At 39.7% G+C, this 144,179-nt stretch overlaps 2 protein-coding genes across 2 annotated transcripts in view; both read left to right on the plus strand.

The window, feature by feature from the left end:
* Positions 1-20,496: 20,496 nt before the first annotated feature.
* GABRA5 (gamma-aminobutyric acid type A receptor subunit alpha5) lies at positions 20,497-103,805 on the plus strand. The gene is made up of 9 exons (XM_080808836.1): positions 20,497-20,649; positions 34,231-34,352; positions 36,212-36,279; positions 36,390-36,610; positions 67,730-67,812; positions 90,912-91,055; positions 94,108-94,260; positions 97,085-97,296; positions 102,549-103,805. The coding sequence occupies exons 1-9, from the start codon at positions 20,564-20,566 to the stop codon at positions 102,849-102,851; spliced, it is 1,392 nt and encodes a 463-aa protein (XP_080664962.1). The 5' UTR covers positions 20,497-20,563; the 3' UTR covers positions 102,852-103,805.
* Positions 103,806-131,194: 27,389 nt separating this feature from the next.
* Positions 131,195-144,179, plus strand: part of GABRG3 (gamma-aminobutyric acid type A receptor subunit gamma3) — a gene marked incomplete at both ends in the record, with an annotated part of 605,484 nt that continues 592,499 nt past the window's right edge. Inside the window, 2 exons of the mRNA XM_080808621.1 lie at positions 131,195-131,247; positions 136,564-136,712. Coding sequence (XP_080664747.1) covers positions 131,195-131,247; positions 136,564-136,712 — 202 coding nt within the window. The remainder of the gene's footprint in view (positions 131,248-136,563; positions 136,713-144,179) is intronic.

A 144,179-nucleotide genomic window follows, 5' to 3' on the forward strand; every position in this document is an offset into this window, starting at 1 on the left:
ATGGTATGAAACCAGGAACCAATTACAAAAAGGAAATTGAAAAATTCATACACATGAGGAGAGTAAACAATATGCTGCTGAACAACTAATGGGTCAAAGAAATAAAATATTACCTCAAGATAAATGAAAATGGAAATACTGGATATCAAAATTAATGGGATACAGCAAAAGCAATTTTAAGAGGGAAGTTCAGAACATAAAAATAAAATCTTAAAAAATAAATAAATAAAAAGAGGGAAGTTCAGAGCCATAGATAACTATATTAAGAAACAAGAAAAACTCAAATAAACAATCCAATTATACCTAAAGGAAAAACAACAACTACTACTACAAAAAAATGCATTCCAAAGTTAGTAGAAGAAAGGAAATAGCAAAGATCAAAGCAGAAATTAAAGAAACAGAGACTAAAAAGACAATAGAAAAGATCAATAAAACCAGGCTTGGCTCTTTAAGAGACAAACCAAATGACAAAACTTTAGCTACAGTCACCAAGAAAAAAAGAAATGACTCAAATAAATGAAACCAGAAATGAAAGCAGAAACTTTACAACTCATATCACAAAAACGCAAAGGACCATAAGAGACTACTATGAACAATTATACATCAAACTGGGAAACTAGAAGAAATTGATAAATGTAAAAAAAAAAAAAAATACAACCTTCCAAGACTGAATCATGAAACTCAAAAAAACCCCCATTACTAGTAAGGATATTGGATCTTAATAATAATAGTCCAAGACCAAGCAGCTTCACTTGATTTCTACCAAAAATTCAAAGAGTTAATACCAATCTTTCTTAAACCATTTCAAAAAAATAGAAGGGCAACAAACACACCCAAACTTATTTTTGAGGCCAGCATTACCCTGATACCAAAACAATAAAGACCACAAAAAAGGGTCAATATCCCTGATGAATATAGGTGAAAAAAATCATCAAAAAATACTAGCAAATCAAATTTAACAATACATTATAAAGATCATACACCATGATCAAATGAGATTTATTCCAGATTTGTAAGGATAGATCAAAATCTGCAAATCAATCAATCAATCAATGTAATGTACCACATTAAGAAAATGAGGAATAAAAACTTATAGTATCCAAAGATGCAGAAATAGCATTTGACAAAATTCAACATTCATTTATGATAAAAACTCTCACCAGAGTGAATATAAAGAGGATATTCCTCAACATAATAAAGGTCATATATATCAAGTCCAGTACTAACATAATACTCAACAATAAAATGCTGAAACCTTTTCCTCCATGATCAGGAAAAAGACAAGTATACCTAGTCTCACCAATTTTATTCAACATAGTATTGGAAGTCCTAGCCACAGCAAATAGTACATCCATCAAACAAACAAACAAACAAAAAACAAAAAATGAAATCTTGCCATTTGCAATGACATGGAGGGAAATAGAGGGTATTATGCTAAGCGAAATAAGTCAATCAGAGAAAGACAAGTATCATACGATCTCACTGATATGGAGAATTTGAGAAACAAGACAGGATCAAAGGGAAAGGGAGGGAAAAATGAAACAAGATGAAACCAGAGAGGGAGACAAAGCATAAGAGACTCTTAATCTCAGGAGACAAATTGAGGGTTTCTGGAGGGGATGGGGATGGGAGGGATAGGGTGGCTGGATGATGGACACTGAGGAGGGCATGTGCTATGGTGAGTGCCGTGAATTGTGTAAGACTGATGAATCACAGACCTGTACCCCTGAAACAAATAATACATTATATGTTAATTAAAAAGGCATCCAAATTAGAAAAGAAGAAGTAAAATTCACTATTCGCAGACAACATAATACTATATATAGAAAACCTTAAAAACTTTACCAAAAAAACACAACAACCCAGAATTAATGAATAAATTCAGCAAAGTTACAGAACAAAAATTAACATACAGAAATCAGTTACATTTCTATACACTTATAATGAGTTATCAGAGAGAGAAGTTTGTTTTTTACATCCCATCTACAATCACATCAAAAAGAATAAAATATCCAGGAATAAATTTAAACAAGGAGATTAAAAAACCTGTACACTGAAAACTATGACACTCATGAAAGTAATTGAAAACACAAATAAATGGAAAGATGTTCTATGCTTATGGATTGGAAGAATTAATATTGTTAAAATTTCCATACTATCCAAAGTAATCTTGAGGATAAATTCAATGCAATCCCTATCAAAAGTCCAATGGAGGGGTGCCTGGGTGGCTCAGTGGGTTAAGCCTCTGCCTTCAGCTCAGGTCATGATCCCAGAGACCTGGGATTGAGCCCCACATCGGGAATCTCTGCTCAGCAGGGAGCCTGCTTCCCCCTTGCTCACTCTCTGTGTGCTGCACTGCCTACTTGTGATCCCTCTCTCTGTGTCAAAAAAAAAAAAAAAAAGTCCAATGGAAATTTTTCACAGAACTGAAGGAAATAATACTAATATTTGTATGGAACCACAAAGAGTTTAAGTACCTTAAACAATCTTGAAAAAGAAGAACAAAGGTGGAGATATCACACACCCTGATTTCAAATTATATTATAGAGTTATATATTCAAAACCGACATTGGCATAAAAACAGACACATAGATTGGTGGAACAGACGAGACAACCCACAAATAAACCCATGCATTTGTGGTCAACTAATTAATGGCAAAGTATCCAAGAATAAACAATGGAGAAAGGAGAGTTTCTTCAACAAATGGTCTTGGGGAAACTGGACAGCAATATCCAGAAGAATGAAATTGAAAAACTGTATTCATACACAAAAATTAACTCAAAATGGATTAAACAATTAAATGTAAGACTTGAAACCATAAAATTTCTAAAAGAAACACAGGTAGTAAATTCGTTGACATTAGTCTTCATTATGAGTTTTGGGATTTGCACAAAAACAAAACCAATAAACATGAAAATAAACAAGTGGATCCATATCAAACTAAAATTCTTCTTCAGAGCAGAGAAAACCATCAACAAAATGAAAAGATGACCTCCCAGATGGGAGAAGATATTTGAAATCATATATCCAATAAGTTAATAACATCCAAAAGATATAAAGAACTCATGCTAATCTATAGCAAAACATCTAATTTAAAAGTAGGCAGATGATCTAATTTGAAACAGATTTTTTTTTCCCAAAGAAGACATACAAAAGGCCCACAGGTACATGGAAAGATGCTCAACATCACTAATCATCAGAAAAATGCAAATCAAAACCACAATAAGATAGAACCTCACACTTATTAGAATGGCTATTATCAAAAAGGCAAAAAGGCAGGATAACAAGTTTTTTTGAGGATATAGAGAAAAAGGAACCCTGTGCACTGCTGGTAAGAATATAAATTGGTGGAGCCACTGTGGAAAGCAGTATGGAGTTCCTCAAGAAATTAAAAATAGAACTACCATACCCAGCAATTCCACTTCTGAGTATTTATCTAAGAAAACAACAAGACTAACCCCAAAAGAGAACTGCACCCCTATGTTCATTCCAGCATTATTTACAATAGCTAAGATATGGAAATAAACAAAGTGTCCATCAACAATTGAATGGATAAAGAATATATATATATAATAAAGAAAAAATATATATGATATCTTAATGATATGATATAATAATATCCATATATATGGATAAGGAAAAAATATATATCACATATATGTATAAATATAAAAAATTATACATATAATAGATATATATAATTTAATGTATAATGTATAAATATATATAAATGTAGGAGGAGTCATCAAGATGGCAGAGAAGTAGCAGGCTGAGACGACATTGGGTAGCAGGAGATCAGCTAGATAGCTTATCTAACCACTGTGAACACCTACAAATCCAATGGGAAATCGAAGAGAAGAGCAACAATCCCAGAAACAGAAAATCGATCACTTTCTGAAAGGTAGGACCTGCGGAGAAGTGAATCCAAAGCGACGGGAAGACGACCGCGGGGGGAGGGGCCGGCTCCCGACAAGCAGGAGAGCAACGGAGCACATCAGGACTTTTAAAAGTCTGCTCCATGGAGGGACATCGCTCCAGAGGCTAAACCAGGGGGAAGCCCAGGTGGGGTAGTGTAGCCCCAGGTCCCGCGGGGTCACAGAAGGACCGGGGGTGTCTGAGTGCCCCACAGCCCACAGGTATTAGAGCAGGGAAGCCAGCTACAGCGACAAAGCCTAGGAGTGAGCTCTCAGCCTGGGGTTACCTTGTGCCGGTCGCAGGCTGGGTGGGCTTGGAGCGCGGCCGGAGGCCAGAGAGACGGAAGCGACCGGGCGCTTTTCTCCAAGTGCCAGCAATTGACTGCTTTCCTCAAGGCGCGACCGCAGGCCAGGAAGGCGGGGCGGTTGGGCGCTTTTCTCTGAGGGTGCACTGAAGAGCGGGACCCCAAGATCTCGGCTCCTCCAGGCCGGAGATTGGGACGCCGCCATCTTCATTCCCATCCTCCGGAACTCTACGGAAAGTGCTCAGGGAACAAAAGCTCCCAAAAGCGAACCCGAGAGGATTACTTAGCCCGGCCCCTGGCAAGGGCGGTGCAATTCTGCCTGCGGCAAAGACACTTGAGAATCACTACAACAGGCCCCTGCCCCAGAAGATCAACAAGAAACCCAGCCAAGACCAACTTCACAAAAGCAAATCTTATCTGGACAAAATGACAAGGCGGAAAAACTAACCACAGGAAAAAGAACAAGAGACAGTAGTGTAGGCTGGGTACCTAATCACTACGGACATTGGTAATATGACAGATCTAGAGTTCAGAATGACGATTCTCAAGGTTCTAGCCCGGCTCGAAAAAGGCATAGAAGATATTAGAGAAACGCTCTCCGGAGAGATAAAAGCCCTTTCTGGAGAAATAAAAGAACTAAAATCTAACCAAGTTGAAATCAAAAAAGCTATTAATGAGGTACAATCAAAAATGGAAGCTCTCACTGCCAGGATAAATGAGGCAGAAGAAAGAATTAGTGACATAGAAGACCCAATGACAGAGAATAAAGAAGCTGAGCAAAAGAGAGACAAACAAATACTGGACCACGAGGAGAGAATTCAAGAGATAAGCGACACCATAAGATGACACAACATTAGAATAATTGGGATTCCAGAAGAAGAAGAAAGAGAGAGGGGAGCAGAAGGTATATTGGAGACAATTATTGGAGAGAATTTCCCTAATATGGCAAAGAGAACAAACATCAAAATCTAGGAGATGCTAAGAACGCCCCTCAAAATCAATAAAAATAGGTCCACACCTTGTCACCTGATTGTAAAATTTACAAGTCTTAGTGACAAAGAGAAAATCCCAAAAGCAGCCCGGGAAAAGAAGTCTGTAACATACAATGATAAAAACATTAGATTGGCAGTGGGCCTATCCACAGAGACCTGGCAGGCCAGAAAGAACTGGCATGATATATTCAGAACACTAAATGGGAAAAATATGCAGCCAAGAATACTATATCCAGCTAGGCTATCACTGAAAATAGAAGGAGAGATAAAAAGCTTCCAGGACAAACAAAAGCTGAAAGAATTTGCAAACACCAAACCAGCTCTACAGGAAATATTGAAAGGGGTCCTCTAAGCAAAGAGAGACCCTAAAAGTAGTAGATCAGAAAGAAACAGAGACAATATACTGTAACAGTCACCTTACAGGCAATACAATGGCACTAAATTCATATCTCTCAATAGTAACCCTGAATGTTAATGGGCTAAATGCCCCAATCAAAAGACACAGGGTATCAGAATGGATAAAAACACAAAACCCATCAATATGCTGCCTACAAGAAACTCATTTTAGACCTGAAGACACCTCCAGATTTAAAGTGAGGGGGTGGAAAACAATGTACCATGCTAATGGACACCAGAAGAAAGCTGGGGTGGCAATCCTTATATCAGATCAATTAGATTTTAAGACAAAGATTATAATAAGAGATGAGGAAGGACACTATATCATACTCAAAGTGTCTATCCAACAAGAAGTCCCAACAATTTTAAATATCTATGCCCCTAACATGGGAGCAGACAACTACATAAACCAATTAATAACAAAATCAAAGAAATACATCAACAGCAATACAATAATAGTAGGGGACTTTAATACTCCCCCTCACTGAAATGGACAGATCATCTAAGCAAAAGATCAACAAGGAAATAAAGGCCTTAAATGACACACTGGACCAGATGGACATCACAGATATATTCAGAACATTCCATCCCAAAGCAGCAGAATATACTTTCTTCTCTAGTGCGCATGGAACATTCTCCAGAATAGACCACATCTTGGGTCATAAATCAGGTCTCAACCGGTATCAAAAGATTGGGATCATTCTCTGCATATTTTCAGACCACAATGCTCTGAAGCTAGAACTGAATCACAAGAGGAAATTTGGAAAGACTGCAAATACATGGAGACTAAACAGCATCCTTCTAAAAAATGAATGGGTAACCAGGAAATTAAAGAGGAATTTAAAAAGTTCATGGAAACAAATGATAATGAAAACACAATGGTTCAAAATCTGTGGGACACAACAAAGGCAGTCCGGAGAGGAAAATATATAGTGGTACAAACCTTTCTCAAGAAAAAAGAAAGGTCTCAAATACACAACCTAACCCTACACCTAAAAGAGCTGGAGAAAGAACAACAAAGAAAGCCTAAACCCAGCAGGAGAAGAGAAATCATAAAGATCAGAGCAGAAATCAATGAAATAGAAACTAAAAAAACAATAGAACAAATCAACAAAACTAGGAGCTGGTTCTTTGACAGAATTAATAAGATTGATAAGCCCCTGGCCAGACTTATCAAAAAGAAAAGAGAAAGGACCTAAATAAGTAAAATCATGAATGAAAGAGGAGAGATCACAACCAACACCAAAGAAATACAAAAAATTATAAGAACATACTATGAGCAACTCTATGCCAACAAATTTGACAATCTGGAAGAAATTGATACATTTCTAGAGATATATAAACTACCACAACTGAACCAGGAAGAAATAGAAAACCTGAACAGACCCATAACCAGTAAGGAGATTGAAACAGTCATCAAAAATCTCTAAACAAACAAAACTCCAGGGCCAGATGGCTTCCCAGGGGAATTCTACCAAACATTTAAAGAAGAATTAATTCCTATTCCTGAAACTGTTCCAAAAAATAGAAATGGAAGGAAAACTTCCAAACTCATGTTATGAGGCCAGCATCACCTTGATCCCAAAACCAGACAAGGATTCCATCAAAAAAGAGAATTACAGACCGATATCCTTGATGAACACAGATGCGGAAATTCTCACTAAAATACTGGCCAATAGGATCCAACAGTACATTAAAAGGATTATTCACCACGACCAAGTGGGATTTATTCCAGAACTGCAAGGTTGGGTCAACATCCACAAATCCATCAATGTGATACAATACACTAATAAAAGAAAGAATAAGAACCATATGATACTCTCAATAGATGCTGAAAAAGCATTTGACAAAGTGCAGCATCCCTTCCCGATTAAAACTCTTCAAAGTGTAGGGATAGAGGGCACATACCTCAATATTATCAAAGCCATCTATGAAAAACCCACTGCAAATATCATTCTCAATGGAGAAAAACTGAAAGCTTTTCCGCTAAGGTCAGGAACACGGCAAGGATGTCCGTTATCACCACTGCTGTTCGACATAGTACTAGAAGTCCTAGCCACAGTAATCAGACAACAAAAAGAAATTAAAGGCATCCAAATTGGCAAAGAAGGAGTCAAACTATCACTCTTTGCAGATGTTATGATACTATACGTGGAAAACCCAAAAGGCTCCACTCCAAAACTGATAGAACTTGTACAGGAATTCAGTAAAGTGTCAGGATATAAAGTCAATGCACAGAAATCAGTTGCATTTCTTTACACTAACAACAAGACAGAAGAAAGAGAAATTGAGGAGTCAGTCCCATTTACAATTGCACCCCAAACCATAAGATACCTAAGAATAAACCTAACCAAAGAGGCAAAGAATCTATACTCAGAAAACTATAAAGTACTCATGAAAGAAATTGAGGAAGACACAAAGAAATGGAAAAATGTTCCATGCTCATGGATCGGAAGAACAAATATTGTGAAAATGTCTATGCTACCTAAAGCAGTCTACACATTTAATGCAATCCTTATCAAAATCCCATCCATTTTTTTCAAAGAAATAGAACAAATAATCCTAAAATTTATATGGAACCAGAAAAGACCTTGAATAGCCAAAGGAATATTGAAAAAGAATGCCAAAGTTGGTGGCATCACAATTCCAGACTTCAAGCTCTATTACAAAGCTGTCATCATCAAGACAGTATGGTACTGGCATAGATCAATGGAACAGAATAGAGAGCCCAGAAATAGACCCTCAACTCTATGGTCAACTAATCTTCGACAAAGCAGGAAAGACTGTCCAATGGAAAAAAGATAGCCTCTTCAACAAATGGTGCTGGGAAAATTGGACAGCCACATGCAGAAAAATGAAACTGGACTATCTCCTTACACCACACACGAACATAGACTCAAAATGGATGAAGGACCTCAATGTGAGAAAGGAATCCATCAAAATCCTTGAGGAGAATGCAGGCAGCAACCTCTTTGACCTTAACAGCAGCAACTTCTTCCTAGGAACATCGCCAAAGGCAACAGAAGGGCAAAAATGAACTATTGGGATTTCATCAAGATCAAAAGCTTTTGCACAGCAAAGGAAACAGTTAACAAAACCAAAAGACAACTGACAGAATGGGAGAAGATATTTGCAAACGACATATCAGATAAAGGGCTAGTATCCAAAATCTATAAAGAGCTTATATATATCCTAAAGAACACCCAAAAAAACAAATAATACAATCAAGAAACGGGCAGAGGACATGAACAGACATTTCTGCAAAGAAGACATCCAGATGGCCAACAGACACATGAAATCCACATCACTTGGCATCAGGGAAATACAAATCAAAACCACAATGAGATACCACCTCACACCAGTCAGAATGGCTAAAATTAACAAGTCAAGAAATGACAGATGCTGGCAAGGATGCAGAGAGAGGGGAACCCTCCTACACTGCTGGTGGGAATGCAAGCTGGTGCAACCACTCTGGAAAACAGTATGGAGGTTCCTCAAAAACCTGAGCCAGCAATTACACTACTGGGTATATATCCTAAAGATACAAACGTGGTGCTCCGAAGGGGCACGTGCACCTGAATGTTTATAGCAGCAATATCCACAATAGCCAAACTGTGGAAAGAACCTAGATGTCCATCAACAGATGAATGGATAATGAAAATGTGGTTTATATACACAATGGAATACTATGCAGCCATCAAAAGAAATGAAATCTTGCCATTTGCGACGACATGGATGGAACTAGAGGGTATTATGCTTAGCGAAATAAGTCAATCGGAGAAAGACAACTATCACATGATCTCTTTGATATGAGGAAGTGGAGATGCAATGTGGGGGGTTTGGGGTGACGTAGGAAAAGAAAAAATGAAAAGATGGGATTGGGAGGGAGACAAACCATAAAAGACTCAATCTCAAAAAACAGACTGAGGGTTGCTGGGGGGAGGGGGGACGGGAGAGGGTAGTGGGGATATGGACATTGGGGAGGGTATGTGCTATGATGAGTGCTTTGAAATGTGTAAACCTGGCGATTCACAGACCTGTACCCCTGGGGATAAAAATATATTATATGTTTATTAAAATAAATAAATATATATAAAAGCATACATATATATATAATATGAAAATAAAAATATAAATATAAAAATTATATATATATATAATTTTTAAGGGCAAATAATATATATACAAGGGACTCATTTTAGATTCAAAGACACAAATAGGTTGAAAATGAAAGGATGGAAAAAGACATTCTATGCAAATAGTAACCAAAAGAGAGCTGAGGTGGCTATAGTAAGTTTAGAAAAAAATATACTCTATATTTAAGAAAAAAAAAAGTTAAAAGAGACAAACAAGGTCACTATATATTAATACAAAGTTAAATAAAACAAGAAGATAAAATAAATTCAAACATTTATGAACCTAATAACAGATCCTCAAAGTATAAAAAGAAAAATTGAAAAGGCACCTGGGTGGTTCAGTCAGTTAAGCAGCTGCCTTCGGCTCAGGTCGTGATCTCATAGTCCTGGGATCGAGTGCTGCATCAGGCTCCCTGCTCAGTAGAGAATCTGCTTCTCCCTCTCACTCTGCCTGCTTCTCTGCCTACTTGTGCTCTCTATCTCTCTATCGAATAAATAAATAATATCTTAAAAAAAAGAAAAAAAGAAAAAAATTGGTAGTATTGTAAAAGAAAAAAAACACAGTTCTTCAATAAGAATTGGAGATTTCAATACCCGCTTTCAATAATAGATGAAAGAACTAGATGTTGGAAAGAAAAAATTTTTCCCAAACCTTTAAGATTCCTCTAGTTAGTCTAATAATTAAATTGACTAAATTAAATCGATTAAATTAAATTAAATGGGACAGATTAACAGGAGGAGAAAACAAAGTTTAATTACATACACACAGGGGACTAACAGTGAAATTGAGACCCAAAGAAATAACCAAGGCCAGTAGTTTTTATCCTTTCTAGACAGAGATAATAAACTTGTGAGAAGTTGACAGGAAAAAAATAAGCATATGTCCAGGAGCTTCAGTTAGTAAGGAATTCTAAATAGAATTTGGGTTGGGGTAGTAAATTATTAGAAAAGTAACTAGGGTTGTTTATACAGCCTTCTTAGCTCTAATTTCCTATCTATGGTGATAGGAATGTCCCTTTACCTCGTGGCACATGGAGGGTATCTTTCACATGGGAGATTTGTTTCCTGCTATCTGGAGACAGAGGCAGGAGAGTGAGAGTATTCTTCTTGTACTGGCTTTTTCTTATGTAACTTTTAATTCAAAATAATCAATTTGCCAAAGTGGGACATTTCGGGCAGCTTGCCCTTGGCCTCTACATAGACAGCAGATAAGTAAAAAATAGAGGACTTAACATCATAAATCAACTAGATTAAAGAGCAATATACAGAACACTCTACCCAACAACAGATTGTCTCCTGTATATGGGGCATTTTCCAGAATAGACCACGAATCAAGGTAGGCCATAAATCCAGTCTCAGTAGATTTTTTAAAAGATAGATATCATAAAAAGTATCTTATCTGACCCCAACTGGATGAAATTAGAAATCAATAATAGAAGGAAAAATTAGAAGAGTAAGATATGTGTGGAAATTAAACAACACAGCTTAAAACAACCAATGGTTAAAAAATAAATCACAATGAAATTGAAAAAAATTGAAGAAAAAATAAAATAGAAACACAATATCTCTAAAAGTTATGGGATGTAATGAAAATAATACTAACATGAAAACTGAAAGTTCTAAACACTTATTTTAAAGGACAAGAAAGATCTCAAATCAATATGTTAGTTTCACAGCTTGAGAAACTTGAACAAACTACATACAAAGCTAGCAGAAGAAAAGAAATGAAGATTAGAGCAGAGATAAGTGAAATAGAAAACAGAAAAACAGAATAAAATCAACGCCACCAAAAGGTGACTCTTTGAAAAGATTAACAAATTTGATGAACTTTTAGTTACACAGATTGTTAAAAAGTAGAAAGAGGGAGAACTTAAATTAGTAAAATCAGAAATGAAATGGAGACATTACTACCAATTTAAAGAAATAAAAATGATTATAAGAGGACACTACGAACTATTATATATCAACAAGTGGATAACTAAATGAAATTATCAAATGCCTAGAAACACAAAATATACTGAGACTGAATCACAAGAAATAGAAAATCTGAATAGATCTATAACTAGTATGGAGATCAAATCAGAAATCAAAAACTTCTTTAAAAAAAAAACCAACCTCAGGATCTGATAGTTACTCTGGTAAATTTTAACAACACTTAAAGAATTAACAATCCTTTCCAAAATGTTCCAGAAAGCTGAAGAGGAAGGAACACTTTCTAACTCATTCTGTGAAGCAAGCTTTACCTTAATACCAAAACCAGATAAAATACCTAAAAGAAAATAAACCATAGTGCAGTATCTCTTATGAATATTCATGCAAAAAATCTGAACAATATACTAACAAGCTAAATTCAGGTGCATATTAAAAAGGATTATATACAATGACCAAGTGGGATTTATTCCTGGAATGCAAAAATGATTGACATCAATCAATGCAGTACACCAAATTACCAGAATGCATAAAACAACAACAACAACAAAAAACCTTATTGGTCATCTCAATTGATGTAGAAAAAGCATTTGACAAAATTCAACAACTTTTCATGATAAAAATACTCAACAAATTAGGAATAGACAGAAACTACCGCAACAAATAATGGCCATATATGAAAAACCCAGTTAACATCTAGATACTAAAACTCTTTCTCTAAGATTAGAAGCAAAACGATATTCACTTTTGCTCCTTCTTTTCAATATAGTATTGAAAATTACAGCCAGAGAAATTAGGAAAGAAAAGTAAACAAAAGGCATCTAATTGGAAAGGAAGAAGTAAAATTATCTCTGTTCACAGATGATATCATCTTATATTAGAAACACTAAAGGTCGCACGCGCACACACACACACACACACACACACACACATAAATTGACAATAAAATTCAGCAGAGTTGCAGGACATAAAAATTAACACTCCAAAATCAGTTACATTTCTATACACTAACAATGAAAAATCTGAAAAGGAAATTTTAAAAATCCCACTTACAATTATAGTAAAAATAATAAAATACTTAGGAATTAACCTAACCAAGGATATGAAAGACTACAATGAACACTACAAAATGGAGCTGAAAGAAATTACAGAAGACTTATATCAATGGAGAAACATTTCCTAGTCAGTGATTGGAAGACTTAATATTGTTATGATGTCAATTCTACTCAAAGGGCTATGCAGATTTTTTAAAGATCTTATTTATCTATTATTTGAGAGAGAGAGAATAGGAGAGATCAGCAGGAGACACAGACTCCCGGTCAAGCAGGGAGCCCGATGTGGGACTCGATCCCAGGACTCCAGGAGCATGACCTGAGCAAAAGGCAGTCGCTTCACCAACTGAGCCACCCAGGCGCCCAAGGGATATGCAGATTTAACGTAAACCTTATCAAAATCCCAATGACATTATTTTATAGAAACTAAAAAAAAACATTTTCTCAAATACACATGAATCTCAAAGAACACTGAATAGCTGAAACGATCTTGAGAAAGAGGAATGAAGCTGGAGGACTTACACTGATTTGTGAACTTACAACAGAGCCACAATAAACAAAAGAGTGTGGCATAGGCATTAAAAAAAAAATAAGCCCAGAAATAAATTCCTGCATATATGGTCAAGTGACTTACCAAAGTGTGCCAAGACCATTCAGTGACAGACAAAAGTAGCCCTTTCCACAAATGGTGCTTGGAAAACTGGACATTCACATGCAAAGGAATGACTTTGAACCTTCACCTAACTATATGCAAATACGAACTCAGCATAGGTCAAAGATGTAAATATAAGAGCTAAAACTATCAGACTTGAAGAAAACAACATAGAAGAAAGTTTCATGAGCTTGAATTTGACATTGATTACTTGGATATGATACCAAAAACACCAGCAACAGCAAAAATAAAAAATAGACAAATTGAACTTCATCAAAATTTAAAATTTTGTGCATCAAAGGGCACTATCAACACAGTAGAGAAGCAACATAAATAATAGGAGAAAGTATTTTCGAATCATATATCTGGTAAGGTATTAATATCCAGAATATATATTTAAAAAACCCTATCATTTTTTCCAAAAATGGAAAAAAAGAAACAACCCATTTTAAAACTGGTCAAATCTGTATAGACATTTCTTTAAGAAAGTGTACAAATGGCCAGTAAGCACATGATGTGATGCTCAACGTTACGAATCATTAGAGAAATGCAAATCAAAACAATAGTGGCTATTATAAAAACAAAACAATTGTAGTTGGGTATTATAAAAACAACAAAAATAGAAAATAGGTATTGTTGAGGAAGTGGAGAAATTGGAACTCTTGCTCTTAGGAACGCAGAATGCTGAAGACACTGTGGAAAGCAGTAGGCCGGTTCCTCAGAAAATTAAACATATAAAAAATTTAAACATATAATTACCCTATGATCCAAAAATTCTACTTCTGAGTATACACAGAAAAGAACTGGAAGCAGGGGCTTGAACAGGTATTTGTATACCAATGCTCACAGAAACATTATTCACAGTAGTTAAAAGGTAGAAACAACCCAAATGTCCACGGATACCTGAATGCATAAACAAATTTTGGCATATACATAAAATGGAATGTTATTCTGCCTTAAAAAGGAATAAAATACTAATCACATGCTATAACATGTTTGAACCTTGGAAATATTATGATAAGTAAAACAAGACAGACACAAAGGGAGAATTATTATATGATTCTACTGTTATGAGATACCTAGAACAGTCAAATCCTTTAGTGTCAGAATTATACGCTTAAACAAGGTTAAGTACAATTTTATATTAGGCATACCTTACCAAAACTAAAAAAGATAATTCATTGTTAATGTAAAAGACAATTGAGTGACAACCTATGTAGAAGTAACGTGCGACAACAGTAAAAAACAACAGAAAAAAAATAGAAGCATATTATAAGATTCATATACCATACAAGAAATAGCATAATGTTAACTAAAGGTAGACTATATAATACTTTAAAGGTATCTATTTTAAACTCTAGAACAACTAGTAAAAACAAAATAAAATAGATATAACAAGAAATACAGAGAAAAATGGAATCAGAATAGAAAATTGTAAGTCTTTTTAAAAACCTCAATTGCTTCAATTGCCAAGTAATGTAAGTGAAGGAGTTAGGCTAAGTGTAAAAATAAATAGACTACATTGTTCTAAGAAGCCCATTCCCAATATAAGTGGAGTGGGGTAGGGTGAAAGGACGGAAATGTATGTCTATTAATTTTTAAATCTGCTTCCAATTTTTTTCTCTTTTAAGAAGAGTCAGAGATCTCGAGTATTTTCTCACTCATTTCTTTGCTTACTTATTTATTTATGTGAAACCTGGTTTTCAATTGTTTTCTCTAATTTATTTTAAAACAGTACTGGCTAATTAAAACATGGTCGTAGTTTATATGCAGCCTTCAGATGACTACTATGGGACTTCTAATTTAAATAAGGTAAGTGCTCTATTTGGCAGCACACATTCTAAAATTGGAATGATACGATGAAGATTAGCATTGCCCCTACACAACAATGACACACAAATTCATGAAGTGTTCCATATTTAAGAATGAATGAATGAACGAACGAACGAATGAATGAATGAATGAATGAAATGAAAATAAAAGAAATAAATGATGAATTAAAAATATGAAGTATGCTTTCTGTGGATAGAGCATTTATTACACAGCACACCCCGTACCTTCTACCCTTGTTCCTTTGTTCTGTCTACCCTGGTTCTTTTGCTTTTTCTGATATTTTCTGTCCAAATACTCTTTCAGAGTCCAAATCAAGTGCCATCTTTCCCTGGAATTTTCCTTCTCCTTCTAGTCAAACTTGAGCTTTCGGTTTTCTTAACAATCAAGACTGCCTTGTCTCTGTTTGGGCAAAGCACTTAAAAATCTGCTTTGAATACCCAAGAATCAGCTTCTTGTTCCATTAATGAAATAACTCAAATGTCTATTAAAGTCCCAGCATGGGCTGGCACTATGATGTTCTTACCTGCTTTTAGCCTGGATTTTCCTCCTCCCAACACTTTTTCTCTATACAGTTTGCCAAGGTGAATCTCTTCTAGAATTATGTCCTTCCCCGTCCAACAAAACTATTCAGTAGCTCCTTCTTATTTGCAGGAGGAAGTTACCTCCTCCCCATTTCCTGTCTTCTTGTACCTGGCCCCAGTACATCTGCCTCTTCTTACCTCTTGCTTCTTTACCCTGATTCTTCATAAATACAAAATTACCTACAGTCCCACAAAATTGCCTTATTCTGTACAAGTTCGCTCTTAGCTTAGGACATCCTCCACTCAACTTGTCAAGCTCTGCTTCCTCATGGTGATATTGGTTCTCCATTTCAGCCATCTCTACTACACCTACCCACATGACCAGAGCCTCCCTCCTCGGTCTCTGCCTTGGATGGCACAGAGTGGGTGTTATTGGGGCAAGTGCTCCACCCATTGCCCAGTTTCCCCATGTTCAGCTATTTTAGGCTCTCACAATGGAAACTAAATTCTTAATGAGACTGGTTAACCCCGAGGTTATGTGGAACTGGGGTGCCCTCTACTGCTTTCCAGAACTGTAACTATTTTGCTTTATGTCTTTCAATAAAAGGGAAAAGGCTAATGGAACAAATGGGAATTCAGCTGATAGACTGTTATTTCTCAGGGCAAGCACTGAATTCTGTATCAAAACAAATAAGCACTATTAAAATGGTAATAAGTATCCCTCTAAATATGAGTTTCTATATAATTTTGATATGTCATTATTTCACTATCCCCTTAGGTCCATCTAACCTAAGGCTTGGTTATATGTTCATAAAAATTAAGAAAAGAGACTGGGTTATCATGTCATCACACGGAAGAGGTAAGTATCTAGGCCACATGCTTAAATAAATTTAAAAGATTAGATTTTTTAAGATAATTTCCATTATGTTCAATATGCACTGAAATTAAACTAATAAAAAACTTACCCAAAACATAGATATTTTAAAATTGACTCATTAAAAGAACATAAATTCACTTATAGTGGATATTTCATTACTTATCAATGATATCTTGATAAGGTGTTATTGTGAATATTTAATGTCCACAACTCTCACTAATCCCAAAGTAATCTCTGAGTTCTCCACATTTTCTTTTCTTGCAAAAATTTCTGACTGACTTTGTTTCATAATCTGGAAAGCTTTAAATTCACTAGTTATTTGAACTCTTTCATTTGTCTTATGCTGTTTAATCCTGAGAGAAAATTAGCTGTCACCGGTATACTTAAATCTAGAATTCTAACACCTAAAAGGTGAAAATTATATTAAGTTGATTCTGATTGTTTTTAATTTAATGATTTTGGCTTTCAACAAGACTATCTCAGTGATAGGCCTTTTGAAAAATTAGAAAATGAAGAAATGTGTGTGTTCAAGTTAACCAGTTTAGAATCAGAAAAGCCTTTCAAATGAACATTTCATCTAATTTATATCTCATGCAGAACCACTAAAATCAGAATGATTTAATATTGTGGTAAATATATATCCAGAGCAACACCTCCTGCATATTTGCAACATTTCATACATTTTTTTAAGTCTTGTTCAGAAATATATTTAAAATTACTCATTTTTGGAGAAACTCAGAATTTTTGAAATGTGCGAAAGTACCAGCAGGTAACTTAGATTTGGAACACCTGGTAATAGGCACAATTGAAGAATAAAGTAACTTCACACACTGAAAGATTAAAGATCCTTTCTGGAGCAGAGTTAGAGACTTGTCTTTTCTCACAATTATTCTGTGAAAAGTGACTATTAACAATGCAGTGTTACAAAAGCTGTGGAACAATAGTATAAAGCTCATCATTTTCTTGGTGGTTTAACTTTAAATCTTGATCATTTTCTCCCAGATGTTTTTATAGTCAAGAGGCATCTACCTCCTGAGGTACTGTGCTTGCTTTTTGCATCCATCTTGTTTGTGCTGCTTGAAGGGACCCTATTTCCTTCCAGTTGTCTTTAGTGCCACCTCGCAGGCTCTGCGCCCCTGAGACAGAGACAGACATAACCCCACAACCCCAGTACTGAAACCCAGGTATGCGTGGGTGCCAGCGGCAGTGCAGTGCACCAGCGTCCCGGCCCCAGGAGCTCTCCTTGGGGGACGTCCCGTAGCTTAGCCCCAGAGCTGCTCTCAGGTCTTCAGACCCACAACCCTTGCTACAGACACAGGGTTTTTGGTCAAAAAATAACACTTCACGGGATAAAAATGTATATTGCGATTAGGTAAGTGTTTAATTCTAATCTAATCCAGTTTTGCTCTTTCCTTCCCGTAGCAATGAATTACAGGTCAACAAGGAGCCTCGCTAAGGAGTTTCTTGCTTAAGAGAGGAGGGGATCAGGGCATGGAGGCCCGCGTTGAGGACCGAAGAGGAACACCAGGTTCGGGAGGTACTGAGGCTTGGACCGAAAAAGGAAAACTTGGCCCAAGGGCCTCTGGCTACCGCTTTGCTGACGGTCCCGCTCCACCTTTGCTGTAAAAAAGGGAAGCCAGTGGTTACTACGGGAGGCACCGAGTACGTTCCCGAAGGCCATCCAGAAACTTCAGATACGGGGCCTGTTCCGAACCAGGCCAAGCCGCGGGCCTCGCCCCCCCCCCCGCCCCCCCGCGCTGAGCCGGCCCGAGGGCGCGTTTGGTGAGCGTCTGGCGGCCTCTACCGGAGCGCCTCTGCAGAGGGACGTTCGTCAAAGCCAGAGACGACATGTGGCGCTCCGGAGAGGTGAGAGCGAGCGCGCGAGTGCGCCGGGGCGCGGGGGGATCTGCGGCGGGGCAGCGCGCGGCCTCGGGCGCGGCGCGGAGCGGAGCCGCAGGGCGGCGGCGGGAGCGCGGGGCGGCGGATCCGCTCGGCCGGGGAGAGCGGGGCAAGTTCGCGCTGGCGGCATGGGGCGGTGACGCCGCACCGGCCTTCCGCGCCTGCCAGCCGGGCGCGAGCGGGCGGCGGCGGAGGAGGACGATGCACCCTCGCCGACGGCTCGCCTTCCCGGCAGCGGGGTAAGACGACGCGGGCGAGGGCGAGAGAGGGGGCGGCCCCGGCCGGGCGCGCACCCCTCCCCTCGGCGCTCTGGAGCCGCGAACTGCACGGCCCGGGAGGGGAGGTGGCGAGCAGGCGCGGCGCCGCAGGCGGCCGGGAGCGCAAACTTTCCCTCGGCGACCGCGGGGGCAAAGCCAGCGCGGGAGGGCAGGGGCGGCCTGAGCGGTACAGCCTGGCCGGACGGGGCCCCGGCGCTCACCGCGGGCCCGCTGGTAGGACTCGGGGTGTGGGGACACACGCCGCCGCCGTCCCTGGAGCCGGAGGGGCGAAATCGCCCACCTGGAGGACCCCGTCGGCCCCGCGGCTCTGAGGCGCGGGGTGTCCCGGCGCTGCTTGCGGGGTGGGCGCGGACTCCGCGGGGGGGTCGCGGGGGGTCGGGCGGGCTGCGGGAGGCCGGGGGTCTCGGAGCCGCCGCGGCGCGCGCGCTCCCCGCCGCGGCGGCTCCGACCCGAGGCTAGAGCACTGGAGGTGTGTGGGGGCCAAAACGGGCGAGGAAGGGTCGGGAAGCGGGAGGCGCCGGGCGCGCTGCTGCGGACAGGGCGGGAGGCCGACGCTGCCCGGCCGCCGGCGCCAGGTTGGCTGGGCTGCGGCTCCGCAATGCCGCCCCCGCGCCCACCTGCGCCCGCAAGCCCCCGCGGTGGTCTGGGGGCCGTGGGAGCGGAGCCTCTCTTTGGGGGTCCCGGCTCAGGGCTGAGGGCGGCGGGAGGCGCCGCCCCGGCTTCCCGCATGCAGCGCCGAGTGCTCGCCGCCCGGAGTACGGCCCGGGTCAGGCGACAAGCCCCAGGACGCGCCCAGGCGACCACCGCATGGCACCCTGCCCTTCTTGACAGGAGGGCTTCAGCTTCTGAGGTGGAAGTACCTGTTGTATGTTTCCCAATTCCGGAGCTCGCCAGGGGTCTCCTTGGGAAAATGTTCCTTCTGAACACGCGGTGTTCCTCTTTAGTGTGCACCTATTTGCGTTATGCGCATATCGAGAAATATGTGCCTTCGCTAAGGTTAGTTGCAGAGCCCAGGGACTGTGCCTGCCTGGACTTCAAATGCATTAATTAGGGCCCAGCCCAGAGATGAGAGACTTCCCCAAATGCCGTGATGAAGTTATTTAGTTATGGGGACAGAATGCTGAGAAAGTGGCAACCTTCTTTTATAAGCAGATCTTATATTATCGTGATCCTGTAGATTTGTGTCTTAAATGTGCCTTTTTTCCCCTCTTTCCACATACTTTCTCTCAGCACCTTGCAGAACAAGGAGTAGCTTGCTGGCTTTGAACGCGTGGCAAATATTTCAGAAAGGTAAAATGATTCCACTTGTGGATTTGACAGATGCAAAAAAAAAAAAAAAACCCCACAATCAGATAACTTCAAACATGTATTCTAATAATAGGACTAATGGGTCATTTGATAATATGTTGAAAAATAAAACAAAGTATTTGAAATGTGTAAGAAATAAATTAGAATGAGTCTGCACTCTGACTAAAAGCGGAAATTAAGCCCTATTGTAACTCCTTTTCATGCCCCAACTTACTGCCTAGTAGACACAGATAACACAGTGGAGCTGTGTTGGTGAAGGACGGCCAGGTTCCTTTCTCTTTGTAAATTGTGCTGCTGGCAGTATGATTTGATTTCAGGAACTGTGACACACAGACACACACACACACACACACAAACATTCATGTTATATGCTTTCTCCCTTTGTGTACCTTTCAGCTTCAAGATCAAGTTGGAGAAAGGAACAGTTATTCTTCAAAATTCATCTGCTTCAACTATTATTCTTATTGGGAATGGACAATGGAATGTTTTCTAGCTTTATCATGATAAAAAACCTCCTTCTCTTTTGTATTTCCATGAACTTAGCCAGTCACTTTGGGTGAGTTACCGTCTATGCTTTTCTTTTATGGGTTTGGTGCACAAGTGCCGTTAAGAAACTTTGGTGACTAGTACATCAGCAAACCCTCACTTCCGTCTTTGCAGTCCCGTGCCCTTCCGTTTGTGGTAAATAGAGTCCTCACCCTACCCCACACTCTTGTTTTGAGCAGGGCTGTGCCACAGATTATGTTTTCAGAAATGGAAGCAGAGGTGGTTTCAGAGGAGTCAGCTGTGTTTTCTCCTACTCAGGTTAAAACAAGATTTCTAAGTTCTCGTGCATGAAGGACACTTACTGACTGTCAGTGTTTTGGTTGCCTTCCTTGGTTCCATTATGCAAAGCAATTGCCTCGACAGCCAAATCCACACTGTGTGGCATTGACAAGGACTTAACAGTGGTCCTGGCCTGAGGCAAAGGCCTTGAACAGTGGCCACCTGAATGTGGGTGCAGATACTAGAAACTACACGTGTCCGAAGATCTGCAAGACACACCTGGCCGTCAGTCATTATTGATTCCTCGAAGCTCTTTCACATTGACCTTTAGTATTAGCGTACTGATTATAATCTTTTTGTTTTGTTTTGTTTTGTTTCCATCAAACTAGGCATAACCAACATTCCAGGCAAGTGTTCTTAGAGGTGCTGATCTTCCTCCTCTCCTCCGACCTCCCCAAAATTGTTCTGGCTAATCAAAAGGAGTATAACTTGAAATTGATGGAGTATAATTAAGAAATTAAATTTCATGACAAAAGTTGTCAAGCACTTGTTCCGTAAAAATTAGTTCCAAAAGTTCCACAGTGTAGTCCGCACTCACGTAAATCATGGAGGGATCTTGAGCACACAGCAGCTCTCTTACCACCCAGAGACACCTTCTCTCTGGCCAGTAGGGAGGACCCTCCCAGGTACATAACATTCTCTGTCCTGTGGTTGTTTTCTGCTCTTCTGACCTTTCCAGGTCTCTATAGAGGAGAGAAACTATGACCATTCCCAGTTGCCATGGCTGGTAAATGCCCACACTGGGACTGTAATCCAGGTCAGCCAGGGGCATGCCCATCCCTCAGCACTGTCAGGGTGGCAGCCTGAGCATGCTGACATGCGCAGCCGGAGTATTCCCTTGGGACAGAGTATTCGTTGTTATTCTTGCCTTGCTGATCGTGTTGACTTGACACCTCCCCAATCCTGTCTTCAGTTTCCTTATCTGTTCAATGAAACTTTTCCTTTCCAAAGTCTCTCCCAGCTGTCAAATCCTATAAACTATGGTATTCCGGGTGTTCTCCTGATGAAAACCTTGTAAGTGAACTCATACATAGTATTCACATTTCCAAGTTAATACATGAGGTAGGTAGTGTGTTTACTGACATACCGCACGTATTTAGCAATATTTCAGAGGTGAGGAGTATGCTAGGATTGGAAACATTTTCTTTTTAAGATTTTGGTCCAATCTATTATCGTGAATTTGCATTCTGTAGGCATGAAGTTTCTACACTCCCTGGTGGCTGTTAGTCTGAAGTATGAAGTAATGTGCATATATGGAGGCTAGCCATTAGACGCAGCTACGCTTTCTTATTTAATCTGGTGGCTTTCGGAGGTCAACTTCAAAATAGAGAGATAATTGCTAGTTTCCAGAAGCTAATACTGTACAAGTGGTATAGGATACTTCAACCTCCCTATAGAATTAGCCATGAGAGAAGTTTTAAATTTTAGTTATATGCTCAGCAGTCCATCCTAAAACAATGCCTACTAACTGCAGAAAATCTGTGAGACACAGAATATCACATAAAAAAAGAAAATGTCCTTAACTCCACCATACAGAAACAATCATCTTTTATATTTTGGTGTCTTCTTTCATTTGCCTCTATGCGTATTTTTATACAGTTGGGATGATATTGCACCTTCAGTTTTGTACTGTGCTTTTTTCATGCTTTTTTTGTTATTACAGTTTCTTTAAAATATATGATTTAAAAATGGATGAATATTATTACACTGCATGAATGCTTCATCATCTGCTACTTCTCTAATTTGGGGTGTTTACATTCTTTCTGATTATGCTGTATAAATTTTCCTATAGTGAACACATTTGGCTTTGACTGTTTTAAATATTTGAGACCATTTCTATTAGAAGATATTTCTATAAGTTGATTTTTATATCAGGCTCCCTCCGTGCTTTTAACTTGTGACCCTGTGTGTCCAGTTGCATTCAGTGAAGTAGGGTCTCCAGTAAAGTGAAAAGGTGGGTTTCAAAAACCCTGGCCAACCACAAAAGCCATTTTAACATCTGGGAGCATAAGTTTCTATTGATTTTCCTTCTTATACAGGAGCCTTCTTATACAAGGCTCCTCTCACTTGCTTATACTTTAAATGTACTTAGGAATTAACTTTGTTAAATTGCAAAGAAAGTTTCATAGCACTCATTTGACTTAAAATCTTGACAAAATAATAGCTATGCAATATGGAACACCTATTGTTATGTTATCTGCCTTAGGTAAATCCTAGGAGGAACCTTATGAGCTAAACACTATTAGGCTAGTCTTACAGTCTGGGAAGGTGAGAGGGAGGGAGAGCTAATCCAGCCAGGAAGCCAAGATTTCTTACTTAGCACTCCTCCGTGATTCAGCCCTGGTGGTCCCTGGCTACACGGAGCTTGCTGGGCTGGTCTGAGTCAGACCAATCTATAGAGGAGGGGAATGTAATTCTGGAAGGCATTCTCTGCATTGGGGTAGAGAGAGTTTTCTGTTCTGAGATTAGGGGGAGAAAAAGAGTGATGGTAGGCTCTGTCTTTTCCCCCTAAAGAACGAATTTGTTTGATTAGGTTTCAGAGAAAGATGAAAGGGGCAGCATGTAAGGCCCTAAATTTGAACATTTCGGGACAAGAGAAATACTGACTTCTGCAAATGTATAAAAGAAACCAGACAACTGGTGGAGAGCAAAGAGGGTTACAGAAGACCAGTCAGGGAACAAAAGGAAAAAAGGCAAATGTGAGCTTTTGTGCATATACTTAGTGTTTGTGACAAGTATGTGGATTTGGCAATCAGAAAATTTATAAATGCGATAACTAAAACATATTTGGTGATTATGTAAGGTAATTAATGTGAAACTGCTTTGAAAATATACGAGTATTCTTTCTTTTGCTTCTCCTGATTTGATCAGAGTCACCAGCAGCTCATTTTCAATAGCCTTTATAATTCTTTTATTAGTTTTAAGTTATATAACAGAGAATGAGTCAAACATATAATGGGACAGAGGCCTTATTTGACTGTCAGCCTTATGCTATGTCACGTTCAGAGACATGGTATTATTTGAAGCATTGTAATTATTTTAACAAGACCAGTAATCAGAAGAACATAGTATCAAAAAACTAGCACAGAAACGATATTTGACTCAATGTAATGTCCAAATACATAATATTAAATTTAAACTGGAATTAATTTATTATCATTTGAAAAATCAGTTTATCGGACTTGACAGACCAGCAATAATTATAAGATAAATTTGAGGATTATCAACTTAATAATAAGGTAAAATTTATTTTCATTCATTTATTTGTATTAAATATATTTTAGGGGTTTATCTATTGGAAAACAAAAATTGCATTAGCATTTTATTACATGGGAACGACAATTTAAATATACTTTAGAAGCCATGTTTTATCATTTGCAATTAAAAGGAGATTCTTGTAGAAGTAACTTATGAACATGAACAAAGTTATTCTTTATCTGTCTACCTAAGTATGCTAACCTGGACCTTTGATTTCATGAAGAGAGCTTTCTCATACACATTCTCAAGGACAGTTCTTTTCTTTTAACTGGAGCAGAAAGTACATTCTCTCTGAATCATTCAAGTACTCACAATGTCTTTTTAAATGGCATGTTTTCTCTTATGAATCCCCAGATGGCAAGTTCTTTCTGCACTGTAGCTGCAGGTTCATGAGGCACAGGACAAACAGTCATTGTAACAATTATAAAAACACATGGAAGCATCACCTAAGCAGTTAGGACACTTGCAGGTGGTGGGATATCCAAGTGGAGGCCCCAGGGATAGCCAGAGATCAGAAGGGTAGTTCTTGTGCCTAGCAAAAATTTTAGGTGACTAGGACTTTGCTACAGAGTAATACCCAACATTTTTTTTTTAAGGTACCAGAAGAAAATACTTTCCAATCATGTGTTTCAGAGAGCAAACTTTTAGCATGTTCGTCATGCCAACAGGCAGTGAGCTAAGTAAAGCTTAGAAGGACAGTCGGCCAGCACCGACCCAGCCGACCCGGTCTGGCGATCAGCTCCAAGATGAGTCACTGGCTGGGTTCAAGGGGAGAAGGAGATTGTGGGCTTTTGGATTTTTACAAAGGTGCAATTGCATAACATGCATATTTTAACTGGTGTGAAATTTCAGAGGAAAATATTAGAACCAAAAGTAAAAAGAAATCTTATAACTCTGTTGTTAGCAACAGTAATTAACAGTGTTTATATGGATATATCTCCTTCATTTCTAGAAGGCCATTTCAAAAAATGTGCTATTTAGTTTTCTACTACAAAAAAAAAAAAAAAACACTTCTTTTGTAGATGAAAAGAGTTCAGGCTGACAAGCACAGGGAACTGTGTCTAAATTTCATGGGAAAGTGGCAGAATCAGGATCCATATCAGGGATCAGGACCTTGGCCAGTCCTCTCCATTGTGGGACTTTCTCCAAAATGTCCTGATATGTTGATTGCAGTCTAAAGGGAAAGAACAGGGGTGGAAATCTATACATTGGAAACTAAAGAATATCCTAATCTAGAACTCAAATAACACTGTTCTAAAGATAGTGTGTCTACCACTGCTCATGTAAAATCAAACACAAAATATCTCCTATGAAATAAAATATTATAGAGAAGTGATCATGTGAGGAAAAGAAAGATATGCCAGGAAACAGGCTTCAGTGGTTCATTGAATACTCTGTTTCATTTGTATTTATTTAACAATTCATTTCAAGATCAAAAAGCAAACCTAAAAATATATTATATCCAGAACCAGATCATTTTCAATTTTAACAAACAAACAAAAAAAATTGAGCCATTACTCTACAATCGAATTGGCTCCTGTTTTAGGACCCCTGTCAAGTATATAATAGTGTTAGGTATCACTTTGACAGAGAGCAGTCAGGTACCTCTGATCTCTGTTGCTGCACACTTGCTGTGTGGCTGCAGAGGAATTTCTAAACCTGCCTGCAACTCAGTTTCCTAATCTCAAAGTGGAGTTATTAATGGATCCCACGTCACAGGGTTGATATGGAGGATACGTTGCTGAATGTATGCTAAATGCTGAAACAAGGCCAGGTAGGGAGGGTGTGCTGAGTATAGGCTAGCTATCTTTTTAGATGTTGGGACCAGGAGGCACCCAAGGTTTACTAAGACCTACAGGGCAAGCATGGTGCTGGGCCTAGGGCCAGAGCATGGCAAAGTCAATAACCTTAATCATGTCTGCAGAGTCTCCCTTGCCATGTAAAGTAGCACATCCACAGTCACAGTCTGGGATTAGGGTGTGAGCATCACAGAGAACAATGCCTTACTGCTGCATCAATGTGCCAGGCACTGTTCTAGGTGCTGAGATCCTGCAGTGGGCAGAGATGGCCTGCCTTCAGGGAGGGTGCATTCTCCTGTGCTGTGAACAAATACATTCAATTGGGACACAATTGCTATGAAGAAACAGAGTAAGAGACAGTGAGTGTGCTAGAGACAGATGCCTTAGCAAACATCTGAAGGAAGTGAGGACATGGGCAGTGCTATGTAGAGAAGGCTAACCCAATGGAAGCAGTATAAGGAAGGGGGGAATAGGTAGGAGGCTTAATCAGAGAGGCAGTGGGGAGAGGAGAGGGTCATATCATGAAAAACCTTGTAGGACATGCTAGGTAGTACCAAGAAGAGCAGTTGGCTGTTATAGGTCATAGAGGGTCTTTGAGGGGTTTTAAGTAGGAGTGAAGTATGACCCAATTGAGATGTGACAATAATGTGACTTAAAGTTTAAAGGTTGCTCTGGCTGCTGAGTGGAGGATAGAATAGAATCTGGGGTGGGGGTGGTTAACAGAGAAAGGAGCAGAGATGGCAGTTGAGAGAAGAATACAGCTGCACAGGGGAGGAATGATTTGGTGATGGGTTGATGAAAGAAAGGAGTCAAGGATGATACCCCTTACCCCCAGGTATTTGACCTAAGAACATGACACGTTCAATTGCCTACTATTGAGCTGGAGAAGACAGCAGGAGAAAAAGTTTTAGCAAAATCCTGAGTGCAGCTATAGATGTGTTAAGCCCTGTTAGATATCCAAGGGTCCAGACAGGCTGTTGGACATAAAAGTCCAGAGGTCAGAAAAAGCCTGGGCCTGGGAACATGAATTGCAAGTCTTTCATCTATGGTGGATATTTAAAGCCACTAGACTGGATGAGATCATTTAGGATTGACTGTAAACCGAGTAAAGTTACCTAGACTGTGCTCTAAGTTTAGGAAGGTAAGGGGGGGGGAGGGTAAGCAAGAGGAGGAGGCCAGGGAAGATAGGAAGAACAAAGAGGGCAGCATCCCCAGGCCAGGTGGAGGAAGTGTTGTGAGAAGGGAGACATGGTCCGGTGAGGACTGAGACTTGATCGTTGGATTTGACAGTGTTCAGTAGCCTCCAGAAGAGAGGCTTCATTGGGATGCACACAGCAAAAGCCAGACTGGAGTGGGTCTAAGAGAAGGGAGGAGAGGCAGCAGAGGTTTCTAGTGTAGACAACTCTTTTTTTTTTTTTTTTAATTTATTTGACAGACAGAGATCACAAGTAGGCAGAGAGGCAGGGAGAGAGAGAGGAGGAAACAGGCTCCCTGCTGAGCAGAGAGCCTGATGCGGGGCTCGATCCCAGGATCCTGAGATCATGACCTGAGCCAAAGGCAGAGGCTTTAACCCACTGAGCCACCCAGGTGCCCCTCTAGTGTAGATAACTCTTAAGTGAGTTTTGAGAAGGGGGGCAAAGAATGGAACAATAACTAGAAGGAATATGAGGTGAATGAGAGATGTTTTAAAGACCTGTTATGTTGCAGCAGATGTAATTACTGATGGGAATGATTGGGAAGGGAGAGAAAACTGAGATCAACACCAGGATGGTTTATGTGCAGCATAATCACACATATAGGACATCCACTGTGATTGGGGAGAGTCTAGGGAAATGTGGGTAGGATTAGATGAAGGGAGTGTGGCCTGCAAGAAGGGAGACCTGTGTTTTACCTTGTAGGCTATAGGATTCTGACCTGGGCTGTAGTGATAGGGATAAGAGTAGAGGCTACATGAACGGTGCAAGCAGGGGTAGGCAAGAGCACTGTGTAGGGACCTGATAGGCAGGAGTAGAGGGTGAAACCAATGGCAGTGGGAGCAAGCTCAGAGTTCTGGCATAATTTCACGGCCATGACTTTGTGCACGTGAGACATATTTCAAGTCCATGGTTCAAGAGGGGATGACTCTTATTTCGAAACTTGGAATTGCCTTTCATTGTCTAGCTAGTGTCTACCATGTTTGTTATTTTCTTTTACGTAGTTTTTGAAATGGTTAACGTGGCGCGCAATGGAAATTTCAGGAAAACTTCACAAAATGGTGCCACTTAGAGGTATTTATTTAATAAGGTGAAAGTGACAAGCAAATAATCTGAAGATCTATTTCTCAGAAGTAATTGAATACTGGAGAAAAAAAAATGCAGAAATGCAATTTAAGAAGACGGAGAAGCTGCCACTTAAAAGCAATCTAGTTCAGTTCCCAAAGTAAGTTCATTCCCATTATTGATCCCATTTTATGTAAATCAAAAATGGTTATCAACATAAGCAGAGATAACATCACAAAGAAATGTGTCACACCTTGCCTTCAGTAGCAACATTTGTGGAACAGTTCTCAACAGATTTTTCTAAACCCCAGAAATGATGACATAACTGTTGACCCTGTACTCTTTTAAGTACCAAAATAAGACACCCTCAGGCATCACCTGATGAAATACCTTTAAAGCTGGAATCTGCAGCATATTCTTATTACTATCATTATTATCATTAGAAATTATAATACCAGTAGATAAATAGATTAAGTTGTGTTAGAGGAAAATCCTTCACAGTTCCTCAAAAAGAAACTTACTCTGAGATTGAACTAATAATACAATTCCCCTTTCAGAGTAATGTGTGGATTCTACTGCAGGGTTAACTCTGTGTGATAACTGGCTAATTTGGGGGGTAGCTTGCTTGGGATTCCCTTTCCTGCTGTACTCAGACTCTTCCTTATATCCGCCCTCAGAAACCTTGCTGCCTCTGTCACCACTGACATGGCCTGAGTAACTGGCCTCTATGCCTCTAGCTTTGCCCTTGCCAAATCCATCATCCACAAAGTGTCCAAGGGTGAGAGGGAAATAAAGTGCACCTGTTTAAATGCTTTAAAGCTCCCACGGCCTTCAGGACTGACTCTAGGAGTGCAGCACGGCATGTGAAGTCCTTTATGGTTTAATGTGTGCTGTCTCTCCACTAGCATGCATTACTTTACTCACCAAAGATTGTTCTTAGCTCTACAAGCATCATTGTTTTCTTTCCCAAGTCCACTGCTCACAACCCCTTCATCATCCCCTTCTTTGACTTGAGAGCAGGTCAGTTCTCCTTTCTGGTAGCCCTGGACAGAGCTCCGTCTCTTTCCTTTAGGTTCCTAGAATGTCTTGTGCATCCTATAGATCCCTACACTTACCACGTTCTGTTGAAATATTCTGAATATGACCGATTCTTTTAGAACACAGCTGTGTCCTGCCGGTTGGGAATACTATCTTTGTCATCTTCATATACCCAGTACTCAGCACAGTACAAGATAAATAAGTGGTTGACCCTCCAAAATACATTGTTGAGCTGAGCTGGTGGAATAAACACTGAGCCCAATAATATAGCCTCTTGAAGACATAAAGGGGGAGAGAAGCTCTCTGATGTCATGTAGAATCACTCTGGCTGTTGGCTTAAAGAGCAGCCTTTCCACTTCTAGTCTAGATAGGCCTGGAGCCACCAGGGCTGCACACGAGCATCACTTGGGGACCTTAAAAAAAAAATACTGGTCCTTGTTTCTCCTGGACCGATTAAAGCCACATCTCTAGGGCCTAGAAATCAGAAAGAAGTTAATGCAGGAGTCCAGAATCAAACACCCTGAAGAAGTCAGTAAGACAACAAGGAGGGGTGGGAAATTTACACAACAGCCAAGAGTTTACTCTTTCTGAAGACGCTCATATTTCTTTTTCTTAAACATTCTGTTAAATCCATTTGTGGACCAGATTTCTTGAGGTTCTCATTCTGACTTCATCAGAAGTCCCTGAATGGCCCAGAACTTCAAGTTGGATGGAGTTCCATTGCATATCTTTTTGAGAAGCCCGTCCACACCTCTGAGCTTCATTCTGCTGTCCTACTGCACACCCATGTCCCTGTGCATTTCACAGCCACCACCTTCCTTTCTTAGCTTAGGATATGGGGCTCAGTGGCCTTATTTCCTTATTTTTCAAACTTTCTTCAAATTTTAAAGTCATTGTAAAAGAGTTTAAGTTTAGTGATGAAGACCTTGTGTATTTTGTGCGGACCAATATTTGAGCAAGGAAATCTCATGATGTTTTAAGAAGAATGGTTGGTTCTATATTTCCTTTATTGTATTATTTTATTTTATTTTTTAAATATTTTATTTATTTGTTTGAAAGAGAGAGAGAGCGCACACACGAGTGGGGTGAGGGGCAGAGAGAGAAGCAGACTACTTACTGAACAGGAAGCCCTGACACCGGGCTGGATCCCAGGACTCCAGGATCATGACCTGAGCTGAAGGCAGATGCTTAACTGACTGAGCCACCCAGGCATTCCCTACATTTCCTTTATGATTCCCTTCTAGAACATCAATAATCTGGCAGTGTTGGAACTATTCACATGGACTAGATATGACATGTTTTTGTAGACAAAATGCACTAAATATAAGGAAACAGTTTATATTTTAAGAAAACCTAGTTAATTAAGATTAATAACGAAGGGTCAGCCACCAAACTTTTCAAATATTTCTTATATGTCCAAGGCTATTGTCAGTAATAATGGGGATCTGGCCTCAGCTCATAAAGATCTACCCCCACAGAACTGAGCCTTTAGCTTCTCCTTGAAGCAATTGTGTACTCACAGTTGACCTAAGGATCAGCAGAGATCCTTGGTTGTAGTCAATACAATTAAGAAAAACTGAATTGGAATGCCGGCAATCTCAAGCCTGCTGTCTGACCCTAAGTGGAGTGAGCGGTCAAAGAGATGAGGGCATATTATGTTTCCATCTGGAGGCCTCATAGATGTAACCGTGTGTTACTGCTCGCTGAAGGCATAGCGTTTTTGTATTATTTTGTTTTTCATGTGGTTTCAACTAACCAAAATGGAACAAAGCAAGCTGAAGTTACTTTATACCTTAGGAGCAGTCCTCACAGACTATGCACCTCGAGAGAGGCATACCTAAGTTTGCCAAAGATCTGTGAGATTCTCCTGTGTGCAGGCATATCACATGTGTTCTATGAGATGGGGAGGACCTTCCTCTCCATGGTTGTGGAAATGTTGCATTTCATTACCACACGCTGCAAATTGACCATTTTTGAGGATAATCTGCGACCTCAGAAGGCTTCCTGGTTGTTCCTGAGAGAAAACCTCAACTCTTGCCCTGACAAGCATTTTCAGAGATTCTTTTAGAATGTTTCCTACCAGCTAGGTCCTAACTTCTGTAAAAACAGAGAAGTCACAGCAAATCTCCAGCCATGGCATCTATTGTAAAGAGGCCTTTAAATAATTACAAGAAGCAGTTATAGCAGAACAAGGCCAACACTGAAATTGATCAGTAAATGAAAGGTGAGATTTGAAATGCTTAAGCCTTGCATTCATTGCACTGCTGTTGGCAATGATTTGGGTATTTGTGAAATAGGTTTCAGGGCCAGGTGAGATGGTGTTTCTTTGGAACTATAGTGAAACACACAGAGCACCAGAGGGCCAAGGGAGGCAGCGGTCATGGAGATGACCCCTCTAAGTGCAGTGTCTGCAACATCTTGGATTGGTCAGTGATGTAGTCAAGGTTTGTCTCCTAATAGCCAGGGCTGTTCAGATCAAATGTAATTTAAGAACACTTCACAACAGATAATAAATAGCTTAGAAAAACATACTTGAAACATTGATATACTTTTTCTTTTCTCTTTTTCTGATTCATAGTGATATTTTTATTTTTTAATTAAAAATTGAGATATAACTGATCATATGATGTGTTGATTTGATACATGTATAAATTGCAATATGATTACCACTGTAGCCTTAGCGAACACCTCCATCATTTCTCATAATTATCATTTCTTCTGAGGCTCCTGGGTGGCTCAGTCAGTTAAATGTCTGCCTTCAGCTTGGGTCATGATCTTAGGGTCCTAGGATCAAGCCCTGCATAGGGCTCCCTTCTGGGCAGGGAGCCTGCTTCTCCCTCTCCCTCTGCCTGCTGCTCCCCTAGCTTGTGCTCTCTCTGTCTAATGAAAAAATTTAAAAAATCATTTCTTTTTTGTGGTTAGAACATTTAAGAGAGAATCTTTTGGCAGTTTTGAAGTTTATAATATAGTAACTGACTATAATCACTATACTGTGCATTAGATCTCCAGAACTTACTCATCTTCTGGTTACAAGTTCGTGTTCTTTGACCAGCATCCCCAGAATTCCCCACCCCTAGCCCCTGCTAACTGCCATCCTACTGTTTCTGCAAGTTTTTTTTTTTTTTTTAGGTTGCACAAGGAAGTGATCTGCTTTCTCTGCTAGTGTGTATGCTGTCCCCTCCAAGCTAAGTTAAAGAGCCAGTGAAGCACCCTTCCCCAACCCAGACAGTTAGACATGGCCTAGAATTAAATAACCAAACTTGTTGGTAAGAGTTATGACCACCATAAGAAGTGGACAGTGAGGCCAGATTTAGTTTGAGCAGTTTACTCAATTGGGCAAGTACAAAGTGTCACTGTTTCTTTCTCTCACAAACCCCGGGGACAGTGGTAAGGCCTCTTGTCCTGGTATTAGGTCTGTGAGGTTGAAGGTTTCATCATTCTCAAGTGTGAAACTACAGTGGATGTAAGAGGAAGGGAATTTGATATTTTCAAACACTAAATCACAGAGAAAAAAAAAAAAGTCTGTGGGCTGCATATGAACAGGACTGAATTTTAGCTTGTTAGAGTTTCAACTGAATGCTTAATGGTGATGTGAAAATTAGATCAAAAGAACTTTATACTCTCTCATTCAAAAGGGAATAGCCTTAAAGCAGTAAAGAATTGATCTGTTTAGATGCAATCAATACAAATGACTGAGTTTCAAGAACTGGGTGGGGCAAGCATACATCGATTCTGCCCTCAACATCCAACTGCTGATGGTTGGTCTTACTCTCATTTCAGAGAATTTATGGCAAAGAAATCGCCATTAGTAGAGCTGGGGCACCGTAAGAGACACTTCAGGGAAATCCCAGGGATCTCCTGTTCTTCTCCCAAGTGCCCAGAGTGCTAACTCCCTGGGACCTACAGCTGGCTTTCAGCGGCATAAGTTCTACCTGAAGCCAAGCTATATGTGTAGGTTGAAGTCTTGGTAATTCCAAACATCTTGCTTTTTTGCAACATTTGAAAGCAGCCATAGAAACCTGTGGTGGGATCCATGTTCCTGAGGTGTATTACCTTCTTCTAGACTTAGGGTTTTCTTTCCTTCCCAAATAATTTCCTCAGTTTGCCCACGTCTGCTTGAGGCAGTTTCTCATTTCCATCTGTTCCAGATCATCTACACAAATGTTTGGAACCTGGATAAATGCACTGGACAATCCAGGACTGTTCTAGGTTTTTCTTTGAAGGTTCAGCCTACTCTTCTTGGGGTTTTGCTATAAGTCTGATATGCTGGGTCATTCAGAATACTGTGCTCCCTGAGTCCCTGATCTGAGGTGATGCTGAGTAAACCCTGATAAGGGTTTTCAGTCCAATCTTTACAATTCATGTCCCCTGGGTCATGTGCCTTGGCTGGAGCTGAATGTGCCAGCAACAAGCAGTGCCGATGAGTGAGGAAGCCCAGAGGAATTTCACAAACTTGATTGTTTCTGTCACCATATGCTCTAACTCTGGCATACTGCTCATGGCACAAATGCTCCCAGTTAGGGTTGCAGTGAAATTTGGGCCCACCAGTCTTTCGAACTGCATCATTTTGAACATCTTTTCCACACTCCACTGCTCATTACAGGTGATTCATTAACAATATGAAGACTCCGTTTTTCTGAGTTTAAACCAAACATCTGAACTCTCCTAAGAGTGGATTAGGCACTGCTAGTCTAAGTTTTAAAAATGGCTATAATCCTAATAGAAACTGTGCCTCAGAATCAGGCAAAGATGTTTTCGAGCATCATGTTCTGTTGATGGATGACCAGCCCAGAACCAGCATACTCTATGGAAATTCCAGAATTAAGGCTTGTCTGTGAAAAACAATAGCCTAAATTAGTAGAGGAAATGTTTCTCAGGTGCAAGTCACCATATTGTTTTCTGGTTTCTGTACTTTGAGAAGAATTTGTAAAAAATATTTAATGCACGTTTGAATCCTAGCTTTTCACAGATGCCAACCAGTTCAGTAAAAGATGAGACCAATGACAACATCACAATATTTACAAGGATCTTGGATGGGCTTTTGGATGGCTATGACAATAGACTGCGGCCTGGCCTTGGAGGTGAGTAGGTTCTCCTCTGCTGCAGCCCACTAAACTTGGCCTCAAACTCACATCTGCTGTGATGCAGACCATTCGTTCAAGAGCTTCCTTGCCAGGAGTTTGAACTGATGGTTGTTGCAAAGGCTCCCAGTATCCTTTGTTGTCATCAGGTACAAGAAGCTGGGGGACGTGGTTTCTCTGCAAACTCCCTTTTCTTCAGATAATCTATCCATTCACTTAGGGAGGAAACAGTTCCTCTGTGTTACTAAAGCCAAAATTACCTTATGCTAAGAAAGGATGCATAATCAACTTCCTACTCTCATATTGATGCAAATCCTTTTTGCAAATCCTTTCCACAATCCATTGTTTAATGCAATTGCTCTTTATATCTTCATATATTGTGTTTAATTTTTTTCACTAGGACCATAATCATTGTATTTACCTTAACCCCATGGAAGTTGATAAAAATAAGTGGTGAGCAAAACATGTTTTCAGGGCGCAATTAGAACAGCTTAATTTTGTGCTGAGACTCATGTGCTGTCTCCAGGCATGTGCAGTGCCCTTGGCTCTAGCTGATTGAGATGTGGTGCATTTGAACTTGCTCCATTAGGTAAGTTAGAGACCCTCTAGCAACTATATTCTTAGAGGAAAAAGTTCTTTTCCATTATTACATTTTTAACAGGGAGATTCACTTAAAGCATGAATTGCCATTCACTACATTTTTGGCAGGAAAAGTCCACAAAGCCTCTTTGACACCGTCTTACTCCACCCTCTGACTTATGCCCCTGGGGCTTTTATGTCTAGAAGCCCCTGTCTCTTTGAACACATCCACAAGGATCAAAGTATGTAGCGATCCAGTGAGTTGCTGCTATACAGTGTTCTCTCCTCCACCCAGTATGTGGCACACTTCTGTGGCGCAGGATCCTGAGAACACCACAGAGAGCCAAAGGGGCTGGCTACTGGGGCCGGCATCTCAGGGGGCATTGAAAGCACACACATCATGCTAACACCTGCACATACATAACTACACACCATGCACATCTATGATTACCATGCAGTGAGATGTCCAGAGATAAAGGTCCCCCTCGCCACCCCCCAACCCCCTAGCTGTGACTCATCAATGCTACCCATGGCATGGCAGTATTTATAGTGAACTGTAGTGTACTGTTAACGGTCCCCATTCATGACCCCAGGGCCTGGGTGATGCCCAGGGAGCACACACTTTTCCCCTCAATATTATTAGCTACTTTTATTGCTCTATAAATTTCAATAATTGTAACTGATATAATAGTCTGTCATGATAGAAATTTCTAAACAATTCAAAATGCAACATAAGGTGAGATGGGCCTTCTCAAGCGGTCCTGTCCCAAGCTACACTGTGGACACGTTCTCATACAGCCTTTCCCAAAAACCACCCACGGCTGTAGTCTGGAGCAGACATTCTTTCAGATCTGAATCCCCTCATCAGAACTGCGTAACCCTTTTAAAAGACGATGATTGGTGTGGGATAGCGGGTTACACAATGTGAGATTGGAAGTACTGTTCCAGGCTTAAGGAGTAGGAGAACTAAAGCCCACCCCAGGTGCCACAGCCACGACCTCTTTCTTCTCTGTTCATGACTGATCCTCACGGGGCAAGAAGTACAATGAAAGCCAACACCCTTTCCTTACAGGATGGGCATTTTTTTTTTCCTGCTGTAGTTTGGAGCAGTTTGGCTTCCTGTGGTGTTTGTTAAGTTTTCCAAATTCAACAAACACATTATTAAAGCCCTGTGATTGCCAAGAGTGAGATTGGTTCCCAGGCTAAGGACATAAGGACGCCGTGGTGGGCGGATCCGTGGGAGCTCCGTACCTACGCAAGAACCTGTGTCTGTGTTTCAGAACGAATCACTCAGGTGAGGACCGACATCTACGTCACCAGCTTCGGCCCGGTATCCGACACAGAAATGGTAGGTCCCAGGGCATGGCCCCACCCAGACCATTCTAAATAGGCACTGAAACAGCTCCCCGAAGGGCCTTCTCCCCTGACACGTCACCCGGTTGCCTTCCTTTGCATTAGGAATATACCATAGATGTGTTTTTCCGACAAAGCTGGAAGGATGAAAGGCTTCGGTTCAAAGGGCCCATGCAGCGCCTCCCTCTCAACAATCTTCTTGCCAGCAAGATCTGGACCCCAGACACATTCTTCCACAACGGGAAGAAGTCCATCGCGCACAACATGACCACACCCAACAAGCTGCTGAGGCTGGAGGACGACGGCACGCTGCTCTACACCATGCGGTGAGCACCTGCCGCTGCGGGGAGAGGGCACGGCGCCCAGGGCAGGCGCGCACGCAGCGCGCACACAGCGGCGGAGGTGGGGCTGCCAGCAGTGCCTGGCCGGGGGTGCCGCGCAGAGTCCTTGCCGCCGCCTGTCCTGCCCTGGGGGGTCCTACACCTTAACGGGTACGAGATTGTTTTGTGTGTGTGAGCACCTGCATGTTTGGGATAGTTTTTGCCGTTTGACCTGTCCGTACTGGTGTCCATGCGGATTATTTCCCTGAGCTGCCGTAGGCCCGTGTGTTTGCTATCGGTACTTGTTGGCTCCAGATAGAAAGCGTCTTTGGAACAGTCACGTAGATAATGTAAGTTAGGGAAAATTTATTTTATACAAAATTTTATTTAAAAAGCTTTAAGGAGAATTATTTTTATTGAAGTTGAGCATCCTATGAATTTTAAAAGCCCATTTCTCACATGTTTTGAAAACATTCCAATGCCGAGGTTAAATTTTAGTATTTCTAACTTAAAATGATCAGTAGCCATTTTTAAATTCTGAATTATTCATTGCCTTCGAGTAAATCAATACATTGACTGGCGAGAAAGGCTCCTTTATGGCTTTTCAGTTTCCATGGTGGGCCTAAGTATTTTTCAAAAAAAAGATTTTTTTAATTAAAAAATAAAAAAGCACTAAATCTAAGTTAAATTTTTAAAAAGAAACATGTATTTATATAAACATTATTGGAATTTCTCTTTCCACCTAACTTATAGTTCTTTATAATAAACTATGTTTGAAAGAAATAATCATGGTGGAAGTAACACTGATGCTGCCTCTTCTGAGGCTCGTGCCCTAACATATGTTCTGAGGAATGTTTTGACATATTGTGCCCCAAACCTATTTGACAATAGATCTCGACTTTTCTTATAACAGCCCAATAAGGATTCTGATAAATGAGCCTATAATACACACCTCAGCATTTTGTACTATTTTTCACTCTTTTCTTTTCCCTACATTGATCTTGAACATGTTTTGACCGTGAATGGAAACATAAATTGTGAACATCAGTGCCATGGGGCAGCCTGTTCTCCATGGAGAGGAGTATGCGGAAAAGCTACAAAATATCTCAAGTGTTGAAAATTAGTCCTTTTACATCATTCTTGTAAAAGAGAGTCAGACTGTGCAGTGAATCCAAGGGCACTTTGTTCAGCCTTGTGAACAGAGAGCAGGTGTGGAGAGTCCCAGGTCTTAGAAGATGTTGGGTGGGATGAATGATTGGATGCCATTAATGTGGGGACCCCATGTGAGCCTGCTGTGTGCCTTCGTTCTATTCATAGAATAAAAATACCCCTAGTCCTCACAGATTATTGACCTTGATTCACATCTGGTTTCTAACACTGAGCGAGTGTAATTAGGCCCAAGACAGTGGGATGCTTTAATCTTGGTGCATGATTGCTTGACCAGGGCTAGATAGGCCCCTTGTTTAGAAGGGGAAGGGATAGCAGAGTGTCTATATACCTGACAACTTCACAAACAGCCTGGCCACTATGTGATATCATTTGCATTAACCAACAAAGAGAATGGGTCTCAGAGAAGTTTAGTTATCAGCCCAAGGTCACACAGCTCGTGAGAAAAGCACCAGAAATTTGAATTCAGGTCTAACCAATTTTCTTGTTTAATCCACCACGCTTGAAAATTGAAGGACGCAGCATTACTAGACATATACTAGCTTTTTTCTTATTCTTTTCAAATATTATGCCCAGAAGGAAGATGACAAGAAACAGAGCAGCTTGTCAGCAGTAACTTTTCCTTGTTTATGCAGAGGATGTCTGCTAATGATTTGCGAAGTTGATAATGAGTTTTCTCCTTCAGTCATATACATTTGGAAAGTGTACATAGTTCCACTTGAAAGGGTTATGAACTTTATGTGATAGAACTATTACTATAATTTGACAGCATTTTACCTATTGATGTAGCAAAGATGGTGTGATAGGACTAATAACACAGCCGTTGGTGTCTCAGCAGCCCCAACCTGTCAGTGTTAGAGCCTTTCTGTTTAGCATTTGGGTCACTCCTGTCAAGCCTTACAAAAATAATGGCATACTTAGATGTGGTAATTCCCATGTAACGTCCATATTAAGGGCATAATTGAGAATATAGACTAAGCTTTAGGTACAAAGATTTCTATGAATGTGGTATCAATCATTTAAAAGTGGTACCAATCATTTAAAGGAATCTAAAAAATTCACATTTTTAGATTTTAAATCACATTTAAGATTTTAAAACTATATTTTTACATTTTTAAAGGATTTTTTAAAAGATTTTATTTATTTACTTGACAGACAGAGATCACAAGTAGGCAGAGAGGCAGGCAGAGAGAGAGGAGGAAGCAGGCTCCCTGCCGAGCAGAGAGCCCAATGCGGGGCTCGATCCCAGGACCCCGGGACCATGACCTGAGCCGAAGGCAGAGGCTTTAGCCCACTGAGCCACCCTACATTTTTTTTTAAAGATTTTATTTATTTATTGGTCAGAGAGAGAGAGAGCACAGACAGACAGAGTGGCAGGCAGAGGCAGAGGGAGAAGCAGGCTCCCCGCCGAGCAGAGAGCCGGATGTGGGACTCGATCCCAGGACGCTGGAATCATGACCTGAGCCGAAGGCAGTCGCTTAACCAACTGAGCCACCCAGGCATCCCTACATTTTATTTTTTTTAAAGAGAGAGCGTGAATGTGCGGGGGCAGGCGGGAGGAAGAGGGGAAGGGAGAGAGACTCTTCAGCAGTCTCCATACCCAGCAACAGAGCCTGATCTAATGACCCTGAGATCGCGACCTGAGCCGAAACCAGGAGTCAGAGTCTTAACTGACGGAGCCAGCTGGGCCCCCGATTTTTACATTTTTATCCAGACTTTGGACCTAATAAAAAAGATGAAATGTGAAAGCATAGAACAAACTAGGGTTCATGTGATGCTCTGAGACAAATGTCTAATAAAATACTGTTATCAACTTCTAAAAGTAACTCCGTAAAGATTATGGTACATGGATGGCGTTTATTTGTGTAAAAACCCTTCCATGCCCCAGAGATCATTTGAAGTAACATTCAAAGATAAACCCAGTTCTTAAGATGGAATTCTTTAAATAGGTGATTCCAAAAAAGCCAAGGGAACATTTGTTCCCAAATGTCTGCCAGAAAGTCTTAGGTGCTTGCCTGGAAGTCATTACCAATTTTGATTCTGAAGAACTTTCTACCACCAATGGGGCATCTGCTTATAGGTTGTAAAGGTAAAAATCATCAGCTGCTCAGGATAATTCCATGGAGAACAACAAACATTTCTGGTTGGGCCCTCAAGAAGAGGATGCATATAGAGTACTGAACAATTTGTTGAGGACAGTCTTTCAACAAACAGAGGGATACATTTTACAGAACTGTCCCCAGAGTTGTGCTTTAGACATTAGACAGGTGGCCAGGAAACCTCAAAGGGAACCCTAACATGACAATTTCCTGGGCCTTCCCTTGCAGGACTGGAGAAAGGGGGTGCAGAGCCCAGAGCTCGACATCAGTCCATCCAGGGACCAAAGGACTTGTCCTTCTGGTCAGCCTTGCTATTTTTTTTTCTTTTTTTCCGGGGTAGAACTTGTGGTTGTCATCACATAGCGGGAGGTCCCAGTTCCACGCCGAGGCAAACCCATGCAGTATAGGATGACCATATCTCTCAGGCAACGTGCCAAATCTGATGATCCATTTTCCTTTATGAACGTGTGAGCTGGGAGGCAATGCCTTCCCCTCATCTCTGCATTCCCCCCATCTTCTAATAGTGCAAACTCTTGTGAGACCCACATTGATGACCACTTTAGGGCATAGTTCCCTGGTCTTTGGGCCTCTGGCAGAAGAGCAAGTCTCTCTTATTTTCTTGTGATGGAAACCACAATAGGCAAGAAAGAGTTTACTAGAAGGCAGGCTCTGCTAGGACCACATGATTCTGCCTGTCTCAGAAAACCTGAATGCCATTCTATCCAAGATGACCTTGCAAAAGGCCTGTAATAGAGACATCCGGGCAAATATTTTGCACTTCCTTTGGACCACTGCAGGGGTCATAGAATGCACTGTACATGGTAAAAGTACTGGACAGAGTCATGCACTGCATACCACTCCACATTGTCACTTTCACACACTACATATTTGCCTGTGCTATTTTTATATGAAAAAGGCATTTTTTACAACTTTTATAAACATCTTTATTATGTGTGTTTTTAAACACTACTCTGAATGCATTTAAAAATGGCAAACACATCTCTTCACTTAAAAAAAAACAACACTATTCTTTTCCTACCAAGCAAATACAGAACTTTTAAATTTAGTTATTACAATTGTTTTTAAATACTTCTTCACATGAATTATGGAAGATCTATCATCTGTTCCCTGAAATAACAATCTTCTAAAAGTTTCCTGCACATACAGATCTCATAAGCATCCTTATTACATGTGCTTTTGGCACTTATCTTAATAGAAAGGGGTATCTTTGTCATTGCTTACACCCCATTTAGATTTTCATCGGTAGAAAGCCTTGCTTTGAATTGAGGAACTATGATGTAGTGAAAAGAGCACGGACTTAAGGGTTAGGCTGACTTAAGTTCAAGTCCTGACTCTGTCACTTAGTAGTCATGAGTCCTTGGTCATTTTATCTCTTAGAGCCATTTTTGTTGTGTTTCTTTTCTTACTAAGCAGTATAGCTGTAGGGTCTGAGAATTTGTTTGAAAACTAGTAGTAGATACACTGATTCCTGGAATGCCCACTGGGAGGCAGCATAGTCACATTTTTGCATAGTAATTGGCAGCATCTGTTAAAGTTAGAAGACCAGTAACTTGAAGGAAGTTATATGTATATTATATGTGTTTGACTTGTGGATAACATATTTAAAGAAAATTATACATTTATAAGTAGAAGTTTTTAACAGTGCACTGATATGTATATGTACCCTTATATATCTGTATTTATACACACATACACACACACCAATGTGTAGATAAAAACGTTTTTCATGATGCCAACAGATATGCTGGCTAAATATTGCAATATTTAAGATAACCTTTAATTTAATGACAAGGACCAAAACGTGAATTAAGAATTTGTAAAACATGGAAAGTCACCAAGTATGGAATACAGCTATAATAACACTCAGACCAAAGGGAATCAATGTTTAAAGTTTGGTGTGTATCATGTACATGTGTTTTTGTGTGTATACCTGTGTATATCGGTGTATGTCTGCACACATATTCTCCTATAGCTTTTGAGTGGTCTCACTCTCTGAAAAGTTTTTTGTAAGTAGTTTTTATAATTTAAAATATATTGAAAACTCTGTCTCACCCCCCCCAATCATTAAACATCATTCTGAAATGTCATGGTCCATCACGTTCCATCATGTGGATATCCTGTCATTATATGGCGTCTAACAAAAATTCATGTCCTTTCCATTTTTCCTGTCATAAGCAACATTGCCATGCAAACTCATAATTATATCTTTGGGATAAATTCCAATAACTGACCAAAAGGTGAGACTTTTGATATCCACTTCCAAATTGTTCTTTAGAAAAACTAGCAATTTCCTTTTCACCAGGAGTGGGAGTGGAAATCCTGTCTATTACTTCCATCTTCACACTTAACATGCAAAGACGGAGATGGAGTGTTGCCCATTTTTGCTACACAAGATGTTATTGGTAGCCACTGTCTAAAAGTTGACTCATCCTGAGATTTCTAGTAACATGGGCTTTCTTCTTTCCCTTTGGGAAATGACTCCCACAGGACAGTATGTGGACCATCTTGACTAAGAAGGATCTAAATTTGGGGACATGCAACCTGATCTGCACACCACCACTCTGATCTCCATTACACACACATCCACACCCTCCCTCAGTTTCCTCAGCCATCGGAAACCAAGACTTCCCCAGGACTTCTTCCTGACGTCTCCTGCTCTCCATCAGTCTGTTGCACCCTGACTCACCTGTGGGTCCTCTGTGTTTTGTGGCACCCTGAGTAATCTCGTTCCCTGCACCTGGCACCTGGGCTGGCCCTCAAGAGGATGTTTATGCAGGGACAGTGGTAATGGAATGCATGGCACTGCCTTCTCTTAGCCTAGGCTCTCCCACTTCTCAGACCTTAGTTTGAGGGATTGAGACAGGAGACCTGCAGAATTTCTCTTTCACAAACTTGCTCAGTGCATAGATTTCCACCAGTTTATTAAGACTTGAGTCGATGTTTGGCTAACAATTTGTATTTGTGGGATACAAATGAGGATATTTTAATGCATACTTCTTGCATATTTGGTTTGAAAACATGTCTGGAATAATCCTGGGTCAATTCAATCTGGTCAGTCTGGACTTTTGGACTGTTAGGCACACATTTCATGAAGGACACCTCATCTTTTGCACATGGGCCATCTCCAGCACATTTTTATCTTCGGAGGTCCTGACCCCACAGAGGCTGTAAGATACTCTCTACTAGCGAGAGAGAAGCCAGGCTTCTGGTCAGCTTTTCACTTTCCTGTCCAGGCAGGAACCTTCTTGGAAATGAGCCACCTACAAGCTTGGGGCCATATCTTCAAAAGGTTTCCAGGAATCTCTAGTGACTGCTCTTTGGAGGTGATGGTTGCAAGTTCTGGGTGAAAACCTGCAGGAAGCTGCTGGCTAGGGTCTTGGCTCCAGGGACCCCCCAGCCCCAGGCCCCCAGCCTCACAAAGTTAATGTCTGAAAAGAAAGAACCATTTAAGCTGGTCTGCTAATTACTTTTCAGAAACGTGTGGCCTTTATTGTGTGCTGGGTGCTTCAGAAACGTAATTTCCTAAAACCCTAAGAATTTAGTACCATCATTATGCCCATCGACAGATGAGGAATTAGACTATCACTAAAGCCCAAATGCCAAATCCATCTTCCTATATCTATTTTGATATAATACCTAAGCAGTATACAGTAGGAAGCTATGCACACCCTTTTGCCAACACAGGTGAAAATAATGTCCACCAGGTGGTGCTATGCCCATTTAGGATAGAGAGCGTTTCTGACCCTGCTACTTCATCAGATTCAAGTAAAGCACTGGTTTTACTAAAACACTTCCGGGGCGGGGAGGGGGGCACCTGTCGCATTTCTGGAGTGTGTTGCATGGAAATGAAGTTGGCATATCTGCAACAGATCTGAGGATGCTCAGAGCCAAGAAATCCATCCTTAGCCCCACACTTTCCCCAGGGTATAATCAGCTTGGAACTACCACCAAGCCATTGTGTCACCAGAGTGCTGACTTACACGTTCAAGGGGGTGCTGGAAAGGTCCTTCCCTCCCTTCACCTGGAAAAAGTGAATAACCAGCTCTCCTCTTATCGACGAGGGTTATGGTCAACGAATGCTGGAATTGGTCATCTCATCTCATGCTCACTCTCTCCATGCTTTGAGTTTGAGATGATCCATAAATATTAGGCAAGTATCTTGGGTAATATTAAATTGAGAGGAGCCATTGTCTTGGTAATGTGGCCAGTGCAGTGAGGCTTTCTGTATTTGCCTTGAAAATAATTAGGAATTTGTCTGATGTGTATGGAAAGAAAGGAAAAGTGATGCTTATGGAAAAGAAGGAAAAAGTGGTAGAGTCCTCTGCACTTAAAATATTTCCCAGGTAGCCTGGAATCATGAGTTTTTGTTTTTGTCTTTCCTATAATCTATATGTTGTTCAATATAGTAGCCTATAGACACATATGGCATGTTAAAGTTAAATCAAATTTGAGGGGCGCCTGGGTGGCTCAGTTGGTTAAGCAACTGCCTTCAGCTTAAGTCATGATCCCAGGGTCCTGGGATCGAGCCCCATGTCAGGCTCCTTACTCTGCAGGGAGCCTGCTTCTCCCGCTCCCTGTGCCTGCTACTCTGCCTGCTTGTGCTCTCTCTCTCTCCCTGTCAAATAACAAACAAACAAACAAACATAAGCTCTCTCTTTAAAAAACAAATTGAGGGGCACCTGGGTGGCTCAGTGGGTTAAAGCCTCTGCCTCTCTGCCTTCGGCTCAGGTCATGATCCCAGGGTCCTGGGATCAAGCCCCACATCAGGCTCTCTGCCCAGCAGAGAGCCTGCTTCCTTTCCTCTCTCTGTCTGCCTCTCTGCCTACTTGTGATCTCTGTCTGTCAAATAAATAAATAAAATCTTAAAAAAAAAAAAACAAATTGAAATTCTGTTCCTTAGTTGTATTAGCCTATGTCAAGAGGCCAGTGGCCGTTGTGGAGTGGCTTCAGTATTGGACAGAACATATATAGGACATTTAGGTTATCACAGAAAGTTCCATTGCAGTCAGCCTGGTTTAAGAGAAGCAAAAACAGTTTTTAGTGGTCATCTTTATCCACTGGCCCTTATTGGCTTATAATGTGCAAAGCACCATAAGCCAATAGGAATGAATAAAAAACAGTGGTCCAAGGATGCTGGGAATCCTCATACTTCAAAAATATTTTAAAATAGTTTAAGGATAGTTAAAGCATTTATGCTATAATCGTTTACTTACAGATTTATTTTTCAGGTTTTCTGAGATGTAACTGACATAATATGGTGTAAGTTTAAGTGTACAACATGTTGATTTGATACACTTATATATGGTAAAATGATTGTCACCTCCATCAGATCACATAACTACCTTTTTTTTTCTTTTTGATGAGAACATTTAAGGTGTGCTCTCTTAGCAACTTTCAAGTATATAAGACAGTATTATTAACTGTAATAACTATGCTATACATCAGATTTCCAGAATGTAATCATCTTATAAGTTTATATTTTTGACCAAATCTTCCCCTTTCCCACACCAGCCAGCCCCAGGCAACCATCAACCTCTCTCTATGAGTTCAGATCTTTTAGATTATGCATTTAAGTGGTATCATATAGGGTGTCTTCTCTGACTTGTAACATGGAACATAATGCCCTCAAAGTTCGTTTATGATTACTGCAAGTAGCAGGATTTCCATTTTTCTTATAGTTGAATAATACTCCATTTTATAAACATACCACATTGTCTTTATCCATTCATCCACAGAAGAGCACTTGGATAGCTGCCAAGTTTCTTGACTATTGTGAATAAAGCTGCACTGAATATGGGAATGCTGATGTCTCCTTGAGATCTTAGTTTTATTTCCTTTGGCTATATACTGAGAAGTGCAGTTATGGGATCATATGGTAGTTCTATTTTTTTTTATTTTTTTGAGGAACCTCTATACTGTTTCCATAGTGGCTGTACCAATTTGCATTCCCACTGACAGTTTACAAGGGTTCACTTTTCTCCACATCCTTGTCAACAGTTTTTATCTTTTATCTTTCTGATAATAGCCATCCTGACAGGTTGAGTTACTACAGTCCACTTCTTAGTTTTTGCTTTTGTTGCTGGTGCTGTTTGTTGCCAAAATATCGTTGCCAAGACCAGTGTCAAGGAGCTTTTCCCATGTGTTTTCTTCTAGGAGTTTTATGGTTTCAGGTCTTATATTTAAGTCTTTAATCCATTTCAAGTTATTTTTTGTGAGTGATATAAGATGGGTTCCAATTTCATTTGTCTGCATGGAGTTGCCCATTTTTCCCAACATTATTGAAGAGACTATTTTTTTCCCAGTGAGCTTGTTTGGCTCCTTTATCAAATGTTAGTTGATTGTATATATGAGGATTTCTTTCTGGGCTCTTGATTCTGTTCCATTGGTCTATGTGTTTATATTTAAGCGAGTACAGCCTAGAGCTTTGATCACTGCAGCTTCACAATATAGTTGAAATCTGGAAGCATGATCCTCTAGCTCTGTTCTTCTTTCTAAGGACAGCTTTGGCTGTTTAGAGTCTTTGGTGGTTCCATAGGAATTTTAGGATTGTTTTTTCTACTTCTGTGAACAATTCCATTAGAATTCTGGTGGAGATTACATTGAACTTATAGATGGTTTTTGGTAATATGGACATTTTAACAAGGCTCATTCTTCTGATCCATAAACACAGGATTTGTGTTTGTTCGTATTTTCTTCATTCAGTTTCTTTCACCAAAGTCATGTAGTTTTCATTTTTAACATCCTTAGTTAAACTCATTTTTAAGTCTTTTATTGTTATTTCATTTTCAAATGCCTCATTGTTAGTGTAGCGAAACACAACTAATTTCTGTGTGTTGGTGTGGTATTCTGCAATTTTGTTAATTCTGACAGTTTCTTGGTTGAGTCTTTAGGATTCTGTCTATATATGATCCTATCATCTGCAAACAAAGAGGGGTTTTACTTATTTATTTCCAATTTGGATAACTTTTATTTCTCTTTCTTCACCGATTGCTCTGGCCAGCATTCCAGTACTATGTTGAACAGGAGAAGTGAGAGTGATCTTAGAGGAAAAACTTAGAAACTTTCACCATTGAATATAATGTTAGCTGTGGTCTTGTCATATGACTTCTTTATGGTATGTTTCTTTGATATCAAATTTGTTCAGTGTTTTTACCATGAAAGTGTGTTGTAGTTTGTCAGATAGTTTTTTGCATCTATTGAGATGATTATATGATTTTTATCTTTTATCCTGTTAATGTGGTGTTTCATATTTATTGATTTGTGTATATTGAAACATCCTAGAATCCCAGGAGTAATTCCTGCTTGATCATGGTGTGTGGACCTTCTTTTTCTGGTTTTTATTTAAATTCTAGTTAGTTAACATATGGTGTTATTGTAGTTTCAGGTGTACAATATACTGATTCAGCACTTCCATACATCACCCAGTGCTCATTACAAGGGCTGTCCTTAATCCCCATCATCTATTTAACCCATCTCCCCACCACACTCCCCTCTGGTAACCATCAGTTTGTTCTCTATAGTTAAGAGTCTGTTTCTTGGTTTGCCTCTATCTCTCTTTTTTTCCCCCTATACTCCTTTGTTTTGTTTGCTAAATTCCACATATGAGTGAAATCAGGTAGTATTATCTTTCTCTGACTGACTTATTTTTCTTCGCATAATACTCTCTAGCTCCATCCATGTCAGTACAAAAGACGGGATTTGATTATTTTTAATGGCTGGGTAATATCCCAGTGTGTGTGTGTGTGTGTGTGTGTCCATAATTTGGCTATTGTAGATAATGCTTCTGTAAACATCAGGGTGCATGTATCCCTTTGAATTAGTGGTTTTGTATTTTGGGGGTAAATATCCAGTAGTGCAAGAGGAAACTCCATAGTGTTTTCCAGAGTGGCTGAACCAGTTTACATTCCTACCAACAGTGCAGGAGGGTTCCCCTTTCTCCACATCCTCACCAACACCTGTTGTTTCTTGTGTTATTAAGTTTAGCCGTTCTGACAGGTGTGAGGTGGTATCTCGTTGTGGTTTCAGTTTGTATTTTCCTGATGATCAGTGATGTTGGGCATCTTTCATGTATCTGTTCACCATCTGATTATTTTCCTTGGAGAAATGTCTGTTCACTCCTTTGGCCCCTTTTTAATTGGATTATTCATTTTTGGGTGTTAAGTTTTCTAAGTTCTTTACATATTTTGGATGCTAACTCATATGTCATTTGCAAGTATCTTCTCTTATCCTATAGATTGCCTTTTAGTTTTATTGATTGTTTCTTTTGCTCTGCAGAAGTTTTTCATTTTGATGTAGTCCCAATAGTTTATTTTTGCTTTTGTTTCCCTTGCCTTAGGAGACATATCTAGAAAGAAGTTGCCATGGCTCATGTCAGAGAAGTTAGTGCCTGTGTTCTATTCTAGGATTTTTATGGTTCTGAAACCATAAACCATGTGAGACCTGAGTCTCACATTTACGTCTTTGATCAATTTTGAATTTATTTGTGTATATGGTGTAAGAAAGTGGTCCCACTTCATTCTTTTGCATGTTGCTGTCCAGTTTTCTCAACACAATTTGTTGAACAGCCTTTTTTGCATTGAATATTTTTTCCTACTTTGTTAAAGATTAATTGACCATATAATCATAGGCTTATTTCTGGGTTTTCTATTTTGTTCTAGTGACCTATGTGTCCATTTTTGTGCCAGTATCATCTTGTTTTGATTGCTACAGGTTTGTAACATAACTTGAAGTCTGGAATTGTGATGCCTCCAGCTTTGCTTCTCTTTTTCAAGATTGCTTTGGCTATTTGGGGTCTTTTGTGGTTCCATACCTTGGTTCTTTTAATATAGTGTTGAATTGAACTTATTAATGTTTTGTTGTGAATTTTTGCATCTGTATTCATCAGGGACATTTATCTGCTCTTTTCCTTTTTTTATGGTGCCATTGTCTGGCCTTGCTATCAGGGTAATGCTGGCCTTGTAAGGTGAATTTTGGAGTGTTCTCTCCTCTTCATTTTTTGGAAGAGTTTGAGAAGGATTGGTGCTTCCTCTTCTTTAAATGTTGTCAGATTTCACCACTGAAACCATCGGGTCCCAGAATTTTCTTTTTTGGAGGTTTTGATTCCTGATTCATTCTCCTTACTCATTATTCATCTGTTTAGATTTTCTTTCTTTCTGATCAGTCTTGGTAGTTTGTATGTTTCTAGGAATCTATTTATCTTTTCTAGTTTGTCCATTTTGTTGGCAAATAGTAATTTATGTCTGTTGGATCCATTTGGTCTAAAATATAGTTCAAGTTCATGGTTTCTTTTTCTTTTTTTTTTTTAAAGATTTTATTTATTTATTTGACAGACAGAGATCGCAAGTAGGCAGAGAAGCAGGCAGAGAGAGAGGAGGAAGCAGGCTCCCCGCTGAGCAGAGAGCCCGATGTGGGGCTCGATCCCACGACCCTGAGATCATGACCTGAGCCGAAGGCAGAGGCTTTAGCCCACTGAGCCACCCAGGCACCCCTCATGGTTTCTTTATTGATTTTCTCTCTGGATGATGTATCCATTGTTGAGAATGAGGTATTGGGTCCTCTACTTTTTTATTGTCTATTTCTCCTTTCAGCTCTGTTAGTATTCGATTTAGGTTTTACATTTAGTATTACAGTTAGGTTTTCCAGAATTAAGTGCATATATATCTATGATTGTTATTTTCTTGATGAATTGATCTCTTTATCATTATATAATGACCTTCTTTTTCTCTTGTTACATTTTTTCGGCTTAAAATCTATTTTATATATATATAAGCTTAGCTGTTTCTCCTCTCAAATATTCCATTTGCATGGAATATCTTTTTTCATTTATTTACTTGGAGCCCATGTATGTCCTTAAATCTACACTGAACCTATTGTAGGTCACATGTAATTGGATCTACTTTTGTTATCTATCCAGCCACTCTATATCTTTTGAATGGAAAATTTAATCCATTTACATTAAGTAGTTATTGACAGGGAAGAACTTACTAAAATCATTTTATTAATTGTTTTCTTATCGTTTTGTAGTTCCCTTGTTCCTTTCTTCCTCTCTTGTTCTCTTCCTTATGAATTGATATTTACATGAGGATTCCATAAAACATTTTATATATATCACAACATATTTTATGCTGATAACATTTATCCTCAATTACTACAAAATCTCTACCCTCTTATTCCCCCCTTTTTGTGTTTTTAATGTCAAAACTGATCACTTTTTGTATTGTGTGTCTATTAATGAATTATGAATTATTATAGTTACAGTTATTAGTTACAGTTATTATAGTTACAGTTATTTTTAATAATTTTTCCCTTTAAGCTTTATTAACACACCACCATATTAACAGTATTACAGAGTATTCTGAATTTGGCTATATAATTACCTTTACTGGTGTGTTATATTTTTTTCATATTACTGATCTGTGTCCCTTAATTTCAGCTTGAGGAACTCTTTTCAGCATTTCTTTTTTTTTTTTTTTTTTTATTTATTTGACAGACAGATCACAAGTAGGCAGAGAGGCAGGCAGAGAGAGAAGGGAGGAAGCAGGCTCCCTGCTGAGCAGAGAGCCCGATGCGGGGCTCGATCCCAGGACGCTGGGATCATGACCTGAGCCGAAGGCAGCGGCTTTAACCCACTGAGCCACCCAGGCGCCCCATCTTTTCAGCATTTCTTGTAAGACAGGACTGCTGATGAGGAAGTCCCTCAGCTTTTGTTTGCTAGGGAAAATCTTTATGATACCTTCATTTCTGGAGGAAAGCTTTACCCGGTAAAGTTTTCTTCATTATTTTTTGTTTTGTTTTGCTTTGCTTTGTTTTGCTTTATAAAGTACTTTAGGCATATCATCTCATTCCCTTTTCTCCTGCAAGATCTTTACTGAAAAATCCACTGGTAGCCTCATGGGGATTCCCTTGTATGAGAGATTTTTTTTTTCTTGCTGTTTTTGAAATTCTGTTTGTCTTTGATATTAGACAGTTTTATTATAATTTGTCTTGGAAAGTTTTATTATAATTTGTTTGGAATTGAAATTTTGGGGTGACCTACTAGCTTGTTGAATTTGGGTATCCAAATTTCTCCCCAACTTTAGGACATTCTCAGGTATTACTGCCTTAAGTACTCAGGTATTATGGCCTTAAACAAACTTTCCACTCCCTTCTCCCTCTCTTCTCCTCTTTGGTTATAGTATAATAACTTCCCTTAAATTCCCTTAATAAGGTCCTATAAATTCCATAGGTTTTCTTCATTCCTTTTCATTCTTTTTAATTTTAATTTCTCTGGATAATTTCAATTTATTTATCTTCTAGCTCGCTGATCGTCTCTTTTGCTTGTTCAGTCTGCTATTGTAGTTCTCCATTGAATTCTTCATTGTAGTCATTGTCTTCTTCAGCTCCAATGGTTTTGTTTTTGATTCTTTTTTCCCCCTATATCTTTGCTGATCTCCTCATTATGATCTTGTATAATTTCCCTGAAGTTATTTGTCTGTATTCTTATGTAGTTCTCAGAATATGTTTTGAACAATTATTTTGAATTCTTTGTTGGACAAATCCTGGATCTCCATTTCTTTGGGCCCAGTTACAAGAAGTTTATTGTGTTCCTTTGGTGGAATCATGTTTCACTGATTCTTTATGAATTCTGTGGTAAGCACTGCCTCAAGTGGCTGTAATAGTTGCTGGGTTCTTAGCAGCATCTCCATGGTCTGTGGCTAGGGATCAGGGCATGTGGCTGTGGTGGCTAGAACCAGTGGACATTTGTTTGGAGGTGCCAGCAGGTACCTGTGTAGGGAGGGGCTGGTTACATGTAGTGGTGGGAGCCAGGACAAGCAGCAAGACCTAGGGCCAGCTGTGGACTCGCTGACAGCCTGGGACCCCTGGCTGTCTCTGTGTACTTCTGGGGCTGCTGGATTACACCACAGGCACATAGTAGTGGAGACTAGTGATGGGGATCAGGCTGAGGCATGCCTGTGCGTAGCCCAAAGGGCTGGCTGCAGTTCCTGGGCTCCAGTGGGGGCACAGTGGGGAGGGACTCAGGCAGCTGGCATCAGTGACTGTGAATACCAGTGGGGCAAAATCTGGCAGAATTCGTAGGGGTTCCATGGTTCCAGGGGCTAGCCATTGGTTTCTTTGGTAATAAAATCTGCTGGGTTTGTCCGCAGAGATTACTGTGAACTGCTCTTGCTCCTACTGGGTGGCTGCTACTGGCAGTCCCTGTGTTTGTTCTCTGTTCTTCACCACCACCGCTGTCTCATTGTCAGTCTTAGTTGGGTCGAACTGAAGTGGGAACTTAATGCGGTGCCTTGAAAGGCCTGGGAAGTGTCCTCCTGGCTCTAAGTAATGATAAGTTTGAGGGGCGGAATGATGGAGCCAAGTGAAGTTGTCTTCCTTTCCTTTCTTCTGTATGGTTACCTGCAGGCTTTTGTTCCATTGTGTCACTAGAGTTTCTTAAGTGGACTTCAGTTCTCTAACAGAGCTGTTTTTGTTCGTGGATAACTGATTATTGATCTTTGTGGGGTTATAGATGCTGGGATCTCCTACGTTGCCATTTTGGTGATGTTACTTCCCTACAGTCTTTCAGTTGGGGTGATTTCTTTTTTGAAAAGCATTTTAAAAGTATGAATAACCAAACAGACTATAAATATTTTAATAGACTTCTAATAAGGAAATAGTAAACAGTGCTAATCTGATTTTTATTATTAAAATTATTTTTGTTTAAAATTGAACCTAGCTTTTTTCCATAACGGCAATTTTAATAAGGTCAATAAATACACACTATTAAATGTAGGCCTAGGAAATGTTGTTTTCTGTTAGCATTGAGATACAGAAGAAAAAGAACATGGGAGAATAATGAGAGGGGATTTTCAGGCTGGGAGTAAGGCCAGAATGGCTTCTTTAAGTCACTTTGCTTTTGTGGCTTGAAGGATGCAGCAGCTTTGGGTGGGTAAGAAAAAGAGTGTGAGTAGATGTGCCGAGCTCAGTATTTTAAGGAAACGGGGGGAGGTTAATGTGGGGAGTGAGGTCCATTTTAATGTATTGTGGACCTCTCGTGTGTTTTAAGCTTAGGAGTCTGAAACCTTGTGAAAAAAAAAAAATATGGCTTAAAGAACTCAGGCTTCCAAGTGGCATCAAGGAGGCTTGCTTGCTTTATCTAGGTAGGAGATGAAGACAGCTCTGCCAGAGGTAGAAGCCATGGGGGAAAAATGGAAAGAGTCATTTTGGAGGGAGAACTGACAGGATTTGCTGATAGAACTGAAATGGAGTGGTCTCTGAGAAGTGTGCCAAGTCATTCCCAGATCTGTCTTGCAGAAGTTTTGCTGTTCTTCAAGGTAATGATTTGAAGGAAGGAAGGAATGGAAACACTTGGAAGGGCACCGGGCTTTCTTGAGAAGGTCAGAGAAAGATTGAATATTGTTTTAAATAGTTTGAGCTTGTGTAGTGTCTGAGACCGCTTAGTGATGATATGTAGTGCAGACAAATTGCAATCAAATCAGCATATTACTAAAGACTTTTCCTGAGTGTGGGGCAGCAGAGACCAAGCTCTGGGCACCAGGCAGTCAGTGCGCTGGTGCTCAGACGTGGCAGGGTGGCAGACAGGCATGAACCTTTCCTTCAGGGCTCTGGGTGGTGTCCACTGCACTGGTGTTTACCTGCACTGGGTGCCCTGTCAGGCCCCAAGCATACAAGCTATGCTTTGCTTACCTGAATAACAGAAATTTTCAGATGCTTCTGAAGAACGTACTCCTTCCCTCTCCCTGCTCTACATTCTTGGTGCAGCTGAGCTAGTGAAAACATCCTTACGAAAGATGTCAGTGCTGAACTTGGAGCAATGTGTGAGCATGTGTGTGTTGAGGGGCGGGAGGAAGAGGATAGGCCTTAATCTCCCAACTGAAAGTATATTATTAAACAGGGAGAGGAGAGTCAAGACAGATCTGTTTGTACAGATCTCCCTGAGTGTTAATTTAAATAACTAAACAGTGACCCTAGGAGCTGACCCCATAGTCTGACTGCTTCCCTGCCTTCACTCAATCTTCACTTAACCATCATTTTCTCTCTACTTGCTGTATCCCTTCACCAGGGCAAAAAAAAAAACTGCATTGAACACCATCCGTAGAACCTGGATGTCACTGGCTGGCATCCAGATGGAGGCTGGCAGATTTGGGAATACAGCAGTGAGTGAGGGGAGGCCTGACTTTGTAAGTGGGAGTTCACAGAAGTCCCACCTGAGCTAAGTCTTGAGGAGGTGCAGCTGTTGGGAAGGAGGTGTGGAGTTGCAGGGGTGTCCCAGATATAGGGACAAACCTGTACAAATGTGAAAGCATCATTTGAAAAGTGTATCCTGCAGCAGGAATAATACCTAAATGATGGACAGGGACTGATTCAGAGGATCCCTGTATTCAGAGCAGTTCCTTTTGCTGTGGGCTGTGGGAAGTTTTAGGGCAAGGATCGGAAGAACCTTTCCTGACCACCACATAGGCCACACATCTACTTTTCTACTCAGATGTCTGTGGAGTGGGAGTACTCACTGTTTTCATTTAACAGGAGGGGACATCGTGAGGTCAGAGGCCACTTCAAAGCCACCAGGTGAGAAAGTCCTGCCCTACACAGCAGGGGGCAGGAGGTCTGGACCCCTGGCCTGGGGACTGCCATGAACAGCAGCTATAGCATTCACTTGGGAAGAAAAAATAAAAATAAAAAACCTTCTGGAAGGGACCCATGTCTCCATGTCATAACTACAATTCTGTCTGAATACTTGGACTACTTAAAGAGAAACTAGCCGTGCGTCTCGAGCATAAACCTTGTTCATCAGACCCGCGGGCAGGGATCTGGCTCTGTACTTCACCAGACGCTATCATCTCTCAGTCTCAGTTCCCATCAGGCAGATTAGAACAGTCACTGCAGCATCTTCTTGAGCTGGGGGATCACCAGTGAGATGGCGCAGGCAAGGCTCCTAGCACAGCACCTCCCTGGGCTCCAGCCTCACACAGGAGGTCTTCTGTCCATACCCCCATCCTATGCGTGACAGTATGTGTTTTCTCACAGCTTTGGACTGTTGCACTTTCTTTGTCTTCTATTTACAATAAGTGGTCCAAGGTAGCCAAGGATCTTCTCCCAGTCACATCCAGATTCCCTCAGTTTCCCTCTATCTCTTGGCCTCCAGAACACTGAGGCACTAAAGCATTTGTTGTCCTTCATGGCATGAGCCTTTGTTTTCCTGTAATCTCCACTCTCCAACAACATTCCTTTCCTCACTCACTAGGAAGGATGCTAAACCGTGTTATTCATGGCCACTCAAGGTGTGTTTTGTGCTCTCTCGAATGGAGGTTGGACATCTATTTTGCCCTATTTTGTACATGATTGAACTAAGGCTTGGCCACGTGGACCTAGAGAAAATAGGATTCTTGTAGTGTTTTGTCTTCTGCCATCACTCTTGGGTTTCTTTGAAAATTCATCTGCTTCTGTGGGTCCAACTACTCTCTGTCTACCTATATGCTTTTAGACACAGTCAAGCCTTGATTAATGGCCTACAGGACACCTCCTCATGCACATTCCACCAACGTTTGAAACTGATTCTAGTGTTCTCAAATAGTGACTGCTTCCCTAGTTCTTTGTTAACCAGCCGGTTTTGAATATCACTGCCTGCTTTTTTATTATTTCTCTACCGTACTGCACTGGCCCTTCCAGGGGCCACCTTCTACCCAACTAGCATGGTGAGACCAGTCATCGCCGCTTGTAGGACATTCACCATGTACTGGGGACATGACTAACCCACAGAGGGGCTTTTTACTGCTTTTTAAAAATTACACTGCTAAAAATAATGCACCATTTCTATGTTGATGCCCTTTACTGAGTAGCCTTGAACTCAGTAATTTGAAGAGTAGTGAGAGAAACCTGAAACCTTACCTGATTCACAGAAACTCAGAAACTCCAGATAGTCTAGCATATTTGTCTGGTTTTGTGGGAGTGATAGACTGTCACAAAAGAGTTACTGTGCATTCCACATATAAGTGAAATTATATGGTATTTGCCTTTTTCTAATTTGTCTTATTTCACTTAGCACAGTGCCCTCTGGGTCTATCTATGTTGGCACAAATGGCAAGATTTCATTTTTAGTTTATGACTGAGTAATTAATATTCCATACACACATACAACAATATTCTTTATGCACTAAAAAAAAAAAAACAACAACAATAAGACAAAACAGAAACAAACTCTAAATACAGAGAACAAACTGGTGGTTGCCAGGGAGGTGGATGGGGATGGGTAAAATAGATAAAGAGGATTAAGAAGCACAAACTTGCAGTCGTAGAATACATGAATCAAGGAGATGAAAAGTACAGCATAGGGAATAAAATCAATAATATAACTTTTTATGCTAACAAACGGTAACCACCACATTCATACATTTCATAATGTATAGAATTGTTTAATTATGTTACACACTTGAAACTAATAAAATACTGTATGTCAACTACAACTATTCTTCAGTTGTAGTCAACTATCCTTCAGTAAAACAAGGAGGTCACCAAAGTAGAAAATAGAGCATTTTGAAATGTGAAGTGTAAAGAAGAGATTGAGAGCAATGACCCTGAGTGGCAGTTCTAGATGGAAAGTCAGTGTCAAGTCTGAGTATGGAAAAGGAAATCCCCTCTGCTCAGTGAATAAAGGACAACAGAAAACTCAGTGAAAGTCCTTGCGTTTTGGAGGATGCAGGTTGCCACTCTGATGTGGCTGCCCTTAGATCAGTCTTCTTAGCCTCACTTAGTACATCAAGTGTCTGTGCCCCCACCTGCTGCAACACCATCCTTTCTATTAGCTCCCCAAAAGAAGGATGTGGTGTCATTATTTGAAAGATTCTGGGTCTTAAAACATGTTAAGTAACATTTTAAAACCAGCTGAAATGTCCCATTCATCATCTTTAACATTCAGAAATCTGGAAGAAGGGATTCAGGAATTGAAAACAGCACCAACTCACTACTTAGCATGCCCTATGCCCTAAGACCTCTTTGTATGCTCAGTGGACTATTGTTTTTCTGTTCTTTATATAATTTATCTTGCCTTTAATATTTCTTTCCTTCAATTAGTTTTAGGTTTAATTTGCTTTTCTTTTTCTAGTTTCTTAATATATGAAATGAGATTGTTTCCTCTTTTTTAATGTAGACATTTTATAGCTCTGAATTTCAACCTAGGGACTGTTTTTGTTGCATCCCATAAGTTTTGGTATGCTGTGTTTTTCATTTCCTTTCATTTCAATGTTATTTTCTGATTTCTCTTGTGATTTAGATTTATTTGTTACTTAGTAATGTGTTTATGAAGTTTTCACTTTTCCTTCTGTTACTGATTTTTAACTTTATTCCACTGTGGTCAGAGGAGATACTCTGTATGACTTCAGTATTTTTAAATTTAATTGAAACTTGTTTTGTGGCTGAACACATGGTCTATCCTAGATAACATTTCATGTGCCCTTAAAAAATGTATATTCCCCTGTTGTTGGATGAAGTGTTCTGTATATGGCTGCTTGGTCTGGTTTGTTTATAGTGTCTTCTCTTTAAGTCCTCTATTTTCTGCCTAATATTATGTCCAGTTTTTCTAACCATTATTGAAAGTGAGGTATTGAAGTGGGTTCATGTATGTATATAATTTCTCTATGTTATGATATATTGAGACTTTTATCATTATATAGTGTCCTTCTTAGTCTCTTCTAACAAATTTTGTCTTATGTTTTCTTTGGTTTGAATAGAATGTTGTCTTCTATTTTTTCACTTTCAACTTCTTGTGTTTTTGGAACTAACGTGAATCTGCTGTAGACAGTATAGTTCATATTTCTTTATTGATTCTACCAGTCTCTGCCTATTAATTGAAGTTTTTATTCCATTTATATTTAATGTAATTACTGACAAGAAAAGACTTGGCCTTTTTTTTCCTATTTGCTTTCTATTTGTTTTATTTCTTTTTTGTTTCTTAATTTTTCTATTAGTATCTTCTTTTGTGTTCAGTTGATTTTTTTTCCTAGTGTACCATTTCAATTCCATCTCATTTCTCTTACTGTATATATTTTAGTTACTTTCTTAGTGGTTACTCTGGGTATTTAAATTAACACCTAAATTCATGAAAATCAAATTTAAATTAATACCAACTTAGTTTTAGTGGTATCCAAAAACCTTGCTTGCATAGCTCTGTTCCCTTATTGTTAATTGTAAAAAATTACATCTTTTTACATAGTGTAGCCACTAATGTAAATTAATAATTCTCATCTTATGCATTTGTCTTTTAAATAATATAGAATAAGAGAGGGGTTATAAACCAAAATATAATACTGGTATTTATATTTATGTATGTTATTAAAATCTGGAAGAGTTCCCAAAAAATGAAAACTCTTAGTCTTCGCAGAAGTTCTATATGTGTTGGGGTGCTCCTTCAGTGCTTAGCCAGGCAGTTTACAACTTCCATAGCTTTCATGCCCTGCATTTGAAGGGCCCTTAGCTCAGCTGGAAATGAGAACTCAGTCTTCTTAGGTCTTTTCTGAGCATGCATCCAGCCCTGGGCATGCGCATATTTTTCTAGATTATCTGGAATACGTGGAGTTTTCAACCCTTATTTCCCCAAGCATCCCTTTCCCTAGCCTCTCCATCCTAGACTTTTCAGTCTGTCTGTTGCTTGCCCCAACTGTATACATTGCCCCATGGCTGTAGTGAGTATATTTGTGTGTAAATGTTTTGAACAAATGGTCCTTTAGAGGACCCCTTAGCCTTGGAAAACTCTGAGTCAGTTGAAATGAAAGCATACCCCGAGTCAGTTCTTCAGGGACCCACCTTCAGCTCCTTCAGCAAACTGCAGCAGGATGTGGGCTGCCATGTTCAAGGTCACTGCAGAGCTAGAGAATGGGGGCTGATAGCAGTGTAAGTTCAAATGCCACAGAGCTTGCTCACTGAAATTCAGGTATTCTTTTTCTTCACTAAGCATTCTCCTGGCTACTGTAAATTCTTTATTAGATTCCAGTTTTCTAAAGAAAAGAAAAAAAAAGAGATAATGCTAACAGTTTTTGTCAGCTTATTCATTGCTTTTGTGGATGTTCCCTAATTCACCACTTTTGCTGATGTCACCTTTACTTCTTTCCTAGTATTTTTAAGGCATCTATTATGTGTCAAGCTTTGCATTATATATTTATATTCAGGACTTAAAACAGCACTATAAAGTAAGCTTTATAATCCCCTTTAGAGGATAGTTTGGGTCCAGGAATGTTGAGTGACACAGCAAGTACACAGAGCCTGAGATGAGAGTTCAAGTGGGGTCTCTTTAATTCTACTACCTCTTTTCTCTTTTTTCTCCTATGTTACAGTATTGGTTGCCTTCTGGTTTATGATTAAAGACATACTTGAATTTCATTTTGAGAAAGGAACTTCTTTGCATATTTGTGCTATTCCTTTTTTTGCAGTGGGTTTTTTTTTTTTAATTGTTCAGGCTTCTTTATTTTCCATATTTGATCTAATAAGAATTATTGCTGGGCATGTGAATCCATATAAAAATTTAAAGAAAATTCTGTATTTCCACTACCAGGTTAATCACTACAGTGCCCTCCTGAGAAACAGGAGTATTAATAACAGATATAGCCACGCAAATCAAAATAGATCAATAAAGTTTATGTTCCCTTTTGATAAAAATACGCTAAATTTGAAAAATTATCACAAATATGCTAGTTTGCTCAACGTAAGTGAGAATTGCTGACATTTTCTTTCCAATAGCTGAAGAGGAATGCTAAGTTCAGAGAGAATTTTTAGCACAGCATAATTCCAACGGTTGGTCTCATGTACATTCTTCTTACCTTAAGAGTACAAAATGAATAAGTTAGCCCTCGACTAACTGATGAAGCCTGTAACTCAAGCTTGAAGTAAGTTGTCGAATGTGTCTCTATGGCTAAAAAGAAGATATTCATTATGTTAAAACACATTTTTTAAGGTGTGAAACTCTACAATTGTATAAATCAGAACATTCATCATTTTAGTATATTCTTATTTCAATTTTCAGATAGTTTCCTAATTTCTGCTTTTTACAACGTTTTCTTTCACTAAATTCAAATTCTACTACATTTTAAGCAGGTCACTGCACACTCTATTCTTTTAGCTCTTCATTGGCTACTCCCCATTCCCATACCTCACTAACCCCTGATGAACTCGGTATCTCATCTCTTCGTGATCTCAGGCAGAACCCCTGCCTGTGATTTGGGTAGGGCCAGGGTTAGTGCTATGGTGAACATCCCTTAGAAGGTTGGCTAACCAGGACAAGCACAATGGCCAGGACCTGAAAGCAGCTAAGCTTGCAGTTCTGATCCGGACCAAACACAATTGCAGTAGATCTACAATTATCACAAAAGGAACCAGTATACACATTACAGTTAATAAAAAGGCAAGGGAATGGATGAGCCTGGCAATGACCTTTGGGTTCCAGCATACACCATTCCCAACTTGACAATGTTTAGATTCAAAAAGTTCAGTTTTTACATATTTGACTAAGTTTTAAAATACATTTTTCCTCAAAACATTATTATAACTTGTAATTAGGTTCCCAAGAACTGGTAATTCCTAACTAACCAATAGTATGCATGGTATATCATGTTAGTGATTGTTCATAACAAACAAATGTAAGCAAATGAATGTTGCGTTGTTTTATTTCACGAAAAAGTTTGCAGTTATTTTTTTTTCCTGAATGCAGGCATACAAGGGAGAAAGCTCCAGTGGGGCAGGATTTTAGCATCAGGAAGGTATCAAAGGGAAATTTCTGGAGGAGAAACAGGGCTATATGTATTCCTAACACTAGTAAATTTATGTAACTTATACTTAAATATAATATATTTACATATTTTATTAATAATAATGCCAATTCTCTGTAATTGAATACATGAATAAACTTCTCTGCATTTGTCAATCTAGAGGTGAGTCAAATATAAGAAGAGGAGGCCTATACTCCTCAGAGCTGGGCTTGCTTTCAGCCACCCCTTCATAATAGAAGAGATCCTCCTCGCATGCAGTGTCTCTCCAGGTCCATCAACAGTGTGGATGTGACTTAGCTATAGAGCAAGGAGAACTTTCCAGCAGCACTCCTCCCGGAGGGTTGAAGGAGCCCTTCACAACCCCATGCAGGTGGGAATAAGCCAGAGGCAGCACAATGAGGCTACAATACAGAAAGGATGCTACCTGCAGGAATGCCAGGTGAACAGCACCAGCTTCACTCTATCTCAAAACCCTGCAGCCTTTCAGATGGGAGCAGCTGTGGTAAATAGAAAGTTTTCTACATTAAGCATTCATCTGTTCTTTGCAAGGACTCCCAGGGCTAGAAACGTATCATTACCAACTGAAGCCTTATTTCTTTCATAACACCAATCATTAGATGCTGTGTTAATACTTAATTCTGAGTCCCCAAATAAATTTCATATATTGCCTGAGAATCACTGTAGCATCTTTACAGAGAGGTTATGTTTCCACTGAGTGACTCTAGCTGAGGCATGATGTACAGCTCACAAACTGACCAAGGCAGGGCACTTTGCACAAGATCTTATTTCATTAGCAAGGTCTGAATTTTCACAGTAGCTAACACTTTGTGAGCTATTTATAAATTGGCTAATATTACCAAATTTCTTTCTTAACTTTGGAAAATGATTTCAAAATATACATGGGGCTCCTATTCAGCACACTAAAAACTGGCCATTTGACTTGTAATACTATTTTTTAAGGGAAACTACTGTATTAGTTTTCCATTGCTGCTGTAACAAATTACCATGAACTTAGTGACTTAAGACAACATACATTTATTGTTCACTGCTCAGGAGACTAGAAAACGTTTGGCAAGATTGCATCTCTTTCAAATTCTCTAGAGAAGACTATTTCCTTGCCTTTTCCAGCTTCTACAGGATACGTGCGTTCCTTGGCTCATGGTCCGGCATCACTCCTTCCATCATCACATCTCTTTCCCTGACTCTGACGCTCCTTGGCTTTCTTCTTATAAGTAGCCTTATGATTACATTGGGATCAAACCCAGATAACCCAGGTTAATCTTCCCATCTCAAGAGCCTTAATACCATCCTAATCTGAAAAATTCCTTTTTGCTGTGATAGGTAGGAAGGATTAGGACATGGCCATCTTTGGAGGTTATTATTTTGCCTACCACAATCTGTCTTCTGGTCCTCCCCAAAACTCATGTCTTTCCCACATGCAAAATATATTAACCCCTTCCCAGTATCTCCAAATGCCACAACTCATTACAGCATTGAATTAAAGACCATATTCTCAACTAAATCTCAGCAGCTCAAAAGTTCCAAATATCATTATTGGAGTTATCTAAATAAGCTATGCAAGTTGATTGGGGTATGATCTACCCCGAGGCACAGTTCCTTCTCATTGTAAATTTGTGGAACTCAAGAAACACGTTTCTGCTTCCCAAATCAAATGGTTGGACAGGCATATGATAACAGTTACAGATATTCTCATTTGAAAGGGGAGAAAATGTCTGGGAAAAAAATGAAGCACTCTTCCCTCCCCGCCCTTTCCAGTCCAAATTGGCAGTGTTTCTGCTGATATAAAATTCTCAAAAGTTTTGTAGGTCTTCTATGCATGTCTCTAGAGTTCACACCACTAGACAAAAGGCTCCTACTTAAATCTTTCATGGATAATCTAATCTTTATTCCTGGCTTTTATGTGCATAGTTGAGTGGTACCATGAGTCACATACCTAATCTCATAGAGTCTACTGTGTAACTGAACACTCTGACCTATTGATACTTTTGAGGCATTAGTTTGTCCAACCACACCCTTACCTTTATTTTAAGAGCATTCTTCCCTGACAGTTTATCTCCTCTAATTATAACATCTTTTGCAACCTGGATAGACTGAGAATTTCCCAAATCAAGTCCTGGTCCCTTCAGTTGGCAGTTCTTCCCTCATCCTATCTTTTTCTTCTCACGTTTTATTACAAGCAGAAGGAAGAAAACAGGCCACAACCATAACACTTTGCTTGGAACTCTCATCTAAGTATCCAATTCATTATTTTATCAGTTGCATATAATACCCAGAATTCTTTCTGGATTCTCTAGAGGAGAATCTGTTCCCTGCCTCTTCCAACTTTGAGAAGCTACCCGTATTCCCGAGTTCATGGCCACATTGCTCTGATCTCTGCTTCTGTCATCACATCTCCTTTTCTTACCTGGATACTCCTGCCTCTCTTTCATAAGAACCCTTGTGGGGTTCTTATGGGCCCCTGTGGATAAACCAGGATAAGCTTCTGTGTCCCAAGGGGCTTAATTTAATCACATTGGTAAAGCTCCTTTGCCACTTAAAGTATCTATAGGTTTGGGAGTGTTGAGAGTAAGGACATGGGCATCTTTGTAGGACCATCTTTCTACCTGTCACCACCATACCTTCTGCAGCCCTGATGTAGTATTTCCATGTGAGTGAAGAAGGCTCAAGTCTAAAGAGATTATTGGGTAGACATCTGGAGACTAACCCCCTTTTCACCCTTACCAACTATTTTTTATTTCAGAAAATAAAAGTGGCAGTTACTTTCTTTCTTCTTCAAAGAGGATCAGAGAAGTTAGACAGTTTTACAAAGTTTACACAGTTGGCTGATGGCAAATTCTAGCTACCCTAGAATCTGGCTGTTTTAACCATCTTAAAGTGATCCACTGTGAGCTGCCCCTGGTCAAGCAGAGAGAGCTCCCTAGGGACTTTAGGACCCTAACCCCTTGATTAGTGTGATATAAATCCAAGTTGAAGCAAGTAGTTTATCTCACAAGATGCCCTTTCCTAACCCTAAAGAAAAAACTGTTGAAAATGGGGACATGTGTTTCAACAAGTAAATGCTTGAATGTCTTAACAGAAATGGGAAGCATAATAGAAATTTGACCTCTGGGGGGAAAAATGCTGGATTCTTGGATCTACCAGTAATTCAGCAAAGTTTTTCCATAAGGCACATTTCTTAACCTTTTAGGTTTTATTTCCTTCATCTGAAAAGTGAAAGTTTCTGGTAGGTGGCCTGGCTGGCTCCTTTGAGCTATGCCAATCTATTATCCCTTAGAGTGCTTTGATCTCAATTCTGTGTGAAGGAGGTTGGTTGTATATCAAGGCATTCTACATTTCAGGAAAACCATCAATGGAAGGCTTCCTCTTATCTAGAGATATTTTTTGAGTATTACAAAAGCATAGGCCATTTTTGAAATGTTCAAAGAGATAAAAAATTTGAATGTTGTTCCCCTACTGAGGCTGAAACATTTGCTATTGGGGGTTTAGCTGAATAATACATTCACCCTTTAGAAGAAAGATGCTATCATAGATGTGTATTTTTCCAGTGTTTGGAATTCTACTTCTAAGGTGGTATGTTAAAATGGGGGAACAATCCATGAGGCTTTAATGATAGCACTTTTTGAAAGGGTAATTGTAGAATTACTATCTTTATTATGTTTTTACTGGAATTATTTTTTCTTTAAACATATTCTTTTCCTCAGGTCCAGCTAAATCCTGTCCGCTAGTCTCTTCCCACCGTCACTAAACTCTCTGCTCCTGCAGCTATATTCTGAAAGCAGACTTCTTAGTGTATAATCCTTATCATCTTTATATGTCGGTGCAGTATCCTTCAGGAGGTAACCAGCTCTCAGGGCCGAACAGCCAGCATAAAGCAGGACATGGGATGAATTGAATAAGTAAGAGATGAGACCACCATGACAGAAAGGAACACTTCTCATCGCTCTTGTAAATACATGGTGCTGGCCAAGAAAGAAGGAGAGCATGAAGAAAAGGGGGGAAACGCCAGGAATTGGCAGTGTGCTCAAGGTGGGAGGTCAAGTCTCCATGAGGGGATCTTCTCTGACAAGTAGGGGCAAACACTAGGAATGCCAGGTGGCATTGCCTCCAGCGGTCATGGGAATGGAAGCAATGTACCACCATGAACACAGAGGAAGAGGAATTAACGATGATTCACGACACTGTCAAGGACTCAGCCAACACATCTGGCTTCAAGTCAACCTCCAGACCCAGTGGGCAGTAGAGAGTTTCCTGGGGGACAGGAGCTCAGTTATATGACCCGGCAGACATGGCTGTGTCTAGAGGGAAGCTTTCTCCATGGAGAGACCATCTCCACATCACACTGATGATGGGAGTGGGTCCCATAAAGTTGTCAGCGTTTGGGGAGGGCAACTCGAAGACTGCTGGGTCTGCTCGCTCAAGTGTGCAGTACCTGTGGCTGGGCTAAGACAGTCAGGATCACCTGAAGCATCCCTGCTTACACCCTACCTCACACTGGTCCCACTGCCTGAGCCCAGGGCCGTCTTTACACCTGCATCTGTAAACTGAACAGAGGCTGTAGACCAGCACAGAATCTCCAAATCAAACCTGTTCTCCTTTAAGCGCCTGCAGCCCTGCTGTCTTGTGTGCTGCTTCTCACATTTATTGCTTTTACCTAGCATTACAGCTTTATACATACTTCCTATCTTCCTACTAAAAAATTTGCTTCTGAGGAAAAATTTTACGTTTTCTGAACTCATTGTGATTTTTATTGTCTAAAACATTTTTGACTATTTTAAGTTCTCTGTCCCACTATTTGCTTTACTTTAAAAATTTCTTAAACTTGCTAACAAACAGATAAAGTTAACATTATTTTCTTTTGTGTTGGCCGAATGCTCTCTTCACAGGCTGTGATTTTTTTTTCTTAAAGATTTTATTTATTTATTTGACACAGAAGGGGGGTGCACAAGCAGGGAGAGTGGCAGGCAGAGGGAGAGAGAGAAACAAGCTCCCTACTCTGCAGGGAGCCTGATGCGGGACTCGATCCCAGAACCCTGGAATCATGACCTGAACCCAAGACAGATGCTTAACTGACTGAGCCACCCAGACACCCCCAGGCTGTGATTTTTAAGTCATAATTTTCTTAATTCTGATAAGTTAATACCTTATCCACTTCATGGTCTCTAATAATAGTCCTTTTACATAATTTATGTTTGAAGAAGTCCGTTGCAGATTATTTATGAAGTAAAACAATCTAAAAGTCTAACAATAATTGTTTAAATATATATCCACTATTATGTTATGTTATATATGTATCTGTATATAATATATACAGATTATATATATACCCACACATTTGCATCCTAGAATTAAATAATTCATCTTTCAAAGTCATGATTATATAGAAATTTTCACATGGGAAATACTCTGTTCCTAATGTTAGGGATATGAAAGACTGAATTTTGTATGCCAAGAACAAAAAGAAAATATACGTACATGTCAGAAAACTCTGGACAAAATTTACCAGGTAAAATTATAAGTGAAATGGTAGCTATTTATGGTTTTCTCCTTTACAATTCTCCTGTACTTTTCCATATCCTTCTTTGAACATATACAGTGTATCATTTTAAATGCCATCTCCCTGCCTGAATGTGGTATGTGGTGCTGTGTTCTAGTCCATGTGCACTCCCACCTTTTAAGCATTACTCCATCCTTGGGGGAATGGTGCCTCAAACCAGAGGCGGCAGATTATTTCTTCTCTTTGATGGACACAGACATTTCTTGCACTGGCTCATATTTTTGTGTCATTCATTCAGGGAATACATACATTAACTACTCTGTCTGCAGTTATAAAGTGTGAGTTCTGTACGCAATTTAATAGCCAAAAGTTAATCTGTTTTAACAAGTGGAAGTAGTAAAGGCAAAAATGAGTGTTTTTACATTTTTATTCTCACCCTGGGCACATAGGCAAGATCCAGATTCAATATAAGAAGGAAGGATCAGTAGTGCTAATACCATGTCAAATCAACATTTGTATAAAAATGTAATTATAGCATCTGTTTAAAGGTGAATGTTTTCTATTATGATTTCATTCTGTAGAATTTCATTTTAAATAGTAGAATAAGAAACTTAAACAGATTAACTCATTAATGAAATTTAGATTCACTACCTAATCAGTAAAGTCTGTAGAGGAGTAAAGGCAGGACAGTGTGGCAACATTGGAAGTGTGCAGAACCTGTTACCACTTAGTATGTGGTGGATGTGCCATTACAGAGACACAGCAATCAGGGGCCTGGGTTCAGATCATAACTCCACAACTTAATAGTTCTACATCCTTGTCCTGATCCTGTAATATCTGTTCCACACTTTTCTGCCTTAGAAACTGGGATATCAACAGCAGCAAATCTCCTAAAGCTATTTTGATTAGTTGTGTTAATGCAGCTAAGCATTTAACAATAACACAGTGTCTGGCATAGATCTGGTGGATATTATGTCCATTACTGTTTGAGTCATTGGTGACAGTGGTCATAGATGGTGGTATTATCTGGAAGACCAGGCTTGGATTAAAAACAATTAGTTGTTCCAAAAAGTTGCTCTCATAACAATTTCACCTACTCTTTAGTGTCATGTCATCAGTCCAGTACACAATAATTATAGCCAGCTTCTGGTCAAAATGTGGACTGAGCATTTATTACATAATTATATTTTTTGAGGTTATAAACTATTTTAGAAAATACATATATTTTCAGCCTTGTCAAAGGAAGTTTTTTTAGATTATTCTGAATAAGGGATGGGAAACAAAGAATAAATCATTTTTAAAGGCATCTGAAAATTGCTTTACAAGTGGTAATGTATGTACAGACACACACACCAACCCGCGGAACTGATTAGATTTGACTTAAGCCTTGTTTCTAAATGCATCTTCAGTGCAAACCTGTACAATTTGGTGAAACAGTTTAGACAATTTCATGAAATATGGTAATTAAAATAATGAGTGACATACTTAACATGGCTTTCTAGAACGTGGTGGCTGCTCAGTAAATAGCCAGAATTGGCGAGTTATTTAAAGATCTTCATCTCTTACTTTTCAGCCTGACCATCTCCGCAGAGTGCCCAATGCAACTTGAGGATTTCCCGATGGATGCCCATGCTTGCCCTCTGAAATTTGGCAGCTGTAAGTTATTTTCACAAGTAAGAACCATGGATATACTTTCGGGGTTATTTCCACATTCATTCAGAATTTAGGTTCCGTGTGTGAATAAGCACAATGTGTGGCAGTCTGCTTGAGAAGCCTGGAATGTTGCAGATGACTTACACCTCTGTCCTTGTCCGCAGCCTCATCCTTACTTCTGAAATGTTGGAAGGCAGGGTTAGAACCAAACTGTCCCCTTCTTTCTTTATGCTATCCATTTGTGCTTAAGTTATGTGAAGTTTTCATTTTTGAAATCAGAAGAATGTGCTCTTTGAGGCTGAGCTTCAGGCTTGTATTAATGTACTACAATTTTTATAACTGATGAACCAGTATTGTTACATTATCATTAATTAAGGTCCATAATTTATGTTAGGGTTCACTCTTGTGTTGTATATTAGATAGGTTTTGGTAAGTGTATAGTGACATGTATACACCATTATATTATCCTACTAAGTGGTTTCACTGCCCTTAGAACCTTTTGTGCTCCGCGGATTCACCCTCCCTTCCATCAGGACCTAAAAACTACTGATCTTTTGTATCCATAGTTTTTCCTCTTCCAGAATGTCATATAATTGGAATCGTATAGTATGCAACCTTGTCAAATTACCACTTTTACTTCGTAATATGTATTTATGGTTTCTCCATGCCTTTCATGGTGGAAAAACTTATTTCCTTTTAGTCCTGATTACTAGTCCATTATTCGGTTATACCATAATTTATCCATTCACTTGCTGAAGGACATCTTGTCATATCCTTGTGACATATGATACTGAATAGCTTCTCTTTTTTTTAATTAAGTTCAATTAGCCAACATATAGTACATCATTAGTTTTTGATATAGCGTTCAACAATTCATTAGTTGCACATAATACCAAGATCACGTGCCCTCCTTAGTACCCATCACCGGCTACCCAATCCCCCCACCCACCTCAATTTTTTTCCTAGAGTCCAGAGTCTCTCATGGTTTGTCTCCCTCTCTTGAGTTCTTCCCATTCAAATTTCCCTCCCTTATCCTGTGGTCCTCTGCACTATTCCTTATATTCCACATATGAGTGGAAACACATGATAATTGTCTTTCTACAACTGACTTATTTCACTTAGCATAATCCCCTGCAGTCCCATCCATGTTGATGCAAATGGTAGGTATTCATCCTTTCTGATGGATGAGCAATATTCCGTTGTATGTATGAACCACATCTTCCTTATGCATTCATCCAGTTGAAGGACATCTTGACTTCTTCCACAGTTAAATTACTGAATAGCTTTTCATATGTTTATTTGCTCACTGTTCATGGTATTTTGGTGAGGTGTGTGTTCAGGGCATTTGTCCATTTTTAATCTGCTTGTTCATGTTCTTATTGTTTAATTTCAAGAGTTCTTTGTATATTTTCTGTACCCGTTCTTTATAAGATATGTGTCTTGCAAATATTTTCTCCAAGTCTTAACTTACCTTCTCATTTTCTTGACAATGTCTTTCATATAGCAGGCGTTTACAATTTTAATGAAGTCTAGCTTATGAATTACTTCTTTAATGGATCATGTCTCTGAGGTATATAAAAATAAGGTTATCTATATTTTCTTCTGTGTCATCATCTAGGAGTTTTATAGTTTTACATTTTACACATAGATCTGTGATCTATTTTGAGTTAATTTTTTGTGAAGATACAAGGTCTCTTTCTAGATCCTCTTTTTTTCTTTTTTTTCAATTTGCATGTGGGTGTGTAGTTGTTTCAGCACCATTTGTTGAAAAGACTATCTTTAATCTATTGTATTGCCTTTGTTCCTTTGTCAAAGATGAGTTGACTTGGTTTGTGTGGGCCTATTTTTGAGCTTTCTAATCCATTCCATTGGTGTGTTTGCCTACTCTTTTGCCAATACTACCCTGTCCTGAGTACTATAACTTTTTTTTTTGAATACTATAACATTTTTTAAAGAATATTTTTATTTATTTATTTGAGATAGAGTGAGAGTGAAAGGGCGGGGAGCACGACTGGGGGAGGGGCAGAGGGAGAGAAAGAAGCAGGCTCTCCACTGGGCAGGGAGCCCAACTCAGGGCTTGATCCCAGGACCCCAGGATCATGACCTGAGCCAAAGGCAGACACTTAACTGACTGAGCCACCCAGGCGCCCCAAGACATGAAGAAAACTTAAAGCTATATTGCTAAGGGAAAGAAACCTATCTGAAAGGGCTACATACTGTGTAATTCCAACTACATAACATTCTGGAAAAAGTAAAACTATGGGGACAGTAAAAAAGATCAGTGATTGCCAAGAGTAAGGGAGGGGAAGAGGGACCACAGAGGATTTTTTTAGGGCAGTAAAAATTATTCTGTGAATACTATAACATTTTATACTCAGTCTTGAAGTTGGGTAGTGTCAGTTCTCTGGCTTTGCTCTTCTCCAATATTATGCTGGCTATTCTTTTGCCCCTCCACATAAACTTTAGAGTCAGTTTGCTAATATCCACAAGATAACTTGCTGGGATTTTTATTGTTATTGCATTCAATCTATAGATCAAGTAGGGAAGAACTGACATCTTGACATAATTTAAGCCTCCTGTTCATGAACATGAAATAACTCCATTTGTTTAGTTCTTTGATTTCTTTCATTAAAGTTTTGTACTTTTCTTTTTATAAACCAGATTACCTTGGCCCAAAACCAAAGATATTGCAAAAATGACAAAACTTTGGATCAGTATCCCTCATGTATAGAGACCTAAAAAATAGTCCTTAACAAAGTACTAGTACATTGGATTCAATAAAATGAATAATACACTATGACCAAAACCAAGTAGTTTATTCTAGAGATGCAAGACTGAGTTATAATCCACTATTTTTTTTCACTATTTTAACATTCTAAACAAGAAAACCAACATAATAGGGGTGACTGGGTGGGTCAGTCGATTAAGTATCCGACCTTTGGTTTCAGCTCACATCATGCTGTCAGGATTGTGAGATCAAGCCTCGTCTCAGGCTCTGCACTGGGTATGGAGCCTGCTTGGGATTCTCTCTCTCCTCCCCCTCTACCCCACCCTGCTCACACACTCTCTCTGTAAAAAAAATAAAATCTTTTAAAAAAAGGAAAAAAGAAAACTAACATAGTGATATCAATTGATGCAGGGAAAACATTCTCAGAAAACTAATAGTAGAAGAGACATTCCCGAATTTGATAAACAAACAAATTTGATAAACAAACAAATGAATTTGATAAACAAACAACCACAATGAAAAACTATAATTATAATATTATACTTAATGTAAAAAAAAAAAAAGACTGAATAGTTTCCTAAGACTGAGAATAAGATATTGATGTCTGCTTTCACCATTTTTACTCAACATAAGGAAATTCTAGCCTTTGTAGTAAGACACGTAAGGGAAATAAAAGTGTACAGATTAGAAAAAGAAGAAAAACAGTTTTTTTTCTTGTTAATCTTTGTATCTTTTATTTGCTTGTCGTGTCTTATTGCATTAATTAGGACTTCCAATTTCTTGCCTGGTTGTTTTACACCAGTTCTTGAGGAAGAGGTATTAAAATCTCCAAATATAATTGTGCATTTGTGTATTTCCACTTTCAGTTCAATCAGTTTTTGCTTTACATATTTTTCAGCAGATATTTGGTAAATATACATTTGGGATTGCTAGGGCTTCTTGGTGGATTTGCATAATATTCTTCTCTGTCTCTGGTATTTTTCTTTGTTTTGAAGTCAGCCTGATATCTACAGAGCCATTCTTGCTTTCTTTTTGAATAATGTTTGAATGATATTTATTTTTTTTCTTAATTAACTCTCAACACTTATATATCATTATGTGAAAATAAGTCTCTTGTAGATGGCATATAGCTAGGTTAGATTTTTAAATTAACTTTGTCAATCTATGTCTTTTAATTGGTGTATTTTCATCATTTACATATAAAGTATCTATTGATATGTTAGTGCTTGGGTCTGCCATTTGTTTATCTTTTGTTCTCTATTTTTTTCATTTCCCTATAATCTTTTTTCTGTCTCCCTGTTGGTTAACTGGATAATTATTATGATTAATTATTGTATTATTATTAAATTTTATTTACTTACAGTATTTTTTCTATACAGTTTTTCCTCAACTCATAAAGGGATTACATCTTGATAAACTCATTATAAGTTGTAAGTTGAAAATATTGTAGGTTGAAAACGCATTTATTATACCTAATCTATAGAAGATTATACCTTAACCTAGCTTACCTTAAATGTGCTCAGAATACTTACGTTAGCTGACAGTTGGACTATATCATCTAACATAAAGCCTCTTTTATTATAAAGTGTTGAATATCTCATGCAATTTATTGAATATTACACAAAAATGGGAAACAGAATGGTTGCATGGGCATAGTATGGTTGTAAATGTGTCAGTTGTTTACCTTTGTGATCATGAGGTCGATTGGGAGCTGTGGCTCAGTGCCACAGCCCAGAACCACATATTGCTAGCCTGGGAAAAGATCACAATTCAAAATTTGAAGTGTGATTGATACAAAGGGTATATTGTTTTTGTAGCAACGTGATGAAAAGTCGTTAAGTCAAACTATCTTAAATTGGAAACTGTCTATGTGTATTTTTTGTATAGCTTTTTAGTTGTTGCTATAGTTGTTTACATACAGTTGACTCTTGGACAGTATGACGGAGGTACCAACTTCCTACACAGTTGAAAATTCATGTATAACTTTTGACTCCCCAAAACTTATTTACTAATAGTCTACTGTTGACTGGAAGCTTTACCAATAACCTAGTCAATTTACACATATTTTGTATGCTATACGTATACAGATATACTGTATGCTATATATACTGTATGCTATAGGTATACATACATACTGTATTCTTATATACATATATACTGTATTCATAATACATATATTATTATATATTATATATTATATATACACATATATGTATTATACATATAATATGTATATGTATGTACATGTATTTTACATAATACACATATACTGTATTCTTATAATAAAGTAAGCCAGGGGAAAGAAAATGTTATTAAGAAAATCATAAAGAAGAGAAAATATATTACAGTATTGTACTATACTTATAAAAAAAAACCATGTATTAGTGGACCTGCATGTTCATACCCATGTTGTTTAAGGGTCAACTGTATACATAACTTATCATTTAACTAGATCAAATGAAAAATAAAAACCTTACCTCCCTTTTATGTGCTTATCTTCCCAGAATTATAATACAGTTGCCTAAAGATGTTCTTTTTGTACATCTAGAACCATATCAGAGTGCTGTAGTTTTTATTTGAACTATCAAACTTAGTTTTACAAACTCAAGACAAGAAGGAAAATTCTATTATATTTACTCATATTTTTACTTACTGTGTTCTTTTTTTAAGTGTTTCAAGATTTCTTTAAAACTAAGTTATTTTATAATAAAATACTAATAAAAATTTAATAATAAAATAAAAATAATAACATGATAAAATATTTTAAAATAAAACTTATTTTATAACTCCTTAGCAAACTTCCATTAGCCATTTTTTAGGATAGACTAAATTGGCTTTGCTCCATTGATTGTCAAAGATCAGTTGACTTGGTTTGTGTGGTTCTATTTTTTAGCTTTCTAATCTGTTCCATTGGTGTTTTTGCCTGTTTTGCCAATACTACTCTGTCCTGAGTACTATAACTCAAGCAATAAATTCTCTTTGTTTTCCTTCATCTGAAAATTTTTGATTTTCCCCTTCATACCTGATGGATACTTTCATCAGATATATTCTATTCTGATGGTTCTTTGACACTTGAAAAATGTGTTGCTTTATTCTTGCTTTCTTGCTTACTGGTACCATTCAAATCATTTTTCCCTTATAGGTAAGATACTGTTTTTCTTTGGTTGCTTTCAAGATTTTTTTCTTTGCCTTTAGTTTTCAGAGGTTCAACTATGGTGTGTATTGGTGTAGATTTCTTTGAGTTTATCCTGCTTGGGCCTTGCTAAGCATCTTGAATCTAGATTTTTGCCAAATTTAAAAGTTTGAGCAATTATTTTTGAATACTTTTTCTGCCCCAGCCTCTTTCTCTTCTCTTTTCCTAAATCCAATGTCATGAATATTAGATCTTTTGTTGTTGTTGTTGTTATACCCCCATAAGTTTTGAAGCTCTTTTCATTTTCTTGGGTTCTCTCCATTTTTCATATTTCTGTTCTTTACTTTCTGTTATTTTATCTTTGAGTTTACTAATTCTTTCCCTTTTCCCCTCCATCCTGCTTATGAATTCATGTATTGAGCTTTGTATTATGTTTTTTGTATTTTTCAGTTCTGTCAAATTTAATTTGTCTGTTAACTTGACTGGGTCATGACATGCCCAGGAATTTGGTCGAGCATTACTCTGGGTGATGTCTGTTAGGATGATTTTGGATAAATTAATAGATTGAGTGAAGCAGATTGCCTTTCCCAATGTGGGTGGGACACATTCAATTAGTTGAAGTCCTGAACAGAACAAACAGGTTGACCTTCCTATTACAAAGGGAAACTTCTCTTATCTGACCACCTTGATCAGGACCATTGGTCTTTTCCTTCTTTGGATTCAAAGTGAAACATCAGCCCTGGCCAGCCCGTTCTGAGACTGGTACTACACCATCAGCTTTCCTGCGTCTTCAGCTTGCTGACTACAGGACTTCTCAGGATCCATTTTCACATGAACCAATTCCTCACAATAAGCTTTTTTTAAAGATTTTATTTATTTATTTGTCAGAGAGAGAGAGAGAGAGTGAGCACTGGCAGACAGAGGCAGAGGGAGAAGCAGGCTCCCCGCTGAGCAAGGAGCCGGATGTGGGACTTGATCCCAGGACGCTGGGATCATGACCTGAGCCGAAGGCAGCTGCTTAACCAACTGAGCCACTCAGGCGTCCCACAATAAGCTTTTTTTAAAAAAAGAATATCACCTATGTTCTATTGGTTCTATTTCTCTGGAGACTAATACATATATTGGTTCTGAGAAGTGGGTGCTGCTGTTACAAATACTTAAAAATGTGGATGTTTCCTAAAAAAAGTAAAATAAAATGTGTAAGTGTCATTAGAACTGGATAATGGGTAGAGAGGCTGGAGAGTATTGTGATGCAAGATAGAAAAAGCCAACATTGCTTAAAGGGACTTGGTGATTCTGGTGAAAGATGAGAAGGGGAAAGGAGAGCTGGAGAGAAAGTCTTCATCTTCATAGGGAATCCGTAAATAATCATGGACAGAATGCTGGTAGACATGGCTCTTCTGGTGAAGTCTCAGTAGAAATGAGCGACAAGTTACAGGAAACTGGAAGAAAGGCCATCCTTGTTATAAATTGACTAAATTGTGTCCAGAGCAGTTGGCTGAATTTTGTTCTAGTGTTTCATGGAAGGTAGAACTTGTGAGCAATAAAATTGGGTATTTAGTCAAGATTTCTAAGCAAAGTGTTGAGTTCCTCATCATTGCTCATCATAAAATATGAAAAGCAAGGGATGGATTTGAGAAGGAATTATTAAGGAATTAAGGAATTATTAAGCCAAAAAGAATGAGAATTTAAAGATTTAGAAAATCTTTAGCCTGCCCTATTCTGAAAAACAAGGAAGCTTGTTATGGAGAAAACACCAATGGCGTGAGTAGACAATGGCTTCATAAAATTGACGCCCATGATGTTGATTGGCTGCCTCAGCAGAAACCAGAAAGAGTGACTCCAAAGGCAATTCAGAGATCATAAGGGCTGCTGGTACCATCACAGGCCTCAGTTTCAAAGGGCAGAACTGCCAACCATCAGAATTGTGTGGACAGAGTCCTTGCAAAGAACCTTGACAGCAGCACCTCAAGAGCAGTGGGGTGAAGCTGCCACCCTACTGGGCCTGGATGGCAGACCATTGAACCACAGAGGAAGATTCTCAGGCTTTAGGAATATTCCTTGCTAGGTTTGGGATTTGCATGGGACCCATCACCCTTTTCCTTCTGATTTCTTGTTTGTAATGGGAATGTCTATCTTCTGCCTGCCCTGCCATTGTGTTTTAGAAGCACATAATTTTTTTGGTTTGACAAGTTTACAGCTGAAGAATTTTGCCTCAGGATGAATTGAATCTTACCCAATATCTAAAGCCCAAAGTCTTAGATATTGGAGCTGATGCTGTTATTAGTTAAGATTTTGATGCTATTGAGGTGGAATGGAAATATTCTGCATGCGAGAAGGACATGAATTTGAGGGGGGCAGTGTCAAAGTGCTATGTTCTGAATTGTGTCTCCCCCACACATTACTATGTTGAAACCCTAATCCACAATGTTACTGTGTTTGGAGACAGAGCACAATTAAATGACAAACACGTAACACAGACAGAGATTAAGATTAAGCGAAGTCATAAGGATGGAACCCTAATCCAATAGGATCGGTGCCCTTAGAAGAAGAGGAAGAGAGAGAAATCTTTTTTCTGCAAACACATGCAATGAGGAAAAGCCACGTCAACATATGGCAGAAAGGCAGCCATTTGCAAGCCAGGAAGAGAACTCTCACCAGAAACAAATTTGCGGGCACCTTGGTCTTGGACTTCCCAATCTCCAGATCTGTGAGAAAATAAATCTTGCTAATTTAACCACCCAGACTATGCTGCTTTGTCATGGTAGCCCAAGCAGACCAACATAACTTATAAAACTTCTGTTCGGTCTTTCCTTATCTCCTCTATTTCTTTACAGAGACCTTATAGTTTCTCATTTGTTTCAAGCATATTTGTAATTGGTCATTGCAGCATTTTATGATAGCTGCTTCAAAAATTCTTTGTCAGGTAATCCTAGTATCTCTCATATTTGTTTTGGTATGTATTGATTTTTTTAATTCAGTTTGATCTTCCTGGTTGTTGGTATGATAAATAATTTTCTGTTGGAACCTGGAAATTTTGTGTATTGTATTATGAGACTCTTATTCAAGTCTCCTGTTTTTAAACCCTGCTCTAGCAGGGAAGGTTGCAGCATAGCCTCATTACTGCCAGAAGTGGGTAGAAGTCCAGGTTCTGCACTCAACACCCATGACACAGGGTATATGGGGCTCTTTATTCCTGCTGGGCAGGTGCAGAATTTCCAGCTGTATACCGGACCTCCACAGACACCGAATGAGGTAGGGTGCTTCACTAGCATTGTGCAGTAGAAGAATTCTCAATTTTTACTAATTCTCTGCTGACACAGCTCCAGCAAGGAGCAGGAGGGACCTGCTACTGCTGGATTAATGTGGACCTCTGGGCTCCCCACATGGCTGCCAGCACACTATAAAGAATGGGTGTTATTACTGCCTCGCCGGAGTGAAGGTGCTGGTTCCCTTTTCTCTGATGCCACTGCATTGGTGGGTTGGGCATCTGGTGAGACTGGAAGTCTAGGACCTCCACTTTCTTCTTGGTCAGGCAGGACTGCAATTTTTCTGTGGTGTTTGACTGGACGTCTCTAGTTACTGTCTAAAAGTTTTCTGTCTTGATAGGCTGACCCTTTCCTGGTCCTTGGGCTAGAGAGAGTACAGGCTTACGGTGGTGGTGTTACTGTACTTTGTCTATGCCTTATGTGTTTCTGGGTTGCTAAGCTTCTTGGGCTCCCCGTCTGAGATGTACGAGGTAAGAATAAAACCATAGAACTCACTATTGGGTCATCTCTTGGGTCCCAAGACCCCAAGACTTGTCTGCTTATTCTTTCTACCTATAGATTCTTCCTATATTTTATGTCATATACAGGCTTTCTAGCTGTATTTAATGGGGGGAATAGGGAAAAACACATCTCCATTTTCCTGGAAGCAGAAGTCCCCTTACATGTGTTTTTATTTTTCTTGATACTTCCTAGGGTTTGCTGAACCTTGGAATATATAAATTGGTCTTTCATCACATTTGAGGAATTTGATGGACAGAAACCACTGTTTCTTCTAATATTTTTCTGTTTCATCTTCCTTTTTTCCATATGGAGTTTTAGTTATATTCATTTTTTTAAATTTTATTTATTTATTTGACACAGAGAGAGAGAGATCACAAGTAGGCAGAGAGGCAGGCAGAGAGAGAGGGGGAAGCAGGCTCCCTGCTAAGCAGAGAGCCTGATGCGGGACTCAATCCCAGGATGCTGAGATCATGACCTGAGCTGAAGGCAGAGGCTTAACCCACTGAGCCACCCAGGCGCCCTAATTATATTCATTTTTTAAAGAATTGTTTTCTTTCTGTATTCTTTATATTGGATAATTTACATCAGACTGTCTTCAAGTTCATGATTTTTTTTTAAAAAATTATTTATTTATTTATTTATTTTTTATGACACAGAGAGCACAAGAGAGAGAATACAAGGGGAAAGATGCAGAGGGAGAAGCAGACTCCCTGCTGAGCAGGGACCCTGATGCAGGTCTCAATCCCAGGACCCTGGGATCAGATCATGACCTGAGCTGAAAGCAGATGTGTAACCGACTGAGCAATCCAGGCTCCCCCAAGTTCACTGACTTTTATGTCATCTTCAATATGCTGCTTAATTCATACAGTAAATTTTTTATTTATTATCTTTGTCAGTTTTAGAATTTGTATATGGTTCTTTTAAATAGTTTCAATGTCTGCTCAACTTACTCTTGGTTTTTCATTACGGAACATTACATTTTTTCCCTTTACACTCTTAAGCATAGCCATTTAAGCTGCTTTAAAAATCCTTGTGTGCTAAATCCAGGATTTAAATCCTCTTGGGGTCATTCCACATTGATCATTTTTTCTCTTAAGTGTGGATCTGTTTTTTTCCTGTTTCTCTTACATTTAATATTTTGAATTCATTCCTGGATATTTCAGTGTTATATTGAAGAGACTGGGTCTGTTAAACTTAGAGTATCACTTTCTTTTTAGCTAATTAACTTGACCAAAGGAGAACTCCAAACTCTTTGCTGCAGTAGGCAACAGCTGACATCGTCAGGTGGTTCCTCTACCTTAGTTGGGCTGACAGGATTATGCTCTAGGAATGCATAATTCAGGGGTAAGTGTTGATAGTGTAGAGTTCACATACATCCATTACATCAAGTTTGGGGCTCCTCTGTAGCTCTTTTTCTTTCTAGGATTTTACACCTCATTTTTCAGATGCACTATTTTGATAGCTCTAGACTCTTTCTTTAGGTTCTTTAAACCCGTAAGACCAAGGGATATAGGTAAGCTTTCGTCACCTCACAGCTCTGACTCAAAGGTTTTTAACTAAAAAGGCATTCCCTTCATCCAAGTGGCAACTCCCTCCAGTTTCTTCCTGTTTGTTCTCTCCAAGGTCTTCAGGGAGTTGGTTCTCTTTTACATGGTGTCCAGAGCTAAGAGCTATTACCTGATTAACAGACACTGCCGGGAGAATTTCATTTGACTCCAGAGGTTTCCTTTCGTATTGCTTCTATCATTTCAAAGAGAGGTTTGGAATTAGGAGAGGTGACTGGGTGTGTTGAGCCAAAAGTTTAGGTTGAATGGAAATAATATATATATTTTTTCAAACTATGAACCTTCAATGCCATGGAAAAATTAAACATATATTTACTGAGGGGAAGCAGTATAAGGGAAGGAAGCTTTCAGTGGGATTTATTTAAGTCGTTTGTTGCCATGGGGTAACTGTGCACACCAGTGCTTGACAAGACTTCAAAAGATCCCTACAGCATCTTATTTGGGAATCCCTGATTCATGTCCCTGAAGGGAAATGAATTGTGCATGTCCCCAAGAGGAAAACGAGCTGTATGACTTAAAATTATACCCTCTTTGCATATGAAAATTATGCTCTTGATTTGATCAAAGGCAAAACACTGAAAGTGAAATTATCATTTTTTTCATCATTAAATAAGTTCAAGTTAATGTGATGTTTAAATATAATGACAATGATAAGCAGGACAGGCAGTACAAAAGCAATTTTTGGTGAAAGAAAATATATGACCCTCTAAATCCTTCTTCACTAAATTTTCTCATATTCAACAGCCAACCAGCTGCAGTTAAGTCATTTATTACATTCAAAGATAAAATACACATCTGATAGGATCTCATCACTTCTACAATCAGTTGCACCAAATGAGATCAATTAGTGTATGTATATGTGTATGTGTGTGTGTATACACATATCATTTGAACTCAGTAGAAAGCCTAAAATCAATATAAACACTTCTTGAACTCAGTGGAGATTTTGAACTCTCATGCTAAATTTCTTTTTTATCTGCCTGATATTTTGAAGATTGGTTTTAGATGCTGGTTGTATCTTTATATCTGCTGTTAATATCATTATTATAATATACAAAGCAATTGGAAGGATTTTTTTTTTTAAGATTTTATTTATCTGAGAGAGAGAGAGATAGCAAGACAGAGCATGAGGGTGGTGGCAGGGAGAAGGAGAAGCAGCCTCCTCACCCAGCAGAGAGCATGATGTGGGGCTTGATCCCAGGACCCCAGGACCATGACCTGAGCCAAGGGCAGATGCTTAACCAACTGAGCCACCCAGTTACCCCGGAAGGATTTTGATTTTCTTAATACATCATGGTTATATACAGTTGTCCAAGGGCTAGAAAACTGCAGAAATTTCACCTTTCTTCAGCTTATATGGTTTCAGCACAGGGCAAAATAATTTTAAGAGAAGAAATGCTATTTAAGTTTTTTTTCCTACTTATCTTTCATCTTTTTGATTTACTAAAAATAGCTGCTTGGCCAAGTAGTTCACTTATACCATGGGCATCTAAGCATGATGCAGAGGCTAAATGTGATAGTATAATGAGTTTCAAATTACCCAATCTAACAGTTCTCTGCTATTAGGAGACAAAGGAATGCAAATAGGTGTCATTATTCTAATGAGCCACATGCTCTGGCTTCTCTAATGCAGAACTGAATTAACAGACATTTCTGTTATTGCTATCTCTACTCTCAAGAATTGAAACAAATGTTGAAATTAGCCCTAGTTTACAGAGGGATGTTTTCTAGTCCATAAGGAAATTCCGAGAAGATAATGGCATGGCTTATATTTGGAAGCAAATGTTTAAATCAAGACTTTTATAAAAGAAAAAAAAACTTAATTTTTTTTGTTCATTTTATTTGCGGAATGATGCATTAAATAGTAGATTAAGTCATGAGACAACATCTGGATTCATGAAAATATATGCTAAATTAGATACAGATGCCTCTTTGGTAAACATCCAGTGGAGAGAATTTCACAAAATCAGGGTAAATCTCACTGTAGTGAGCTATTAGTTCATGCAAACATGTGGAATTATGACACTATTAACTGCATTCATCATTCCCAGCATGTAGCGACTCAGCATGAGTGTGGGTGATGTAGAACACAGATTTCAGAGTATCTAATGAGGGTAGTATAGTCTGAGGTCTTAGAAGCACTTTGAGGTTCTGTCTGTGTTGTGTCTGAGTTTAGATGCACTAGTAAGCCCTGGTTACTGTTTAACAGATACCCTGGCTGTGTTCTCCTTTCTGCTGCGTGCAGTTAAGAATTACAGAAGCATGAGTGGTGCTCTGCTCCCAGTGAATTGAAGGACACATTACATAATAAGATGAAATACTATTGTACAGCTGAAAGCCAGTTGGAATTCAGACAGGGAAACTCATCATGGGGATGACACTTTAACCTGGGAGGATTGGAGTAGAAGGCATAACTGAGATAAGGGCAAAGCGCAAAGGACGAGGGGTCGGTTAGTGGAGGGGATGAACACCTCCTCTGGGGAAATGACGGGATGGCCTTATGACTCAAATGTGAAAGTATGAAAATAGTAGGCAGACCGGGAAACTTTTGTGGAGCAAGGGGAGAATGTTCCGGACTCACTATTAGGGAGGTGACACCCAGAGCTAGGAATTAGCCTGAAGCAATAGAAATGCTGAGAGTTGAGAGCAGGGTGGTGGCCAGATGTGACAAGTGGATGTGAAGGATCAACGGATCAAGGATGACATTACGATTTTAGGACCACGTAACACAGGAAATCTGTTTTCTGTGAGGAAACTGAAAGTAATGAGAAGGGACTACCAGTTTCAAGGGTTAGAGAAGCTGATGGGTTTATGAGATAGTGGGAAACTACATGAAGGGATTTTTTCCTGTTACCTCTAGCCTTCTGCTCTGCTTCTCACTCCTTTCCAAAAGGGGAGGGTCTATTCTGCTGGGTGGCTGAGAGTCCTTAATCCCTCTTTCCTGATTTGTTCCCATTTAAATCCAAGAACACAAGAGAGTGCAGTGTTCTGACTCTCTTTCTGTCAGACCAGTCAAGCCATTGACTCCGAAATTTTACGGACTGGACTGTGGAGTGGTAAACTGGCATTTGACTGGCAAATCTCAACCTTCCTCTGGAATTCCTTTGGTAATAGGGCAGAAGTATTATCTGTCCATCTCCACCTGTAGATAGCTATCCTTATGTCTCAGTTGATTCTAGGCAAGGAAAAAAGCATGGCAAAGCCCCTCTTTTAACTTTTACCTGGTGATTGAAAGCAGGGATACTGGGTATCTAGTAGGTTGTTAGAGAGAATGTATGTGCATACATTCATATCTTACAAAGTTTGTAATCTAATTTGCAATCGATAGGTCAGGTGTTGACTTGGATCTCAGCTCAGAATACTGAGGTTTAGGGAGGTTGAGGATCCTGCAGAAGGTCCCCCAGGTGATGGGGAGTGAGATTTTCTGAGGCAGTTATTCTGCTCATTCCCATCTTCCATTTCAGAGAAGAGAGGAAGGCTGAGGACATGGCTGTCAGAGAAGTTAAATTCTGTATGTCTAGATTGCCAAATTCTGCTTTTTGGGTACAGCCTAATCTACATTTCTTCTATCATCATAGGCAATGAATGCACAGAGTAAAACAGATTTCCTACTTGGTTATTGGCAGTTCCTGGGTTCCCAGGTGCCTATGTAGCCTGGCAGATAAGGCTAAGCAGTGGTCTTCACACATTGGGTTTGCTTTTGATTGACAGAAAGTGAATTCAGGTAGAAAGATCTTTTCATAGAGCTGAATCTGACACACACCAAGAATCCTTCCCACTATATGGGTACATTCCTAATATTTATTAAGCACCTACTTTGTCAGGCATATGCTAAATAGTTGACATTGATGAATATACTTTGTCCTCACAGTACCTCTAGGAGATAGGAGTTATTTCCCCCAATCTACAGATGGGGAAATAGAGGTTTAAAGTTCATGCTGGTTGTTGAAGTTCAGAGTTGTGTCACCATATTTCTCTCATAGTTTGGCAAACACTCCTTGCTTTTGAAAGACCTTGTAAATAAAGATTAATCATGACATCACTACCTCCTCATCAGTATTTGTAAAGCTAGACCTTAGGAAAACAAAGTGTCAACCCAGGAGAAGGAGCCACTCAGGAAACTGTGATGAATTCCCCAGTCAGTTAAGAGTGAAAATATTTCAGAACTTCTTGCCTTGCTCTGCTGATATATGGTCAACAGGAGGTGAGCATTGTGTTTCTGGAGCTCTAAATCATGACAGATGATAACAGAACAAACCTGATTGCCTTATTTGCTATTGTGTCTGGCTAAGAGATTGAATGCCACACAGCTGACACAAAGGGGAGAATTGAGTGCTGCTAAATACCCAAGATGAAATGCACAGGACTGATCATTTATTCCACCCTTAGTTTGAGGAAGAGAGCAGAACTCACCAGTGCTGCACTATCATGCCAGAGGTCATACTGCCTCTTGTTGTTGTTACTGTTAATGCAATTAACGTTATCAATACCACATTTGATACTTACTAACAGTTTGAAAAGTAAGATGGTGTGAATTATTAGTATGTATTGTGACACTCATATATCACTTTGTGATTTTAAGTAACTTTTAAATTTTAAGTAAATTTTAATTTTAAATAATTTTTATTTTTATTTTAAGTAAATTTTAAATTTTAAGTAATTTTTTTAAATTTTAAGTAAATTTTGAGTAACGTTTATCTGGTTACAATTATTATTGTGTCCTTATTATAAGATAACTATTATAGACCCCCCACCCCCCACACACACCAACAATGGAGAAAGAGGCTTGTGTGTCCAGCAAGTCTGCAGGTATCAAAACCAGCCTTGTCCCCACCAGTGATCCCCGCAGCACAGACATGCTTCCCTGGTCAACATGCTGCTTAGCCTCAGGGCCCAAAGAGAGCCATCTGTAACTGTGTGCCATCTCCAATCTCCCCACAGAAAGTGATGTCCAGCACTGCAGTCAGGAGACCAGATGGGGGGGGGGGGTTCTGTGCCTTCCATAGGCCTGCTCCAGTCTCCACACCTACCTCCATGGCTCCACCACCCCAGGACTCACATCTGCATCCTCGCTTCCTCACTCAGCCTCCCTCCAGGTCACCAGAGGGGACTTGTGCCCCCTAGACCTCTGTCACTTTCCAGAATGCTCCATGTGTCCTGATGTCCTTTCTCTCCTGACTCTTTGTCCTTTGCTTCCTTTCCCTTCTCTCTTGAGCAGATCAGGCACCAAGTAGACAACTCCACGAGGGAAACATTGTTTCCTGTTTCCCGTACTCTTTGTAGATACCATCTGTGTTCCCAGATGTTCTTAACTCTCAGCACTGACCCTGATGACTCTGACCTGCTACCTTGGGATTTGAGCTCGCTTATGAGCTTCGGGATTCACATTTTCCAACCTACTCATATTTCCCAAGGGTTGAGGTGGGGGTGGGGAGACCCTTCTCTTGACCAGAGTTAAGACTCACAACTCCCTTGTGGATTGGGAAATGGAATGAGGAGGTATTAATGGGACATCTGCAGCCCTCCTCACTGGACATATGCCACAGGGAGGGTGCGGGGAGACAGCTTCCCAGTATGAGACAGATGGGCTGGGGATAAGATGCAGGACAGGACAATAGAAATGGAAGCTGCCTGAGTCGTTCTGGGGGCAGTGAGAAGCCAAGGGATCCTACCTCATCAACATCTACTGTCTGTTCCACACTCACAGCCTTGGCAAGAATCCAGCAGGGTGCTCTGTTCAAGTCCATGTCTGAGTGCCACAGCTCTTAAATATTCAGGGTCCTATAGCATTTACATAGTAGGAAGGAGATAAAATCTCACTGTTATTTATATGGAACTCAGGGCATCTTCACAGTCTTGGCATATGCACAGTGGTGCCTATGACCAGACATTTGGAAACCAGCTTGCTAAGGGACAGGGCATCATCAGCCCCTATATACATTCTCAGTGCCCAGAGCCACCCATCTCCTCAGCAGAGAAGGGAAATTACAGCAGAAAGCACTTGTGTCAGGGGAACTCCAAAGCTGCCCATGTGAAAAATACACTTCTATATTACTTAAAACTTAAAAATAGAAGGTCATGTTAAAAACAAAACAAAACAAAAGAATACCACTCAACATTTACCTGCAACGTGAGTTAAGTCTAGCATCCATTTTTCATCAGTTGCTATGATGGTCTCTTTACTCCCATTTCATATCATTTATATGCAGATAAATCTCAGAATTATATCAGTAATTCTCATGGTTCTGCCCCAACCTTGCTTAGCAACTTTCTGACAAGTTGGCCTATCATTTGACCTTTGCTCAGGGATAGGGAGCACTGGTATTGGAAAAGACTAAGTATCACACATCTATGGGGAGAAAATCTAGCAAAAGATAGAGAATGGTATAACCTTATTGATTCCCAGCTTATCAACAGTGATGCTGTCAGCTAGGAATGTTGGGCACTTGCCTGGCCATATTATTCATAGTGATGTTTCTCTGAGCAGAGCCAGTGCCCTGGTGGAGTCAGCCCTGTGTTTCTCCTGATGATTGCAAGATGCACCTCAGCAACAACCATTAGGGAACTTTGAAAAAACATGTATTATTCACTGAAAGATACACTGCATGCCCGGGACCACAGGTAGAGAGAGGGAAAGAGAGAGCACAGACCTAGGGTCTTTTTATTGGGGACTAGGTTGGGGTGATGAGGGTTTGGCAGTTTCACTCTTTATTACTGCCAAATTTAAAACATAAGAGCAAGAATTAGGGCACAGGAAAGGAAAAGTGGGTGACTCCAGTGGCCAGCTATCTAGGTCACCCCAGGCTTTCTAAAAGGGGAACCTCATGGGTGGGGTGGCCTCGCTCTTTATTTAGTTGTGGAGCTGGCAGCGTGGTCAAGAGGATGTCTTTGAAGGGAGTGTCTCGGAAATCAAAAGCTGAACTTCAGGTGCTCGTAGGGGCTCCTGGGTGCCGCAGTCATTAAGCATCTGCCCAGGGTCCTGGGACTGAGCCCCGCGTTGGCCTCCCTGCTCAGCGGGAAGCCTGTTTCTCCCTCTCTCACTACCCCTGCTTGTGTTCTTTCTCTCGCGGTCTCTCTGTCAAATAAATAGATAAAATCTTTTAAAAAATCGGGTGCTTATATTACAATCAAAAAAGCTCATTGTCAGTCACTTTCACTACGAAGACCTAAATGTGTGGAGCGATACTTCATGTCCATGGTGAAAAAGATATGATTCCAGAAGATGTCCTGTCTTCCCCGGTACAATCTATAATAATATAGATCCAGTTCGGTTCCAATATAAATCTCATCAGAGTATTTTTAGGAAAGTTGATTCCGACATGCATCTGGGTGAGCATAGGACCAACAATAGCTGGGGCCCCCTGAAGAAGAAAAGATGAGGACCTGACCCTTCCAGCTCTTGGCGTCTTCTGAACGGTACAGAAAAAGGGAGCGGAGCAGAAGATCCAGCAGAGAGAAGACCCGTGGATGACAGAAACCTCACTTGGTGGAGCAAAGTCTGCAAATGAGCAGGTGGGAGAGACAGCTTGATGCGGTCAGGGGCAACACAGAAAACCACATGGAGAAAATGCCACTGGATACCTTAAATACAATCAACTCCCGGTGATTAAGGCCCTAAGGGTGAAGGACAATGCATTAAAACTTTGATTATGCACATGTAATCTATAGTGTGACCTCAGAACAGGGAGGGCCTCTGAAATAAGATGCAGAGAGATGAAAAGATGGATAAATTAGACTAAAATTAATGTCTTTCAGAAAAGAAAATAAAAGCCAATGATAGAGTGAAATAGCCACAAATGTGAAGATCTGTGTAACCCGTAGCACAAAATGTATCAGAATATATAAAGGAAACATGAATCCAATGGGTAAAAACATGAACATGTAAAGCAGAATATGAAAAATAATTTCACAAAGAAAACATAGCAAAGCCGGAAAGAAAAAAAAAAGGGGGGAGGAGGGGAGAAAGCTTCGTTTAATGACTTCTGGCCGGAAAGTAAAACTACAAAGCAAACAAGGCAGTGATTATCATAAAATTCAGTTACCACCTTGTAGGGAGGAGGGGAGCTTCCAGTGAGTCATGCACAGAGGGTCTTGAAGCTTCTGCTGTGTGTTTCACCATACATGCTGATTTCATTATTTTTGAACTGTTATAGGTACTCTACTGCACATAAATGAAGAATAAAGGTAGTGATCTACATTAGCAAAGAAACATCCGCACTTTTTAGTAGAACTCTTGGTCGTTCCAGAGACCATTCTCCTGGCTTCTCTCTGTTAAGATCTCTGATCTAAGTGGGTAGTTTTGCTGGTTCAGCCGAACAGCGGCAGGGGTCCTTCACGGTGCAGTGAGCTAGCCCCTCCTGGTGGAGAATTGCAGGGCATGCTGTCCTACTTAGGGAGGCCTCCCCTACCAGCAGCAGCAGCAGACCTTTGCAGCTCTTCCCTCGTCTCCTGTGACATCTACAGATTCTTCACCTGGGAGGGTGCATGGTTCCTTTCACCCTAGAGTGAGGGTCGTTCTCTGTTTAAGTAGCTGGGAGCAAAGCATACAGCTTTGTTCAAAAGGTGTCAGAGTGGTTGGGTGTGGCATCTGTTCGTACTCATGGACTTGATGATGGGACAGGTGTGTTGGTTTACTTCCAGAGACCTCAGGAGACAGCTGGAACAAATAAGCCTGTCAGTTCCTCAAACCCAGCCGCTCTTGCTGAGGTGGCCAGATTCTTCTAGGTCCTGGGGCCACTCCTGAGCCATCAACTGAAGCCTGTGACACAGGCCTCCCGGACAGGACATTCCCTGTGCCCTCCCACGGCAGTGCCTGCTGTTCCAGTGGCTTTGCTGTTCTCCCCTCAGCTTCTCAGACTCCAGACCCTGCAGCACCCTAGGAAGGCATGCCCCACCCTTTCTTTTTCTCCACCAGCACCCCTCAGGAGATCTCACCAGCCTGTGCTTCAGTTGACATCTATATCCTGGTGATGGGAGAAGTCACATCCTCATCCGGGACCATTCCCATGATCTAACTTGTACAACTGTCCACTCAGCATCCCCAAGGAAAGCCCTCAAAGGCCTCAACTCTGACATATAGGCACCTGCATTGTTCCCCTTTCACTGGATGCCATGTCCTTCCAGAATCTCTGCCATCCTCCCACATGCAAATGACCTGTCCAGATGCCCAGGCTGGCCACCTTCTCCCTCTCACAGCTCACATGATTTGTTAGCGCCTGGACGACCCTTTCCTTTAACATGGATCCCTAGTTTCTCCTCTTTGTACCCTTGCCCACCACGATCATCTTCCACCTAGATTATTTTAATATTGTCGTAGGCAGTCTCCCATTTCTGTCTGGTTCCCACCTCTGTTCTATTCTCCCATCTCAGCCAGATGGATCCTTTTATTTTTTTTAATCTCTAGATAAATTAACAAGTTTATTCACTAAATGTTCATCAAGTTTTATGAAAATTATAAAAATTTTATGAAAGTTATAAATTGTTCATTATTTTCTATTAAGGAATGTAAGAAAAAATTCTAGAAATAAATATATGTTCAGGTGCCACCCAACTGACTCTAGTTAAGCAGAATGAAGAGTATAAAATCTATGCCAAAGTTAAACAAAATCATCATGAATTCCATATCCCTCAATATTTGATATTTTCAAGGACAAAAATAAAATAAAAATGTCTATAAAATAAGATGTCTTTATTTCTTAATTTCTCTTTCTGCTGCTTCACTGTTGGTGTATAGAAATGCCACAGATTTCTGTACATTGATTTTGTATCCCATGACTTTACTGAATTCAAATTATCAGCCCTAGCAGTTTTTTTGGTGGAGTCTTTCAGATACTCTATATAGAGTATCATGTCATCTGTGAATAGTACAAGTTTTACTCCTTCCTTGCTGCTTTGGAGGTCTTGTATTTCTTTTTGTTGTCTGATTGCTGTAGCTAGGACTTTCAACACTGCGTTAAATAACAGTGGTTCATTACAGTTTCTTCTTTCACCTTATGCTTAAAGTTAAATAAAAATTATGTTGTTAGAACCTACAGTTTAAAGTTATAGAATCTTAGTAACATTTGGCTCAACTAATTAGTTAAGCCAGATGGATCCTTTTAAAGCATGTTACAATATGTCTGTGTCTTCTGACTAGCTCAGAGCAAAAGTCAAAGGCCTAAAAATGGCCTTGAGGCACTGTTTTTTAAAAAGATTTTATTTATTTATTTTCCAGAGAGAGAACATAAACAGGGGAGAGCGGCAGGCAGAGGAAGAAGCAGGCTCCCTGCTGAGCAGGGAGCCCAATGCGGGACCCAATCCCAGGACCCTGAGATCATGACCTGAGCCAAAGGCAGACACTTAACCAATTGAGCCACCCAGGTGGCCCAAAGCACTGTTTTATCTGGTCTTTTCCTCTGCCCCCTGCCTGGCTTTTCTCCAGGCATTGCAGACACGCTCCTGCCTCAGGACCTTTGTAGCACCCATTCCTCGGATGCTCTTCCTCCTGACAGCCACGTGGCCAGCCCCTGCACACTTCTTGGGTCTCCTAAATTAGGCCTTCCCAGACAATGCCATTTAAAATTGTGCCTCTTCCTTTTCATAGCTTGTAGTTATCTATAGCATTAACACACCTGTTACATGTTTTATGTGTATTTGTCTCCCTCGTCCCTTCTCTGTTCTTCATCTACCTGTCCTAGTTTTCTGTTGCTCTATGACAGTTATCACACACTTAGCATTGTAAAGCCATACATATGTAACTAACCTTATTATGGTAATTGTTTCACAATTCATAGATACATCAAGTCTCTACATTGTATACCTTGAGCTTACATACTGTTGCATGCCATTCATATGTCAATAAAGCTTGGGAAAAGAAAAAAAAGAAAATAATATCTTTATTTTCTTAGAGTCCTATAAGCCAGAATATAGTGTGTTTGCCTGAGATCTCTGTGCTGGGTCCCACTGGCCAGAGTTATAGTGTTGGCAGGGCTGCGTTTCTTTCTGGGGGGTGAATCTACTTCTAGCTTCATTCAGGTTGTTGGTAGGATTCAGTTCTGTATGGCTGTAGGTTTGAAGTCCCTGTTTCCTGCCAGCTGTCACGGGGGTAGTCATTCTCAGCCTTTAGAAGCTGCTCACATTCCATGTCCCCCTCCTCCATCTTTGAAGCCAACAGTGATGGTCAAGTATTTTCTTCATGCTTCAGATTTCTCTGAGCTGGGTCTCTGACTGGCTCCAGCTGGAGAAAGTTCTCTGTTTTTGAGGGCTCAAGTGATTATATTGGGTGTACTGGAATAATCCAGGATAATCTTCTGATTTAAAGGCCTCTAGCCTTAACTCCATCTGTACAGTGCCATATACCATATAAGGTAACATTCATAGACGTGATACCAGGGGGAGGAAGTCTTACCTACCATGCCACCCTTCCATCAGAATAGCATTGGGCAACGGGACAATAAGTACCAGTTGCAAAGTGGAATCTTTATCATAACTAATGCTCTCAGGTGCTGCTCATGTGCTCAATGCATTAGTGCGTTATGGAGCTTGTATCGTGACAGCAGGAACCCCAAGAAGTTGCTGCTGTTACTGCCCCATTTTACAGATGGAAAAGATGAGGCACAGAGCATAGGTGACTTTCCCAAGACCACAGAGCTGGGAAAGCCCCCAGCGCTATGGTCTCAGCCCATGCAATAGTGTACACTACAGAGAAAATACATGCTAGGAAGCACCAGGCACTGATTGCTGACCACCCAGATTTTTAGGAATGAAAAACACCTAAACAGTGGTGACATCTGCCCTGGTCTGACCACCAGGACCTTTAACCTTGACCTTCCAGTCATCTCTCTTGCTACGTTTATAAACATCTTTGGTTGTGCAGGCTGAAAATAATCCCTTGTTTTTATACCACCTTCTGCTCACCCCCCATACAGATGCATATCCTAATTCTGAAGTTGTCTATGTCTGGACTAATGGCACCACTAAGTCGGTGGTGGTGGCAGAAGATGGCTCCAGGCTGAACCAGTACCACTTGATGGGGCAGACCGTGGGCACCGAGAACATCAGCACCAGCACAGGTGAGACCAAGTGCATGCAGAATGACAAACCCTGGGAGAACTCGGTGCTCCTGTGGTATGTTGGTGGGGAGGATTCCCCTCAGGCTCACCTCAGTTCTACTTAGCAATCTGGGGCATGGCTGTTGCTGTGCAGTGCTGGCCACAAGGACCCCTCCAATTCAGGTCCCAGTTCCTGCAGTGGCCTACAGAGGCACCAGCTGCAGTGACTGGCAGTATTGAGGGCCATGGGAGGTGTAATCTCAGGTGTGTTTGCCTTCATGTGAGCACACCCCTGTGATTGCATGTTCTGCCTGGAGGATGCATGAACCTGCTTATATAACAGAGCTCCTGCTTCAAGCACTGAGACACAGTGGCAGTAGTAGTCTCTGCAGGAAAGGTAGACAGCTTCCTGCAGGTACTCCTGTTTACCTGCTCCCCTACATGCTGTTCTGAACATTTCTAAGATTTCCCAGGGGTTGAATTTTGCACAACAGCAGCATAGAAACAGCCGAGGCCTCACCAAGAAGGAAGGGGCTCTCACTCTCACATGCATAGGGCTGGGCTGAGTACCACAGGCCCAGTACAGCCTGGCTTCACCTGACACAAAACGGGTGAGGTGTCCAAAAGAACAGAGTGGGTTCTACTTTCTGCACTTGAAAGGTGTGTCCCCGGTTGACTCCTGGCCACAGGAGGCCCAGCCTTAGCAATAGGCGGCTTGGCTGTTAGCAGAAGAGGAGATTCCACGGCCTCAGAAAGTCTCCAGTGCAGAGAAGAAAAGTGTAGCAGGGATGGAGTGGGTCCTGTAGCAGGGATGAGTTGCAAGCCCAGAAGGTACCCTGGTCAGCATCACTCTTTGTTAGCACTGCCAAACCTCAGAGCTGGCAGGAAGCGCATGCTGCTTCTACATACAGGCTCCCAGATCCTACCCACAGGCCTTATTGCTGGGCATCCCAGGGAGAGGGAAGAGAGCCTGGCAAGACTGGGAGGGTGGCAGCCTAATTTTATGGGAACAAGTGAAAAGGTGGTGTAGCAGATGTGTGGGGTAAAGAATTGCCATGCTAATGGAGGATGCTACAGTCGGAATTGTTTCATATAGTATAAATGGGGTTTCTGCCTCTATTTCTGTTCTAAAAAGATGGTCTTTCTAAAAAACATTATTTGATATTGCTACTTTCAACTCAAAAGTAAAACAAATGGGTGGGGCGAAGGGATGAGGAAAATGGGTGAAGGCGAGTGGAAAATAACTTGCTATTAAGGAATGAGTAAGTCACGGGAATAAAAGGCACAGCATAAGGAGTATAATCAATGATACTGTTTAGGGATGTATTGGGACAGATGGTAGCTCCATTTGTGGCACATACAGCATAATGCATAAACTTGTTGAATCACTATGTTGCACATCCAAAACTAGTGTCACATTGTGTGTCAACTGTACTCAAATTAAAACAAAACAAAACAAAACAGAATGAAAAGAACAATAATAAAAGCATTATAAGTAAGAGAGTAATCGCAAACCCTACTGCAGAGAAATAGAATGCCATTTCCCCTCCTCAGATGTCAAGGAGAGGCAAAATTGAATCATTATAAAGATCCAGTCCTTGCTATTAAACATATCTCATCCTTCTCCTCTTTGTTGCTGCTTCTTTCTGCTGTGATGGAGCCCACTCAGCCACTCTCCTCGGCTCTGACCTGCCTTGGAACTATGGGGACAGTGTGGCCTGCCTCTGTTGGCATGTCACAGGCACTCCTAAGGATTTTGGTCTCCTTTTCTGTAAGGGGGCAGATTTTGCTGCCTGTGATCTTAATGGTTCCCTCTGCCCATGACATCTGGCATGCCGTGAGAAAAGGCACGTAGGGACACATCCACAGCTGGCCGTGCTGAGCTCTGGGCTCTGATTCCAAAAGCAAGCATCGGAGCTTGTTATCTGGCTCAGATGTCCCAGTGCTCCACATTGGTCTCCAGCAGACCACCCCCCAAATAGACGGCTCCCACTGGGTCTGCTCTAGGGGAGGCCTCAAGCCCTTTCTCCCCACATTGCCTCCACCCAGCCACACCATCGACTCCTTACAATTCAGCCAAAGAACTCTTGTCCTCAGATCAGCTTAACTCTGCTTCTGCTTCTCAAAGCAGCCTTCCCATCTCCCCATCAGCAGTCCCAGAGATGAACGGTGCAGAACAGGAAATACTCGATAATATTGTAATAATGTTATATGGTGACCAATGATGGCTACACTTATCATGGTGAACATTGAGTAATGTACAGAATTGTCAAATCAATATGTTGTACACCTGTAACTTATATAACATTGTACATTAACTATACTTGAAAAAAAAATTATAGCACTGGAGATTCTCCAGCTGACAGCCATTCACACACCCTCCGACCACCGCCCGTCTCAGCTCCTTACCAGTTCACCATCAAGGCAGCATCATTCTCAGCAATGAACGGAAGGTCCCCGCTGGCCTCCCACACTGCCAGGCAGATCCAGAGAAGTCCCTGGGGCATCGCCAAGGAAATGCCCCAATCTCCCCGGTAGGTGGCGGGAAGGGGGGCTGCCAGGACCCGTGGCCTCCTCCAGCTGCAGTTGCCCACCCTCCACCTGGGTCTGGCAGGGAGCACGGAGGAGCGGGGTGGTCACCCCTAGCTTCTTCCAGCCTTCCCTCGCTGGGAAATAGGAAGACAATTTCTCCACCTGCAACAGGGCTCTGTGATGTCCTGAGTTATATCTGGAGAGGCTAAATCCTGAAATCCTGATGGCAGTAGCAGTGAGGGGGTGGGCGGAGAGTGGCACAGATTGTGACCAGGGATTAGGAAAACACACAAATCTGATTTTCCCCAGGAAAAACATCCACCAGTAAAGGCTCTTCAGAGGATGAGACTCAGAAGACTGACTTATAAAATGACAGTTAAGAAATCCCTGTGTCTTCCATTCTTTCGTTCACTCCAACAGTATGAACTAATAGTTTTCCCAGGGAAAGATGGAGAGAAGGACCACCTCTGGTCCAGGAGCAGGAAGGACAGGCAAGACTCTAGGACAGGTGGCTGTCCTGCATTAATTTGCTTATTTGCAGGGGAATACACAGTCATGACGGCTCATTTCCATCTGAAGAGGAAGATCGGTTACTTTGTCATCCAGACCTACCTTCCCTGCATAATGACCGTGATCTTGTCACAGGTGTCCTTTTGGCTGAACAGAGAATCGGTCCCTGCCAGGACAGTGTTTGGTGAGTGTCTCCAAGCCTGCACTGGTGTATTGGGACTGCTTCTGACTATCCCCAAACAGCAAAATCCTTTAAACTCCTAGTGATTACTGTCTATTCTGTGACCTGGAAAACAAACAGACCTATTAGTTCAGAATCCAGTGTTAAGGAGGACACGTATCGCATGGAGCACCGGGTGTTTTATGCAGACGATGAATCATGGAAAACTACATCAAAAACTAGTGATGTACTGTGTGGTGACTAACATAACACAGTTTAAAAAAAAAGAGAATTAAATGTTAAGGATTAGGAGTTAGGATGGGTCTCTAACAAGGGTTTATGAAATGATGTATGATCTATTTGATCATTGTTTCCATTTTGAAAAGCCTTTGTTGGTAGCCTTTTTTTTTTTTTAATTTGAAACTGCCAGCACTCTGTCTTATGTGAGATTTTGCTACAGTATTTTCATACTTCTTTTGTACTACTTTGTATGTTATCAGGCAGTTATCTTTGAAGCGTGCGGGCCTCTTTAAAATGAACTCCCAAGGGCATTCAATCCATCATATCTTATATGGTAATAATAAATCACATATCTATATATCATACACCATCGTATTTATGGTGTATATGATATGAATATGTGGACATTTGCATATTACATAATGCATATATATTATACACAGATATTCACATAGACTTATTTGCAGATACATATATATATGATAAGAATCTAGAACAACATCTTTTGACATCCCTAAGATGTGAGTTAGGGTTAGCAAGATCTAGTTCAAGGAGGTATCTCGGCAGAGCAGACATAGTTAAGCATTTAACTCTTACCCTGAAGCTCTGCTTCCTCACATCTGAGTTGCAATACTAAAGGTAGTTTTGCAGGTCAGTTGTGATCATGGATGCTGACATATTTCTAAACTGTAAGGTACACTTCATGCCTCAGCTCTTACTACAGTGAAGAAGGAAACCAGGACCTGTGTTTTATGTTACCACTACCTAGTCTGTAGGGAGCCTAAGAGCCCAGGGAGTTTCTAAGTGATGGCCCAGGAGTATTCCTGTCAGACTATTTCTCTACCTACATGGCCAGCTACACTTGCTTCAGGAATGTTTCAGAGGGGTATGGAGGTTAGTTCATGGCCAGGCAGTGCTTCCCCAGTAGTTTAGGGGAATATTAGTGGGTGGGTAGGAAAAAAAAATAGTTTGGAGAATGCTGCATATTAGTTTCTGTTTCTTCTGGGAGATTCCCAAAGCACATTGGGATGTTCAAGGACCCAAGGAGTGCAAGAAGCCTGTTTCAAGGTCATGCACAGAACCCAGCACAATGATTAAGTGGGTTTCTAAGAAAAATCAAAGTTGCCTACTGATTTCTCACGACGCATTAATTCCACGCATGGTACCATGCTCGGTGAGTACATGTAAATACCTTTGAAGGATGACACTGGATGAAAACTCAGCTGCTGTGACCACCCGTGATGTGACATACTTGGCGCTCCACTGACTTCCTAGGCCTCCATAACAAAGTGCCATGCCCTGAGGGGTTTAAACGATGGAAATTACTTGTTTCAATTCTAGAGGCTACAAGCCCAAAATCAAGAGGTCAGCAAAGCTGGTCCCTTCTGAGGGCTGTGAGGGAAGGGTCTGTTCCAGGGTTAGGGTTAGGACAGGTAATTCCAGTGTTTGCACCCAATGTGCATGTCTGTGGCACCAGTCATATTGGGTCAGGGCCTGCCCTAACAATCTCATTTTAACTTGATTACTTCCGTGAAGGCTGTGTTTGCGAGGAAGATTACATTCTGAAATTCTGGGGATTAGGATTTCAACATATGAATTTGGGGGAACGTAATTCAACCCATAACAAGTGCATTGTGCCCACACGCCCACATAAAACTGGTAAGGAGGGAGGCACAGCACATGTGGTAGCTGTGTGGGCTGTACAGGGTCCTGCAGACCTGGATCCGAATACGGGTTCTCATTTGCCAGCTAGTGAAATGGGGTACACTGCTAAGTATTTTTAAATCTTTAAGCCCGTTGCCTGTGAATTGGGATAATGAGAATGTGGCTTAGATCAGTCTGGCACTGAGTGGGTACTAGATAGATGGCTCATAATCAGCCAGTCCTGAATGTCCCCCTCCAGCAGTCTGGCCTTGCTGCATGGTCATTGCAGAGTTTCCACAGAAGCCAAGGCAGACAGCCACAGGCACCTCCGCAAGGGCTTCGAGGGGACATTGTTCCCTCTTGGGTAGAGTGAAGTGCTGAGATCCAGATCCAGATTCAGACACAGTTCTCTTGCACTTGGCTCCTCGAAGTTTCCTGGAAGTCTGCAAGTTGGGTTAATCTATGTAGAAGCAAGTTTGTCTCTAGTTTGTCTTGAGCCCAGTACTCACAGGGTACATAGCACATTTTACTGAAACTCTTCACTAGATGCCATGTGAATGTCGTTGCCTGTTATCTATTAGGTGTTGCCCCATTGCCGCAGAGGAATATGACCTATTCAACACATCATTGTTGGATATGAGCTATCTGCTGGGCTTGGTTCGGGATAATGGGAACACAACGTATGTATATATATCAGACCCAGGCCCTACCTTCCTCAGTTTATATTCTAGAGGAAGGAGCCGATTAATAAGATAAATCAAAGAAGCAATATTATAAATGCTATGAGTGTGTTAAATGTTAGGAAATCAGGAGAGAGGGGCAGGTTCCATCTGGGGATAAAAGTAACCAGTTCCTTTCCTGTGTTCATCTGTCACAGTCAAGGGTGTTACACTGGGGTCTGGGTGCCGATATTGATTCCTGTTTCCGTTCTCCCTGCCTGACCCCCCGTCACTAACAACCACAGGGGTGACCACGGTGCTGACCATGACGACCCTCAGCATCAGTGCTCGGAACTCTCTGCCCAAAGTGGCTTATGCAACAGCCATGGACTGGTTCATAGCTGTGTGCTATGCTTTTGTGTTCTCTGCGCTGATCGAGTTTGCTACCGTCAACTATTTCACAAAGAGAGGCTGGGCCTGGGATGGCAAAAAGGCCTCAGAAGCCGCCAAGGTCAAGGTAAATTTTCGCCCTTCATTTTCCTTTTTTCCAGAGAAAATGTGCCTGATATAAAATAGCAAATATAAGACAGGTGTTTCTCTTCCCTGTCTCCCATCTCTCCAGTGAAAAAGTGACCTCTTGCTTTATGTTCAAGGTCCCTATCAAGTCTTATTGCAACAGGTCCTGTTTCAACTTTGTTTTGAACCATCGGCTTCGATCAAGCAAGAGGTCTCATGCCATGGGAATGGCTTGGGCTTGCGTAGGTTTTATTGCGCAGATATTTTTTTCGCTGAAGTATCTCCTGTCTGTTCAGTCATTACTTGTCCAGTTTTGAATTATACATCTTCTGTTCGCTCTTTTGTCACTTCAAAGCAGTAGATCATCCGCAGGGTGGCTTTAAGGACATGAGGAGAGCGTGCGACCTACTAGAAGCCTCAAAAGACACTCTGTTCCACTGAAGAGATGATTCGGTTCACTTAAACGATGCACAGTAATTGTGGAAAGCGTTACTCTGTTCAAAGCAATTCAATATCGGGTATTTAGAAGGTGATAAGTGCCTAAATCTAAGGAATTGTTGAAGAAAACAGGTCACACAGAATTCCAAGCTGCTGAACCATGTCCTTGGTGAGATGAGAATAACATATATGGAACAGAAAATAAAACAGCACATGATAAACTGTTAATTACACCACGCATGAAACAAATAGGCAAAACCTTTCCCCTGAGACAAGAGCAGGCCAAAGTTAACAGGGTAGACCTGAAGTAAAAATCTGTCCTTGAGAATCAAAGATCTGTCCATGAGAACTCAGCATGAAGGGAGTCCTGGAAGGTGTTACAGAAGACTGGAATTGTATGGCCTGACCTCCCAACCGGGGCCACAAACCAGGAAGGGAAACCCAAGACACTTTTTACTGAGAACATACAGCTGTGTCTCACTGATGGCTTCATACTTGCTTTTTGCATTTAACACAGCTATTTCCTTCCTCCTCCTCACGAGTCCCCTCCCATGCCAGAGTTTCAGTCTGGGAAAACACATTTCCAAGTCTAGCTTTCCTGTCTGGCCATGTTGGATCCATGCCGGGCCCTCTCAGGGGAGAAGGGACAGCAGGGAGGGCCTTGACAAGCAGCAACCCCAGGAGCGGGTGTTTTGGGGGTTGGAGACCGAGTGAGGGAGTAAGAGTGAGATGACCACAATGGATGATTGATGGTGACCTGGGAAAACATTTGGAGAAGCAGACTAGGGATTCTTGACCAAAGCATCTGAACTTGATGATGAAGATAAAAGGAGCCATGGAGAAGGTTTGCAGGGGGAGGAACATGAATGGAATTGGGAGAGAGGGCTTCCCAACACCCAGCACTATGTTGCCAGAAGTTAAATGATTGCTAAGGGCTGGGTCCTGGTGGCTACGTGACAGTGGACTGGAGATAGCCAAGTCTGAGTAGGAAATCAGGTGAGAGTCTATTACAGGAATTGAGTCCTCAGGCTCACATCCTTGAATTTAAGAGAAAGGGATGGGTGGAGAGCCCCAAAATGTCATGTACGCTCACCATCCCTGTCAGCCACCACTTTCGCACTTGGCTCCACTGTTGTTACTACTTGCCATAGATCCAGATCTGAAGGGAGGGGGAGAGATGATGCTAACATAGATTGCCTAGTCCTAGATTAGCACTGATCTTTTAGAATAAGCAGCACACTTCAGTGTCTTGTGCAATTTCAAGACTACATGTTGTTCTCCAGAAGGCTGTGGTGCTGGGGATCCTACCATTTAGGACTGAAAGGGGTGGCGCAGCTGAAGCATCAGCTGAAGGCATTCAGGCAGGGAAGTCACACATGAATTAGTGGTTAGTACACATGAATTAGTAAACATAGTATTAGCCTATTTGCATTAACTGACTTTTACTTAGAAGTAGAGGGCTTAAAAAATAGTCTAAGTTCACCACTGTCACATGTTGGGATCTCCAGAGGCAAATGTCAACTAAGGGTTTGGGGTGAAACATAGTTTTTAAGGGTGAACAGCAGTGAAAGAACAGACCTTATTTAGAGCCACATTCAATAGAGGAAGAAGTTGAACTCTACCCTGAAGGAGCTGGAGCTGAAGGATGTCTCCCAGCTACTCTGCCCACAGTTGGGCAGCAAGTCATCCTGGAAAGGGGACTGGGGAACATCTCTGGGAATGCTACAGCCGTTGTGACTCTGCTGAATCCTGGGCTGCTGCTCATCTCCCCAAGTAAAACATGCATTACCAGGACAGATTAGTGTCTTCTAAAATGTCTGTTCTTTTCTTGGCCCCACCAAGAAATGGGAGCCATTCAAGGTAGTAAATTCATAGTTGTTTCTTCTTGCAGACCAGTGTGGGTGCGCACATGATCATTGGTATATGGAAGAGCTGTAGTATTTCTGAAGAGTGGCCCAGAGGGTCCCTACTCTGGCCCAGGACTGTTGTAGCCTACCTCACCATGTCCCCATGTGGTCACCATGCTCTTTGTATCTGGTTCCACATTTATTCTACCTCCCTTTTCACTTGCTTCCATTTTCTCCTTGTTCCATGTGTTTCCTTTCTACTTGTTATCTTTTCCATAGTTTTAATGGTTGATATATTTCTTTTAATTTACTCTCCTATGTTTTCACAATTAAATTTTACTTAATGGTGCTATATTAATGGAACAGAAATTTTGCAATGTTTTATTATGTACATTTGCAAACTGATAGCAATGTTTAAAGAATCTTACAATGAAAATCTATTATGAATATTTTACTATGCATGTGTCACTACTATTTGTCCATCATCTATCTATCCATGCATTCACTCATCTTCGATCCATCTTGCATTCTTATCCATTTCAAAGTAAATTTTAAAGGACAATACATTTCCCAGTAGATATATTTATATACATGTAAATTTATGCATGTCATTAACTAGAGTTCAATATTTATTTAGTTTGATTCTTTCAAAGAAAAATTTGCATAGTTTAAAATACACAGATATTAAGGATACATTTGCTGCATTTTGATGAACATGTTCACCTCTGTGAACATCACAAATCCCTTTCAAGATAGAGAACTTCACTACTACTCCAGAAAGTTCACCATACCACTTCCCAATCAACAAACACCTTTCCAGTTTCCACGTCAACAAAGACAACTACCGTTCTGATTTTTTTTACTATGAATTATTTTGCCTGTTGTAGAATTTCTTTTTCTTTCCCATTTTATTTTATTTCTTTTCAGTGTTCCAGCATTCATTGTTTATGCACCACACCTAGTGCTCCATGCAATACTTGCCTTCCATAATACCCACCACCAAGCTCACCCAACCCCCCACCCTTCTCCCCTCCAAAACCCTCAGTTTGTTTCTCAGAGTCCACAGTCTCTCATGGTTTGTCTCCCCCTCCGATTTCCCCCAACACCCTTCTCCTCTCCTTCTCCCAATGTCCTCTGTGTTATTCCTTATGCTCCACAAGTAAGTGAAACCATATGATAATTGACTCTCTCTGCTTGACTTATTTCACTCAGCAACATCTCTTCCAGTCCCATCCATGTTGATAAAAAAGTTGGGTATTCATCCTTTCTGATGGAGGCATAATACTCCATTGTATATATGTATATGGACCATATCTTCTTTATCCATTCATCCATTGAAGGGCATCTTGGTTCTTTCCACAGTTTGGCAACTATGGCCATTGCTGCTATGAACATTGGGGTACAGGTGGCCCTTCTTTCCACTACATCAGTATCTTTGTTGTAAATACCCAGTAATGCAATTACAGGGTCATAAGGTAGCTCTATTTTCAATTTCTTAAGGAATCTCCACACTGTTTTCCAGTGGCTGCACCAACTTTCATTCCCACCAACAGTGTAAGAGGGTTCCTCTTTCTCCACATCCTCTCCAACACACAGTATTTACTGTCTTGTTAATTTTGGCCATTCTAACTAGTGTAAGGCCATTCTAACTGGCCATTCTAACTGGTGTTATCTCAATGTGGTTTTGATTTGAATCTTCCTGATGCCCAATGATGATGAACAGTTTTTCATGTGTCTGTAAGCCATTTGTATGTCTTCTTTGGAGAAGTATCTGTTCATGTCTTCTGTCCATTTTTTGACGTGATTATCTGTTTTGTTTGTGTTGAGTTTCAGGAGTTCTTTATAGATCTTAGATATCAGCCCATTGTCTGTAGTGTCATTTGCTAATATCTTCTCCCTTTCTGTGGGTTGCTTCTTTGTTTTGTTGACTGTTTCCTTTGCTGTGCAGAAGCTTTTGATCTTGATAAAGTCCCAAAAGTTCATTTTTGCTTTGTTTCCTTTGCCTATGGAGACATATGTTGAAAGAAGTTGCTGTGGCCAATGTTGAAGAGGTTACTGCCTATGTTCTCCTTTAGGATCTTGATAGATTCCTGCTTCACATTGAGGTCTTTTATCCATTTTGAGTTTACCTTTGTGTATGGTGTAAAAGAATGGTCGAGGTTCATTCTACACATAGCTGACCAGTTTTCCCAGCACCATTTATTGAAGAGAGTGTCTTTTTTTCCAATGTATATTTTTTCCCGCTTTGTCAAAGATTATTTGACCATAGAGTTGAGGGTCCATATCTGGGCTCTCTACTCTGTTCCACTGGTCTATGTGTCTGTTTTTATGCCAGTACCATGCTGTCTTGGTGACCATAGCTATGTAGAAAAGCTTGAAATCAGGCAACGTGATGCTCTCAGTTTTGTTTTTCTTTTCAACATTTCCTTGCCAATTTGGGGTCTTTTCTGGTTCCATATGAATTTTAGGATTGTTTGTTCCAGCTCTTTGAAAAATGCGCATGGAATTTTGATCAGGATGGCATTGAAGGTATAGATTGCTTTAGGCAGTATAGACATTTTAACAATGTTTATTCTTCTGATCCTTGAGCATGGAATGGTCTTCCATCTTTTTGTGTCTTCTTCAGTATCTTTAATGAGTCTTCTGTAGTTCCTCGAGTACAGATCCTTTACCTTTTTTGTTAGGTTTATTCCCAGGTATCTTATGGTTGTTGGTGCTATAGTAAATGGAATTAGTTCTCTAATTTCTCTTTCTGTATTTTCATTGTTAGTGTATAAGAAAGCAACTGATTTCTATTATAGAATTCTTTAGTCAAGACTGGCCACATGGGGTTGTAGGCTTAGAAGTCTGTGGAGAACTGCCTTTCTCAGAGCTAAGTTGATATTTCTCTCTCTCTCTCTCTTTTGAGAGATAAACTCTTCAGTTGCCTGCAAATGTCATGCCCTTACAATCTTATTATATTTTCCAGAAAAAGGAGCGGGAACTCATATTAAATAAGTCAACAAATGCTTATACCACTGGGAAGATGACCCACCCCCCCAACATCCCAAAGGAACAGACCCCCGCAGGGACCTCAAATGCATCTTCAGCCTCAGTAAAGCCTTCTGAAGAGAAGACTTCTGAAAACAAAAAGACTTACAACAGCATCAGCAAGATTGACAAAATGTCTCGAATTGTATTCCCGGTTTTGTTTGGCACTTTCAACTTAGTTTACTGGGCAACATATTTGAATAGGGAACCGGTGATTAAAGGGGCTGCCTCTCCAAAATAACCCACCATACTCCCAAACTCCAAGAGAGCCATACTTCCAGCAGAATGGTACCAAGGAGAGGTTGAGCTCAGAGAGAATTTCCATATTCGGGCACTATCTTTCAGGAAATTTTTGCATGTTTAATAATATGTACAAATAATATTGCCTTGATGTTTCTATATATAACGTCAGATGTTTCAAAGATGTCACATTGATAAATAAAGCAAACAACTTTCTAGGAAAACAGGAGACAATGGCTCTGACACTCAGATACTCAGTATCTTACACTGATAGTTTACAAACAAGATAAGTATATTTTTAACTGTTCCAAGTGTTACCTAACAATGTTTTTTATACTTCAGATGTCATTTCATACAAATTTTCCCAGCAAATAAATATTTTAGGAAATGCTCCATGATTATTACTTGACCAACTCTCTTGCAAGAAATAAAGATCACAAAGAGCACATTTTTCATTAAAAAGGAAACTGTGGGCATTTATGTACAAAACTAATTGCCTTTGATAATTCTTACTGTTCTGAAATTAGAAAGTACTGCATGATCTTACATTAAGAAATAGATTACGCAAATATTTATGCAGAGAAATTTAATAACAGAAATATATGGTATGTTAGACTAACACATAAATTATTTCCCCAAGGAAAAATTTAACTGCTTTAAAAATCTTTTTTTTTTTTTTGAAAAGAAACATTTCTCTCACCCCACCCACCCCCTATCCAACTGAATACTGATCAGAGAAAGAAAAGGAAGTGTTAAAACAAAAAGTGATGTGATGACAGTCTTGGCATTTGGCCCATGCATTCACTGGCTGAAACATTGACCACCTCTCTCTGCAGCCAGCGTGTAGTGCTTCAGTGGTGAGAAATTGTAATTGAGTTATTTTCCATTTTATTTCCTTGTACTTATTTCATGATTGACTTACTGCTCTGTAGCTTTTGTATATGAACCTTAAATGTTCATTAAAAAATTAAAAAAATGAACCAATCTTGTGGATAAATGTCATTTTTTGAAAAAAGAAATCCTTATTTTGGTGGGTTCATTTCCTAAAGATGTCATAGAGAAAACCAGTCATGAAACTGCTTTGAAGAAAAACAAAACAAAAGAAAACAACCTCTTGGTGGTTCATGTCTGTTTCAATCTAATTCTCTGGAGTAGGGTAGTAAAGAGAAAGAAATTTCAAAAAGGGTAAATGAGTAAAACCAGAAGTTCATTGCCATGACATATGTCACATTCATCCTACCTGAGGGTGTTGCACAGTGGGTTCTTTCCATGGGCAAAGTAACTGCTCAGTCCTTGCTCCTACCATTTGATCTTCATGAACAGTGATGCAAAGTACTGCATTTGGACAATCTACTTTCTGTTGAAGGAAGTATCTGGGAATGACAGGTATAAAATAAACACTTCCTGCCTCCTCTGTGACTCAGTTGGAATTATAAAAGGGGAATTATGATGGTTAGCCAACAGTATCAAAATTAGGCCTGCCTAAATGGACTACATAATGGTACACAATTCTTTAATACCGATTTACTTCACTGTGTTTGGTAGACACGGCCATAGCCATGGCTGTGGACACACACATAGGCAGATATTCAGCAATGTCTTTCATCCTGAATAACCATGTAAATGCCCCCGACATCCATTCATTGAGGACTCCAAGTATTTATCCTGGAAGGGCTTTTCATGGGAGTTAGTTATCATATTTGAGTAGTATGAGAGATCATTTTGTTCTTTAAAAAGATGCATGCCCATTTTTCACTCTCTCTGCCTGGTTTCAGGATATCACACATAGAAAGGTAAAGGTCAACAAAAAGGTGCTCTTAAATCTTAAAGCAAGAAGCATTTCTTGTTTACACATGGTGCTATATTTGTAGAATTAATATGTGTGTTTTTCCTTATGTCACAACACAAAATCTGCCATAACAAAAGGCAAACCCAGCTCAGTAGGAAGCTTCTGTTTTTTCAATGGTGTAGTTATAGTCTGCCTATACAGTCCTCACAGTTCAGCATTGCATTGTAGTTTGGAGAAAAATATACTCTAATTTAGTTCTAGATGGCTATACATACGGACACCTTAGAGGTCTAATGGAAAATGATGTCTTCCACATCAAGTTGCAATAATTTTCTTGACAAGTTCTAGCCTCTGTTACAGAGAATCCTAGGAGCTCTGCTGGGTGAATTCCAGTTTGAAGATATGCCTGTTGCATTTACATGCTGCTCCGTCTTAAAAAGGATGAATATTTAGTGAAAAAGATCACATTAGTTTTCTGCTCTCTGATTTTGTATGGTAGATATTTCAGTTTGTTATTTTTAATGAGGACGTAATAAAGAATCACCTTGGGAAGAATGATAACAAGGCAACAAATAAAAATTTTTGGAAATAATTATAAATTACAGTGTCCTACTTTTAGAATGGGGGTATGTATTTCAATGTATCTTTTTTGACATTACCATAAATAGAATATTCTAATAAGTGAGAAATCAGTATTACTTTTGTATTTCTCAGGAATCTATGGATCTATCTCGGGCAGACTTTGGCTGAAGATGGCCTAAATGCTTGTATAAATAATTGGGTTCAAATGCTTCTAGAGTAACCATCAAAGTTAAAGTGGTATAGCAAACACTATCCTACCTCACTGAAGGTTAACAAAGAGGTGGTAAATCTTTTTTTTTTCATTTTATTTTATTTTATTTCATTTCAGTGTTCCAGCATTCATTGTTTATGCACCATACCCAGTGCTCCATGCAATACGTACCCTCCATGATACCCACCGCCAGACTTACCCAACCCCCAACCCTCTCCCCTCCAAAACCCTCAGTTTGTTTCCCAGTGTTCACAGTCTCTCATAGTTTGTCTCCCCCTCCAATTTCCCCCATTCACTTTTCTCCATCTCCCCATGTCCTTCGTGTTATTCCTTATGCTCCACAAATAAGAAAAAACATATGATAATTGACTCTCTCTGCTTGACTTATTTCACTCAGCATAATCTCTTCCAGTCCTGTCCATGTTGCTACAAAAGTTGGGTATTCATCCTTCCTGATGGAGGCACAATACTCCATAGTGTATATAGACCACATCTTCCTTATCCATTCGTCGGTTGAAGGGCATCTTGGTTCTTTGCACAGTTTGGTGACTGTGGCCATTGCTGCTATAAACATTGGGGTACAGATGGCCCTTCTTTTCACTACATCTGTATCTTTGGGGTAAATACCCAGTAGTGCAATGGCAGGATCATAGGGAAGCTCTATTTTTAATTTCCTGAGGAATCTCCACACTGTTCTCCAAAGTGGCTGCGCCAACTTGCATTCCCACCAACAGTGTAAGAGGGTTCCCCTTTCTCCACATCCTCTCCAACACATGTTTATTCTATTTGTATGTGAATGCCTTAGAAATAGTGTTTAATGTCTCCTATGAAACAAGCTATTGGAAATAGCCATAGTAAATGAGAAATCTGTTTTACAAATAAACATATTGAAACCCAAAGAGGTTAATCAATTAATTCAAATCATGTCTTACGTTCGAAGAAAATGCAGGCCTAGATTTTAGTTCTCCTAGTTGCTAACTCTGAGTTCACAAAACCATGTGATTGCTTCCAGGTGGAAGTTGATTTAGATAAAAAATGTAACCTAAAATGAAAAATCTTGCTTTGTGATCTGGTTGAATGATTATCTATTAAGAACACCTTAGAGGATATTTTTGGTTTATATTTATTTTTGTTTTGTTTTTGTTTTTGTCACTGAAAATGTGATTTTTTTTGCATGTCAGTACTGTATTTTATTTATTACACATTCATATGTAATAAAATTATAAAAAGATACAGGAGGAAAAATAATTGATGTGTAATAGTGCATACATGGGAGGTAGAAGGTGAGGAATGGAATGGGATAGAATTTACAGGTTTTAACTGCATCTGTAACATTAATTTTTTAAAAGTTGAGGGGTACCTGGTTGGCTTAGTTGGTTAAGTGTCAGACTCTTGATTTCAGCTAGAATCTGATCTCAGGGTCATGGGATTGAGCCCCATGCCAGGCTCTGTGCTCAGCAGGGAGTCTTCTCGGGATTCTGTCTCTCTTTCTATCTCTTTCTCTCTCCCTCTGCCCTCCCCCCTGCTCATGCTCTCTCTCTTTTTTAAATTTAAATTCATTAATTAACATGTAATGTATTATTGATTTCAGAGGTACAGGTCTGTGATTCATCAGTCATATAATATCCAGTGTTCATTACAACACATACTCTCCCCAATGTCCATCACTTATACCCCATTCCTCTACCCCGGCCCCCTAGCAACCCTCATTTTACTTCCTATGATTAAGAGTCTCTTATTGTTTGTCTCCCCCTCTGATTTCATCTTATTTTTTCCTCTCTTCCCCTATGATTCTCTATTTCGTCATTCTCTGATTGACTTATTTCACTTAGCATAATACCCTCTAGTTCCATCCACTTCATTGCAAATGGCAAGATTTCACTTTGATGGTATTCCATTGTGTATATATACCACATCCTTATCCACTCATCTTTTGGTGGACATCTGGGCTCTTTCCACAGTTTGACTATTGTGGACATTGCTACTATAAACATTGGGGGTTCAGGTGCCCCTTTGGATCACTAGAATTGTATCTTTGAACTAAATACCCAGTAGCTGAAAGCATGACCTTTAAGTCTGTACCTTTTTTATATAAAAATTCTGTGCTTCCATGATCTTAGAAACTTCTTTTGATGGAATGGACTTGTCAGTGCAGCACTCTCTATCTCACGTCCCCCATCTAAAAGACAAAGAAACAGCAAGTGAGGGAATTGGTAGAGAGAAGTGATGAGGAAGGACAAAGCAGGGAGCAAATGGGTGGAGGGAGGAAGGGAGGGGAAGGAGAAGCCCTGGTTGACTGGAGCAAAGTATCTTGATGTGATTGCTCCTTCCAGAGTACTGATCCAAACGATTGTGTTTACTGCATTGGACGGGGTCTACCTCAAGGAGAAAGCATAACTACAATGACATCAAGTCTTCAATCAACATTAGTTTCCATTGTAAGAATTGGCTTCAAATCAAAAAGAACAATTTTTTGAAAATTGGAAATGCCTTAGTTCTCTGAGTGAAAACAGTGTTTTAAATATTTAAAAATTAGTCTTAATGTCTTTTTTACAATACTAGTCCATCTGGCATAATCAATGAACAAACATGTTGAGAATTTGAATATGAATAACTCTGATCATTGCAATTACTTGCCAGGTTTGCAGTGATATAAGGTAATGCTTTTGAAGTGTGCAAAAGGTTCATTTCATCAAAGATTATGTTTGTCACTGTCATTTTCAATAGAATTTCTCAATCCCAAGATCAGATGCCCTGTATCTTCTCTTGAAATGATAATGGGTTCTTTATGGAAACCTGTGATTCAAAAATATTTACTGCTTAGAATTTCCCTTATATAAAAGTCTGAAGAAGTGAATTTCTTAGCTTTTCTGAGTTCAAATTGAAAGACAAACAAAACCAAAGATGAGATACTCTATTTTCTAACGTATAATCTTAGAAAGCAAATTTTGAAATGAGCTGTAATTGACACAATACTAATTTAAGTCCAATTTATTCTACATCCTTCATGTTGCTACCACTGCCTCTCTAGCAGCCAACACTATTCCAGAACACTGGAAGATGCTCAGTGAATGTGAACTGCTAGAGGGAATGAATAATGGAAAGTGGATGGACTGGATGTCATGAAACCTCTTTGGGTAAGGGTGGTTGTATCCCACTCAAGGAAAATATTTTCTTAAGAATGTATAAAATAAAATTTTCAGGGTTTTTATGAACTTATCCATATTTTCACATAACAACACTACTGGGAGCACAACCCCACAGGGCTACAACTGACTAACCCTTTAGGTAGAGTGCCTATAAAATTTATTATCTAGGGGTGAGCAGGTGGCAGAGTGAGCACCTCAGTAAATTATCTCCTGTCAAAAAATGACGACACTGGCAAGATTATCAAAAGCAATCATTCCAGAACTCTGGAAATTTAACCAAAGGCATACAACAAATTAAAAGCACTTATTGAAGAAAAATTACTGAACCTAATTTGAAACAGAGAAGTCTATGCATTTTAATTTAGGGTTAATTCCCATCTTCCTATCAACTCTTTAGAATGATAATGTGAAGACCAGAGCCTTGCTGCCACCAGAGGGAGCTAATGTGATTTGGAACATCACCAAAAAAAACCCTGTCCCTAGGGCTTTGTCACTATTTGACCTGACTTGGAGCTTCATGGGAAAACTTTATTCCCAGGGTGTAGTTGATAACAGTAGAAACCAGTAGTAGTCAGGGAAGGTCTATATCATGGCTTCATAAAGCTGTGATATTAGCTGGGCAAGAAGGAGCCCAGACAAAAATTTAAAAGAAAGATCTATCTACATAATTACACATCCATGGTGGGCTAGGAACACCTCTGACATATTCCTGGGGGGTCTGGAATGCTGTTTGCATGTTCAGAGTTTTATGAACAGTAAAGGAATTGCTGAGAGGTCTATGCTGATGCATCAATGACACCTAAGAAGCCATGACTAAAAATTAACCAAGAATTAAAACAAACAAACAGAGACTTCACACTACATGGGATACAAACACTACTGACTTGGTCCTAGGAAGTCCACGAAACAAAAGACAAATCAAATTCCCAATAACAACAACAGCAACAGAAAGTACAGTAACAACAAACAGTGGTGAGATGGGAGGGATGATCAGATTCCAAACGGACTAAAATATACATGTAGTATGTTCAGTTTTCAACAACTATTAGGAGGTTTGCAAAGAAACGGGGATGTATAGCCTGTATACAGGAAACAAAACGATCCAAAGAAACTGACCCTGAGGGTACCTGGATGTTTGACTTAGTAGGTGGACTTTAAATGACCTTTTATAAATATGTTCAAAGAAAAGGAAATTATAAAGAAAAGTGGGACAACAATATTTCGCCAAATAGGTAATAGCAATACAGGGAGAAATCGTTTTTATAAAGAATCAAATAGATTCTGTAAAATTCTGAAAAATTCACTAGAGGGTTCAATATCAGATTCTAATAGGCAGAAGAAAGAATTAGCAAACTTGAAGACAGTTTAATAGAGATTAATGTCTGAGGAACAGAAAGAAAAAGAATGAAGAAAATGAACAGAGCTTAAAGTACCTATGGAACACCATCAAATGGACCAACATGTGCATAATGTGCATAATGGGAATTCCAGAAGAGGAAAAAGATAAAGATATTTGAAGAAATAATGATCAAAATTTTCTAAAATTGATTAAAAAACGTTAATCTACACATCAAAGAGGTCCAAGCAACTCTAAGTATAGTAAACGTAAAGAGATCTATACCTGAGCACATTCTAATCAAGCTGTTGAAGGCCAAAAACATAGGAAGAATCTCAAAAGCAACAAGAGAAGAGACTTCTCATGTACAAATGATCCCCCATAAGCTTAACAGCTAACTACTCCTCAGAAACCGTGGAGGCCATAAGGCAGGGTTAAAGGGCTAAGAAAATATCTTAGATATTTAGATATGCACTTAGATATGCACTAGAAAATATCTAATACAAAAGAAGGGAAAAACAAGAAACACACCGGGACAAAGGATGTGAGAAAACAAATAGCAAAACAGAAGATGCAAATCTAATCATATCAATAATTACATTAAAGGAAATGTATTTAGTACTCTAATCAAAAGTCAGAGATCATCAATTGGACTTTTTTTAAAGACTCAACTATATGCTGTCAACAAGAGATAGGTTTTAGATTCAAAAGCACAAACAGGTTGAAAGCAAAGGATGAAAATGCATAGCATGCATACATACAGTAATCAAAAAACACTGGAATGATTATACCAATATCAGAAAAAATAACTTTAATGCAAAAAATATTACCACAGTCAAGGTGAGACATTTATAATGATAAAACAGTCAATTCATCAGGCATATGTAAAAATTGAAAACAGACATGTACTGAACAACAGAGCCCCAAAATACATGAAGTAAAAAATGACAGAACTGAAAGAAGAAATAGATAGCTCAACAATAATAGTTGGAAATGTCAATACCCCACTCTCAACAGTTGATGGAAAACTAGTCAGACCATCCGCAAGGATGCAGAAGACAAAATCAGCACCATCCTTAATCTCACAAAACACACTGAGGGGTGCGGGTGGGGGGGGGAGGGGGGATGGGAGAGGGGGGTGGGGTTAAAGACATTGGGGAGGGTGTGTGCTATGGGAATGCTGTGAAGTATGTAAACCTGGTGATTCACAGACCTGTACCCCTGGGGCTAATAATACATTATATGTTAATAAAAAATTTAAAAATATAATAAAAAACCCAGCACTATCAACCAACTTGACTTGACTGATGTCTACAGAACGCTTCACCCAACAACAGCAGAAGATACACATATTCTTTTCAAGTGCACAGGCACCATTCTCTGCGATAGTACATTTTCCATGCCACAAAACATAAAATCGTAAAAGTTTGTTTTCAAAAAGCTGTGGAATTAAATTAAATATTTATTGTTCAAACCAGGATACTTTTAAGAGGGGCTCAATACTGATAATTACACCATAATTGATATAAATGAAAACTAACGAGCAAATCAAGGCATGTTCTCATGCTTCCTTTAGCAGGGAATCAACTATACTGTCCCCCATAGTTCTCTCTCTCTCCTTCAGTCATCTCCAATGTGAAACTTATCTCACTGCAGACTTTTGAGTTTGTAACACATCTTCTAGACCAGTTTGAGTTGGGGTATTTCAGGGGACATGCACTTTATTTTTAAATGAATTAATCTTAAGTTCAGCATGCCTGTTTAAAACAATTTTTAAAGACAAATTTAGTTTGATTTTTTTAGTTTTAAATTAAATCCACATGACAAAGGTGGGCTATGGGAAATTCTAAAAAACAGTTTGGCTTTGTCCCTTTGTTGCATTTGGCTTCAGACTCAGTCTTGGCCTTTGGGATGTTTAGCATTTTAGAATGGTTAATTTCTACTTATTGTATCTACCTGGAAATTCCATGCTTTACTAGACGTGTATACCATTCTAAACCTCAAACATCCTAAAACCTTGATATGGTAAATAAGAGATGGGAAAAGGGATATTTTCCACTTCTTTCACCTATTATTTCACTTACAGGGGTAAGCTTATGGAGTCTGATTATATGGAGGAGATTTTGTTAGTAGTCATATTCTGACCTACATGTCTGAGCATAACAGGGGCAGACAAAGTGTAAATGTTTGGTCAAAACCACTCTTCTTCTCAATTCCTGACCATTGCATGTGACAGAAAGCAGTTTGAATATTTTTGTGATCCTTTTATTTTTATTTTTTTAAGATTTTATTTATTCATTTGACAGAGAGAGAAAGAGATCGCAAGTAGGCAGGCGGGGGCGGGGGGAGCAGGCTCCCTGCTGAGCAGAGAGCCCAATGTGGGGGCTCGATCCCAGGACCCTGAGATCATGACCTGAGCCAAAGACAAAGGCTTAACCCACTGAGCCACCAGGTAACCTAATTTTTTTTTAAGATATTTATTTATTTATTTGACAGAGAGAGAGAGAACACAAGCAGGCAGAATGGCAGGCAGAGGGAGAGAGAGAAGCAGGCTCCCTGCCAAGCAAGGAGCCTGATGTGGGACTCGATTCCAGGACCCTGGGATCATGATCTGAGCCAAAGGCAGCCTCTTAACGGACTGAGCCACCCAGGGGTTCCTTTTGTGGTCCTTTTAATTTGCTACTAGAACTAACGGTATACCTCCAAATGATTTTTATGATTTTGTATTGTCAACGGTAACCCAGAGAAGCAAATCAGCTGGATATATATAGATATAAATAATATAGATATATAATTGCTTACACAATGTAGGGGCTGACTAAGCAAATTTAAAGTCTATAGGGCAGACCACCAGGATGGGTGACTGGAGACTTTAATTACATCTGCAAATTCCCTTCATAACAGTACCTAGGTTAATGCTTGTTTGGATAATTGGTAACAGTAGCCTAACCAAATTCACATATCAAAATGCCACCACAGTCTACCCCTTGGCAGATTAGTACCCTCAAACTGTATCTAATGTCTCCTTAAACTGTATTCATTTGGTCTCCTGATAAAGATAATAACAAAGTTATATCTCCGCATAACATGATACAACTAACCTATCCACAACCAGAAACACACCAACATCTTCCCAAGATGAGTATGCAGTCTTTGGGTGCTATTCATCCATCCTGATATCTCATATCTTAAATAATGAGATAGAAAATTAACTACTATCAACACATTTTCTATTAGATGAAGGCATAATAAAGAGAAAAAAAAAACAAAAAATATTTGTATATCCATACAAAAGTATTCACACCAAAATAAAGAAATATTTATAACTATTAGTCCTCATTTCTGAACTCGCCCTCATGGTTGGAGCTGGCATTTACAAACACCTCCTTCCACAAATCATTTCATGTTTGCTTTACTCTCAGCAAGCATTTCACCTGACAGGGTGAACCCGGTCCATTCCTGAAAGGTGTCTGTTATTAACAGTCCTGCCTCTTCCGGGTTGTTGAAGTCTTCCATCGGCTTTAATCACAGGACATGAGAGTACGAAATGATGCCCCAAGAGGTCTCCTGTATTCCAGATATACTCTTTCCTACCTCTATTAAGTGACAGTAGTCCAGGTTCTCCTTGGTAATCAGGGTCAGTCAATCCACCCAGTGGTGACTCTTTTTTGGCCTATTGATTCAGAAGCATGAGGACCCCAAAATGCCTGGTTGCCAGTCTCATCTTTTAGTTTTCAATGGAATCACTGTTATGTCCCTAGGTGGAAGAATTCCTGCCTTTGGATCTGAGCTCTCTAGACCAGTAGAGTCCAAGATCAAGGGGATGGGAACCAAAATTTTGCTAGGTATTGCCAATTAACCAGTGTCATAGCTGAGTCTTCAAGGGGTATTTGTCTTAGTTGGTTCTGGCTGCTATAACAAATGACCAGAGACTGGGTAGCGGAAACAACAAACACTTCTTTCCCATAGTTCAGATGATGAGAAGTCCAAGATCAAGGTGCCAGCAGTGTCTGCTGAGAGCCCACTTCACTGGTTTTCAAAAGGTTGTCTTCTCGTTGTGTCCTCTTTATAGAGGAGAGCAGAGAGAAAGAAATCAAGCCTTGTTAATCCCTTCTAAGAATGCTAATTCTATCATGAAGTCTCCACTCTCGTGACCTAATAACTTCCCAAAGGCCCTCCTAATGTCATCACAGTGGGGTTAGTATTTCAACATATGAATTTTAGGTGAATACGAACATTTAGTCTATACCACTATTTCACCATTCTATTAAGAAAGCTGCTGCAGGATAATGAGGAACATAGTAAGACCAATGAATTCCATGAGTGTGGGCTCATTGTCATACTTTATTTGTTGTGAATGAATTTCTTGATCAGAAGCAATGCTGTCTGGAATACCATGGTGGTGGATAAGGAATTCTGTTAAGTCCAAGGAAAGTGCTTTTGGCAGAAGCTTTATGGGCAGGGAGGGCAACTTTATATCCAGAGTAAGTACCTTTTCCAAAAACAGCAAAACACTCCCTTTTTACAATGGACGCAGTCCAAAGTAATCAGCCTCTACCACCAGGTAACACCATGGGAACTGATCACCATGAGAACTGGTGCCACACTGAAGACACAGTGTAGCTCTCTGATGCTGGAAGACTGGGCTCTCAGCAGTGGCTGTAGCCATGTTGGCCTATTTGAGTGAAAGTCCATGTTGCTAAGTCTATGCAAAACTTCCATCCTTGACACCATGGCCTCTGTTCATTAGCCTATTGGTCAATGACATAAGTGGCTGAAAAAAGAGGTTGTCTAGTATCCCAAGCAGGGGTCATACTGCCTCCTTAATTATTAAAAGTCATCTCTGCTGAGGTCATCTCTTGGTGAGCATTCTCATGGGACATATATGTCTTTCTTCTGTGCACATATGAAAAGTTCTTTCCCTATGCATCTTCCCCAGACGACCTTGTTGCCAATATTCCAACTATATTCCCTCCAAGTCTCTGGTTGTCCAGGCACACTACTGCCACAGTCCATGAAATAGAACAGACTCAAATGCCTAAATATCTTTCCTTCCAGGTAAAATGGTCATGGGCATTTGAGTGTCTTCCCTTTTTTGAATGAGAAATGTGATCAAGATTTCTGTGGAATAAATGTTACATAAGGCTAAAGAATTGGTATACCAGGGGTGGAAGTGAGAATGAGTGGGCATTGTTATAAAAAGACAACATGAGAGATCCCAGTGGTAAGGGAAGTATTCTATATTTTGATTGTATTAATGCCAATACTTTGGCTATAATATTGTGCCATCATGCCACAATTGTTACCTGTAGAAGAAATTTATTAAAGGATACCTGAGGTTTCTTTGTATTGTTTTTTACAAGTTCATATGAATCTGCAATTACATAGATAAAAAATGTTTAATTAGTTAAAATTTCCATGCTTTTCCAAATTAATAAAAATGCAGAGAAAAAAAGACAAAATGAATGTTAAATTGATACCTCTTTTCTCCACTGCATATGAGAAACCAGAAGATAATGAGAGTTAAGAGAAAATAACTTCAAATTAAATTCTGTACCCAAGACAAATATATTTTTAAAAAGAAAATACAGTGGAGACATATTTAGGTTAATAAAATCAGAGATTTAATGCCAAATGATCCTCACTAAAGGAAATTCTAGGAGATGGAGAAAGATACTAGAAGGAAGTTCTGATAGAAAGAAAGAAATGGGGGCGCCTGGGTGGCTCAGTGGGTTAGGGCCTCTGCCTTCGGCTCAGGTCATGATCCCAGGGTCCTGGGATCGAGCCCCACATCGGGCTCTCTGCTCAGCAGGGAGCCTGCTTCCCTTCCTTTCTCTCTCTGCCTGCCTCTCTGCCTACTTGTGACCTCTGTCAAATAAATAAAAAAATTTAAAAAAAAAAAAAAAAAAAAAAAAAGAAAGAAAGAAATGTGAGCAAAAATGTTGTGAATGTGTCGATAAATCTAAACTTGCACTAAAGACACAAAACAATTTAAACATTGCCTAATGTGTGAGAAGAAAATAAAAGATAAAAATAAAGTCCTGGACAATTATAGCATGTGATGTAGCAGGAAGAGGACGTCTGATTGGAGTTAGGATATTCAATGTACTCATATTATTTTTGATGAAGTAAAAAATTTATTACTTTTAATCCTGGTAAGACTCGGGAAACTTTGTTAAAAATAACTGATAGTAAGTACTTCATATGTTTAATTTTGGATCTAAAATGCAATGAGAGTAGGAGAATAGTATACAAATTTTAAACACTGTGACAAAGCAAAAGAATAAAACTGAAAAACGAGAGCAGGAAGGACAGAGAAAGAGGAGGATAGAACTACTTTCTTAACTGTTGTAGAGGTAAGAGGCAAAAGAGAAGGACATTCAAAACAGCCAAAGTGGAGAGTAAACTGTATTCCAAAATGAAATCCAAAAAGAACAAAGAAGACATACCACATAGAGACAGTTTAGACCTGATACCAAAGTGAGTCTTATTATAAAGGTGAAGATCTAATCTCTTCTGTCAAAAGTAAAATATTTTTGGGATGCCTGGGTGGCTCAGTCAGTTGGGCATCTGCCTTTGGCTCAGGTCATGATCCCAGCATTCTGGGATCGAGTCCCACATCAGGCTCCTTGCTCCACAGGGAGCCTGCTTCTCCCTCTGCTTCTGCCTGCCACTCTACCTGCCTGTACTCTATCTCTCTGACAGGTAAATAAATAAGATCTTAAAAAAAAAAAGTAAAATATTTTTAAGTAAGTTCATAGTGTAGAACCCAATTTTATGTTCTATAGAAGAAATACCCAAAAAACCCAGTGATCCAAAAAGGCCAAATACAAAGATCACAGCAAAGATATGCAAGATAAATGAAAACTAGAAGAAAGCAGGTTTGAAATCCCGGCATCAGGCAAGGTAGCATTCAGGAATCAACTAATTGAACGTGACAAGCCACAACTACAAACAACGACATAACAGAATATCTAGAAATACACTAAAGTATACAATGATCATCCATACAAGGCAGAAACTATGCGAGATGAAAGAAGACAGAGATATAAATACATAAATCTTAGAAACTGTAACACACCAATACTAAGACAAGGAAAAGCAAGAGAACAAAAAGTAAGTAAATATAAAAAAAATAAACAGTAGAATGAAGTGGGTCTTATGGATATATATTGAATATTACACACTCATAATTAAGAATATACTTCTCAAATAGATATGGAACAGTGGCAAAATTAATCACTTACTAGAATATTCACTAATATTAAAAAACACCAGTACATTTTAAAGTAGAAATTTCATGAACAGTACTTTGATCATAAGTAATAAAACTAGAAATTAAAGACAAAATTAAAAAAAATCTTTTCCAACTAGAAAGTTAAAAATTCTTCCATTAAATAGTATAAGAATAAAAAGGAGACATAAAAATTACCAAAATTACAAAAAAAGTAATTTTAAATTGCTCATAAAAGTCTATGAGATACATTTAAGGCATGCCAGAAGAAAATTCATATTCTTAAACACTTATATCAATAAAATGAAAAAATGCATAAAAAAGGAATTAAATTCTCACTCAAAAAGCTAGAAGTAAAACAATGAAATAGACCAAAAGAAAGCACAAGGTAAGTATAATAAAGATAAAAGCAAAAATTAATGATGTAGAGCGTATAAAAACAGTAGACCTAACTAATGAACAAAAACTCTGGTGATAAAATGAAATGTACAATCAATTTAGGGATAAAAGGGAATCACACACAAAATAAGAAATGATACCACATATACAGAGAAAAACAAAAAGAAGTCAAAACAGAAAGAGTACTTAGCATGCCTTTATTCAAAAACATGGAAAATGGATGTTATGGATGATTTCTTAGATGAAATACAGCTTATTGAAATTAACCTCATCAAAAATAGACAGCTTTAGCTTAAGGAGACCATTTTCCATAGAAGAAAAGAAAATAACTTTATCAAGAAATGTCTACACAGGGGAGGGAGGAAGATGGCAAAGGAGTCGGGCTCCCTAGTTTCATCTGGTCAGTGGAATTCAGCTAGAGAGCTATCAAATCATTCTGAACACCTGTGACTCACCTGGAAGACCTGGAGTACCTGGAGATCTAAGAAAATGAATGCTGCAATTCTACAAATAGAAAAACGACCACTTTTTGCAAGGTAGGAGGTGCAGAGAACTGAATCTGAGGCAATATATCAGAAGATTAAGTACAGGGGGAGGGTACCTCCATAAGCCTGCTACCAGAAAGTGATATAGCCTCAGGGTGCAAAATCAGAACTTTTAGAAGTCTGCTCCAGTGAGGGACATCCCTGCCCAAAAGGCACTCAGATGGCAAAATGGGGCATAATCCTAGGTGAGACAGTGTGGTCTACGGGTCCCTGGGGTCACCGAAAGAACAAGGGTGTCTGAGTGTGGCAGAGTTCCCAGGCACTGGCATGGGAAAGCCAGCTGCAATCAGCAGGCTCCAGAGTGACTTCTCAGCTAGGTGTTGCCATAAACTGCAAACCCTAGCATGGTCAGGCAACTACTCTCTGAATAGGGGCCTAGCAAGCAGCAGAACCAGGGTGATGCCTCCCCTTCCCCTGGGAGGAGTGGTGCAGGTGCACACCACAATAGTCCAGAAGGTTTGGGGACCCGGACTGAGGTTGCACGCCTAAGATAGAAATGGTTATTCACAGGCTGAGTAGGCACAGAGTTTGGACAGAGTGACTGATTGCTTTTCCTTGAGGGTCCACTGAAGAGGAGGGTGCGTGATCTTTCAACTCTGGAGCTAGAGATCAGGAGGCCACCATTTTCATTTTCATCCTCTAAAGTGGTGTGGAAATCCATCAGGAAACAAAAGCCACCTAGAGCAATCCAGAGACCTGACACTAAGCCTGTTCCTTTCCTCTCGTGATTGAGGGCAATCCTCAATGGATTGGGCGGTGCAATTCCACCTGGCAAGGGCACCAGAGAATGAGCACAACAGATCCTTCCCCCAGAAGATCAGCAAGAACATTCAGTTAATACCAACTTTACCAATTACACAGAACTACAAAACTCCAAACTGAAAGTGAGGGGGTGGAAAACAATTTATCATGTTAATTAACATCAAAAGAAAGCTGGGACAGTAATCCTTATATAAGACAAATTAGACTGTAAACCAAAGACCGTAGTAAGAGATGAGGAAGGATACTATATCATAATTAGAGGGTCTATCCAAGAAAAAGATCTAACAATTTTAAATATTTATGCCCCTAATATGGCAGCAGCCAATTATTTAAACCAATTAATAACAAAATTAAAGAAACACATTGACAATAATACAATAATAGTAGGGGACCATAACACTCTGCTCACAGCAAGGGACAGATCATTTAAGCAGAATATCAGCAAGGAAACAACGACTTTGAATGACACACTGGACCAGATGGACTTCACAGAAATATTAAATCAAGAGAATACACATTCTTCTCAAATGCATGTGGAACATTCTCCAGAATAAATCACATACTGGGTCACAAATCAGGTCTCAACTGGTTCCAAAAGACTAGGATTATCTCCTACATATTTTCAGACCACAATGCTTTGAAACTGGAACTCAATCACGAGAGGAAAGCTGGAAGGAACTCAAACACATGGAGGTTAAACAACATCCTACTTAAGAATGAATGGATCAACCAGGTAATTAAAGAAGAATTTAAAAAGTTAATGGAAGCAAGAGAAAATGAAAACACAACTGTTCTGAACCTTTGGGATGCAGCAAAAGCAGTCATAAGAGGGAAGTATATACCAATACAAGCCTTTCTCAAGAAACAAGAAAGGTCTCAAATACAAAACCTAACCTTATACCTAAAGGAGCTGGAGAAAGAATAGTAAATAAAGTCTAAACCCAGCAGGAGAAGAGAAGTAATAAAAAAAAAATTAGAGGAGAAAACAATGAAAGTGAAACCAGAAGAATAGTAGAAGAGATAAATGAACCAGGAGATGGTTCTTTGAAGGAATTAATAAGATTGATAACCCCTGTCCAGACTAAAAAAAAAAAAGAACGGACTCAAATAAGTAAATGAATGAAAGAGGACAGATCAGAACCAACACTGAGGAAATACAAACAATTATAAGAACATATTATGAGCAAGTACATGCCAAAAAATTAGGCAGTCTGGAAGAAATGGATACATTCCTAGAAACATATAAACTACCAAAACTGGAACAAGAAGAAATGGAAAACCTGAACAGACCCGTAACCAAAAAGAAACTGAAGCAGTAATCAAAACTTTCCCAAAAAACAACCACCAAGGCCAGATGGCTTCCCAGGGGACCTCTACCAAACATTTAAAGATAATTAATATCTATTCTTCTGAAGCTGTTTCAAAAAATAGAAATGGAAGGAAAACTTCCAAACTCATTGTATGAAGCCAGAGTTACCTTTCTCCCCAAACCAGACAAAGAGCCCACCAAAAAGGAGAATTAGGGACTAATATCCCTCGTAAACATAGATGTGAAAATTCTTTTTTTTTTTTAAGATTTTATTTATTTGATACAGAGAGAGAGAGAGAGAATGGAGCAGTCCTAGGATTGTGGGATCATGACCTGAGCCAAAGGCAGATGTTTAATGAATGAACCACCCAGGTGCCCAGAATTCTCACCAAGATACTAACCAATAGGATCCAACAGTATATTAAGAGGATTCTTCACCATGATCAAGTGGGATTTATTTCTGGGTTTCAAGGGAGATTCAACATCCATAAATCAATCAGTCTGATAAGCTACATTAATAAAATAAAGGACAAGAACTACATGATCCTCTCGGTAGATGCAGAAAAAGCATTTGGGAAAGTACAATATATTTCTTGATTAAACCTCTCCGTAGTGTAGGGATAGAGGAAACATACCTCAATATCATAAAAGTCATATAGGAAAAGTCCACATCAAATATCATTCTCAATGGGGAAAAACAGATTTTCCCCTGAGGTCAAGAACAGGACAGGGATGTCCACTATCACCACTGTTGTTCAACATAGTACTAGAAGTCCTAGTCCAACAATCAGACAACAAAAAGAAGTAAAAGGCATCTGAATCACCAAAGAAAAAGACAAACTCTCACTCTTTGCAGTTAACATGTTACTCTATGTGCAAAACCCTAAAGACTCCACCACAAAATTACTAGAACTCATACAGGAATTCAGCAAAGTGGCAGGTTATAAAATCAGTGCACAGAAATAAGTTGCATTTCTATACAATAACAATGTGACTGGTGGAAAAGAAATTAAGGAATCAATCCCATTTACAATTACACCAAAACCCATAAGATACCTAGGAATAAATCTAACCAAAGGGGCAAAAGATCTGTGCTCTGAAAACTATAAAACACTCATGAAAGAAATTGAGGAAGACATAAATAAATGGAAAAACGTTTCATGGTTAGAGATTGGAAGAAGAAGTGTTGCTAAAATTCCTACGCTACCTAGCAATCTATACATTCAATGCAATCACTATCAAAATACCAGCAACATTTTTCATGGAGCTGAAACAAATGATCTTAAAATTATATGGAACCAGGAAAGACCCTGGATAGCCAAGGTAATGTTGAAAAAGAAAACCAAAGCTGGTGAATCAGAATTCTGAACTACAAACTACATCACAAAGCTGTAATCATCAACACAGTATGGTACTGACACAAAAACAGACACAGATATATCAATGGAACAGAATAGAGAACCTAGAAATGGACCCTCAACTCTATGGTTGACTCATCTTTGACAAAGCAAGAAAGAATACCCAGTGGAAAAAAGATAGTTTCTTCAACAAATGGTGTTGGGAAAATTGGACAGTCACATGCTAAAGAATGAAACTGGACCATTTTCTTACACTATACACAAAAATAATCTCAAAATCAATGGAAGACCAAATGTGAGGCAGGAATCCATCAAAATCCTGGAGGAGATCACAAGCAGCAACCTCTGTGACCCTGCTTGCAACAACTTCTTGCTAGATATGTCTCCAAAGGCAAGGGAAACAGGCAAAAATGAACTATTGGGACTTCACTAAGATAAAAAGCTTTTGCACAGCAAAGGAAACAATTGACAAAACCAAAGACCACTGACAGAATGTGAGAAGATATTTGCAAATGTCTTATCAGATAATGGGCTAGTATCCAAAATGCATAAAGAACTTCTCAAACTCAACCATCAAAGAACAAATAATCCAATCAAGAAATGGGCAGAAGACATGAACTGATATTTCTACAAAGAAGACATCCAAATGGCTATCAGACAAATGAAAAAAAAATCTCCACATCACTTGGCATCAGGGAAATGAAAATGAAAACCACAAAGAGATAACCACTTTACACTGGTCAGAATGGCTAAAATTAATGTCAGGAAACAACAGACATTGGAGAGGATGTGGAGAAAGGTGAACCCTCTTACACAGTGTTGGAAATGCAAGCTGGTACAGCCACTCTGGCAAACAGTATGGAGGTTCATCGAAAAGTTGAAAATAGAGATACCTTGCAACTACTAGGGATTTATCCCAAAAGTACAGATGTAGTGATCTAAGCACCACAGTGTTTATAGCAGCAATGTCCACAATAGTCAAACTACAGAAAGAACTCAGATGTCCATTGACAGACAAATGGATAAAGAAGATGTGGTATATGTATATATACAATGGAATACTACTCAGCCACCCAAAACTGAAATCTTGCCATTTGAAATGACATGGGTATTATGTTAAGCGAAATAACTCAATCAGAGAAAGGCAATTATCATATGATCTCACTTATATGTGGAATTTAAGAAACAAAACAGAAAATCATAGAGGAATGGAGGGAAAAATAAAACAAGATGAAATCAGAGAGGGAGACAGACCATAAAAGACTCTTAATCATAGGAAACAAACGGTTGCGGGAGTGGAAGGTGTAGGGGGATAGGGTAACTGGGTGATGGACATTAAAGAGGGCACATGATGTAGTAAGCAGTGGGTATTATATAAGACTGATGAATCACTAAAATCTGCATCTGAAACTAAGAATACACTGTATGTCAATGAATTTAATTTAAATTAAAAATAAATAAATAAATAAATGAATAAATATACCTTATTATTGTCTAGGACAATTCAATATATCATAAAGTTGTCAATTATCCCTAAGTTAATTTATTTGGTAAAGATGAAGAAAGTTTTTCTCTGCAGCTGTATAAGTGGAGAGTAAAATTAATTTGGAAAAATACATAAAAGTATATGAAAATACTGTACAAGAAGACTAAGAGCTATTGCTAACCCAAACAGATGTTAAAACATAGTACAAAGTCTCTGTGATTAAAATGGGGTTATTAGCACATTAGTAGTGAAACAGCCATTGGAATTGAATAAATATTCAAAGTCAGATCTAGGTACATATAGAAATTTAGTATATGATAATGGTGATATTTTAAATCAGTGGGGCAATCTTGAACTTTTGAATAAATAGTGTGGGGAGATCTGGATAGCCATTTGGAAAATATTAAAATTACATTCATACCTCACACATTACACAAGAATATACTCCAAATAGACCAAAGATATAAACATAAGAAATGCAAGCACATAGGTATCAGAGTAAATAATGGGTGAATTCTTTTATAACTTAAATGTAGGGAAAAACTTTCCAACTATATCCAAATCAAGATGCAAAAAAAATAGTGATAAATTTGACCACAAAAATATTTTTAAAATTTGCATGCTGAGAAAAATTTAACCAAGTCAAATGAAAAATGACAAGTGGGAAGGAATTATTTATAACACATACTATAGAAAAATAACCATAATATATAAAAATATAAATTCTTGAAGTGTAAGGACAAGATATGAAGGAATCTTACAGAAAAATGTTCAAAAAGTGTAGGAAGGCAATTTGCTAAAATATAAAATGTTTACATTTATAAATGTAAATGTAAAATAAAATATAAAATGTTTACATTTTATATTTAAAAGTAAATATATATACATATTTAAATATATGAAAAATGAAGGAAATGGACACATCTCCAACGTAATGGAAATAAACATGCACAAGGATATATAATCTAGCATTATATTTAATTGCAAAAGATTGAAAATTACTAAAATACCCCAACAAAGTAGAATGATTTAAAAATGGTAGTATTTATTCACAGAGTAACTACATAGAATGGATAAGAATGGCAGTAACTGGTATAGAGTGGTTTCCAAAATACATTATTGAAGAAGTTAAAGAAGAGAACATGCAAAAAAATTTTACCTAGCATGCAATATAAAAAAACAAAGGAAAGGAATGAGAAAATAGTTATTCACCTATTTATTTTTTGTAAAAAAAAAAAAAGGAAAGAAAGGAAAAACATAAAGCAGAAATTCATGGAATAAGTTATATACAAGAAGGGTAAGGGTATGTGTGGTGAGAGGCAAATGGAAAGGATAGGGTGGAATGACATTCTTTTGTGTATTCCTTACTCCTCTTTGTATAGTTTTGACTTTGAGAATCATATTAATACTTTACATATTAGAAAATAAATTTAAATTTACGATGAAGGGGAAAAAATCCCTAAAGTTGAGTACAAACGGATACAAATGAAGTCTGCTCCAGTTCAAATTAATAGCATACTCTCATTGGGAAAACAAACAAACAAACAAACAAAAACAAACAAACAAACAAAACTTAAACCAAGTAACTTTTGAACACAATATTTTGATTATATTCTTGAATTCTTAATTTAAAGAAGACAGGGGCACTTGGGTGGCGTCTGCCTTCAGTCCAGGTCATGATCTCAGAGCTCTGGGATCGAGACCCGCGTTGGACTCCCAGCTCAGTGGAGAGGCTGCTTCTCCTTCTGCCTGATGCTCCCCCTGCTAGTGCTCTCTCTCTCACTCTTGCTCTATTTCAAATCAATAAATAAAATCTTATAAAAGGGTGGGACAAAAAGATCTGAAAAGAAATCTTAAACTCAATCTTGAAATCTGCTTTTCATTGTAGTTATGATTACAATAATTCCGAAACTACCTTGCCTATATTGTAGGGTTGAGCAAATTAATAAATATGTTAATTTTGTTGAGGACTGGGAGTCTCAATGTGAAAGAAGAAAGTTATAAATAGAAGTGCAAAGGTAAGGAAGAATGCTATGGGAATAGCATTAGTACTCATTAATAATATAATATATGATATAATGTATTATACATATGTAACATACAACATATTTCCTATCATGTTATATATTATATATAATTAATTCTATAATATTATATAAGATGTATGATATATAATATTCTATAGTAGCATAGTATAGTGTACATTATAGTGTAATATAGTGTAGTAGAATATATACATATATATATATATATTCATTCTAGCTCACCCTTCTAGAAAGCCTCAAACCAATGACACTTCAGAAGAATTAGATCTTGTTTTCTAAATATCATACCTGATTAAAAGGAAACAAGAAGAAATTGTGGCTTTGAGGGCTGGAAAAGGAAATTTTGAGTGGGCCTTGAGAATCTTCTTGCACCACAAAGTAAGAATGTGCTCAAAAGTATACTGGGAATATACTAAAAGGATGTCAGCTTGGAGAGGCTCCTACTGTCTAAATCTTGGATAATATGAGAAAACAGATAATTACAGATATGGATTAAAAAGCACTGAATAAAACAAGAAACCATGAATCCATGCTGAAAATGATAAGAAAGAAAGTGTTTCCTTATAGTATACTAATAATAACTCATAAATGTAGAAGGAACAACAAAATTACCTTTTACAACTAGCAAGTGGGATGCCTGGGTAACTCAGTCAGTTGAACTCCAGACTCTTGGTTTAGGCTCAGGTCATGATCTCATGGGGCCTGGGATCCAGCCCTGCCTCTCTGTCCCTCACCCCACTCACACTTCTCTCTCTCTCTCTCTTTCTCTCTCTCTCTCTCAAATAAATTAATGAATCCTTACAACTATCAGGGAAGAGCCACCAATGTAAGGTAAAACTAAAATAGTTAAATGTTTTCAAAAAATTTGTCCTAAAGAATAGTTAACAATAATTCAAGAAGAAGGAAAAAAAAGTTGCTTCAGTGGAGAAATAGATATCAATTTAACCAAGTGATCAGCAATATCCATATAGGATAAACCAACATATGTTCCCCTTATGTGAGAAAATCAACATTATTATGGTGGATTTGTGCCAAAAATTTATAACTCGAATCTGAGCAAGAGGAAACAGCAGGTAAACGTTAACTGAGATGCATTCTACAAAATCACTTTCTCTACTGAAACCATCTATGTTATGAAAGATCAAGAAAGGCCAAGAAATGTTCTAGATTAAAAGCAGACTAAAGGAACACAATAACTTGTAAATTGTGTGACCCTGAGTGGGATCTCGGAGTACATGAGAGGAAATGGTTTGAAATATGTAATTGGAACAATTACCAAAATTTGACTACAGGCTGTAGATTATATTATATGAAATCTGTGTATTATTTTTTTTTAAAGATTTTATTTATTTGACAGAGAGATCACAAGTAGGCAGAGAGACAGACAGAGAGAGAGGGGGAAAGCAGGATCCCTGCTAAGCAGAGAGCCCGATGTGGGGCTCGATCCCAGGACCCTGAAATCATGACCTGAGCCGAAGGCAGAGGCCTTAACCCACTGAGCCACCCAGGCGCCCCCTGTGTATTATTTTTATCAGTTACTTTTTAAGCTTGTGAAAATTTTGGAGTAAATAGTTTAAAAACTTGGGGGAAGCTTACTTCTATGGAAATGCAATCAGCCTAGAACAGCCAAAGAAATAAATTCAGAGTACTAAAAATAATACTATTAAGAATAATTTTGAAACTTTAGTAATTTTCAAAAGTGTGATATTGGTCCAAATATAGACAAAGAGATCAAGAGAATAAAACTCAGCAAAAAAGATGCATTCATATATTGTCAACTGATTTATGCAAATTTAGTGGTAAAAAGATGGTATTTTAAATAAATCATGCTAGGTCAGTTAGTTGTCAGCATAAAAATAAATAAACAGTGACTCATAAATAAAGTCATATACTAAAACTAATTAGAAACAAAATCTAGACCTAAAATAGGAGTTTTCTTCTAAAGCTTTCAGAAGAAAACCTGGTATACTATATTTCCAATGGTTGAGTATGCTATCATTTATTACATAGGACACAAAGCAATAATGTTCATAAAACACTATTCAGAGAATGTAAAGGCAAACTATCGACTGAGAAAAGATATTCATGACAACACACGTTAAAGGGCTCATATCAGAAATACATAATAAGCTTTTAAAAATAAAAAGAAGAGGACCAGGCTAATTTTAAAATGGGCCAAAGACTTGAATGACACTTCATAAAAGATATTCTAATGGCTAGTAAGAATTTGAAAGGCACTCAGTGAAATTAGAATTAGAATAAAATAAAGAATGGCTATCATTTTTTAAAAAAGCTATAAAACCACATATCACCGAAGCTAATGTATGGAACTCACTCGTAGCTAATGGGTGGTGAATTGACACAACTACTCTGAAAATCTCTTGAGTAATGGTTATTATAACTAAACATATACCCTTCCTGTGATCTAAGAATTCCATTTTTAGTCAGAAAACTAAGAGAAATGAGCGCATATTTCAACACAAAAAATGTACCAATATGTTTATATCAGATAAATAATATGTAGTATATTGAAAACCACAATGAAATAACCATGTGTGTAATAAAGCGTAAGGAATGAATACATCTTGCAGACACTGTATTGGGTGAGGTAAGTCGCATGTTAAATAGAACATACTACATGATTCCGCGTGAGCTTCAAGAACAGGCAAAAAAACAAGTCTATTGTGACAGCGTGTTGACCTGGGGTCAGGACTGCCTGGGAAAACGACCCAGTAACTGGGAGGGAGCACCTGGAATAGGTTCTAAATCTTTATCTGGATGATATATACGTGCTTTTCTTACACATAGGGCATATGGACGTATAAAAATTCACTGAGCCATAATTTTAAGATGAGTGCATTTTGTTGTGTGAGTTCTCTTAATATTTTTCAGTGATGAAGAGAAGTTTTTGTTTTTTTTTAAACAAGTATGAAACATCATAATACAATTCAGAAGCATAATTTTGAGAGCCGGGGAGATTGTATTCAAACAAAATTCAGAAGCAATAAAGAGTAAAACGCAGAACCGATGCCGTGGTCCGGTTATGTTCAGCACGGGGACTGGCTCTGCTCCTTCACGCCTGCAGGAGGGGAAGCGAGGCCAGGAAAGAAAGCCAGAGGTATTTTTCAGAGACGCCGCAAGAGGATCCCTAACCCAGCAGCCACTCTGGCTGCCTCCGTGGGTTCCTTCCCGCCTGCTGCAGAGATGCAGGTTAACCCGCACGCTGTGCAGGCCAGCCCGGGTCTTTCCCCGAAATCCTGAAGACTAGACCGGATGCAAAAGTCGAAACAAACCGCATGCATTGCTGGAAGATGTTCCATAGTCACAGAAGTGCGCGTGTTTGGGTTGAGTGGGTCGATCCCCCACCCTTACCTCTTGTGTTACGTTTTATTTTCCTTTGTCTTCCTGAGAACTTGGGGAATTGAGTGAACGCAAGTCCCGCGCACCCAAGTGGAACTGTCAGTGTCTCTGGTGCTGAAGATGGAGAGAGCGGAGGTAAACGGAGAGTACACACCGCGCATGCTCTGTAAAGATCCCCCCACCCCCCAGCCATCCCTTTTCCTTTCTTTTCCTTCCCTTCCCCTCCCCTCCCCTCCCCTCCGGTCAAACTGGGCAACGAGGAAAATAAAAATCAAAGCCTGAAAGTTTGTCCTTTGCAGATTCTATATTTTGGATCTTGCATTTTGCTTTTACACTTATGCCCAGAAAGCTTGTTTTGGATTTTCCTTCCTCTCAACTCAGTTTGCTTATAAAAAAAGAGAGGAAGGGAGAGGAGAGGAGAAAAGAGGAGAGGAGAGAAGAGGAAAGAAGAGGGAACATTTTGCTTCAGACCTCAACATGAGAAAGGGAGCTTTTGAAGGTAAAATGTTCATGTCTCCAAGCTGACCCATTAGGTCCAGTAAGTGGAGCAGAGCATTCCAAAGGCCAGAAGAGCTTCAAAAATACTTAAGTGTTGCTCTATTTTTATTATAAATCTAGTAAACATTTTACTCGTGCTCAAATAATAACGAATGCAGCTACAAGCCTAAAACTTTGCTCAAAGGGGGAAACAACAATTGTTCACTGAGCTCCTACTCATCTGAGAGACGGTATGACATAGTGATTGAGACTGAGACATTGGAGCCGACTGTCTGGGTTTTAACTTCCAGCTCTCAACTTGTGAGATAGGGAAGTGACCTAACTTCTCTATATTATTCCCTCCATCTTAGAAATAGGAAGATTGCTAGGAAAGTTAAAAATGAGTCAATCACAGAAAAGCCTTCACTTCAGCCCTGTGCTCCCTTATGTTATTCATATCTGAAGGTTGTTTTTACATACTTTCCTATTGCTGTGTTAAAAATTGAGGGTCAGAATTCTTTCTTTACTTGCAGTTTTCTCACACATTTCAAAACTATGTGAACATCTGACATATTTCTATAAGCAAGTAACAAATGATAAGTCATTACCTAACTGATTTTTAAAGTGTTCAGTTATGTGATAGAGAAAATTAGAGATTAGGGCAGAATATGATAAAAGCTCATATTCCCCTGAAGCTGGAAGAATTTCTGGAAGTGGCAGAATGCTGGAATGTTGGGGGTCCTCTTAGAAAATAAGACTTGAATGGGGTTTGTGCATTTAAGTAAGAAAGATGTGGAAGGCAGAGGGGGATACCAGAAGGAACCCTGAGAAGCGATGAGCTGGGGTGAGCTCAAGGCCACACAGAGACAGGAAGACAGTAATGACAAGGAAGCAACCAGTACTGTCATCCTTGACTCCACTCCACCCGACTTCATGACCGTGGTCATGTTGATGAACTAGAAATAAGAGAGAAAACACCAGACAACTTCCAACTTACTGTTCTATATATTTTATGAACAAAAATTGTTGACAATATTAAGAAACGGTTATCATACTCTTTCATAATTATATGAATAACATTTCAAATATAAAACACTTATAAGAACTATTTTTTGCAGTATAAAAGCAAACTTCTTAGCGGATTTATTCTAAACTATGCTAATATTGTAATACTCGGTGACAGACTAGCTTTAGGGGTGGCTATTATAAATGAAAACACAAATGCAATTTTCAGTCCTTGGGGAATGAAAATACACTGAACAAAATGCTCCTCCTGGTTCGATCAAACAATGTCTTCTACTTTTTGACGGAGGGTCTTTCTCTCTCCTACCTTTAACTTTTTCACCTGATATTGGTATGTGTTACAGTGGTACATTATTAGGAGTGCTTTTCCCTAAATATCCCTAGCAAGCCACTTTTTCACCCAGGATCTTAGTGGTGCATAGGAGTTCAGTAGACCTAGCGGGGCATGTGCATGGAAGGGGCGCTTTCAGCAGACCGTCTCACTGCTTTGCCATGGCTACCGAGCTGAAGATGCGCGGGGAAGCACGGGCAACAGGAGGTCATGGAGCACGGGAGAACCTTCACGTCTGCTGAGAGGACAGAAGGGACGCACTTTGCCCAGCTCGGGGGCTAGCTCTCAAGGAGGAGGTGCCAGTCCCTGGGATCCTTCCAAAGGCTGCCTGCGGGATCCCCAAACCTCTCCTCCCCCGCTGAGCCCCGCCCCCTTCCCGGCCTCAAACTCTCGAGTCCATTCAAACCTTGCTTTCTTCGCTGCGCGCTTTGTCAGGCGTGTAATTGGGGAAACTCCTCCCCGCCGGGACCGCCTCGCCGGCGCTGCCAGAGGAACGGCCGCCTCGCTGCCCCCACCTCCGAGCGCGCGGCGGCCTCACCCCGCGCGCAGAGCCCACCGCCGGGGCACTGGCGCTCAGCTCGCGGCGGAGGGGGCAGTGCCTCGGCCGGCCGCGGGGCTGCAGGGCCAGGGACGGCCCGCGCCCACCAGCTCCAGCCACCAGGCTGCGCGGACCCGGCGCCCGAGCGCGGGCGGGGGGCGGCGCGCCGCGGTGGCCGGTGTCCCGCGTGCGCCCCGCGGAGTCGCGCGCAGACCCGCCGCCGTCGGGGGCGCGGCGGGCAGCCGGAGCCCGCACCTGTCCGGCCGCGGCTGCCGGGAGTCCGTGTGGCGCCGCAGTCCGCGGCAGGGAGGCGGGGAGAGAGGAGAGCGGGAGGAGGCGAGGCCCGAGCCTCGGCGGACGCCGCACCCGGCTGGAGGCCCTGGACGTCGCTCCCCAAGCTCCACCGCACCATGGCCCCGAAGCTGCTGCTCTTCCTCTGCCTGTTCTCGGGCTTGCACGCGCGGTAAGTGGCGCCGGGCCCCGCAGCCCCGCGGCTCTGAGCCCGGCTGGAGGGCGGCGGGGGGCGCTGTGTGCCGGCAAGGAATCCCCGCGCGCCCCGCCGTCGGCTGGGTTGCGGCATAGCCGGCTTGGGCCAGACCGGGAGAAGAGGGCAAGTCGGCCAGCTCCTCACCTGTCCCACTGCCCCCTGTACATGGCCATCGGCCCTTCCAGGCTGGGTGGCCGCAGCCTCCCCTGCAACTGCGAATGTGGGACTCTGAGATGAAGGGGCTTCTCCTGAAGCTTTTAGGATCTGGTTGTTTTAAGGGGTTTTGAAAACCACTACCATAAAGAACCAAAGGTGTCTACCTCTTATTTACCCCCTTCCTACAAGTGTTCCAGGGGCACACACACACACACACACACACACACACACTGGCCGACATTCTATATAATTCACATCATTGTGAAATTTCCCAGGAGCCAGAAGTCAGGATTTCCTAGCTTCCTAGTTTAGATCGCACTGGCAAAGAGCATCCAGGCTGGGGGCAGGTGGGAGAGGATTGGAGCAAGGGAAAGAACCCTACTTCTCAGAAAGGATCCCCCCGCCCCGCCCCGCCAGGTCCTGCAAACACACACTGTACACATGCACCCCTTCTAGATGAGCCACTTTTCGCACCCAGGAACATATACACACTTACCCAATAAGGCAAACACGTTGAAATTGATAGTAAGGCTTCTGCCTGGTAACTGTAAGGTAGTATTTTACCCCAAATACCCTTAATCTGCCTCCTAAAACAGCAACCCACTGATGGGAGCTTAGAGAAGCTCCTGGAAGGGATGAACCTGGCTCATGAGGTTGGAAGGGCAGTGGAACCAGAAGAGTTAAACCCTGTTGCTGTAAATAAAACTGGATATTCTGGGTTTGGTTTCTTTAATTCTGTCTCCCAGGCTAGTTCTTTGGCCCATAGCCTGCAGACTTTGGAAATCAGAACAGCTCCATTACCCCCAACACCCCCATCCCAAGAATTTTGGGATGCCCCTTTCCCCAAAACATTCTTTGTTCATTTCCTGAGTCTGGAAGCCAGAGAGCTAGAGAGCCTTTTGATGGGCAGTTAGCCCTGCAGGTGTCAGCAAGCAATGTCAGGTCTCGGATTTTCATTCGTATTTGTGAAGAAGGAAGGCGCATTAACAAATCTTTGAACCCATAAAGGGACCCCCGTTTTCACTCTCCACTTCTGACAGGGGTGTTTGACCCTGAGAAAGAAAACTCCAGTCCTCTCTTTCATTCCACTTGCCCCTATTAAGAGGTGAGAGTGGGAAAGGCAGACAGTGTGCCAGAGACCATGTCAGCTGGTGAAACACAGGCAGCTCTCTCAACCAGGCATAGTACTCCTTGGGCCTTTTAACTCAAGTTTCTTCCTGTCTAAGAACAGAGCTAGGGAAGCCTATGGAAGTGCACTTTCTGAAGTCAACTCTGCCTGGATGTATCTCTGTTTAGAGGCAGAAAGACCAGCAGATAGCACCAGGCATACTGTAGATGTCTGAAATACATCATCTTGATCTGAAGTTGCATCTGCATGACCTTTCTGTGGCTGCCAGCTGGACGAAGTGACCTGCATTTCAGATGCAGATAATTACATATGGTTTAGATTTATAGCTACTTAACAGGCTATAAGGAAAGCTGCCTATTGTCCTCATTAGTATGTGTGCTTAGTAGGAAGATATCTTAGTATTTAACATGAAGTAGTAAGGTTTCTAAGGTTTCCCAAATACATGAACAATTTCTTGAGATTCTTCATCCTTCCTTTTCACCAAAGCAGATGTAATGATATTAGTATGTTCTGTATCTCGGTTCATTCCCTGGCCTTTATAATAGAGGTTACATATCTGTTGCAAAAAAAAAAAAAAAAAAAAAAACAACAACCAGATTTTAAACTACTTGATTTGCTATATATGCCTCTCCTTTGTAAGTGTCTTTGTTCTTTGAATGGGTTTTACAGACATGTAAAGTAATCTGATGTCCAGTGTCATCTTTCAAAACTATTATTAATGTTGAGAGGGTTCTCGTTTGCCCTCTGGAATGCCTTTCTGGTGTTCAGAGTCCCTGGAAAAGGCTCTGACAGTTGTGCTCTGTGGTGATGGCCTGGTAACTCCTTGGAGAGAAAAGCACCCTATTCTTGACACCCATGGATAAGCTCATTATGCATTACAACACACTATATCATGCCTGGACCTTGGTGATTCCTTGCAGACACTTGACTGCTTTCTGAGGTTTAGGAGTTCCTTTTAATGTTTAAAAATACTTCAGATTTTGTCTCTGTACTTCTAGTTGAAAAGAAGGTGTAAGACCTGAAAATAACATCTGAAGATTGAACAATTCTTTGACAATGACAATACATTGCTGATTTGTTTTTAAGAAAAGCTAATTGCAGTGATGGTATTTAGGATCCAACATTCCTGATAACAGAACACTCATAAAGATTATATATAGCCCACCTAGAATTTAGAAAAGCTGATCATTCTAGTTTTATTCATATTCTAGTGGGTCGTCTGAGACAAGATTTGTTTTTCATGCAAGGGAGGATTTTCCTGTGGGGCTGGTGGTCTGACACGTAGCACTGTGAGATTTCTCCTTCATTCCCTGAAGTCCTGCAGCAAACTGACAGACTAGGATTGGGAGAAACTCAGTGTCGGTCTCTAAGAGGACAAGAGGCTCTCTGCCCACACTTTGCCACTGTGTACTCCAACCCGGCCGCTGCGCTGCAGGTGCTGGCTTACCTCCTGCAGGGGTGAGGGAGGACCCTGCTGCTTTTCCTTCCTCTTTCCCACTCTCACCTGCCATGGCCTCTAGGGAAGAAGCTTACGCAATTTCAGGAAAACCCTCTCGTCACCACTAGAGGGAGAATTAGGCTCATTATAATACCTGCGTTTGAAGTAGCTCCAAGTCTTTTTTTCAAAAACGAAGGCTGTGTGTATACAGAGAACGGACGAAGAGTTAGTGTGCTCAATCTGTGTACATATGACCACTGGGGCAGTAGGGAGTAACAGGGCATGGAGAGCACAGTCTGGCCTGTGCTGGTGAGCTGTCTTTGGGGGTGGGGGAGGGGACACAGGGAGAGGGATAAGAGCAAAATGTAGGGGAGGGGAAGAGAAGAGAGAGAAAGAGGCAGAGACAGAAGAGAGAGAGAGGAAGGCACTGTGGTGGAGTTGGAACGTGTCTTGAGAATGTTGTGTATGATTCTGCCAAAGTGATCTGTCTCTCTGTCTGTAGTCCCTCCAAGTGGTTTTGCCTCAGAATGAATTGCAATGATTGCTTCCAGCTAACCATGTCCTGTAGAACCTGCTTCAACCTACTCCTTTTTTTCCAAGATGATAAAATTAATATCCCTGACAATATTTCTGATAAAATATTCTACAGTGACATTTTATATTCTGTAGTGTTATTTCTATAAGTTCAGTTTTACAAATAATGAAATGCAGCATATCACTTCTTGACTGTGTCCCAAATTTTGTAAGTTCCTATTGATGGTGAATGTTCAGTGCAAATAAAAACTCATAGCATTTTCTCGTTTCTGCAGATAATTTGTTTTAACTTTCTAGCCAATAAAATATTCAAGAAATGGAAGTATAGTCTAAGATAAGCCTAGGAAAAACTTAAATGAATTCAATCTGCCAGACATATGCCATATACTCATTTTCAAAATTTCATATATATGTATATATTCAAAAAAGGACCATACTAGGTGACACTGCCCTAGTCTAGGTTAAGGCTAGTTAACACTCATAAACGGAGGGGAGGGAGGTGGGGGGGATGGGTGATCCTGGTGGTGGTAATTGAGGGCACATATTGCATGGAGCACTGGGTGTGGTGCATAAACAATGAATCTTGGAACATGAAAAAAAATTAAAATTAAAAAAGAGAAAGAAAAAATACTGTAATGTATATAATACATGACATGCACATATACTTACATATTATGCAAAGTCGTGTATACTATTATACTATATATGTAATTGCGTGATTATGGTATTATTTATATGATTGTGAGCGTTTAAACAAAGTAGAGGAAATGAATTTTTGAAAGTTTTTTCTCTTCCTTTCTTTCATGTTCATTATGGAAAATTTAAGCAAATCCAGAAATTAACTTAGAGAAACTTGTGTCCCAGAGCACAACTGCCCTGGGATGATGTTAACATTTTGGCTCCTGTGTGGGAAGCTAAACAGAAATGAGCTCATACCAAGTCAGGACAAATAAACCTCAATACAATTTTCTATTCTAGATTTTGTTCTCTTTGGTGAAGAAAAAAGTCATTAAGGCATTTATATTGACAAAGTATAAGGAAACAAGCAAAGTTGTTTGTTGTTTTACAAGTTTTTCTTGCCTTTGTAAATGAAAGTCCACCTGGAAATGCTGCTTTAAGGCAGAAGGAGACTCTCCTTTTTTCAAGCCCAAATGGTTGTGTTGTTGATTTGGCCTCACTCACTGAGAAAACTAGCTTGTCATTTTGAGGCCTCTCCATTCAAGTACTCCTGTCAGTGTGTATCACCCAGGAGAGGCGGCTGTCCTGCTACACGAGACAAGCTCAGATATGCTCAAGCATTCATTTCAGCCCATTTATTGAGAGGCCAAATGATTAAGACATATTAGAAAGGTTTTTTTTTTTTAATTTTTAATGTCTTTATTAATCTGCTCTGTAGAAAATGAATCAGTTTCTGTTGTAAGAGGTAAAATTATCAGAGGGTATTCTCCAAACATCATCTTTGTTTCTTGCCACCACACATGAGTGCTGGCCAAGCAGACCACCTCATCATATCCCCATGTATCTAGAATGAAGGTTCCAGTCTCCTTAAGAAGCACAAAAGTTAGACTCAGCTATTTTCAGTGAGTGTGATTCTGCAAAAGCAATTCTTACCTTCAACTAAAATGAGGTCTTGGCAGTAGGGGGTGGAAACAATATCATAAAGTGACGATTTGACAAACATCTAGAAGGCTGAACCTTCAGAGGTTCTCAAGGTGGGACCAAACATTGCTGATTGCTTGCTGTTTGATCTTCTAGCATTGATTTGCTTATCGTTTTGCCTATAGCTTACCATAGACGAGGAATCATTTTGTGACTTTTAATGAAAACATTATGACCTGTTAAGAGCAGTGGCATTCCTCCTATTAGATTCTTTCTAAACGGTGTTTTGTTTTCATTTTAGAGGTAATCCATTGATTGGGCTGTGAGTATTGGGGACTGTCTACTTATGTCAGTGGTGCTTGAGTGAGCCAAGCTTAAGACATTTCCTGGAGCCCCTGCTACAACTTATACTTCATGCTTTATGCCATCATTACAGGTCCAGAAAGGTGGAGGAGGATGAATATGAAGATTCATCATCAAACCAAAAGTGGGTCTTGGCTCCAAAATCCCAAGACACTGATGTGACTCTTATTCTCAACAAATTGCTAAGAGAATATGATAAAAAGCTGAGGCCGGATATTGGAAGTGAGTGTTGATGTTTGTTATTCTAATAGGAAATATGCTGTGATGATATATTTTTTAAGTTTTTTGTTTTGAATAATTACAGATTCACAGGAAGTTGCAAAGATGGTGCAGAGTCACAGAATTTATGAGTGTAGTATGACGGCAAAGCCAGGAAATTGGCATGGGTGCAAGGTGTGTGCATGGTTTCATGTCATTTTATCATGTGTGGATTTGGTGGAAAGATCATGGCAATCAAACTACAGGACTGTTTCATCATCATAAAGATCCCCCTCCTGCTGCCTCTTCATAGTCTCACCCACCTCCCTCCTCCAAAATTCCTAACCCTTGTCAGCCACTATTTGTTATTTCTGTATTTTGGTCATTTTTAGAATGCCACATACATGCAGTTGTTCAGTATGTGACCTTTTGAGATAGGATTTTCTTCCCTCAGCAACGTGATTTGGAGATCCATTCAAGTTGTGTGTGTTACTAGTAGTTCTTTCTTATAGCTAAGTAATCTTCCATGCCAGGAAGAAACACCTATTGAGAAACATTTTTGTTGCTTCCAGTTTTTGTTTATTACAAATAAAATGACTATGTGCATTTGTATTCAGCTTCATGCATGGAAATACGATTTCATTCCCTAGGATGAATGCCCTGGAGTAGTATGATTACTAGGTTGTATGATGAATGTTTACTTTTTTTAAAGAAACTGTTAAACTTTTTTTCCAAAGTGTCTGTAACATTTTCTATTCAAACCAGTAATGTTTGAGAGATCCGGGTTCTCTGTCTTCACCAGCAATGAGAATTGTCACTATTTTTTTTTTTTAATTTTACCTGCACTAACAGGTATAAATCTAATAGGTTGATGCTTCATTGTTGGTTTGATTTGCATTTTCCTGATGATGGTTAATGATATTGAACTTCTTTTATGTGCTTATTTGCCAGCAATATATCCTCTTTATCGGAATATCTCTTTGTATTAGTTTCCTTTAAAAACTGGATTATTTTGTTTTGTTTATTTTTTTTCTGTTGAATTACTGAGTCCTTCATATAATCTAGGTAAGATTCCTTTGCCAGATGTAGTTTGCAAATGTTTTTCTCTCAGTATGTAGCTTGTCTTTTCATTCTTTTAACAAGATCTTTCACCAAGGGAAAGTTTTTAATATTGATGAAATTCAATTTATTGATTTTTAAACATTTTTTGGAACATGCTTTTGAAGTAATGACTAAGAACTCTTCATGAAGCCCTAGTTCCTGAAGATCTTCTGCTTTGTTTTCTTCTGAAAGTTTTATAATTTTATGTTTTACATTTAATTCATTATCTGTCTTTATATAAAATCAGTGTGCGAGGTTTAGAGCTGAGTTCCCCACGTCATTCCCCCCTCTCCCCCCGCCCCGGCTATGGGTATCCAGTTCCTCTATCACCATTTATTGAAAAGTCTATCTTTCTTTTGTTGAATTCCATTTATAACATTTGCCAAAAATCAACCAGTATAGGCTATTTCTGGATCCTCTATTTTGTTCTATTTATCTATGTGTCTACCATTGTGTCAATACCCACTTTCTTGATTGCTATAGTTACATAATGAGTCTTGGAATTGGGTAGATTGATTCAACCTCTTTATTCCTCTTTTTAAAAATTATTTTAAATCTTATAAGCCATTTATTTTCCATACAAATTTTAGAATTATCTTGTCTGTATCTAGAAAATCTTTTCTGGTAAGTCTCTCTAGCTAAGTATCTCTATTCCCAAACTCTATCAGTTTGGGAAAAATGCCATCTGCACTATGTTGAGTATTCAAATCCACAAATGTGATATGTCTTTCCATTTTAGATCTTCTTTAATTTCTTGCATCCAGTATTTTAGAGTTTTTAGTATACAAGTTCTGAATATATTTTGTTAGATTTACACCTAAGTATTTCATGGTTTTGGAGTGATTATAAATGGTACTGTATTTTAAAATTTCTTTTTACCTATGTTCATTGCTAGATATATAGAAGTACAGTTAATTTTTGTGTCCTGATTTTGTGTTCTCTGACTTGCTGAAACTCACTCACTAGCTTAAGCAAGTTTTGTATGTTTGTTTTTTGATACATTCCTTGGGATTTTTCTGTACATGCCATCACGTCATATGGGAAGTTTTATTTCTTGCTTCCCAATTTGTTTGTCTTTTATTTTATGTTATTGCTTTATTTCACTGACTGGAACTTCCAGTCACCACTGAACAGTACTGCTGTGACTGGACAACTTGCTTTGCTCCAGATCTTAGAGGAAGGACATTCAGTCTTTCACTATTAAGTGTAATGTTAGCTGTATTTTTGTATATGTTTTTTATCAAATTGAGGGAGTTCCCTTTATTTCTGGTTTTCTGAAAGTCATTTTTTTAAATTTTTTAATTTTAATTAACATATAATGTATTTTTATCCCCAGGGGTACAGGTCTGTGAATCGCCAGGTTTACACATTTCACAGCACTCATCATAGCACATACCCTCCCCAATGTCCATTTCCCCACCACCCTCTCCCATCCCCCCTCCCCCCAGCAACCCTCAGTCTGTTTCGTGAGATTGAGTCTTTTATGGTTTGTCTCCCTCCCAATCCCATCTTTTCATTTTTTCTTTTCCTACCTCCCCCCATTCCCCCCCGCCTTGCATCTCCACTTCCTCATATCAAAGAGATCATATGATAGTTGTCTTTCTCCGATTGACTTATTTCGCTAAGCATGATACCCTCTAGTTCCATCCACGTCGTCGCAAATGGCAAGATTTCATGTCTTTTGATGGCTGCATAGTATTCCATTGTGTATATATACCACATCTTCTTTATCCATTCATCTGTTGATGGACATCTAGGCTCTTTCCACAGTTTGGCTATTGTGGACATTGCTGCTATAAACATTCGGGTGCACGTGCCCCTTCGGAGTACCACGTTTGTATCTTTAGGATATATACCCAGTAGTGCAATTGCTAGGTCGTAGGGTAGTTCTATTTTCAGTTTTTTGAGGAACCTCCACACTGTTTTCCAGAGTGGTTGCACCAGCTTGCATTCCCACCAGCAGTGTAGGAGGGTTCCCCTCTCTCCGCATCCTTGCCAGCATCTGTCATTTCTTGACTTTTTAATTTTAGCCATTCTGACTGGTGTGAGGTGGTATCTCATTGTGGTTTTGATTTGTATTTCCCTGATGCCGAGTGATGTGGAATATTTTTTCATGTGTCTGTTGGCCATCTGGATGTCTTCTTTGCAGAAATGTTTGTTCATGTCCTCTGCCCATTTCTTGACTGGATTATTTGTTCTTTGGGTATTGAGTTTGATAAGCTTTTTATAGATTTTGCATACTAGCCCTTTATCTGATATGTCGTTTGCAAATATCTTCTCCCATTCTGTCAGTTGTCTTTTGGTTTTGTTAACTGTTTCCTTTGCTGTGCAAAAGCTTTTGATCTTGATGAAATCCCAATAGTTCATTTTTGCCCTTGCTTCTGTTGCCTTTGGCGATGTTCCTAGGAAGAAGTTGCTGCGATTGAGGTCAAAGAGGTTGCTGCCTGCATTCTCCTCAAGGATTTTGACAGATTCCTTTCTCACATTGAGGTCCTTCATCCATTTTGAGTCTATGTTCGTGTGTGGTATAAGGAAATAGTCCAATTTCATTTTTCTGCATGTGGCTGTCCAATTTTCCCAGCACCATTTGTTGAAGAGGCTGTCTTTTTTCCATTGGATATTCTTTCCTGCTTTGTCGAAGATTAGTTGACCATAGAGTTGAGGGTCTATTTCTGGGCTCTCTATTCTGTTCCATTGGTCTATATGTCTGTTTTTGTGCCAGTACCATACTGTCTTGATGATGACAGCTTTGTAATAGAGCTTGAAGTCTGGAATTGTGATGCCACTGACTTTGGCTTTCTTTTTCAATATTCCTTTGGCTATTCGGGGTCTTTTCTGTTTCCATGTAAATTTTAGGATTATCTGTTCTATTTCTTTAAAAAAAATGGATGGGATTTTGATAGGGATTGCATTAAATGTGTAGATTGCTTTAGGTAGAATAGACATTTTCACAATATTTGTTCTTCCAATCCAGGAGCATGGAATATTTTTCCATTTCTTTGTGTCTTCGTCAATTTCTTTCATGAGTACTTTATAGTTTTCTGAGTATAGATTCTTTTCCTCTTTGGTTAGATTTATTCCTAGGTATCTTATGGTTTTGGGTGCGATTGTAAATGGGACTGACTCCTCAATTTCTCTTTCTTCTGTCTTGTTGTTAGTGTTAAGAAATGCGACTGATTTCTGTGCATTGATTTTATATCCTGACACTTTACTGAATTCCTGTATAAGTTCTAGCAGTTTTGGAGTGGAGCCTTTTGGGTTTTCCACATATAGTATCATATCATCTGCAAAGAGTGATAGTTTGACTTCTTCTTTGCCGATTTGGATGCCTTTAATTTCTTTTTGTTGTCTGATTGCTGAGGCTAGGACTTCTAGTACTATGTTGAACAGCAGTGGTGATAACGGACATCCCTGCCGTGTTCCTGACCTTAGCGGAAAAGCTTTCAGTTTTTCTCCATTGAGAATGATATTTGCGGTGGGTTGTTCATAGATGGCTTTGATAATATTGAGGTATGTGCCTTCTATCCCTACACTTTGAAGAGTTTTAATCAGGAAGGGATGCTGCACTTTGTCAAACGCTTTTTCAGCATCTATTGAGAGTATCATATGGTTCTTACTCTTTCTTTTATTAATGTATTGTATCACATTGATGGATTTGGGGATGTTGAACCAACCTTGCAGCCCTGGAATAAATCCCACTTGGTCGTGGTGAATAATCCTTTTAATGTACCGTTGGATCCTATTGGCCAGTATTTTGGTGAGAATTTTCGCATCTGTGTTCATCAAAGATATTGGTCTGTAATTCTCTTTTTTGGTGGGATCCTTGTCTGGTTTTGGGATCAAGGTGATGCTGGCCTCATAGAATGAGTTTGGAAGTTTTCCTTCCATTTCTATTTTTTGGAACAGTTTCAGGAGAATAGGAATTAATTCTTCTTTAAATGTTTGGTAGAATTCCCCTGGGAAGCCGTCTGGTCCTGGACTTTTGTTTGTTTGGAGATTTTTGATGACTGTTTCAATCTCCTTACTGGTTATGGGTCTGTTCAGGTTATCTATTTCTTCCTGGTTCAGTTGTGGTAGTTTATACGTCTCTAGAAATGTATCCATTTCTTCCATATTGTCAAATTTGTTGGCGTAGAGTTGATCGTAGTATGTTCTTATAATTGTTTGTATTTCTTTGGTGTTGGTTGTGATCTCTCCTCTTTCATTCATGATTTTATTTATTTGTGTCCTTTCTCTTTTCTTTTTGATAAGTCTGGCCAGGGGTTTATCAATCTTATTAATTCTTTCAAAGAACCAGCTCCTAGTTTTGTTGATTTGTTCTATTGTTTTTTTAGTTTCTATTTCATTGATTTCTGCTCTGATCTTTATGATTTCTCTTCTCCTGCTGGGTTTAAGTTTTCTTTGTTGTTCTCTCTCCAGCTCCTTTAGTTGTAGGGTTAGGTTGTGTATTTGAGACCTTTCTTGTTTCTTGAGAAAGGCTTGCACCGCTATATATTTTCCTCTCAGGACTGCCTTTGTTGTGCCCCACAAATTTTGAACCATTGTGTTTTCATTATCATTTGTTTCCATGAATTTTTTCAATTCTTCCTTAATTTCCTGGTTGACCCATTCATTTTTTAGAAGGATGCTGTTTAGTCTCCTTGTATTTGTGTTCTTTCCAAATTTCCTCTTGTGATTGAGTTCTAGCTTCAGAGCATTGTGGTCTGAAAATATGAAGGGAATGATCTCAATCTTTTGGTACCGATTGAGACCTGATTTATGACCCAGGATGTGGTCTATTCTGGAGAATGTTCCATGCGCACTAGAGAAGAATGTATATTCTGTTGCTTTGGGATGGAATGTTCTGAATATATCTGTGATGTCCGTCTGGTCCAGTGTGTCATTTAAGGCCTTTATTTCCTTATTGATCTTTTGCTTAGATGATCTGTCCATTTCAGTGAGGGGAGTGTTAAAGTCCCCTGCTATTATTGTATGACTGTCGATGTATTTCTTTGATTTTGTTATTAATTGGTTTATATAGTTGGCTGCTCCCATGTTAGGGGCATAGATATTTAAGATTGTTAGGTCTTCTTGTTGGACAGACCCTTTGAGTATGATATAGTGTCCTTCTTCATCTCTTATTACAGTCTTTGGCTTAAAATCTAATTGATCTGATATAAGGATTGCCACCCCAGCTTTCTTCTGATGTCCATTAGCATGGTACATTATTTTCCACCCCCTCACTTTAAATCTGGAGGTGTCTTCGGGTCTAAAATGAGTTTCTTGTAGGCAGTATATTGATGGGTTTTGTTTTTTTATCTATTCTGATACCCTGTGTCTTTTGATTGGGGCATTGAGCCCATTAACATTCAGGGTAACTATTGAGAGATATGAATTTAGTGCCATTGTATTGCCTGTAAGGTGACTGTTACTGTCTCTGTTTCTTTCTGATCTACTACTTTTAAGGTCTCTCTTTGCTTAGAGGACCCCTTTCAATATTTCCTGTAGAGCTGGTTTGGTGTTTGCAAATTCTTTCAGCTTTTGTTTGTCCTGGAATCTCTTTATCTCTCCTTCGATTTTCAATGATTGCCTAGCCGGATATAGTATACTTGGCTGCATGTTTTTCTCATTTAGTGCTCTGAATATATCATGCCAGTTCTTTCTGGCCTGCCAGGTCTCTGTGGATAGGTCCGCTGCCAATCTAATGCTTTTACCCTCATATGTTACAGACTTCTTTTCCCGGGCTGCTTTCAGGATTTTCTCTTTGTCGCTAAGACTTGTAAATTTTACTCTCAGGTGACGAGGTGTGGACCTATTTTTATTGATTTTGAGGGGCGTTCTTAGCATCTCCTGGATTTTGATGTTTGTTCCCTTTGCCATATTAGGGAAATTCTCTCCAATAATTGTCTCCAATATACCTTCTGCTCCCCTCTCTCTTTCTTCTTCTCCTGGAATCCCAATTATTCTAATGTTGTGTCGTCTTATGGTGTCGCTTATCTCTCGAATTCTCTCCTCATGGTCCAGTATTTATTTGTCTCTCTTTTGCTCAGCTTCTTTATTCTCTGTCATTTGGTCTTCTATGTCACTAATTCTTTCTTCTGCCTCATTTATCCTAGCAGTGAGAGCTTCCATTTTTGATTGCACCTCATTAATAGCTTTTTTGATTTCAACTTGGTTAGATTTTAGTTCTTTTATTTCTCCAGAAAGGGCTTTCTTCTCTCCGGAGAGGGTTTCCCTAATATCTTCTATGCCTCTTTCGAGCCCGGCTAGAACCTTGAGAATTGTCATTCTGAACTCTAGATCTGTCATGTTACCAATGTCCGTATTGATTAGTTCTCCAGCCTTTGATACTGCCTCTTGTTCTTTTTTTTGAGGTGAGTTTTTCTGCCTTGTCATTTTGTCCAGGTAGGA

The sequence above is a fragment of the Martes martes genome, assembly GCF_963455335.1.
Source record: "Martes martes genome assembly, chromosome: 7".
Classification (NCBI taxonomy): domain Eukaryota; kingdom Metazoa; phylum Chordata; class Mammalia; order Carnivora; family Mustelidae; genus Martes; species Martes martes.

Bases quoted from the DNA above. Each gene is read 5' to 3' on its own strand.
- GABRA5 (XM_080808836.1), top strand. From the start codon at position 20,564: ATGGACAATGGAATGTTTTCTAGCTTTATCATGATAAAAAACCTCCTT. The intron at 36,280-36,389 runs GTAGGTCCCAGG...CCTTTGCATTAG, and splicing joins CGGTATCCGACACAGAAATG to GAATATACCATAGATGTGTT. The intron at 97,297-102,548 runs GTAAATTTTCGC...TATATTTTCCAG, and splicing joins CAGAAGCCGCCAAGGTCAAG to AAAAAGGAGCGGGAACTCAT.